The 144,179-nt window shown below is 43.0% G+C and overlaps 5 protein-coding genes, 1 long non-coding RNA gene and 1 other non-coding gene across 18 annotated transcripts in view; 3 read left to right on the top strand and 4 right to left on the bottom strand.

Annotated features, from left to right (window-relative positions):
* MECOM (MDS1 and EVI1 complex locus) overlaps positions 1 to 68,206 on the bottom strand; it is a 342,326-nt gene extending 274,120 nt beyond the window's left edge. For 2 of the 6 annotated variants that reach the window (XM_061452588.1, XM_061452589.1), the window contains exon 1: positions 67,997 to 68,206. In XM_061452588.1, coding sequence (XP_061308572.1) covers positions 67,997 to 68,033 — 37 coding nt within the window. In that variant the 5' untranslated portion in view covers positions 68,034 to 68,206. The remainder of the gene's footprint in view (positions 1 to 67,996) is intronic. The other 4 variants (XM_061452590.1, XM_061452591.1, XM_061452594.1 and 1 more) reach the window with 3 other exon arrangements.
* Positions 68,207 to 74,100: 5,894 nt separating this feature from the next.
* Positions 74,101 to 90,186, bottom strand: LOC133268841 (uncharacterized). Of its 2 annotated transcripts, XR_009743188.1 has the most exons (4): positions 88,613 to 90,186; positions 80,426 to 80,562; positions 77,702 to 77,773; positions 74,101 to 77,321 (listed from the first exon to the last, which is right to left on the bottom strand). It is a non-coding gene; the product is annotated as an uncharacterized LOC133268841 (long non-coding RNA). The 2 variants fall into 2 exon arrangements; XR_009743187.1 differs by having other exon boundaries at positions 74,101 to 77,773.
* Positions 90,187 to 92,689: 2,503 nt separating this feature from the next.
* Positions 92,690 to 92,762, top strand: TRNAV-AAC (transfer RNA valine (anticodon AAC)). Its single transcript has one exon. It is a non-coding gene; the product is annotated as a tRNA-Val (tRNA).
* A 289-nt stretch (positions 92,763 to 93,051) lies between these two features.
* On the top strand, positions 93,052 to 104,958 carry MYNN (myoneurin). The gene is made up of 8 exons (XM_061452587.1): positions 93,052 to 93,333; positions 94,043 to 94,324; positions 96,244 to 97,046; positions 98,883 to 99,042; positions 99,626 to 99,804; positions 100,035 to 100,118; positions 100,529 to 100,615; positions 102,292 to 104,958. The coding sequence occupies exons 2-8, from the start codon at positions 94,059 to 94,061 to the stop codon at positions 102,558 to 102,560; spliced, it is 1,848 nt and encodes a 615-aa protein (XP_061308571.1). The 5' UTR covers positions 93,052 to 93,333; positions 94,043 to 94,058; the 3' UTR covers positions 102,561 to 104,958.
* Positions 104,959 to 107,308: 2,350 nt separating this feature from the next.
* LRRC34 (leucine rich repeat containing 34) lies at positions 107,309 to 119,665 on the bottom strand. 6 transcript variants are annotated; one of them, XM_061452586.1, is made up of 12 exons: positions 118,901 to 118,936; positions 118,472 to 118,593; positions 117,478 to 117,602; positions 117,275 to 117,339; positions 116,410 to 116,493; positions 114,653 to 114,781; positions 113,184 to 113,279; positions 111,151 to 111,305; positions 110,899 to 111,054; positions 109,359 to 109,485; positions 108,880 to 109,079; positions 107,309 to 107,363 (listed from the first exon to the last, which is right to left on the bottom strand). In XM_061452586.1, exons 2-12 carry the CDS (start codon positions 118,585 to 118,587, stop codon positions 107,309 to 107,311), a joined length of 1,308 nt encoding a protein of 435 aa, XP_061308570.1. In that variant the 5' UTR covers positions 118,588 to 118,593; positions 118,901 to 118,936. The 6 variants fall into 6 exon arrangements, with proteins under 6 accessions (XP_061308570.1, XP_061308567.1, XP_061308565.1 ...); XM_061452583.1 differs by lacking the exons at positions 107,309 to 107,363; positions 118,901 to 118,936 and adding an exon at positions 119,162 to 119,665 and having other exon boundaries at positions 108,803 to 109,079; positions 118,472 to 118,590; XM_061452581.1 differs by lacking the exon at positions 107,309 to 107,363 and having other exon boundaries at positions 108,803 to 109,079.
* LRRIQ4 (leucine rich repeats and IQ motif containing 4) lies at positions 119,115 to 123,298 on the top strand. Its single transcript, XM_061451102.1, is given in 8 exon segments — positions 119,115 to 119,234; positions 121,346 to 121,585; positions 121,587 to 121,842; positions 121,845 to 121,999; positions 122,002 to 122,074; positions 122,077 to 122,253; positions 122,256 to 122,312; positions 122,315 to 123,298. Coding segments are annotated over 8 exon segments (1,140 nt in total). The 3' UTR covers positions 122,377 to 123,298.
* A 2,148-nt stretch (positions 123,299 to 125,446) lies between these two features.
* Positions 125,447 to 140,217, bottom strand: LRRC31 (leucine rich repeat containing 31). Its single transcript, XM_061452579.1, is given in 12 exon segments — positions 125,447 to 126,633; positions 128,520 to 128,687; positions 129,851 to 130,018; positions 130,666 to 130,833; positions 131,601 to 131,768; positions 132,611 to 132,686; positions 132,688 to 132,773; positions 135,795 to 135,962; positions 136,364 to 136,513; positions 137,783 to 137,932; positions 137,935 to 138,039; positions 139,668 to 140,217. Coding segments are annotated over 12 exon segments (1,740 nt in total). The 5' UTR covers positions 139,681 to 140,217; the 3' UTR covers positions 125,447 to 126,313.
* Positions 140,218 to 144,179: the final 3,962 nt, after the last annotated feature.

The following is a 144,179-nucleotide window of genomic DNA, read 5'->3' as shown; positions in this document are numbered from 1 at the left end:
CCTTTATAGTGAAAAGCATGGGGAGCAATTTCTTTAGCTTATGGGGGGGGGGGAGGTCACAGTGGTCTGATTATGGAGCTGAAGTAAGCAGATGTATAATGAGAGCACTGGCTGGAAGCTGGGGATGCTGCAGTGAGGAATACAACCAAGAATAATGGTTAGAAAAATTCACTAGATGCTGTGCTCGCTCAGCAGCAGGATACACTGCTTTCCTTGGGGAAATGTTCTAGTTCAAGCAAGTATTAAAGTAAGGAAACTATTGCCTGCATGACGCCAAAGGTCAGGCTGGAAGAGCACTGGTCCCTTCCAACGTCAGGACAGATGTGACCTCAGGATCGCTATCTGGGGTCTTACCTCATGTCTACTAAAAGAAACTGGAGGAAGGACATAGCATTATTAGTAAGCAATTATATAAATCTGCCTGATAATGGAACCAGCTTTCTTTGTCTGATTAAGATCTGGAACTGTGGCTGTGATTTATCATTTTTATACTATTCTCTTCCCCCAGGCTCCAGGTCACAATGGTGGCATTGCCACAATTTATAGCACAGGCTGCTCAGTAGAGACATAGAGCCTTCCTGACATTTTCGTATTTGGAACACCTGACTCGCCTTGTTTTCACTCTGCTTTCTGCAGCGGTGAGGATTCCTTGCCATTCTCTGATATGAACACGTTTTATTTTGTAATAAGCTGAATAAGAAGAAAAGAGAATTTTCATGGTTTTGATTTTCCTATTAATCTGCAATACAGTGCGGACAGGAATTGGCAGCTTTTGTGAGACCCTTCACTCTGGTTACCAGATTTCTGACAGAGGGTAAAACCCCTTACAGCTAGGGAGGAATGCACCCCTCCAGCCACAGCCCTGTAATCCCTCCTGAACCACTTAAACTGTATTGAATTTATCACAGTTTCATGGTGGAGGGGTTAAATCACAAAAAGAGTCCCAGACAGGAGTACTTGCACAGAGCATCCCTCTCTTCCCGCGATCAAGACAGCGCTGCTAACCTCCATCATTCAAATTCACTCGGCAAGGAATACAGCTTAATTGTTTTTTAGTTCGGATTTTTTTGTTGTTGTTGCTATAAATGCATGCTGGATTCTAATTTTTTTTTCCTTCTTATTTGGGAATGTTTTGGGCTCACACTTCCCAGCTTATCTCTGCTACCACAAAGGCTGGAAGCCTTTTTATTTTTTTCTTTCAAAAAAGACGACATTGTCACTTAATCACAATACTGAAGGAAATGGGCTTTGAGAAAACCACCAAATATGGCAAGACTCATCACCAAGGCTCTGGTGGAGGATCTGCTCACTCCCTGGGGCACCTGTATTTTCAGATTGGCCCTGGCATTGTGCACCACCATTACCTCTGCAGCATCTCCAAGGTCCAACCCAGCCATGGGTGCAGGACCAACAACCTCAGCTCTGCACCAGCCACCACCCTTGCCTACCAAGCACAACACTGTTCCTGCAGCCCAGTCTGCAGCTGCTCAGCCTGTCTGCACGACACCAGAGAGCTGAGGCTCACTGTAAACAGAAAGGTTTAAATCACTGTCTTCTGGTTTCTGGAAGAGGACAGTGAAACTTGGAAAGTTACTCTTATCGTAGGACCACAGCTAGGATCATTCCCTTTGGACGGTGTCCTATTTCCAGGATATCAACCATAAGAAAGCCTAAACACTGTTGTGCTCAGTACATGGTGAGGGGAAATGCAAGGTACTATTTTCTAACCTTAAAGATTCTGATCCCCAAATTGACATTCAAATTAACATTCATTTGACTATTTATTTTTTTTTCACTGCTACTGCATTGGGAGCAGAACAACATCACCTTCCAGCAAGACAGTCCGTGATGTGGTAGAACTTATAATACGAACAAAGAGAATGAAAGAGAGCAGAAGCTTTGTCTTCTCCTCCCAGGCAGGGAGCGGAAATGAAGAGGCATCCGGGACAGCTATCATGGAGAGCAAGGCACTGTAATCCCACCATCATCCAAAAGCTAGTTGCCTAATTTCAGGTTAAGAGCCTGGAAAACACCTCTGGCGCTGTCATTTCTGAATCATCAATTACTGCCTACACCAAAGCTGTCCTTTGTCAGAGACCAGGATAAAAAAAAAACACAAACAAACACAAACCACCACCATTTCTCCTCTCCCATTCTACTCAAGGGCTGTTGCTTGTCCTGGCGGGATTGCCGCATTACTTGGAGGGTTCAAGCCCTACACTGGCCAGGGGAAACTCTGATGTTATGCCCACGGAAAAAGGGTACTTTTCAGGGTACAATTAGAATTATCCAGTGATATTATCTGGGGTTGATGTTTGATGGGATTTTGGTTCAGTTCATTTCACCTGGTTGTAAATTCATTTTGCAATTCAGTTGTCAGCAGCTGACACCCATGGCTGGGTGCTGTTAAAAAAAAAGAACAATAAAATAAATATTCCTTCAGATGTTTCTCATGACTTAATTTTATCACTTAAGCAAATTGTTCCTGCGCACCAGGCACACTGTAGGGAAAATCCACCCTCTGACTTCCGAGGGGATTAAACTTTGTTCCAAGACTTCAGTTTTGCAAAACACTTAAGCACTGCTTAACTTTAAGCACATGCCTAAGTCTATCCATCTTTATTTTTTTCCTCCAAGAAAAACCCTGAAAGCACACAATTAACCATGAACAGGTGCTTAAGTCCTATTAAAGTCAACAGTGCTTTCAAATGTCAATGGAATTTAAGAGCATGCTTAAGTGTATCATTGAATAGGAGTCCTAATGCAAGAAAAAAGAACAGGTTTTGTCATTGTCTTGGCAAAAGCCATAAGAACACACTTGCAATTCAGAGGATTTTGTCTGTGGCACTCTGCCTACTTTGTTACTAAAGAATTCATAAAGAATGTTCCTGCATTACTCAACCCTCTCACATTTATTGACCATATTTCCCATATTAATAATCCTTAGTGTAATTACACTTCCCCCCCTCCCCCCTGCCACTCAAAAAATCTCAAACATTTGTTTAGTATCACAGTGTTCCAGGCTGGAAGGAGTGGACACAGAAGAATTAGGATTAAAAGGTGGCAGGTGAGGTATGCTGAGGTCTGAGGTTTGCACAAAGTCACAGGGAGATTTGGGAGGAGTTGGGGAGATGATGCATTTGCCTCTACACCACAGAGTCATCTTTTTCCCCTGTTACAGCAAAGTAGCACAGGCTGAACTTAGAGGAATCAGTGAAGTTAGATAGCTGTTGGCTTTATTTGCATCTTTACCTCCACCTTTTTCTTCAGGTTACTGCAATGGCTTCTTTGTTAAGCTGTGAAGCAATTCCTAAACACACACATATGGTCCAAACTGTGGCTGTGAGAGTGCTGTACCAGATGAGGCTGTGCTTGAGCACTGTGCCCTGTTTTAAATCAATTGCTTTGGCTTGCAGTTAAGCAGCATGTTACTTTTAGAAACTGTACTGTTTGTTTTTAAGATGGCTCCAGCTTCACAATTAACCAGAGAAACCTTCACTGATACCGCAGTACTTTATGTTAGTCTCATGGTAACCTGCTACAGATCTCATGCGCTACAGGAAACATTCCCAAAAGACATTTCCTTGGAAAAGACTCTGATCTTCTTTCCAGTCAAATGCATTGTCTGCTAAGAAGCTACTGTATGGGTAAGTTGGCTGCAACATCTTGTCAGAAGACTTGTCTTCAATTCTTTTCAGTACTTATATATGGAGATACGTGATGTACTTCAGAAAACAGTGCCTTTTATATTACTGCCAGTGATACACCATATAAAAAGATATTAAGTTCTGACCAACTGGTGGTAGATTCAGTAACAGACTATAATGTACCCATTGTAAAGAATTCCACTTTCCATTATAAAGTACTCTACACTGTAAAGTGGAGAGCATGGAAATCTTACATTGATTGAGTCGCACTGGACTTGAGATCCATTGAAAAACTTCCAAATGGTAAAATATTAGAAATACTATTTTGAAATATTTACCAGTTAAACACTAAAATTACTAAAGTACTGTTACTGGCTGACCTTCTCACAGCAGTTGTTTCTGTTGTACTTTTGTAAAAGCAGCCAAGAGTTTAATGGAAAGAAAGAAAAAAAAAGAAAAAAAGGAAAAAAAAAAGCTTATTTTCAGTCTAGCTACCACCCCTGACCTGTGCAATAACACCATAATGGAAGAATAATCATTGTAAACAATACTCATGGGAGTTTGCTGGCTACAGCAAGGGACAACTGCAGCCAACTTCACTGCTTTTCTTTACTACATCATTGCATTTTTGTCTGCATATGGATAAGAAGGTTCCACTCAATGCTGGTTGATGGAAAGTGCTAATTGTTGACACATTAGCTAATTGTTATGATTGCTTCTTAACAGTTTGTGTCTAGGAGTCCAGATTTCATCCACCAAAGTGTGAAGATTCTTTATAGCAACAAGTGCTGTGAAAACATTCACACAATGAGGTCCTAATCTTGTGGATCTCTCAACGAAGTGACAGCCTGGCAAAAGTGCTGTCAAAGTGCAGACACTGAGGGGAAAAAAAAAAAAAAAAAAGGAAGAAAAACTAACTCCCTTGTCCACCCCATATTTCAGACACATGTCATCTGTTGTTATCATTAATGATCTGTTTTTACAAATAGAGTACCACTATGGAAAACTGAGAGCAAGCCAATCAAAATAAACCCAGCAAACCCCATAATTGTCTACTGACAATCTGGGCTGCTTGGGATGTAAGATAATGTGGGTGTATTTAATGCAGAAATGCATTATGAGCCATGCTTTGCAACTGCCTTGTTAACTCCAGACCTTGATATAACACAGGAAGGCTGGGCTAATCGCGGCTGCATTCTCCTGAGCCCTACCTAAGCTCAGGTGCTAAAGAACCACATGGACAGAAATCCTGGCACCATAAAAGTCCATGATTTGGAACTCCCGTGATTTGAAAAGGAGCAAGATTTCACCAATTATGTTGCCTTGGGGGGGGGTGGGAGAATACTTTAAAAAGCAAAGAAACAAAAAGTCTACAATTCTGAGCAAACACAGGGCTCATGCGCGAACGCTTCCTCCCCCCCAGCATGGCGCTTCTGCCTAAAGCAGTGTCTTCACTCATCCATACACCAGCAAGGGCAAAAGAGACCAGCTATGTTTCTACTTTTTATACTAGAGTCACACCTCCAGGCTTTATTTGAGGAGACACTGTTGCAGCAAGGGCTGCAGATAAATAGCAAAAAGGCAGCCTTTGCCCACGTCTTGAGAACCCGTGGTGCTTCTGCTCTGCATTTCTTTGGTGGTTTACATCATGCTGTGGGAGATGGCTCAGACTCCAGCATGCTTCCTGCACTCTCACCGTCTGGCCTTGCATACAGGTCTTTCACATCCAGGAGCTTCTACCAAACTCATTTAAATTACATGCACCAGAAGTAGAAATGTCCCTTCCACCCCACACTTCAGCAGAAACAGTTTCTGCAGACACAAGAGAAACTCTTGATACAAAAGCTTTTTGAACTGACAAAGAAATAAATCAAGTGGTAGCTCCAGGTACACTCAAACTGCAGATAGAGCAAAAGCGCAAGATGAAACCTTAAGATGTCACCTCATTTAACTGGAAGACTCTTCAGATGGCACGTTAATATCACATCAAACCATACAGAACAAGTGGCCAAAATTCACTCAGCAGGTGTCCAAAGTTCTAGAAGTTGTAAGGTTTTGTCCTATATAACTCATCTTTACAGACTTTCACTATATTCCAGCATTAAATATGCAATATCCCTTGCAAAAGGGAGTAAGAAAATCCTTTCTATCTCCCTGAGCCTCTTGAACTTTTGGGCCTGGCAAAGAAAGAGCAAGCAGGGCCACTTGTCTGCTTCCTCCATCCCTGGGGCAGGGCGGCAGGAAGCAAGCTGGGAGCAGATTACGCTTTGGCCCGACTTTTCCCACTCGTTGGCGAGAGCTGCTGAGTGAGAATGGGGGCAGATGCATAGTGCTGATAAAAGCCTTCAGCAAATTCCCATCCTCTCCTTTCGAGGAGAGAGGAGGAAGTCACAGGGCAATTGTAACTCCCAGCCGCCCTGAGAGATAGCGCCGAGCCGCTGGGACCGACTGATGGTATGCCCAAAGGAGAGCTTGCAAGGTCCCTGAACTGGGATTGCTGCTGTTCATTGGGTTGCAAAATCAGATCCTATATTTAATCATCAGCCTTTTTTGCATCAAATTCTCAAGCCATTCCACCCTAAAACTGGGTCAGTCCTCTCAGCGAAAGCTATAAACACTGAATGTTGCATGTGCAACACTGCCAAAAGAAAAGAATTACCCATTTACATTGGTAATGTGAGAAGCAAAAAGTTTTTAAAGAACCACATTTTGGAACAGAAACAGAAATTTGGAAATTATGAAATTAGCTTGATCTGAATAATTTTACCAGTTCTAATAAGAAACATAGATAAGGGTTTGCAAATAGTCATAAAAACTTGAGTCTAGCATAAGAATCTGTGACTCTTTACTATCCTTCATAATCTGTATTGCAGGCAAGCTGAAAGACTTCAGATTCCTATAGTGTGTTTCCTAAAGAATGCTCTCACCTGTAAACACATATGGGGGCGAGGGAAACAAAACAAAGAAATTATGTTGGCTGCAGAAAAAGACAGCTGAGAAATCATGCATTCTCACTGGGAAGCATTCTGTGTGATGCTGTGCAAAAGGACCCATGGGCCACAGACAACTGTGCAGATACCTTCCAAAGGTGGAGAAACCACACCGACTTTCAGATCCAAAAAACTTGTACTTCAATGTAAGGAAGCCACATATCTTTGCAAAATTAATTAATTTTTTACTTTTTTTTTTTCTAGCAAAAACTAGAGTTAACTGCTGGAGTAAAAAACATTGACCTTAAAAAGAAGAGAAATGAACCCATAGAAGTCCTAACTCTATTTGTAGCTACTCTTCAACCTTCAGCACATCACATGGTGCCCAGGCACTAGAGCCTGTGGATCACCCGACAGACTGCAATGCTCAGTCCCAGGTGTGTTGCTATCCCATGCCTAGACATGGCAAGGCAATCCAAGGACAACCTATCAATCTGCAGTTTGGATTTCCTGACTTTTGTTAGCTTAGTCATAGTTTTAACATGACTAAAATATAGACTTCTCTATATTCATCTGAAATGTCTTGCAGATGGCAGCCAATGCTCTGGTTCAAATGCTAGTGAAAACATCACAGCAGGACCACTACTCCGTGGGACAACTGACTCATGCAACAGCCATGACACTATCTGGGTCAGGAACAGCAAACAAGGTGAATGAGGTAAGAGAGGTCATTCTTCATAGCAATGGTCTCAGGAGAACAGGAGAATCCAAAAATAAGACATTTGTTGACTGGATGCCCTTGAGCTGGCAACAAAGCTGACTTGGTAACAGAGCCAGCATTAGGCATCAGCCTGGGCTTGCTGCTGCCAAGCAATCCCAGTAACTAGCAACAGTTAGCAAGAGAGAGACCGTATGATTTAATAAATTAACAAGCAGGCTAGAAGCCAGTTACTCCTGAGTTTTAATTCTGGCTCTGACATCCGTTGGACTTGTAACCTCTGAGTGAAATTTGTGTTTTCAAACACAGGTGGGTGTAAGGGTGCGCTAACTGGAAAGTGAACTGGCTTTTGCCCTACACATGCTGCCATTCCCTGCCACTAACACCACCACCTCCAGTACATGTGTCAACACACACAACAGCCCAAAACACAGCCCCCATGCTCCTCACCCACCCGAACGGGACCTGAGAAGCAAGTCTGAATTTCAGACTTATTCTACAACCAGCCAATGCATCCGTGTCCTGACAGGGAAAGCCTGGCTTTGGGAAGTTTAAGTCACTTCAACTCTGTTGATCTTAAAGGAATTATTTTGGTCTTACAGGCAGACAGCCTGGTTTTCTACCCTTGCTTCTTTTAAATCCTGCTCTTGAAAGTCGTACTACTGACATTTATATGGAAACCCTTCCTCCAGCCCTGACCCAGGAGATTAATAGTCCTGGGTGAAGCTCTTTAGTTGTGCACATCTGGATGTTGCTACAAGGTGCCAGCTGACAACACTATTACTCTAATCTGTAAAAGTCTATACTGGCAATTTACTGGAGGTTGCTGATGTTTGCAAATTGTATTTCTGAAAGAGAAAACTTTTCTGGACTCTGACTTCTCTGAAATAAACAACAGTGAAAAAAGTTTCCTTTTTTTTTAATATATGGAAAATCCTAGTAAGAAATTTCATTAAAAAAATAAAATCTGTTGATTTGTATCATGATAATCTTTGTTTTCACTTACTGATTTAGTAAATACAGAATTTTTGGCAGAGATTTGACTTTTGAAAGTGTCCATTTAACTCAAGCTCAATAGCTCCTCTCTTGCTGTACCTGCCTGGCTTCTGTATGTTCAGCAATTAGAATAAAAGCCAATTTATTTTAGTTTATAATGATCCTGCAACCTTGGAGGTGCGCTGAGAGGAAAAAAACTCCAGCACCCTCTGCTGTCTGCACACAACCTACGCCGAGATCCACCACCACTAATTCTGGGTATTTGCAATATACACATCAGCTTCAAACAGGCTGCAGAAAAGTGAACGCTGAAAGCAACTGTTCATTTTACATGCCCAGTTCAAGGTAAGATGACCTCAAAATTCTACAAGCTCTCTGTCATGTATAAAGGAAATCTAAACAATTTGCTCACAGGTAGGCATGCTTGTAGACACCTACAGCAGATAAATCCCACCCTGACAGTCTTGTGAGCAAGAAGAAATGGGCAACTTTTGCATGAAGAGGCATCACAGCAGATGGTCTTGTCAGATGTTGTGCCCATGTACATGCAGGCCAAGTTTGGTAGTGCAGAGTGAGACTTTGTGTTGCAAGGAACAGATTCTGCTCCTTGGCAGCCAGAGAAAAGTACGAAACTCCAAGGAGCAGTGTGACCAGGAGAAGCCAGAGGGGCAAGAACTCCTGTGCTGAAGAAGCACCTATTTGCTATTAAATCTGGAGTCCAAAAGCTTTACTCCCACCTAGCTTGCTAGGTCAGCCCAAATAACTGAATCTTAGGAGCTTTTTTTTTTGGAGGGGGGGAGAAGACCTGCTCAAAGTTACACTATGGAAATGTGACTTTCAGATCCTGTATAGTACCTTTAACATCCCTAAACCTCACAGGTACCCTGCTGACTCTGAAAGTCCATGCTAAGGAGATCCTCATAGAAAAACAAAATAAATTAATAAATACATAAAGGATAAATTAATATCTTCACCCAGGAGGCAGAAGGAGCAGATTTCTTTCCAAAATCCGTGTTCATGTCAGGGAGAAGAATCAGATGCCTTCACCAGCAGCAGTTTCAGTTGCTGAAGAGATGCAACTCATTCCTCATCTTGCCATTTTGGCTATTGGAGATGGGAGTGAGTGTATTTCTTCCTCATCCCTGATGGGGTTTTCTAATGAAAATTATGTAACTCCCCATAGAAAACAGAGACGCTCTTAAATATCATCTGTCAGAAAATAAGATCATTTCTTGGCCCTACAAATGCACAAGTGAAATCACAGATAAAGAAAATTTGTACTTTCAAACAAACTGAACTAACATCTTTGTTTATTCCATGCATGCTGGCAGCAATTTAACTTCAGAATGCAGTAATTTCAAGCAGCTCTAACTGCCACGATTCACCGTTGTGAATGATTTTACCTCTCACAGCAAACCGGGAAGTGGTGTGAATGGCTTATTTTCCTGCTGCAATGAACTCCGGCTCGTCATTTTGCAGATTTGTCTTTGTTTCTTATTTGCCTCCAACATAAAAATAATCTGAAGAAACAAAGGAAAAGACCTGAACAGGAACGATGATCTCAAAACATATTTAGTCGTCTGCATCTGTGTTGGAGCAGCCGCTCTCACTTCCTGCCAGTCACCTGTCTACTACGTTGTTCCATGCCTAAGTACGTTCCTGCAAGACGAAGTTTTATCGTTTCAACGATTATTTAAACATAGCAGAATTTAGTTGCCAAATTAAATTGGAAAGCTCTGTTTTGGACAAACTCCCACCTTGCTTTTTTGTTTCAAAACAGAAGTGTAAAGTAAGAGAGACATGATTTTTTCCAGCAAAGTGAAAATCAGTACATCTTAACACCCAGTTAGCACATCTGGGGTTTGACCCAACTCATTTTTTTGATGTGACCCCCAAAGGATGCCAGCAAGGCTGTCTGTGAGCATCCAGGGCCTGGAGAAGAGCTTCATCTTCAGCTGACATTGAATGCCGCTTCACATGGGCAGTACTTCTGCAAATCTGCCCAGGCTGTTTGTCAAAGGTTTTATTTTCCACAACCTGCATGTCCAAAAGGCTCACACGTGGTGATAAACATACATCACCATGAACACATTCCGAGTGCTCTCTGCCTTCTAAATGCACCAAAAGATTTTCAGCCCTACCTGAAAGAAAATATGGTTTTGCTGCAAGTACCTACATAGCTCTTTAACTGCTTTCTGAAATGGTTTCCTTTTTGTACTGGCTGCAAAAGGATTTCCTGGAGTAAGCCACTAACCAGGGTTTGCGTGAGACTGCTCGGCTGGCTTTTTCCAGTAGGTCCATCTGGATGTAGACTGGGCTTTATTGCTATAGTTTACTACTAAATTCAACAGCTAGTGTCAGCAAGCTCAAAGCTTGCACTGGTTGGGAAAGAGACTGCAACATGCCTTCAAAGCATGCTCTTGCCCAGCACAGAATGCCCTGGGAGATGCTCTGGGATGAGCTGGTGTTGTGCTTGCTCGCTGCTGCAGCAGCCCAGCCTGCACTGCCATCCTGGCTGACAAGCCAGGAGTTTGCAAGCACCTTTTACACCCCTTGCACTTCTGAACCTCTCTGCAGACCAGCTTTTTGTCTAGGAAATGTTAATCATTCCTTTTGCACCCATTTTGTTAGCATTTACCACCCATACCTAGCCAAAAGAGACATTTGCAAACTACAAACATCCCCCTGGCTACCCCGCTGCCGAGGTCAGCTGGACACTGCTCAGTACAGATGAAAAACATATTTGGGGACCTCACAGTCTCCCCAGATGATGATGTTTCCTACCCTTGTTGCACTATGTCCCAAGACCAAACAAGCACCTGCTTAACCTGAGCCTCACTGCAGTTGCTTTCAAAGGGGAAAATTACTACAGCTCAGTCTTTTCCAACTGGAAATGATTATGCTTTTGTTGCTACTGAGGGTGCCCCTTGGCATGCAGCCCAGGCACCACAGGTAATGACCGCAATAGGAGGTGCTGCAGAGACATTGGCATTTCATCCCGGGGAAGAAAAAGGGGGAAAGCACACTACCTACGAGCCCACGACAAACAGCTCAGGGTAAACCTGTTTGTCAGAATGGCAAGTGACCTTTTCCATTCACCTGTGAATAAGGAAACAGATTTCTTCATTAAGTCAAATAAACCAAATTAAGACAGCTGGGTGCAGGAGATTCACGCAGCTTTCGCCATCCCACTCCTTGAACTCATCTTATTAGAGCAGCTTGGGAAGTGGAAGGAGTAACTCTGGCAGGTCAGGGCAAAGCAGTGCTAAATCTGTGTTTCTCGACCCGTTGTTAATCATCTATTCTCTTTCTATAAATGAATTTGGAATGTGAAGCAAATCATACTAAAAGATTTCTCCTCCTTACTGAATACTTCAGGAGCTTTAAGGAATTCAGCTCAGGAGCAATGCTTCATTCAGGGCTGTTGATTAGTTCCACTGTGGAGTGCACTAGACAAGACAATAAGTGGACGACAGACACAGTGATTCATAGATTACTCTGCTGAGAGTTGCAGGTGTTTTGGGATCGAATGAAAGGAAAGGAGGTTGGGCCAGATCTCAAACTGCCTTCCTGTTAAAGGATTAGCAGAGGGGAGTCAAAGTTATTAGAATCACTCTCATAAATGTAAAAGTTTGAGGTTTTCCTCAAAATTCCCTTCTCCCCCTGCCTGTTCTTAGCAGAAACAGAAAATATCTCAAGTTTAGAGTTCGCTGCATCTCCAAACACAGCAAAGAAGTGGGTCGGATTCTCACCTGGTGTAAACAGGAAGAGTTTCCTGAAAAATATGTGTAGAAAAACTTAACCAAAGCTCTGAAACTTTTCTCACTTCCCAGAGCTAGCTGGATGTTATAAAACACAAGCAATTACTTAAGGTACAGGTATATGACTTTAAGACCCTTTTACTTTATCAGTACAAAGTGTAAATACCACAGAATAAAAGGATTTTAGTGAAGTTGAAGGAAAGGAGAGAGAATTCCACACTTCACTGAAGCAAACAGGAGAGACTTTCTATCTTAGCCTGGGGAGAGCAGGAGCAGAGGAGTGGTGAGGCTGGGACACTGGGGGTGCCTCTGCCAGGTGCCATGGCTACCTTTCACCCCAACAGCAGGCAAAGGGGTTTTGCTCTCCAAGATTGTAGCCAGGGGGATAACTATAATCTAGCCACATGCCCTTCTTAGATAAAACAGGGAGCTGATGCTGTTGTAAGCACTCAGCCACCAGCCCTTTCTTTTGCTTGCATGGCCAGGGAAATGAAGCCACCTTTTCCTAAGATAAACCAAAATGCAGTATTTATCCACCGCTTTCCACAGGATCTGACACTGAGGCTGCCCCTCCACACTGCTCTGCCAAGCCTTGCAGAACCTTGCATTTACGTACACAGACCCTCGAGGAACCAGTCACCAACATACTTTTGAATTTGATGCTTCAAATGGGTATGCAAATCCCACATTTCATGCATCACAGGGTGTGTTACGCTTTGGCTAGAAATGAAAGTCACCTAAGAAGCAATTGCCATAATAGGGTGATGAGCACAATAGAAAAACATTTACAGGGCTAAACATATTATTGTCGTGTCTGGTTTGATACAGTTTAGGTACAGCAAGACACATAATTCACATATCAAAAATATGTTTTCAGCAACTACAACGTACACATCCAGCAGTGCAATAGTGTGCTGTTCTACAGATGCTGCCTAAAATATGAATTAGGGAATGTTATTAATTAAAAAGCTATGTGTATATACTGTATATTATGAGTGAGGCATTGCATTCCTCTGGGATTTGGACTCGATGAGATTTAAAAAAAAAAATAAAACAGAAAAGAAAAAAAAAACCCACCACCTCCAGACCAAAATTCAGTGAATTTTCACCTTATCTCAAAAGATACAATAACCAGAGTAGGCAATAAGCAACAGCAAGTGGTATAATGATCATATTTGTCTTTTTTTCACTTTTAGAAACATATATAAAATGGATGTCTGGCTTTTTTTTTTCATTTTGGGGGGATTATTAATTTTTCAATCCATATTCCAGTTCTAAGGTATGCTATATGGTAGCATTCATGTTGACTTCCACGTTTATTAAAGTGCATTGTATCAAATAATCTTTACTTGCAAGTAAAACTATCTTTTTCCTTCTGAATTTCTTTCTTTCTGACCTGCAAGCATGAAAGCAGATTTGGGCTGCTAAGAGCAGCTTCCAGCCTACATAGTTCTGCAGGGGGCATGAGCAGCTCCCCCCTTCTGCCCATGTTACCTTCCCACCATTGTTTTCCCCAAGGCTGGGCTCTGGGCATCAGGTGAGCAATCACTGGCTTGCATTTCTTGCAACCCAGTTAACAAAATCTGCCAAGTGATGGAGGGTGAGCTAAACCAGGGAGATCTGGAAGGAGACCAAAAGCTGAAAGAGATGCTCCATATCCAGTCAAGGTCAAGCCTGGAACAAAGACCACAGTTGCTCCTCTGTCAGCCAGGGCTATGGGGTAGCTCTTGCACACTGGATAGTAAGAATATTCATTTAGCAACTGGACTCAGCCTTTTCATTTACCCTGGAGGGAAAATTCAAACAGCAGCCAGGAAGAGCTGGGTGGGAAGGTCTCAGCCACACCATCTATATCTAGAGCATGCTCCTGACTGGAAAAGAGCAGTGCTCCCCAAGATACCTGCCTGCTGCACCAGAAGGCAGGGTGAGGGGAGAGAGCGAGAAGGTGTCCCCATGTGTCTCACCCCAAAGTCCAACATAACAGCTTTTCAGTGGAGAGTTAAATAAAACTCAAAACCAATCCAAAAAGCACCTTGATATCTTCTGGGACAGAAGGCTCTGTATTGTGCATAGCAGGATGAGCTAATATTGCTGGAAAGAAAAGCACTAAAATTATTAAAAGGTGCAAGACCATTCAGTGCTGAAGTTACTCCAGGCTGACACAAGATATAAATTATTTGCTAAACAGAGGATCTATACACATCTCAAACAGTCTGGGCAGGAGAGCATTGTGAAGCTGACACCTGGTCCTGGCTAGGCATGGTATGGAAAAAAACAGCCCCTGGAAGCATCCTGCCAGACCTCAGCTTTCTCACATGTCAAACCCTGCAAAAATACCACTTGTTTGTAGTTTGTCATGTCATGTTAAGTTGAAATCTTTCATTGCCTGGCTGGGAAATGATAATAGAAAGCAACACTTCAAGGTGATCAACCCTTCCAAACATAATCTTTAGCAAATTAATTATTAACTAACTATGTATTGGTCAGCTAATACTGCTCAAGATATGAAGTTCCAGGCAATGCACCAGTGATATCTCACACTGGCATATTTCTCTTAATTAAGCACAGGTGAAAGGATATTTCAGCTAACCCTATTAATCTAGAGGACCTTTGGGGCAGGAGCAGCATAAGCACGATGCAGCTCTGCATCCCAACTGACCCCTGCACAGGTCCTCTTCCTCTCCACTTTCCACAGCTAACCCTGTAAAAGAGCCACTGGTCACACCTTCAGAAAAAGCTATGCACAGGCACTGACTTCAGGAACCATTTCCCTTCAGACTTGGCCACACTCCTGCACCTCTGCATGGGATCAGGCATCCTTTCTCCCAGGTACTCCCCAGTCTGCGAACGGCTAAAATTTCCAGCGTGCCTGCAGCCCCCTTGTGGAATGAGGTTTCAAAAGCTACGCCAAAAAAAAAAAAAAAAAAAAAAAAAAGGCTCTGTTTTAATTTAAGAGCACAGAGGCATTATTTTTAGCTACCACTGGGCTGATCCTGCAGGTGCTGCAGGCTCCTGGCGCGGCAGCAGCTTCTGGCACCTCTCAGGATGTGCTGGAACCACCAGCAACCTAAGGGAACAGTCCACTCGATATCATATATAAACACCAGCAAAATGTTTGCCTTGTTTCTCTATAATCCCTCAGGATGGGTTTTGGTTGAGATTGGTTGGTTGCTTGTTTGTTTTGGTTAAGCCAGAATTGGGATTTTGTTTCGCAGCAGTATTTCTAATCCTCAGGTCCAATTCTCTGCTCACTCCGGCACCAGAGGTGCTTCCCAGGTTGCACCACAGCTGCAGGCTGTTCAAGCACTGTTCTCACTTTCAGTTTCCCCTTTCCCCACTTGTGCCTGATAAAATAAATTGCAAGAGATATCAAGTTGCTGTTAATTTCACTTTCACAGAAAACATCTTGCATCAAAATCCCAAGAGGGATGCAGGACCCAGCAAGTGGTTCAGGAGCAGAGATGTGGGTTCATAAGGCACTCAGGGAGAAGCACAATTAACATGCATCTCTTTCTCAGCACACATCTAGCAGAGCATGTTGGGGGGGGGGGGGGGGGGGGGGGGCAGGGAACACACTACAATGTTTCTAATAAACTAAGAAACTTTTTTGACTTTCATGATGTACATATGGCCGTTAATTTCAATGTCATGTTATGATTTTTGGCTGAGCCAACAGTATGCATGTATGGATGGAAGCAAGAAAAACAAATGCATTTGGTATTCAAATTTATACAACTCCATACATTTTTATGCTGTTTATTTGAAAATTAATTTTGGCTTAGGCCTTAGAGACAGCAAATGTTGTCAAGATTTGAGGGCTACCTGAAAAGCCTTGGGGACAGCATTACCCTTATGCATAAGAAACAGCAAAATAAAATAAAAATAAATGAATTTCCAAATACGTCATGGCTAATCCCTTGAGCTGACCTACAAATGAATTATAGAGGGTTTGCTACAGGACTGAGTAGATCTTGTGATTTCACTGAGAGATTTATCTTACTTTCCAACTTATTTTCATATCTTATTTCCTTTTCTTTTAGAATTAGACTGTAAATAAAAGAGCTAAGACCGAATGAAGCTCCCTTTCACTGCACTCATATTGGATTGATAAATTAAAATGGTGAGATGAGTTTTGTATGACCCATCCTCGAGGATTTGGGAAATTTAGCCGATGCAAAACAAGGCATTAATTTGGAGAGGCCTAGCTACTTACAATGCTTAGTATTCTGACAATGATGAATGGCATCATTCCAAGCAAATGGTAATTTCACTTTTTGTGACAGTACTTTAGAGCAAAACCGACTTTCTTCACACAAAGAATTTGCAATCCTATTGAGCAGAGGCTGTACCTGAATATCAGAAATCCTTCATTGTTTAAGTATCATCTGATATTCTTGATTGGCTCCAGACTGAAGGTTGCAGTTGAATTAGGGAGAACGGAGGTTAAGTCCTAACCTTGAAAGATTTAGCAGCCATTGAAACACTGCCTTTGGGCACTTATTGGCCTGTATTTATCAAAAAACTTTTCAATTCAATGAGGGGAGGGAGAAAACACAAAACTTGTCACATTCATCAAGTGAAGCCACTGGAAAGACATCTACAGAAGAACACCCAAAAAGCATAATCTTTCAGAAGAGCTGATAGAAATGGTAATTGGATGGACTGAAGAATAATACTTCTAAAGCAGGGGTATAGGGAATATAGCTAAAAAAATCAAGGTCAGGAGAAGAGAATGTATCCTTTTCAACTTAATAAAACTTACATTTGCCTTTTGTATCATGGAAAATATTCCAGGTACCACCTCTAATTTATTTCTGAACAAACACTTCTGAGTGAAAAACAGGATTGCAGATAAACTGGAAGCGTGTTTTCTTTTAGCATACGTGCAGCAAACATAAAAGCATTGTTAGCAGATACAATTAGAAAAAAAAAGAAACAAAAAAGAAACACAACACAAAACAAACTCCAGGACTTCCCTATTATTTAGAAATGTGTCTCAGCCTTCAGAAACACAGAAAGCATCTTTAAAAAAAGCATCTCCCTAAGGCACTCAAGAGCCACCTTCTATGATTGGCAAAGAGTACTGACATTGTCTCCCAAATAGGGAACAGAAATGATGAATCATAGAAACTTGATTACACTTCTTCCTGCCTCCTTACTAACAAGCTAATCAGAGACCGTGAAGCAAGCATCATGTGTAAACGGATGAGTTGTACGGGGATGCTATATTGTCCCGTTTTTATCTTGTACAAACACCTCCGGCCTGAACTTTGAGGACTTTTGGCACATTTCTCAGGATTTGTATCAGGGGTCCTATCCAGCTGGTGAAGAAGGGGAAATACTGAAGTGCTGTGTCGCTCTGCTCGCCTGAGTTGCACGGATGCAGGTGTCTCCTTACTGACGAAGACATCAGCTAAGGGGGGAAAAATCTTCAAAAGGTCAGTATCTGCAGAAACCAAGCTTCCAGCCAGCTCCCTAAACAGTTAACAGAAACAGCACCTAGTACCAAAACATCCCCATAAATAAGTCCTGTAATGAAAGTAGAGATGAAAGCATTTGTTAATTTTCCTTAGTCCAGGGAATTTGGCTATCGATGCCTATTAATCCAGGAAATATAGCATTATATTTGTCAAGAGCTTCTCAGGATGTAGGGCTGGAGGAATAACCTATGATTTGTGCTGACAACATTTTCTTCAACCAGACCAGGTACTGTATTTTACAGTTACAGAGCATTTAGAGATAGCATTGACTGATCTGTTCAGGGCACTATTGCTCATCAGCAAGGCTCTCCCACTCTGAGGTACCTGAAAAAAAAAACAGTCAGTCTTTGCCAAACAGAACTGCAGGTCATCCCCATCTCATTAGCCTCAACACATGGTGGGGATAGGTCAGTGAAGACACACTGATGTGAGGAAAATGACAACAAAGGACAAAAAAACATAACAGCAGCCTGCAAATCTGTAATTTGGGTCAAACCTACCATCTGTTCTTCAACACCTTGACATAAAGAAAGCAGTTACAGGGGTGCCCTGGTATGCCTACGCACTTGTGGACATATGGCGTGTTTTACCATCGACTGCAAATTTCTTTACTTTGCTTTCTGTCACAAGCATAATGTTTTCTTTAATGTGGATGTGTTGTGTGAACATATTTATTATATAGTTCATATACTTTTCCCCAGCTGCTCCCCACTTGTCCTTGACTTTCTTGGTCTGCACACTGGCCCAGGCTCTGCTGTGCCAAGAACCCATCCTAGGAATACTGACTGCCCTGAGGGACCACATGTACCCATTTCAGCATTAGAAATTCTCCATTCCACAACAGGGGTCTGCACTCAAGGCTTTTAGTTCTCCTCCATGCTACCCAAGAACACCTTTAAATCACCATCCAACAGGTGTCTCATTTCTCTTCCTTTATACTTCTCCCTAACGTGGGGACTTGCCAAACCTCCCCAAGCCAACCACCAACCTGCAGATGGCCAATGTCCTCAAGTACTTTCTTGGGCTTTTTAATTTCTCATCCAAGCTAGACTGAACATGTCTGGCCACGTTTAGCTCTGGCATGAGCAGACCCTGCATTGCCCCCACTGCATGCACCACGCTAGGACTTCTCCTTTGTCCCACCATAACCCCAGGAAGAAAACCAGCAGCTCAAGGGAAGAGTCAGATATACTCCTGAGTAACTCATTGTCACATAACTCCTACGTGGTCACAACTGAGGTAAACCCACATCCACCGCAGTGTCTCTGAAAGAGACAGGAAATGGCCCCTAATCAGAGAGGCACAAACTGGACAGCCACAGTCCACATGGTGATGGTAAGACTGGGAAGGTCACACTATTAGTGATGAGAGAAAGAGGTATTTACAGGATCAGTGCTTTTAGGTAAAATTTGACTGCAAATGTCTAGAAAATGAACTATATGTAAGTGATAAAACCCAAGAAACTAACTTCTTACACCCACTGCAAATTCCTGTATCACCAGCAATTATTCAGAGTCAGATTTTGCATCCCATGTCAGCAATCCTGAGAGCTGCCCTTTAATATCAGTATAAGTTTTGACTGAGCACAAGTTGAGTAAACACCTCAGGATTTGGCTCTCTAAAGTCGAGGAACCAATCTTAATTTAGAGCATGCATTTCCCCAAACAAGGTGAAAGTGTGAGTTAAGTATTTACTGCAGTTCGCTCCAGGAAAGCAAAGTGAACAGGTCATTATTCGTGGCAATGGTGGTGTGAGTGAGTTTAAAAAGAAAAAGGTCAGTTTGTGGGAATCACTGAACTAATCGCCACCCCGCATAAAAGGGGTATATTCTACAATGACTTCAGCACACTTCTATGAATTTATTTACCCGCCTAATGCCACCTGTTTCACTGCCGATTCCTCCAGCCACATACCGAGGCATCGCTGTGAAAATTCCTGGGGACCACCTGCTTATTCATAACCCCCAAACCTATATTTCCATCTCAGCATCATATCCACCCTTATCACAGGGCATTGTGCGCTAACGACCATTATTTAATTAGCAGATGAAGAAGCCCTGAAAGCCACGCTGGCAGATTTTGAACTTGATCTTCTCTCATTTGCTGTCATGCAAGACCAGATAAATGACAAGTATTTTGAGAGTCTGCAAAGGCCCTTTAGAACAGCTGCACAGGCTTCACCCCTTCTTTGCAGCAGGTTTCTCACTTAAGAAAAAAACACGCTTCATTACATCGCCTCTTACTTGAGCTGCAAGGGTCTATTCAAGGAAGATAAGCCTCTTAGAAATGAAGTAGCGTTGAATTTAGGTTTTGAGTGACAGGAGGAAGGTTTATCCATTCAGCAGACAATACTGCTTTCTCTGCATTAATCTAGGAGGCGGACAATGATCTGTTTTTTAGGCAGCATCTCATCTCTTTTCCCACAGCAGAAGGTGATTAGAGTTCGGAAGCAGGGACTGTGAAAGAAAGGCGAGCACTATCTCCCCAGCCCTCCTGTTTCCTGAGCAGGCAGGAGGGAAGTTCTCGGCCAAGTGCATTAATCACAGGGATGGCGCTCAGGATGTGCCACTTGGTTGGTGGCTGACCGGGGTCTGGCAGGTGAGGGTACTGGCACCCAGGCAAGCCCCAGCCCTGTTATCTCCACAGATAAACACATGGACTTGATGGAGGGAGTTCCATAACCCCATGTCTTGCATTTGGGACAGGGAGGAATAATTCCCTGGTGTGAGCCCAGGGTGGGTAATAGGTGTCAGAAAATGCTTTTCATTAAGTGGGTCCAGACAAGGGATTGCTTATCAGCGGACAAGTGTCAGCATTCTCAGCTTGCCCCTCAGAGTAGCACTCTGTGCTCAGCAGCAGCTCCATCCAGGAAATCTCCCAGTACTCACAAAGAAGGCCACAGCGGTTCTGCTTCACAAAGAGGGGAACTGAGCAGATTTGCCTGAGACCACAGCAGTAGAATGATTGAACCCAGAAATTCTAGCTCTCCCCTTCTTCCCCCTGGGATCTCCCAGCAGATTACACGCAAACCAAAGCGCACAGGAGCTGGCTCAAGGAGCCCACTCACCCTGTACAAGCTCCTGTAATGATGGTCAGAAACAGGCAAAACTTTTTTGTGTCTCCCACTTGTCTCCTCAGTGTTCAAGGAGCAACCTAGGCTTTCAGCTAACTCTCTAGCAGAAGCAGCAAGCTGCCAGGAGCCGCACAAGAGTAGTGCAGCTGCAACCTGCTCAGCAGCACTGGCATTTCTCTCTGTTTTTCCCAGCTCTGTGCCCCCATCTGTCAGGCTGGAGGGGCTTCAAGCACTTCAGCTTTTCAAGCACACATGCATAGGCATGAACAAGCAAGGTAGAGAGAGAGGCAAATACACTGACGCGTGAATGCCATAGTTTATGCTGGTACATAAGACACCAAGCTTTCCAAAAAGAATTATTTTAACTATCCATACATGCATTTTCCTATATGCAAAATAACTTGCAACTTCAATCATTTTCGTTAGGTAATCACTATAGCACCCAAATATTCACAAGTTAATGTTACAAATGCTCACTAACCCACAGAAATCGGGTTTCTTGTCCCCAGTTGACAGGGAACACGGCAGAGGTTATACTCGTAACTGAAGGTTGTCACAACCCACCAGGGAACATCAGGACTCAAAAAGCCAAGATTAAGGCATGTTGGAGACCCCATCCCCAAATGCCCAGGGAACTGTCTGGGGCACAGCAAGCAAATCAAAGTCTACATGAGGTGAGAGGTTAAAAAATAAAAATCAAAATAAAATAAATAAATTAAAAAAAAAACACAACAAACCTTCCTAAAAACATTTCTGCCATTTTATATAATAACCCATGGACACTATTTTTAAATAAGCAAACCCTCTGCAAGACAAACAACATTTTCTATGTCAGAAGGACCTTGTTGTGTCCACAGTAAAGCAGCTAAAGGGAATCCTTTTTCATCGTCAAGATGCTCCAAATAACTTTTAAGAGGCAACATAGCAACTCTCACTCCTGTTAGCGACAGCCCACAGATCAAAATGCAGCACGTTACAGCAACATGGCAAACCTTCCACAAATAAGGAGCGTATTGACACATTTTCTCTTTGCCCCTTTGTGCTAAGCCTGTGTAACTGTGCTCCAGTGAATGGCTTTTTGTTATTCTTATCTCCGCGCCTCAAAATTCCTCAAAACACATCTGTCACTACACAGCTTGAGAGCCAGTCCCGAACAACTCCAGTGTCACAGCTCTCCTATCTTCTCTCCAACCTCCCAGGTGGGAAGAAGTTTGCACAGACATTTCTTTTGCTCGTCGGTGCATGGCTGGCGTGCCGAGTCAGCACCGCACAGACCCACGTCCTCCCCTTTTTTCCTTCTCTCCTTCTCCACACTCCCCCCCTTTTTTTTTCTAAAGGGACTTAATTGCTTCATTTCAGATGTTATGTTTAACCTCAGGAAATGGTACTATAGACATGGCAAACAACTTTCTGGTTGTTTCCAATCAGTACCATATTATAAAGTACAGCCAGTTAAGAATCCTATTCATTTTCTTGCCCTGTCATCTTGATCTTATTTGAATGTCTGGGGAGCAGGAGGTGCTCACTCAGCCCCAGGTTTCAGAAGTGGGGGCAGGAGCGTCTGTGCAATGTGTTAGAGACACTGAAAGTTTTCATTTTTGACTCCTTAATGAGAGCGACCTTTGCCACGGGCTGATGAGTTCCATACCTGTCCTGGTGTGCTTTCTGAAAACATTTGACACTGCTCACAGGTTTGACGGGGATATGACTAATGAAGTCTTGGTATAAAAATAATGGGCTGCAATTGCAAGTCATTTGTGTGAAACCAAACTCCTTAAAAACTTGTCTCTGCTCACTTTCTGTTTTCTAAATGAGTCAATAATACGAATCAGATGGCTTGAAGGAATAGACCCCCAAATATTTCCTCTCTCCCTTCTATAAATTAGCTGCCATTTTGTGCAATTTTTGTTGCCTCCAGGCACAGTTTAAATTGGACTGTAGTTACTAGATTGCTGGAGCTATTGCAAAATGTGTAGGCTAATACATAATACCTTGTTTTTGTTAAATGTATAGTAACAGCTCTTCTTGTGAGGTCAAGAGGCCCAGGCTGCTACTACTTAGAATGCATAAAAATTTTATGTAAAGTAACGGGGAGACTGGCAGGAGCTTGTGTTTCTGCTGCAAGTTTTAAATAATAATAATAAGAAGAAAGTATTGTTTTCAATTCTTTTTTTTTTTTTTTGTTAGATCTGCAGTGAGGGCTGAGTGATACCTGTTGCAAGCCATGCCTTGCCTTTAGTCCTCTGCTGTGGGACTCACCTGTGGGTTGGGCAAATGAAGCAACCCAGCCACAATAAAGGCAGCCACTTCTAGAAACACAGCATTGTGGCTCACCCTTCACCATCAAAGTTTTAACCATCATGAATCTAAACCCCTAGGTAGTCAACTTAGAATATTAGAAAACTTCCTTGGGAAGTGTTCAAGGGCAGGTTGGATGGGCTTTTGAGTAACCTGGACTAGTGGAAGATGTCCCTGCCAACGCTGGGGATTGGAGCTAGATGATCTTTAAGGTCCCTTCCAAGCCAAACCATTCTATGATATAAAATCCTGCAATGACAGTAATGAAAATAGTCTGAAAACTCATAAGCCATGCTGCATTCACAGCACATCTGGATATGCCACTGACTATTCCAATTTTAGCACCAGTACCGATAATACGTGCTTTTCTTTAAGCCTCAGCTCTTGGAGTAACATGAATATCTGAGGATTTTAACTCTCTATTGGGCTTAACAGCTTGCAACATGACAGAGCACCACCTGAAATTCCCACCCAAGCTATCTTAGGATCACAAAAGCTTGAAGAAAAAAAATTCCATACTTCTGAGGTACCTGATTCATGATTTTTTGATTTCCAGGAACTGTAAAATTTGTTGCAATGACTATGAAAGCTTCCATCAAACCACTGTTTGATGACAACAGGTCCATACAGGTCCTAGCTTTCCCTAATATATATATATTCCCACATAAATTATTTTAACTCTCCCCTCCAAAAAAAAACCGCCAGCATTCCACTACATACAATAAATGAAAAATAAATATATGATGGCCGTATAGTCACACCTTTTAGTGCACTAGTGGGAAAGGATTCATATTGTACGGTTTTAGAGCCCACACAGACTAGAAGGGGCCACTGCTGCAGGAACTGCTAGCCACCACCGGGAGCTTTGTTTGATGTTGAAACACACAATCAAGTTACTTTATGTAAGATACTATTTTAGCCACATTTGGATAGGCAATTGAAAGGCAAAGGTCAACATTTTTCTTTCAGCTCAGGGATGTCTATATATACACCACACAAGTACAAACACACGTTGTACTCATGTACGTGCATACATATGTGAGTGTTATGAATGTGTGGAAGAAATAAGCTGCAACAGGTTACAGACATTTCCCATTGCAACCTGTGAGTGGTCTCATTATATCAAAGCTCATTTACACTCAAAACATGCAAAGTTAGAAACACACATAAGCCTTTGCAGGACCAGGGCTTCAGTACGCACTCAACCTCAGGCTCCAGGTTTGGACATGCTGTTCTTCAGCCCTAGAACAAACACAAAGCTTTGTACAACTAAATATAGCCAGTATACAAGAGATTTTGTTTTGTTTTGTTTTATTTAGCAGCTCTCCTGTGACCCAACTGAAGTTACGAAACCAAATGAATGTAATAGAGCGTTCGTTCCATGCTTATTGATGTTGCCTCACCCTTGGGTATATTTGCAAAATTTCCTTCTACGTAATAAAAAATGGCATGTCACTTGGTGTAGCCAGCCAGACTGCAGACCCACACTAGTCAAACACAGAGGCTATTCGCTCTTAAATGCCTACTGCTCCTTCTGGACAAAGGCATTCCTGGACTCAGATAAAGGTGATATCCTTCTACAGCAACTATTGGCAAGGATGCTACAACGGTTTGTTGGTGGTGTTGATCAGAGTTAGGGTAGTGTCTTTGCGGGAAGTTTGCTCACAAAGCAAACCCACTCTGTTAAGTGGATTCACAGCTACCCTCAGAAGAGGTACGCATCCCATTTCATCATCTTTTTTCCTGCATAAACACTGATGTTTCACTGCCTCCAGCCCCAGGTGGCTGCCATTGAAGAGACACATGAGAAATCCTCCCATATGCAGCTCAGCAGTGATAGCAAGAGAACAGAATCCACAGAGCCCACTTTTTGCTGTCTCCATTCAAGGATTCACTAATAAATCCCCACTAGCCAGACTGAGCTGCTTTGGTGCTCCCCTCATATATCCTGCACAAATGCAGCCGAGCCCTGGAATGAGAGGATTCCAACACCCAGGTACTCCAACAGCCCACATCTGCTCTCAAGCAGCATCCACCTCACCCTCAGGAAGGGGACCTGGCAGATGTCAAGTGCTTCTCCAGGTCCCAGTATCACACAAAATGAACAGAAAACAAACTATGGTATTTGTACCTCTACAGCTGCCAACTTTCATGGTCAGAGAGCATTTTGCTTTGCTTTAAGGAAAGCACATCTCAGCAAGTCATCACCCAGCCTCTTGCTGTAGTCCACGGAGGAACACATGTCAGAGACCTTAACCCAGATGGATGAGCTCACTGTGGTTTTGTCACTGGCATTGACCAAAGGGGCTTTGAGTGCCACGTCAAGCTGGGTACCAAACATTCAGACAGCTCAAATGAGCAAAGATGAATCACACCCTGTGTGGCAATCTACAGGAAAGTTCTCATCCTTGCCCGTTTCAAAACCTCTCATATTTTCCTTTAAAATACATGGTATCAGCTACTGCAGAAAGAGGGTTCTTGGCCAAATTGTCCCACTCACTGTGGGATTTTCTGCTTTCTGAACCCTGTCTGTTTTTGCTGGCTCAGGCTCATTTATAGGTAACCCTGCACATATTTTCACCCTCCCTGTGAACCACAGCGCACATTGTAGCTAAACCTAATTTGCAGTTTGGGTACAAACGGGTAATTAGACATTCACTCCTTTCAACATTTGTGCCAGTGGTTTAAAGAGGCTACAGAATTACTAGGTTAAAATTGCACCTTACACCTTGACACCAGCTCTGAAAAGGCTGGTCCTGGGACACTGAACATTACATAAATATATGCACAGCCAGGAAGAAAATGGTGCAAGCCAGCCAGGATTCTTTTTAATATATCTCCTTAATTCAAGAGGCCCATTATACATAGTGCTCAGGACGGGAAAAAGAAGACTTGTACCCACTTGGGGGGGCGGGTTATGGTTTAGCCACCAACTTTCCTTTTTGCTCACACAAGGGCTAATTCATAGGTTAAGTGGAGGATTATAGATGATGGAAATGCAACAGCCCTTTTCCTTTCCTCCTCATGCTTTTCATGTAAAGAGAAAGAAGGCTTCTCTCATCCCTTCTGCAAAAGTGTTGGCACATTTCCATAGCTCTGTGAGAGGACCTGACATTTCTGTCACTCTGCTATCCCTTGTCCCTTTGTCCACACAGCATCTTATTTCAGCTTGGAGAATGATTCACAGCTTCAGAAGATAAGGGCAGATTTCCTACAAAATATTTCTGTAAGAAAAGCCTGGACTGTAACCTTGTCTGGGATGACATAAGTCCAGTCCTCTTTTTCACCACTTTCTAACAGTTTTGCCACCAACTTTAACAGAAGCAAAATCAGCCCTTTACAAGATGTCTCTTTTCAAAGCAGCATTTCACTTAGCAAAAAGTATCTGCAAAGTCACCAGGCACCTTTGAGCCCATTCTGTCAAAGGGAATGACTGTGTAGAAATTCAAGATACTGGACAAATACCAGCCTGCCTTCTAGTATTCAGCTGTAGTGCCCTGTCAGAATAATTGTTTGTCTTTGCCTGGCAAAACTATAACTAAATACCAAGCAAATGCTTAGAGAAATTAAATAAATTGGTACAAGGGCCTAAGAATATAAAGACTCACACTGAAACAAATGTGTGCATGAGCAGACAGACCCATCGGGCTGCTGGTGACCCAAAGTTACTGGATGGAGCAAAATTGCAATCATAGGCTTGCTTAAAACAAACTTCTGCGGCTTTTTGTTGCCCTGAAAACACAGGAAAAGCTACAGGAAGATCCCTTATGTATTTGTGCATACATTGCAACTCAGTGACAAGGTATACAGGCTGCAGATTGCTGCATTTTCCATAGTAAGTGATCATATGCAGTTGAACACAACACTAAATAAAGCTCTGATATAAAACTCAGGTTTCTGCTGGCATTAAAATTAAGGCTTCCCCTAGACTTTCAGTAACTTACACACTTTTCTATGATAGTTTCTCTTTTGCTTCTTTCAGTTTTGTTTGGTTTAAAGAAATACTTGGAATTTTGGCACAGGGTCTGCGAGTCGCCTTTTTATTTCCCCCCTCGACTCCTCCCTGTTAAAACCTTGACTCCTTTTTAAGTGCACAACAGAGACATTTGCTGGGCTCCCAGAGGGAAAGAGGAAACAGAAAAAAAGTTAATTTGAAAAATGTATTTTTTTCGTGAGGGATAAATGCACATTCCACCCTTGTTCTGGGTAAGACAGATGGGAATCTAACATAAAAGAAGCTCTTCAGGTTTGAAGAGTGAAGTGGGGAACCAAAAACATCTTTTCATAAAAAAAGTTTAGGATCATCTATACATGTTTTTTCATGTATTTTCTATGGAAACATGGCCAGAGCTCACAGTTTCCACCTTAGGTACATTTTCCCTAGTTAATTAAACCCTCTTTCCCCACAGGACAAATGGACCCTTCTCAGGAAAGAGCACAATTGCAGGCACAGGTGAAGTCAAAGAGGGCATTCTTAGTGATTAGACATGAAATACAGACTTTGAAAACACTGAGATTTTTAATGTAAAGAGGGAATAACTTACTGCATCCTCAGGGTAAAGGTAATTTATGCATCCTCTGCCTAAGTGAGTTTTCTCTATCTGTTTATTTTGGGCTTAAAAAGTCTATTTATCTGGTTGGATGTACTTTTAAAAATGTACTTCCCACGGTCCTCCTCTTCTGTATAGGGCTCACATGTTTACTAAGTCAAATTCATTAGAAATATTGCCTCAATGACATGCGAGCTTTCAAACATGGCATGCTTGCAGAGAAAGCACGGGCACTGATGGGCTAAGTTTAGGGCCAGTGTCTCTGACTGACTCCAAAAGTACCACTGAAAACTGCCAACATGCAAGACACAAAAAAAAAACCATGAAGGGAGTGGGGCATAAAATCATGAGATATGGAATATTTAATGAATTACTGGACCTGGTGCTCCAGGCCATGCTTTCAAGCACTGGTTTTCCACAAGCAGTGCTAGAAACCCACTGTATCGTAAATGAAAACTGGGATTGTCACAGTTGCTTTCCCTATAAAGGTTTAGTTAGGAAGGTGTCACCATCTGAAGCTTGCAGCCTACAGGAAAATTTGGGAGGTTTCTTCCTTTTGTCAGAGAGGCACATTGCACATGAGGGAAACAACCAGAATTGAGCTGAGGAGCTGGGGCAAAACACAGGATGGTGATACACACACTGGTTCTGACTATATTTGCGAGGTACAAAATATATCCAATTATTCCCACATCCTAGAGCTCAAGGACCAGGTATTTCCTTAACAGTGTTGTTTCTCCTTAGTTTCTCCTCAGTGTCTCTAGCTTAAAAAGGGAAGTAGTACGAGCACAAGGGGAAATTAAAAAAAAAAAAAAAACAACCAAAAATAATAATAATTAAAAAACTATTTCGCTGTAGTCCAAGTAATTACCAAGTGACTTGCTTGGCTTGCATGGATTTACGGGCTTCGGAGGGCACTTGCCTAAAAGAGAAACCAAACCAAGAAAGTTCACAATCCAGCAGAAATGGTGACCAACCCATGGTCTTAGTCAAGTTCCCTGTTTCCCCATTTTGCAATGCGAGACTTTTATAAAGTCTTCTAAAACATTGTGGAAAGATCTGTATCAGCTAGAAACAAAAATGCTATCTACCTAAAGAGTGCAGTTTCTAAATTCTGCACCTTTCATTTTCTACCAGGCATTAAACTGTGCATTAAAGTGTCTGGTCCACTCTTAAATAGTAAAGCAATCCCTCACTGGTTCAGATCTCCCTCCTACTGAATTCACACGATCTCTCTCAATCAGGTGCTTGTACTCCAGAAAGGCAGCGATTTCTGGTCATGTGTGCATGGGTGGAAAGCAACCATTTAAAAAAGATTGGTCATAGAATCATAGAATGTTTTGGGTTGGAAGAGACCTTAGATATCATTTAGTTACACACACACACCCCCTGCCAAGGGCAGGGACACCTTCCCCTAGAGCAGGTTGCTCAAAGCCCCATCCAAACTGGCCTTGAACACTGCCAGGGATGGGGCAGCCGCAGCTTCTCTGGCAACCTGTTCTAGTGCCTCACCACCCTCACAGCAAAGAATTTTTTCCTAATGCCTAATCTAAATCTACCCTCTCAGTTTAAAGCCATTCCCTCTTGTCCTGTCACTGCACATTCTTGTAAAAAGTCCCTCTCCAGATTTCTCGTAGGCCGCCTTTAGGTACTGGTATGATTTTAAACTGAGAACATATTTGGAAAAAAAGGACTCATGGCTGTTACTCTTCCTCCAGTTCTACAGAGACACAAGGGTGCAGAAGGAATATTGGGATTGGCCATGAGCAGAGCCAAGAAGCGCTCTTCACCTGTGGTTTCATTTAAAATAAAACTAAAAAATGCCAAGGTCATCACACAACACATGAGAAAAGTTTGTATCATGGAAATACAAAGAGTTCTGACCCAATCCCATTTTCTGAGTGGTTTCTAGCATGTGGCTGTCAGTGCAGCACACACGCTGCCACAGCACACAGCGTGGCTTTTCCAAGAGCATCCTGCACTGTGTTCTGATGCTCAGTTAAGTTTTCCAGACAGAAAAGTGGTCCTGCTTGCTCCTCACTCCAGCTTATCACCAAAAAGCCTTGCTTGCACCTCCCTCTGTAGTGATAAGGGCTCCTTGGAGCTGACCTACCACTGGCAGGAGTCACCAAGGGGGATGCTAATTGCTTTGTTCTGGTGAATACTACATAGCAAGTATTAGGAATAGGAAAAAAAATAATCCCAAACCAGGCCTAAAACCAGGCGTAAGCCTGGCATACATACGTAGGTCTTTTCTGCCATACCTTAGGGACTGCAAAACAGGCCCTGTTCCCTCAGCTCTCGTTCACATGGCACCAGGACTACTTGCATGATTTGGCAGCGACTTACACAGCCAAAGAGCTGCAGGATTGGGCTCTTAATTGCTTAAAAATACACTACCCACCAATAGTTACCTAATTTAGCAGAATACATTACCTCTCTGCTTCATAAATCTTAATTAAAGCTGTTAGTTTTCCTATTACATGATCAAGAAACGCCCCATTAAAGTTAAGCAGTTTCTCCAGGTAATTATGTACATTATGTGGTGTGAGTGTAAAGATGCATATAACATTCCACTTCCAATTATTTTGCATACCCTGAAAAGCACTATCTATTAAATAAAAAACTTGCGGAATTTCATTAATGCATGATTCTTTAATCTCCCAAAAGCCAAAGCTGTCCCACAGGAGCATATATACTCAGTGTTGGCTCCTTATAATACAATTTAATGCTCACAAACACAACTAAACTATTTAAGCATTTACAGAGGTTGTCATAAGTGCTTTTCTTATTTTTGATCAAATTCAAGTCTACACTTAATACAGTTAACTGCAGTTATTTAATTTCAAAACTCAAGGATCCAACCTCAAAAATTTATAACAATATAAATTTAGTTACATTGATATAGGATATGTATGCTACTGGGAAATCATTTTTCAGTAAGAAGTGTAGAATTGTAAGATCTAAAAGGAGTTATTTTTTAAAGTAAGCATTATTTCAAATAAACCTTGTCAGATTTCAAATAATATTTTCCTATTCGTCTGCAAAATGATTTCATAATTTTTAGTGGTGTATTTCAAACCAGTGCTAAATGCTACCAAAAACTAAATGTATCTTAATTATGTTTTCTCTTTTGATGAGAATTTCATGTAAATAGAGAACAAATATTAAACTGAGACCTTGCAAATATCTTAAGTACATTATTAACCAAAGCACTCTATTTCCCAGCAAATGGCTGGAGAGAATGAAATTTGGAAAACTATTCTTAGTTCTCCTAAGACACTAAATTTATTGCCTGACCACATTAACAATGAAAAGGTATACACAAGATGTTACGTGTTAACATAAGGGAAGGAGCTTAACTCTACTTATATAAGGCAAGGAACCAACTCCTGCCCTTAGAAGTAACCTAATCAGGCTTGCTAGACTCTAATACTTTACTTTTAAGTAAATAAAGTAAATAAAATAAAGTAAAGTACATTTAAGTAAAATATTATTCTCTAAAAACTGCAGAGAGTTGATCAGACACATGAAAAAGAAAGAAAAAGAAAAGCACAGAGAGCAGCCTTAGACAATGCTGATTATCTTTGATCCAATAGAGTTCCATATCATCCCTCAGAGTTGACAGTATATTATTAATTGAAACACTGGGGCTGAACTATGTCCTCTTCTGCAGTAATCGTAATATAATTATATCCCATATGCAGAAATACTATTTCCACCTCTGCCCCTGAAAAGTAATCTACAAAACTGTCTTAAAAATGTGCGAAACAAAATAGTACACTACCACTCTATTTATGGTATCAGTACTCAGGGTTCATTAATCATGATGCATATTGTGAGGAAACAAATAAAAGAAACTATTAAACATGATTTTTAGATAATATACTATGAAAACATCTTTGATAACTTGATTTCAAACTATCTGGCTGGGTTTCTTTTTATAATCTTTTTTTTTTTTTTTGAGTTTTTAATCTTTACACAGATGTAGCTATATAAAGAGCAGTATTTCCTGGAATCTCTGAAACATCAAACCAAACATATTTTCCCATATTAAAAGACTGCATTCCATTATATCATTACCACTTAGAATAGGCTATAAATTCATTGACTAAAGAGTTTAATAGCAATGCTTGATCTTTTATATACCATACTTTCACTAATAGAATATCAGCCTCTTCTGAAACATTAGCACGTTACCCTTTCTAGTAAAGTACATCAAATCACATTAGTGAAAAAGTTGCCAAGTCAAATGGAAGTTTGGTGCCAATTTTCTTCCCTTTCTTTTTTTACCCCCCTTTCTTTCTTTCTCAAGAGACAGAGAGAGGAGTGAGCAAGAGAGGGGGGATTAAATTTCTTACTAAAGTTGTGGCAGTGAACATAAAATGTAATAATACTCCTTTAACATTCCTATCATGATTTTGGTCCTGGCACTTAAATCAGCTGAGGACTGAAGGAGTTAATGCTTTAAAACATGCAATAATTCAGAGGGCTAGCTTGCAAGATCTGCAATATGCTATTTTTTTCCTTTGCAAGATAGACTCTGGAGTAGACAGATCAACTTTGCAAAAAAGAAGTTGGGGGGGGGGGGGGAACTCTATAACCAATCAAACCAAATGCCAGAGCAGAGGGCAAAGGGATATGGAAACTGAGAAGATAGACTTCCAAGTCCTTTCCTGAAAGTGCTTGGATTTTGAGGAGAGTCCAACATCGCCTGACAAAAGTGTCTTTGTGCAGCGACACTGGGGAGAAGGGAGGAGAGCTTGGGAAACCTAATGAAAACAGGCCAAGCCTTGTACATTAGACCCCATGGAGAACTTTGAATCATACGAGCTGCAGACAAGAACCGAGTATGTAATGCTAAATTAAAGACCACCAAATATGGGGAGCATCAGAGCAGCACTGGAGCAGATGTGCTTGTGGTGCCGGCCAGCACATCACTTGATGCTTCCCTCCATCCCTCGTCCTGTCCGCGGCAGAGAGCCAAGCACCCTGGGACAGCACAGTTTGCCTCCCTGCAGGGACCTGCAGCTCACTTACCCATTAAGGAAAATAAAATGTATTTTTTTAAACCTTCTTCTGCAATTTGGTTGAATGCTAGCCATTTAACATGCTAGCGAAGAGTATGCTAAGCTGCAGCTCCCACTGCCATGTCCTGGTGTGGGACTGAGATTTCACCTCCTCACCTGCCCAGTACCCCAGCCTACCTGGCTTTTCAGCATTATTCTTGCTTTGTATTTTGTGGCTGGCAGTGCATTTATTCTTGCCTTTGGAAAAAAATGAATAAATCCAGCCTCATGCTACTGTTCATGGGGCTTATTAGCAAGATGCAATCTTTACAGCAAGTTCTCTTCCGTCCAAAGCATGTGCTTAACATCAAGGCAAGAACAAGCAAACACCTTGTGCCCAGCCATCAGGATGTTTCAGCATCAAGATGTTTGCCATCTTCCTCCCACCTGCTTGTCCTTCCTTTCCCACTAGTAATATCACAGCACAGCACCTCCATCTTTCAAATCAGGCAGGCTCTGCTTTGCACAGCACTGGTCCCAAACCTTACCGTCTGCCCTCCTAGGCTCCCTGCAGCATCCTTTCTGTACTACCCACTCATATGAAAAACATCCCAATTCCATTATGCTTACACTGCCACCCACTTCCTCCATGGAATAGCTGCTGAGGCCTGCATGGCCCTGCATGGAGGAGATGGTATAAGATGACATGCCTGAGATGTGCTCAATTCATTATAACAATGTTTAATAATGTCACAGTGAAAGCTGTCTTAATTTTATGCAAATCAGCAGAAAAATACGTAATCCATTTGAATGAGAGCAAAGGAAGGTCTTGCATGTGTTTTCCTGTTTGAGAGCCAGTGCTCCTTGACTCTTTCCCATCTTCCCAACCTCTGTCCCCATGAACGACCACCAACGGTGATGAGCCCCCTGCAGGGGAAAAGCAAGCAGAGTCAACCATCCTCACCACCCCATTCCACAGCACACAGACAGGCAACCACCTATCCCCAACCCTTTAGTCCTATGCAAAGATGAGTGAATTTTGCCCCAAAAATTGGGAAAAATCTGCTTTTAAAAAAACCATGCACTCTGTCCAGCACTCCTTTGCCAAGGAAAGCTCCTGATAAAAGGGTGAATTTTGTCCCCAGCAATGTTGCAAGAAACTCTTCATTTCAAAACTTTGGAGTTTTATTATTTTTATTTAATTGCTAAAAAATTTTAAATCTCTCCATTTGAGGAGCAATGCAAAACAGGGAAACCACCTCCCCCAGCAGTGAGGCAGGGTGAGAACCAGCAGAAAAGAAACCAAAAGATAAGTACCTGCCACGCAGGTGTGGAGATCAAGGGTGCCATTTATCCCTCCCTGTCACTGCCATGTTTTACATGAGATTTGAAAACCCTGGGCCAATTTCTTGACTGGTGTCAACTGGCACTGCTCCTTAGCAGTCAACAAAGCTAAACCTACTTGCAAAAGGGCACAGAATTTGTCCCTATTAAATCCAAAAAGTTTGTAGGAAATGAAGAAGTGGCTACACTGGGGTAGAGAAGAAAAAGGAGAGATAAAAACAAACACAAAAGCAATATTTTGATGTAGCTAGAAAAGACCAGCCACTTTTTAGCTCTCAATAACAAATGTGGAAAGAAAAACCTCTATATTTAAAGTAAATCTTGGAAAAATGACCACTGTGTTTCCTTAGCAGCAACTGAGCCAACTTCTTCTCTCAATAACCTCCAGTGTAAAACACCACCAACTGCTGTGAGGTCATGCTCATATAAGCAACCTCCACTAGACAAATCCAAGCACCCATACCCAGCAGAAAGCTGGGGCAACCTCCAGTTTTGGTAGGATTGTGCTGAATTTGCAGTTGTGTCACAAGGGGAAACATATAGCCAAATAATTATTTAAAACCTCAAGGTAGTTGGGATGTGTGTGTGTTATCCCCCACTCACCCTCCACCACTGACTGTAAAAACTCTGTTAAGTCATTAGCATTGCACAGACCACAGATAACTACAGGCTTAGGTGCTTTCTTTTCTGATATTGTGTATTTCTGGCAAAAATTGCCCTTATTTAGGCAAGGGCAAGCACACTGGATGCTCACCAGTACCTATATGTGCAGGCTGGACACACAGAGTCAGAAAACACTGTTTTTTTCCAAAGTCTGATAAGAATAGACCTTTTTATTATTATTACTATTTAAAACTATTAAATTACTATTCAAATTTTAGAGTTCACTTTCTCTAACTTGGCCCAATAGTGCCCCAGACTACAAGTGCTCATAGCCTAGAACTTCCTCCATCTCTCAAAGTACTTTTTCTTTCATTCTCCCATTACAGCCCTCTCATACGTTTGGATCATGTTGGATCCTCGCAACATTATCTTTTAACTGGGGTAGAAAGGGCTGTTCCTCTCTTCCTTTCTCCTCCCAGTTCCCCTTGTTCTCCTGTCTGTGCCCACATTTCCTCCCATCTGTGGTGCCACCACATTTAAATGGTTTGCTGACCTGCTCCTCTTCACCTCCAGCATGTGGCTATTCAGATATATAGATCTATATACAGTGAGAGGGCTCATATCTATTGACTTCAAGACAATGTAAAGTGTGCTTGTAGGGTACTGTATGAAGACAGCCCTACTGGACCATTCTTCATCCCACTAAAGTTGATGGGATTGTCCCAGTAAACATCAGGACCCTTTGGGATCGTAAGCCAGAGACTTGTTTTTGCTTTGCCTTGAGTATTCCTTTTTTAGGAAATGAAATTCGCAGCCAGTCCAGCCCCAACAAGCAAATTTGATTATTAACAGTTGCTATACCTGTTGGGCCACCAAGATATACCAAATTTACCCATCAGACATGAACTTTCATCAGGGATGACCCTGTTCCAAGTTTTCAGGAGGTAACTTTCTCTGAAGAGATAGCAATGGATATGGCAAGGAAACTTCTCAATGTTATTTGTGCACAGTTACAAGCAAATAAAAACAATAATGAAAATCTTATATCCCTATTTGAACACTGATAGGTTGGCTTGAAGCTGAAATCAGGCTCATCTGTCTGATCCCTATAACAGTCCATACTGCTAGCATTTTATGAGTATCATTTTATCACTAGAAGCATTAACAGTATAACCCTAAAACTTCCCTTTCTACCATCTAGAGTTAAAATAAATATTAGAAAGCATTGAATAAGAAAAAATTACTATAATAATCCCAGACTTCATAATAAACCCAGATTTGTCTCAATATTTCAGGAATATCTGAATCAAGAATTTTGACCCAAGTCCTTCACTATGATTTATAAGAAGTTTTTTCCATCCCTAACATGAGGACCATTAATTTCCATTATCGTTTACTAAAGACTAGAAATACCTTGGGGCTAAACAAAGAGTGAAGATGAAGGTGCCTTCAGCTTCACGGGGAAGAGGTGGGAGAGGGACCTCTTTGCCTGCACACTTAGCACTGCAAGGGCTTTCTGGCAATGTTATTAAATCAATACAAAACACAGCAGAGAGCATGCATCTCATTTTTTAAGCCGTATGCTTGCTTTGCTGCTTATTCAATCATTTTAACAATTTCTAAACCCGCGACTCACACCGCACGTGTCCTTTCAGTGGGAAACATAGGTGATATGATCAAAGTTAGCCTACACCTAATCAGCATGCGAGAAATAATCAAGAATCTTTTTTTAAGACGTGTTCAATTCAGTGAAGGGCAGACTATTAGTCTTTTCCTTATTTACTACAGTTTGGGTGAAATTCACATTATTTCCATTAATATCGTTCCAGCCATATCAATTATTATAAGGTGCACTCAATAATGCAGCTACATTATACCTTGAGCAAAGTATCTTTCAGTGCGGTTTCTCAAGCAAACAAGATTTACATCCTAATGCAAGATACACGGCTCTACCAAACTAATGCCATATGTCTCATTTTTTTTTCAGTCATCACCCCAGTGACATAATCCGCCGGGTACATTCGATGTGGAAAAGAATCTTAGAAACTCCACAAAGGAAAACAATCACCAAAACAGAAAGTTGGATGGGATTGATTAAAGCACCACTTTTAAGTGTGTTGAAACAACAAATTTTTCCCTACTGTGGCTGAAGAAATCTGTCACAGCAGATTTAGTCATAAATCCTCCTATTGATACATGGAAAGAAGGAATCTCATGTGGTAAGATTTGGTTATATATTGAAGGTCCCTAACCCTCATCTGCTGGGCTACCTAAACCAGCAGCAACATGCATGTATCTCTCTGTAAAATAGCACCTATACTTCCCTTTAATACAAAATTCCTGAACACCTGGATGCTCCCATGTCATGAAATAAATGCTTGTAGAATAAAAATTTACAGTCCCCCCCATGCATTAAATTTGTTTAAACACTTCTTCAAAGCAAGAGCCTTTTTTTTCCTTTTTCATTTTTTTCCCCTCCTTTCTTAAATGGTGAGTTGTATTTTATAATGGAGCGCCAGCTCTCCAGCGAGCCTCCATTCTTCCAGCCCTGACAGACTGTTTGTCAGCTAAACTCCCCTTGTCATGTATCCCCACCACTGCCAACTCATGCACGGAGACCTTCACTTTTACTGCTACCACTTGCACCCTGCGCAACCTTTGTCATTGATCACTGATCCAACCCAGTGCCCACATGTTCTTCAAGTGCCTACACAAGTAATGAGGTACTTGTGGTGTAAAATTAAACTGTCAACTGTCAGCGATTGATAACCACAGTGAGAGCTGACCTAGAACACCTGCACCCGTGGCCAAGACAGGTGTGACACGTTTGATCGCTGAGCCCTACTAGTCAGCGTGACCCGACAGTGTCCCTCCATGGATTTCGCCCCTGACAGAGACACCATATTTCAGCCCCAGGTTTCCATCGCTGGTGTGGGAGCAGCCCCCTCCCAGATTGCCACAGACCTTCTCCTCCATCTTTTCCATTGCAGTGGCTGCAATGTGAGCAACACCAGGTTTTGATGGTGACAGATCTTTATGGCATCTTTTACCTCCCATCTCCTTGCTCTCCCTTCTGATTCCTCTTCACCCCCAACTTGGGCACAGCTCCCACATTTATCAGCACTGTCACCCCCTTTCTCAAGGTTTTTGTGAGTGCTCCAGGGCTCAGGGTCTCTCTCCATTTCCATACATGTGTTGATTTAATAACAGCATATATGGCTACTTCTGTAGTGTAAAGCCTCCAGTTCTGCTTCTGCATTACTCCATGTGGCAGAAGCACAGAGCTGAATGCTGCTTTGGCACCATTTAAGTAAACTCAGTCTGATGCCTTTGGAAGCACCAAATAGAAAATCTCCATTCCCCCTTATCCTTTCCATTGCCACCATGGAGAAATGCCTCTCTCTTCACCATGCTGTAATTAGTGTTAGCTGTGGTCACTACACAATATTTACCCTTCAGTTTATATTTGTATATTTTATTAATATTTTTGAACTACTGATATTCAGTCTAAGCAAAAAGGGGTTTTTAAGACACACACTGTCTTTTAAAAACCCCTGAAACACATCAGAAAATAATGGCAGGAAGGTTTCTCCCCTCCCCTCCAACAGTTGCACTATATTAAGTTCATGTGATGAGAAGATAAAAATCTATTAACTTGCTGCTGACCTTATCGACACAAGGATCTCTGCAGACATTACAGGAACCATATCTCTTCTGACTTTTACATCCAGAACCTCATGCACCAGTGTCCCAAACCGAATATAAAATCTTCATGATGAGTGAAACAGTGACACATACTCTGACTCTGGTCCTGCCGGCTGGCAGGAGACATGGGGTCCTCTGGGGCCCAGGACCAACCTCTACTTTCAATTTGACTTCAGGAGCGTTTTTTTCACCATATGCTGCTGGGGGTTCTGAATCAAAACAGTTTCTGTAGGACCATATGCTATGAGGTAAATGTGCTGGATACAGACTGGCTTTCTGCTCCCCCATATCACCATGATGTATTGCAAACATAATTAAAGGTGAGTAACACGAGCGCTCCTGTTTGGGTTAATCATTCCTTTTTGCAACTGGCAAAAAAAAACAAGCCAATTTTCAAATTAGACCAAAAGGCCATCTAAATATACATTGCTCACAAACACCTACAGCTCCCACATTTCCACATATGTACCAGGCTCCTCCTCTGTGCAGAGAGTAGCTCTGGAAAGGCAAATGATTTAGGATTTTTTATTTTTGTTGTTATTAAATAAGAGCTCTTTTGTGCAGAGCAAGAACTCATGCCTCCCTCTGATGTTGCTCCCATTTCAGCAACCAGTGAGACAGACTGCTGAAATGGGACCACCTATCACAAGCACCATCATGCTCCAGGTGCTAGAAGGCAGAGATCAGACAATCACACAGTGGTCTCCAAAAGGCAGCAAAGGAGTTCGTGGCAGGGGGTAGGTGCCACCAGAAGGACAGCAGCAGCATTTGTTGCTATCAGCTCTGCATGCCTGGAGGCAATGGGTTCCCATGTGGTTAGAAATAAGCCCGCACAAGATGCCACCCCAAACAGCCCACAGCTGGATTACATCAAATGAAACTTTGGTGTTGTAACACCATCAACCATTATCCATGTGGTTTGCTAACGTCACTGATACCTAAATTCCAGGGGAGTTTGCTCAATAGCATATTTTAAGGGGATATTTCTTGGACTGGCCAACTCCTGGGGTAATTCAGGTATCAGGTCAGGAGACGAGGTGTCACGTACCCTTATCACATACTAGAGGCAATAGGCTCTGCATCAGCAAAGTTCATCATCTCCCAGCCTACAAACATGCCCAATACACCACCCAGCTCTTGCATGCTTCAATTAAAAGATAAACTCCAGCAACATATCATGCAATAGCCAAGTGTTTTCAGAAGGTAGTTGGTTCTCCAGCTAGCTGTTCTCAAAGCTACACAAACACAGGGATGAGCCTGCAGAGCAGCTTCCTGTTGGCTAGTCAGTGTATGCGGTTGTCACCTCCTCACCGTGGAGGTTTTGGTGCCAACCACAGGAGTTTTATGGGACATCCCATGACTCACATCTCCTGCCCTTATGCCCTGCTCCGGCCACCCACTGCAGGAGACAGGACTCTGAGCTGGAGAGACCTGTGGTCTGACACAGCACATCTGGTTCTGCATTTGGGAACTTGTTCATGTAATTTTCTAGCAGTACCTGGAAAATCCTCAAGTGTGCTATTAGTTTGAAAGGCCAGTGTCCCTCTGAAGCTCCTAGAATGCCAATGCAAACTGCTTGAGGAGCTCCAAGCTGGAGCAGTGCCTGTGCCCCATGCCTCCCTATGGCTCCAACCCCTTACACGTTTCACTCCAAAGAGCACAGAGGAGCTCATGATTAGGACAAGGACTGGCCAAGCCACAAGCTGTATCCTTGTTTCAGCCCCCCACATTCCTCTGGGATCTGTAGTAAAATGGCTTTGTTTCTGTGTACCCTAGTTTACTCTTATTTTACAAAACCTAGTAGCAACACCCACCCCTCAGAGGTGCTGGGAAGCAAGCTGCAGTGGTTAAACATGCCTAAGCCACATTCTGATCTCAAGTAATAAAAATAAATTTCAAATGCCTAACAATAAAGAAATAACATGGCTCAAGCCACTGCTGGTTGTGGTTGTGGTTTTGTGAAACAAAAAATCTTACTGATGGGGAAAATTGCTGATGATTTGCTTCAACGAAAGAAAAAATAAACAAGTACGATGTAACACGGAACAAAGTTACAGTTTGATCAATGATGCCCTTTATATTGGCAACCAACGCAGGCTGAAAAATTCGTATGCCAATTCAAATGTTTTCAGGGCTCAGAGATGTAGTGTAGAGCTCTGGGTGCTGAATGCGGCAAACCTGATGGGAGGATTGCAAACAGCTACTTTTCATCATCTAGTCCGGACACTAACATCTGATAGTGAAACTGGGACTCTCTGCATTTGCAAGCAAACCCTAGTGTTTTTATTGCTTATACAGCCTTTCTGTTGCTTTACTGCAAACAGGTTCTGCAATTTGTACGCTAGAAGGAGACTAGAATGGTGCTTCTCACTAATGCTCCCTGCAAGACACACTGAGATTGGAGACTGCAAACCAGCCCAAGGAGAGATCAGTATGTAAAGTATGTCTAGAGCACCACATACAGCTCACTCCAGCATGCGCCATTGAGAAGAAATTAATGATACATAGAAAGCTCATTCCAGATGATCACAGACCAAAATTCCTGGACCTAGAGCTTCTTATTCCGGTCCCCCCTCCCGCAGGCCCCTGCATGCAGAGAGAATCCCTCTTGTTTTCGCACTAATCACAGGGCTGACTGAAAAAACAGAACTTCCCCAACCACCCAAGTGGAAGCAAAAGAACTGATTTCAGTGCAATAAGGACAAAACAGAGTCCAGATTATGGGCCTCCCATCCCAGCTTTTTGAAATCAAGAACAGTGCACACCTTCTGGCATCGTAAACAGGTAAGTAAAATTAAACAGATAAACTCTTGGGCATTCCTTGGGACAGGAAAAAAAAAAAAAATCTCAGCAAGAAGTGACATCAAAGATAGGTTGTTTACATATTGGTAGACCTGTCGGCCTGTCTCTTCACATTGATTTTTACGGTACAAAAATATTATTTCAGTGACAAGGATGTAAACCTTATTCAAAACAGGATTTAAACCATATCCTGCAAGTGAGGCATCTCTTCAGATAGCCTGCCTGCACTTACAGCATACCGAAGGCATGCTGATTTTCATCCGCGGTGTTTGTTAAGAGGGTCACAATATCAGGAAGCAGGAGAAGGCTCATCAAAGCCTCGTTGCTCGCCTTCACCACTCATCAGCTAGACAGTACCTTGTTTTTTAAAGCGGAGCGGAAATGCATCTCCAGTGACCCATTGTTAGAAACTTCCTTTTGTCTTTAAGTTTGCTGGAAGGAGTATGGGGGCCCCTTTTAACTTTTTTCCAATAGGTAATTTCCCTTAATTAGGGCTCTCATTACAAGTGAGACTTTATCAGACGTGATTAAAGAAGCATCTTGTCTCTTTCCTATCGCCTCAAAAAGGGCATATTTTGATCTCCCAGCATGTCTTGCAAACACAGATAAGCACAGGCACCGAGCTGAGAGATCACAGCAGAAATGTGGCCTGTCCAGAAAGTTCATGTTTGGATCTCAGCATCCTCAGAGCTTCCCTCTGAATTGCAGGGTGTCAAAGCCACTGCTGACAGGGAGCAGTGGGGCTCCTGGAGCAGGCAGGAAGCCAGGAAGATGCAACCACAAAGCTGAGCTCCAGGGCTTTGGGCAAGTCACAGGTCCTTAAAAGCCCTGCGTGCATAGTGCAAATCACCCTCCTGCACGTCGCTGGACTTAATTCCTTCAAAGCACCCATTTCAAACAGACCATGCCCTCAATGTGGAAAGGCAACTCCCACCCATGCTCATGGGACTTTCATTAAAAAAAAAAATATAGTGCTTTTGGAGCACCCCTAAATGTATTCCCCCATGCTGCAAGCATGAGCTGTACCAGAGTCCTGCACTCACATAATGAATTCACTTTACAGGTGCAGCCCTCTCTGCAATCAATATCCCAAACACTGGCTGTGCTCCTCATGCCTTCTCAGTGTCCAATCCAACTTGCCTTGACAACAAGGGAAAAAAATTCCCATTGACTTCAAAGGCAGTTGGATCAGCACGGTATGTGAAAAATGCAGTTGTGCTCTCAAAAATATGTTTACTTTTAATAAGTATGAGTGATAAACTCATGGGTAAATGTACTATTTTATAGAGTAACTATAGAGGTGCAAGTTATTGCTTATTTCTGTGAACCAGACAAAAGCAGCAAAAAAACATTACAAGAAGAATATTCATTTGCACCAAAAAAAGCTTTTGCACCTGCAAATTATGGCATTTACTCTCATTAATGATCTAGAATTTACAGTCACATGGAACAAAGTGAACGTTAATCTGACAATAAAGAAGCAACGAGGAATTATCTAAAGAGTAAAAACATTCATAATCTGTGAATCACCTTCAATCGAGGTGTTGCGAACATTCAACTCCATATGTGTCACCCATGAACATCTGTCCCCTCTTCCCCTCGCACGAACATGCATTCCATTCACCCACAGATACAATCAGGCTTTAATTTTATTTTTCTCACATAATGTTAATCAAGAGCTAAAAAGATAATTTCCTTCTACCACAAAGCAATTCCACTGTGGTGGAACAAACTGTTATCTTAAGTTTCACAGAGCAATTGTTCAATAATTCCTGTTTGTGGCTGTTTTCCAAATCCTTGAGAACAGCTCAGGCTGCCAACCCTTCTTAAAAAAGAAGGGGGGGGGGGGGGGGGGCGGGAGAAGAAAAAAAATCACAACAGAAGCCGAAAAGCACTTTCTGTCACTCAGGGGTTCAGCAGTGGCAGGCTTGGCCATTTCTCAGAAGAAACTCCAGCCCTAAGACTCCGACATGCAGAAATGCACTGTCTGTTTGAAGACAATTGCCTAGAAAGATATAAGCCTCCAGACTATAAATTTGTAGCAGCGCTGGCCCTCCGAGATGGTGTTATTTTGGCCTGGTGGATTCAGTGAATTGGAACCTCCAGGAGGAAAAAAAATAAAAAGGATACTTGGCATTTCTGCAGTTTTCTACATGCAAAGTGCAGAAAGAGCTTTAAGCAATTAATGTTTATTAAAGAAGAATGGGAGGGTGTTTTGTTGCATGAAAGGAAACTGATAACGTGGATTTCTTCAGCAAAAGTAATAAAGTGTCCTGTTTCTATGGAAAAAAAATTAGAAATAACAATGGCAGCACTTACTCAGAAAGCACCCTGCATTTCAAAATCATTATTAATTTTAGCCTGTGAGCTCACTGAGGAAGGGACAGTCATTTACTACAGCTTGTACAATGAGCTGCACTGCAGGGCGCTGCCCTGCCCGTCGGTGGGAGTTACCATCAGACAAATATTAGAGCAGTATTAATCATCATAAGTGAAAGTGCAGCATTAAGCTGCCATTTCAAAGTCCCTGGGTCTGAGCAGAGTGAGGAGCAGGGCAGGGAGGAAGGTCCAAGGCCTCAGCCCGGCCAGCACAGGACACTGTGCATGGATGTGAGCTGCAGTCCAACCTCCTCCAAAGCATCCCAGCGTAACCCTATATGGCATCTGGGCTGGGATTATCCCATGAGTTTGGCCAGGGCTTGCAGGAGGCAGAGCTTGCTTGCTTGGGGCAGACCCAGGTGCTGGGTGAGTCTGGTGTTGGCAACACCACACTCACATCATGTTCAATCCCAATGCTAAAAAGAGAGGAAACAAGATGTTTTTAACTCCAAAAAGTAGGTGTCTGCAGAAATAACCTGTGTAGGTAGATTGACCACAATTTTTTACTTCCTTTAAATTTTCTACATCGCTACCACTTTGGTGTAAATGCATGTATCCCAATGAAGTTATTCTCACTCTACAGCACAGTAAAATTGAAGACTCAAGCCGAGATCCTCTTCTCCAGCCAAGAAGAAAAAAGCCACCACCCTCTTCTTAGAGTAATACAACAGGCTTTGGGGGCTCCAATACACCATCTAACCCAGTCTAAAATTTCTGGACTCTGAGAACAATTTGACTTGCTCTGGAAAGATGCTCTCCAGGCAGAAGAGGGAAAACAACCACCAGCTGCAGGAGAGTTTGGCTGCATTCAGACTTGCACACTGTACAAAGGCAGTGAGATTTAGATGAAGTAGAGCTAAACTGAAAACACTGCTGCAGAGCTAAGCAGGACCAGACATGATTTCTCCACTAGCCCAGTGCACTGGTGTTATCCCCAAACCCTCTTCCCCACCCCCACCCCCCCCAAAAAAAAAAACAACAAACATATTACCCTGAAAAGATAGGCTTCACATTAGCCTTTTGACTTATTTCAGCTCACAATTCAGATAAAGGATATAGAGCTGCTCCAACAGTGAGCATCAGCAGAAGCCCCTTGCTGTGGGTTTGAAAACCCATGAAAGGAAAACTGGCTCAGCTTCCCTGCTTGGAGTGGATCAGGCTTCAGTCAGTGTAGCTTAGTGTCTCTGCTGTGGAACAAGGGGCTTCTCCTGCTGCCCATCTGCTCAGGATGGAACTCAAGAAAAGCAAAGCCAATAAGGACAGGGAGAGGAGAGAATCCAGATCACAGCATATTTGCCAACACACAAATCGCATATTGCATTTTGGATGCTTCTGCTCGCACCAGTGGAGGTACCCCACTGAAGTAATTGTCAGGAACAAAGATATTTGTTAATTCCTGTTCTACCCCATGGCTTACCAGACAAGCAGTATTTACAAGGCCAGGGTCTTTCTACAAATTCTCACCCATAAATCCTACCAAGACCAGCTGAGGTTCTGTACAAGCCTCTTAGACCATAACATGAACTGAAAACCATACTTCCCTTTCATCCCAAATTCAGGTCCCCACATTCAGTAGTCTACTTATTACACTCCAACAAACCTTCCTGATTTAATGTCCCTGAACTTACAGGGCCCTTCCCTTTAAGTTTCTCCTGGCTCAGAGATGCAGACAGGAGAATGGCCACCCTGGGCTAGAACACACAAGCACCCACATGCCTTAACACCCTGATCCTCAGGGATAAGCTATGAGCCTATAAATCACCACACTTCCAGAAAACAATAGCTACCTCTTGTTTAAATAAAACTGCACCTGCTATATTAACATACCACTGAACAATCACTTTGTTTTTTTCTAGGCATCCACGCTGAAGACATGCTGCTTCCTGACCCATATACTGGAAGATTTGTTCTTAGAAGGGTATAGGGGTTTCATGCCATGCAGCAGCGCTTCAGAGTGGTCACCTTCCTTCCTTCCTTTGTATTGGGGCTGTACAAGGTTTTGTTTAGCTTTCCACAGGTTTATTTCCATCACAGCCCTCCAAGACCTTGCAGTCCTTCTTTGGCAAGTGTTCCTTGCTTTTGTTTCCTATCTTGGACTATTACAAGCTCTGAACTGTGATTTGGGCCATTTCAAGGCATTTTTCAGGAGATTCTTCTCCCTTTGAAACAGCTTGGGCAAAGTAGGCACCAGATGAAAATTTCTTTGCCAAATGTCCAATCATTGCTAAATCATTTTGTTTTCCCCCAAGAAGGCTAATTATAATCCTTATTTCAAGTTTATTTATCTCTACTCAATACTTCTTTATTGATTGCATTTGAACCCTTTTCTAATGGAGTTATTTTGCTCAAATAAGGTGTTCAGTGGTTGTATAAAAATGAACTGCTTGAAGAGGCTGGGTCATGGATGTAACAAAGCAGTCAGAGTTTTGTAGAAGTACACAGTGGATACAAGAGCCAGCTTCGCTTTGCTGAGAAACACAGTGTTTCCAGCAAGGAGCATAGACAGGGCATTGCTAAGCCAAAAATGTTTTATTCCTGAATCTGAGCCCAAAGCGAACCCAAATCCAGCCCAGCCAGCATGTTTCTGCTTAGAAACATATTGTGTCCTGCAGGCTACTGCACTCGAAACAAGCACCCTGCCTTCACTCACAACCTCCATTTGCAGCCAGAACACTTCCTCACAACCAGCTTTCCAGGAACAAGGTGCCCACTCCTGCTTGCATCCTCTTCCTGGACGTCTGCCCCATACTGCACTTCCTGCTCATCCCTCACAGCTCTTGGCTGGATCCGGCGCCTCCTGTTTCACGCAGTCATTTACATTCCCAGCTGCCTGAAGCCAAAGAACTTTGTGGGGAGCTGTGCTCCACGGCCTCATTCAACAATAACATCAAGACTTCAGCCATTTAAAACTACAGCTGAACTTGAAAAACACCACCTGGATGCAAACCATCCTACCCAATTATTTTAGCAATTGTAAGAATATTTGCCCTGCTCTTGCAGGCACAACTGGTTACTCCTTTTTAACCTCATTATGGCACTGCAGCCTGCAAAATGGGCAACTGTTAGTGCAGCAATTCAATTAAAGAGAATGTTATCAGACTGCATTTCGAGGCACTATTTGGAGTTTCTGGTGAATCCTGAAAGCCAGGTTGAAAAGACCATCGTAGAGTCATAGAATTGTTTATGTTGGAGATCTTGACCATGAGGGCAGGTGGATTTTCCTCTTGCACAAACCAAGAAACACACAAGCCGACACCAGCATCCTACAGTTTTACTCCATAAAAGCAACAATTTCTGCATGCTTCAACTACAGTCTCCATCCAGTTCACTCTCATGACTGTTCCCTTCCAATCAATACATCAAATTACTTCTTAAAAGCTTCTACATGCAAGCCATGACATTTCTTAAAGTCCCATATAGAGGAAGAAATTATCCTGAAAGCCAGGTTAACCTCCTGGTTCCTCTATCAGCAAGATGTGCAACCATATAACAGGGGAAACATATGCTAGCTCTTCTGAAGACCTGCCTTGGCCAGCACCTGCTCCACTACATCCTTCACCTGTGATGCTCCCTCCTCAACATCCCTGCCAATGTCTTGGCCAAAACCGCCAACAGCACCAGGTGATTTGGCTGACTCCAACCCAGAGGGCCCAAACTGGGTAAGAAGCACAGCAGAAAGCACCTGCTGTGCCTCTTACCAGGTCCAGTACCAAGACCAGTGGAAATCACCAGTGCATGCAGAGCTGCACCTCTGCAAGTCTCAGCGGTGCTGCAAGTCTCAGTACTGACCACAGCCACCCATGAGTGCTGTCACTGTGCCATGAGAGAGATCCCGTGTGGGACATCTAGGTGCTGGGAAGCTTTTGCAGCCCAGCAGCAGCTTAGAGTCACAAGGAACCAGCATGTCTTACAACGAAAGGAAGCTGAGCCAACCTCTGGACAAGCCCTTCCCCAACACAAGCACATTTGAAACATGGATCAAGAACAAAGCTCCCTGTTAATAACAGCTTGTTTCACACAGTGAAAAATATGCTATATTGGGTTCACAAGCTGAATTCCAAACTGCCTGGCCATTTTCCCTTCAACTTCACAAATTTATTAAAGTGTGAAAGCTTAGCTCTCTTTATAGTGTTCAAGGGACTGGCACATCAGTCAGTCATGGAGACTTGTATCCCTCATCACATCTGTGTCCAAGGGCAGAGTCAGCTCTTGCATTTGGACATGCTGGCCAAATTCAACATCCATTTGCGCATCCACAGGACAGCTAATATCCATACAGCCCTCACTTAGCAGTGTCCCTTTATTTTGCTGTACTGGGGGCTTCTTTCCTATCTTGCTCTTTCCAAAAGCCAGTCAGCTCCATCACCAGTCCTCCCAAACACAGTGATAGATCCTACATGTATCTCTGGAATATGGATGGGAGGAAAACACTACTCGCAGCATCTCGCAAACTCGCAAGGGTCAGAGGCACAGAGGGAGGTCATTCCCATCACCACTGGAGGCAGCAAAGATACCTCCATCCTCATGGCAGATGGTTGTCTGCTGACTGTGTATATGCACAGCATCTGCCGAGCAGAGGGACTAGCTTGTGTTCCAAAGAGGTAAAGAGAACAGCAAAGGGGGTTCATTTGGCCTTGAAACAAAGCCCAGGTGAAGCATGACCATGCTCCCCACATGGATCTTTTGCCCCCACACCAATCTTTTGCCCCCACACCCTTCTCCTGCTCTAGCCACTAGAGAGCACTTCTTCTCTTCCTTTTTATCAGTCAGGCTCACAGATTGAATGTTATCAATTGACAGCTTTAAAGCTAAGGAATTGTATAAATTAAATACAGTCTGCAGCAAATATACTGAGGAGCTAGAATTTATATACACACTAGATATGGGAGCTCTTAGTTATTACCCACTTAAGGCTATGGCACTGATGAATGGTAAGGCCACCCTATCCCTGAAGGCACTTTTCATTACCCACAGTATAGGAATATTGAGAGAGTGTGTGTATGTATCCAGCATGACTGCTCATTTCCATAGTTCTCCATCAGGTTTGCATTCAGTTTATAAAATAAAAAATTACTCCAGGGACATATTTCACTCATTCCAGAACCCTTTCTCTCTCTCTCCCCCACAGCCCATATTCTGGCTGCCTTTCCCCTCCTCCCAGCCCCAGTACTGTAACAATGCCTTTAAATCTGATGATGCTTATTAAACGAAACAACTTAATTACTATCAATATATAATGCTGTGTACTTCAGTCTCAACAGAGACGTCTGATCCCATTCTGCTCCTGACCTTTAATGGCCATCAAATCAAAGTAATTCTGGTCAGCTCAGTGCAGCTCTGACACATGCCCAGGTCAGAAAGATGAAGGGACACTAATCTACCATGTTACCCGGCCCATTGTTTAATACCTTTTTCAACAGAATTTAATAACTGGAGAAATGCCAGTTTTCTGTCTAGTTTGGGTTAAAACCTCTTTCGTTGAAAATAAATAATTACGGAACATTCTGAGTGGCCCAGGGTTTACATAATTGGTGCCTCTTAGACAGAGCAATATACTTGCCTTTGAAGTTTGCAAGGAGAGGAATTTAGGAATTCAAATCAGCAGTAGCGCTCCTGAGTGCGTTCTGCTCTCCACCTTGGAGGGGCCAGTGCCAAAGGAGGCTTAATTAAGGGAAGTGAAAACCACTTTCGATTCACCAAGGTAACACAACAAGTGCATTGCTTCCTCTGAATTGAGGAGAAAATAGCAGGAATGCTTCCACTCAACAGCAGCTATTCTGCAGGCTGGGACTCAAATCCTTCGGGGGGGGCAGGAGAAGAAAAAGAAAATCTATCATAAAATAACCAGCAACACAGTATCCCGTGCATAAAGATAACAGGAGCGTTTAGATTCAAGTATTACTATTTAGACATATTTTTTCCCTAATGCTAAACAAAACAAGTTTTCCCATGCCAAAGTGAGGGACGCTGCCAGGAGAGCTAGACACCCTGTCTGGATCGGACAAATAGCTTGATCTATTGACAGGGCAGTTGAATGCAGCAATATTTTATAGTGGGCTCACTTTGCTAATGCACTTGCACCAGGCCACTCTCAAAGCAACCCCATGCTCAGGGAAGAAAACCTAACTGCAGCATGAAAACGTCATGTCAAGGCAGATACTGGCGACTCTGAAAAACCAGCCCTGGCTGCATCGAACACAAGAGAAGGAAACTAGGGAAGTGTTCAGGGATTGCTATGTTTCAAATCAGCCCTGCCTTCGTGTTTGTGAAAGAGGGAGGCTACAAATCATATCTGCCTGGCTTTTGAAAACGCCAGTCACGGAAGCTGAGCAGAAAACACAGAAGGATGTTTTTGTTAATTACCCGTTTCTCCAATACCCATTCTTTACCTCAAGTCATTAGTCATGTAACAGAGCAGGCAGGTAACAAAAACCAGCAACCAAGATTTATAGGGCATCTCTCAACCCGAGGGTCCCGCAGCAGCTTACAGTGTTGGGATTACATCATGCCAGAGCTCTTCAAAGGCTGAAGGGCCAAAACCGCTCCCAGTGCAGCCTCCATCACACCGCAGGTGCTGCTCCAGGTCACAAGGATCTTTGCAGATCCACAAGGACAGGCTCCATCCTTCCCAGCTCCTGTCCAAGGTGAGCAGAAGTGGGATGCAATGGGCACCATATGGCTCAGCTTTCCTGTGCAAGAGGAGCAGGGAGGAATGCCATCAGCTCCCAGGGAGCTATTCGGGTGTAGTGTAGAGCAGAATTTGTAATCAGTCCTCACCCAGACACTTACTTGAGAAGGAATTCAGGGTTTGGCTGTATGTACACCAGAATCACTTCACAACCACTGAACACATTTATGGTGTAATTGAATCCTTTAGCGATTTTTCTTACAGGGAAACTTTATCCATTTAAGGTCAATCCCAAATCTTTAAAGTTAATGGGAGTTTTGCCACTTACTTCAGTGACAGAGCTGAGGAGGGATCGGGGCAGGGCAGATTGCTCTACACAATGCATCAGCAGCATCTCTGGCTGTCAGCCTTCAAGAGTCATGAAAAGGAGTGTTTTTCCTTTATTTCAGAGGCAAGTTTACTTTTAAATGTAAAAAGTACTGAGCCTTGATCAGAGGTCTGTGACCAAGCTCTGTTCTGATCCAGGCTGAAGTAAATCCAGAGGGAAGCTGCTGAACTCTATGGGGAGCCAGTCTCAGGCTCTGCAGCAGTCAGCATTGAACATGGAGGGGTTTCAGCATTGACATTACATGCTTTCCCCACACTGGTTTTGCAACGAAATAGTATCCACTCTCCAGATGCACGAAGCTGAAGTCCAAAATATTCTTTTTATTCAGAAGTAAGCACAGAAAAGCATTTTTTCCTCATAAACTGCCACGCAAACCTTTTCCCTTTTCCCAGCCAGCCGTCCCCTGCATCTGATCCCACATCTGGTTGCCCTAAGTGGAAAACACTGGTGAGTTTAAATGGCATGAGTCAACTCCCATAACCAAGAAGGGCACAGCCTAGACCACCAAATCACAGGTTATGAGTCTTTCTTAGAGCATTTTGAGATAAAAGATCTCAGTTTTATTCAAACAGAGCCAAACCCTGCTGATACCTAATTTCGCTTCTATTACCTCATTAATAACCTACAGACATTTGCAGATTACACTTCTTTATGTCTGTATTGTGGTCGTCATGCACAGGCACGAGGGTTATTTCTTCTTGTATTTGTTTTGGGTTTAATTCCCAGTTCTTGTCTATGCCTCTGCCACCTTTACAGGGCTGGGCTCAATTAACTCTTCTGTGTTCTCCTTGCAACGAGTGGCAGCAGTCAACAAGCAATACGCAATTTTTTAACACGTATTAATGTATTCACATGCAAATATTCATTAACAGCTTTATGTAGCGTGGCAATCACTAAATGTGGGATTTAAAATGCAAAAGTAGCATTCAGCAGTTAATTGTAAAGGCTCATTCACATGTCGCTTCACTGCGAACCTGTTCAACATGTATCTGCACTAAAAACAAACCTGTATCTTTAACAAATATTTTTCGTAATAGTCAGACTGGCAAAACTGAAAATTAGTTGAAGCAATTTGACCATGTCAGGTAAATTCTTGGGGGGAAAAAAGAATGTTTTAAGTGACAGATAAAACTGTTTACAAGCTTTTAACCATAAAAATATTTCTTTTCTTCTTGTATCTTGCCAATACCAATAAAAAAACAACATGTATAAATATATATAAACAGACACTTGGCATAAGAACACATTTCATGAAATATGAGTAATAGAGCAGGAAAATTCAAAGTATATTTCTTTTTTACTGTATTGAATGGACAGGTTACTGTAAAGAATACATTATGTGCAGATGGATGAAAATACAAAGTTCATGCAGGATACATAGGATATGAACAGGGTGTTAATTTCCAGGTAGAAACACAAACATTTTGGTTCATTTCATATCTCACTTACACTGCAATATTTGGTGTCGTTTCATTGACCCCCATGTATTTGGACTTCAGTCCAGCAAAGCACTTAAATGCGTGCTTAGCTTTAAGCTCACAATAGTCCCCTTGAAGTCAAATTAAGCACATATTTACATGCTTTGCTGGATCAGGGCCATACTACAGATTTACACAGATGTAAGTGAGCTCAGATGAGCTCAAGCCACAATGTTTGTGTCCAGATTCAAATCCAATTGGCAAATGCTTTCAAAAGCCGGAGGTATTTGGATTAGGGGTTTATGGTCCAAGCCAATCTGTAACTTTAGTACCTGAACCCACATTTCTTGTGTGCCCAAGACTCCCATAGGCATTAATGGAAGCTTTGGAGGCACAAGAAGAATGAGAGCAAGACCTCTGGGACTAAAGAGCCAATTTACTTAAACCCAAATTATAACATTTTTTAACCTTGAGATTAAACCAAACTCCCACCAGAGTTCAGCCCTCGCTCCATTACATTTCTCACCCAACATTCGGATTTTTTGTTTATCATATTACTATTGCTTTTGGCTAGCATTCGCTTTATTAAAAAACATTAACCTAGAAAAAATTAATGGGCACCATCAAATAGCTGTTAACATAAAGCACTTATAAACAAGTGCCATTAGTGAACCAGCAGAGAGCACAGGAACTCATTTACATTACATCTGCTAGTGCTGGATAAACACAGATTTACAAGTTTAAATGGCAAATGATGCCTCAGCCTGGTCAGAAATTAATTTCCAGGTTTTTCACAGACTTCACCAGTCCAGCAAATGGATGCCACATGCTGAACCTCCAGCTATGGATAAACCAGCTAAGAGGTGTTAGAGCCCATAGCAACTCACATTCACCTGTATACATGCACTATCATACTCCTCTAACATCACCTGTTTGTTCCACCTGGGGCATCAGACATCTAAGTCCCCTTCCACATGTGCATGGGGGGAGGAAAAAAAGCCGTCTTCAATTCATCAGGAGCAGGAGTTATCACCTACCACTCCAGAGCTCTAGCATGCGCTACACAACTCAACAGGTTCCTGTTCCTGGTATTGCTCAGACCAGAGGTGGCTGCTGGTTCTGCAAAGCCTGTGGCTCCCATAAATGTGGGAAACACCAGCACCAACATGGGAATTACCCCCATGCCGGCACTGAGGGCAGCACAAGCAGCTGGAGAGCCCTTTCAGCAGTTCCTGTCCTCTCCAGAGGATGCTCCTCAAACAGTAACAGCCTCCAGCACACACCTCACCCCACCGTGGTCAGCAAAGCTGCTGTGGAACTAACTGTCTGTGCTGGTTTTATCAGACACTCTTATAGGATTAGCACATCTTTTCATGCATATTAAGCAAAACCAGAGTAGATGGTCCAATTTGATCACTTCCACTGCTTCAAATACAACTGGCAAAGCTCTCTCCTTCTGCAGAGCACACTGAGCTTTCAAGAGACAGTCAATAAGCATCCTCAAACCCATTTCTCTTCTCACAGACTACTGACCAGGGCAGCATGAAGCTAAAGAGACACATTGGCTTCTGCAGCTGACTCATGGTGGTCTAAACCTGCAGCCAGAGATTAATTTTCTTTTCCTTTTTATTTTTGCATGTACTCCTATACAATGAGAGGGGAGCACACAGAATATAGGAGAATCATGAGGCTGCAAGAAGAAACAATGGAGGCACTGGCACCCAAGGCTGTGACAGAAAGTAAAAGAAGACCTGACATCCAACACATATTCCCATAACATTTTAGCTGTGGATGGGGAGATTGTGCTTGCAACAGAGCGGTTTGTTGTTCCTCCAAGCTGATTTCCAATAAAGCATATAGGGGAAGGAAAAATGCACACCTCCTATTGCTTTGGGATTTTATAACCAATACTGAAAAAAAATCAATGCCAGTAGAAACAGCACTAAAGTGAAAACTTTGCAGAAGAAGAAGGAAAATTAGGTATTTCTGAAGAAAACATCAGACCATTTCCTGTAGCTTCTGCCCAAATTCCAGAAGGAATCACATTTTGTTGATACCAGTTCTAGGATGACAACTTGAGACTGATGTTACAATACACAATTACACTGAGGAGTCAGAAACACACACAGCTTCAACTGCAGGCAGCACTAGGGGAAACTAAGGCAGCAAAGAGGCAGTTTTACACTGTGCTAAAGCCCAAAAGTCAAATTACATCCCTGACCCCAACCCACCACTAGCTGAGCAGTACCTGAAATCACAGCTCTATACGCAACTATTCCTGTACCAGGGTGTAAAACACCAACAATAATTTCCATGGTGTCTTACAGAACAAACAGCAAAATACCTAGCAGAGAGAAGCTTGCCTTCAACGAAGGACAAAGCCAGCCTTCGTATTCCGTAATTATCTTGCAAACAAGCCCAAAACAGAGGGACCAATTTCACCATGATGCGGCACAGCTGAGCAGCTCCCCGACCAGCTGCACGGAGGTGAAGCTCAGGAGAAGCAGGATGTACCTTTGTACCGAGCCATCTCCACTCCTGTATCTTCCTCCACCCCTGTGCCCCATCATAGCTTAGGCCATCTGGCATGTAAGGTCCACGAACATACCAGGTGAGCTTCTGAAAACTTGAGAAATCCTGATGCACCTACAGGAAGAGATCAGCTGGGCAGCCCAAGTACATGAAAGGCTGCAGAGGTGGTGCACAGTCCCAGCTCGTTAGCTCATAATTATAAAAGCACATGCCCTGCTCTTCCACGCAGCTTTTGGTTTTTCTTTTCTCTTTTTTTCCTTAAAAAACCCACAACTCAGTTAACTGCCTTTCCTCACTGGAGCACTCAGGAAGCCGGTAATGATATAACTCAAGTCTAATCTTTTGCTTCCCTTCAGCCGATGTTGCACATCCCAACAGAGTTTTTGGAAGACATTATAGGATTTTTTAAAAGCTACCAAGATCAGTGGAGCTGCAATACTGGAAAGATATCCTAAAAACTGATAATCATATCAAGGGCTAGAAAACACAGGAGTGACTGATGGGTAGTCTTGATAATTCTGTATATCAGGAAGTGGATGAGAGATGGATAGATAAAATAATGTTGTTATATAGCCATGAAAATAAGCCTATAAAGATATTCCCAGAAATAAAAGCCCAAGCTGTCTCACTGTGATCTTATGCTCTGAAACAAATGATGCTTATGGAATTATGCAATCCCCAGGATCATCCAGAAATCCAAAAGGTATAGAAAACCCTTTATCTTAAAGAACCATAAATATTTTCCACTTCTAAGCACTGGAGGCCAGGGAAGGCCTTGACAGAGTGAAGGTTGCCCTGCATCTGCTTTCTTCCCACTCTGTACGGATCCCAGGGCGAACAGCCAGCAGAGCCACATCAAGCTCATCCCCTCCCAAAGTGGGTTCTGTTCTTACACCGATTTTACACCAGTTTAGCTCCATGTGCTTTAGGGCCATTACTTTAGTGTGCTAAGGGGGAAAGAAGCCCTCCAAGCCAGCTCTATCTGTGTGGTTTCTGTGGCTGACAGGACGTATGGCTGGGCAGGCCACATCTGATCAGCAGGGGAAAGGCCTGTCTGCTTCTGCTCCTCCAATGGTAGGAGTAAAGGTATCTTGGAGAAGAACAGGGATAAGAAACTCCAAGAGTGAGAGAGTTTGGCTGAAACCCCCACCAGTAAAACTTACTTTCTCCTGCTAGCCTCCTGCAGAAGCTGTCTTCAAGCTACTGGCAGATTTGAAATGTCTTGTGCTAAAATATTTTCTGTGTCTCAACGATCTAGATAATTTCTGCAATTAAGTACTTTATTCCAACTTAACATGTATTTGCCATGTACTTCTATTAATTCAGTCCAGTGCCAAAATAACAGCAGCAGAGGTTAATATTTGGACACAGCTGTTTTTCTAGCCGTTCATATCACTTTTATTTCCTTTCCTTTTTGTTCTTTCCTTACCCTCTTTTTTACTGCTGCTAAATTCCTTGCTTTCATTTTTGCAGAAGTTCAGCCTTCCAGCCCGTTCTCCGATGCTGTTAGACATCAGCTCAGGCTCAGACTTATTAATTCTGATATGTCACTCTGCAGGCAGGGAGCCTAAAGCAACACTGCTTCCTCCAGCCCTCGCAAGCTTCAGCTGGATCTTCACCGACCTGCAGAGCACAGCTATTTCTGCAGAGCAGGAACCAGGGGGAAATATGTAGACCTCAAGAGTAAGCCCAGCACCTTATTTCACACCAAGCCTCTGAAACAGGAGACTAAGCAGGAAGTCAGGATGCACAGGGGTGATTTACCTGCGTCGGCTTGCTGAGATCATGTATGTATACATATTTAAAAAAAAAACAAAAAAACAAAACAACAGTATAGCACTGGGGAGAGGAAAGCACGGAGAACAGCATATTCAGGGCCTATTTAGTATTTGAAAAACACCAACCAAGTCTTAAATCGGTTGTCCTGAATTACTTTGATATTCCTATACGGAAAGGTGCCAACAGAGGTGATTTGTTCCCTCCTTTTGCTCAGGGGTCTGACAGCAATCCATCAGGCATGTCCCATCTCCCAGTCCCCCAACCATCCCTGCCCACTGTGTGATCACTTCCACCTGATTTCCAGTGCTACCTTTGCTCCTGCCAGCAGCAGAGAGCCCTTTCCTTGCAGTGAAATACTGAAGGCTGGCAGGACAAGTTTGATGGTTACTGGCTGACATACGCACAAGATGCATAAACAAAGTGGGTAAAAAGACATCGAATATTTTCTCATTCCTTCTGCTCTGTGGCACCAGGAAGGGAAACCTTTTGAAAAGGAAATACAGCCATCTGGATGAATACTCCTTTTTTCTCTGGTTTCTTCTCTTTTTTTGTTTTTTCCTTCCCACATTGGTCTCTGCATTCCCTTTTCTCATTCAAGCTGCATAAATAATACTGAGCACAAATGATGTCTAAATTCTGTTTAAAACCCAAGAAAGGACTTTTTGAGGTTATATCTGAGTCCTTACACCAGTTATAACTGGGAGAAAAAATGTCCATGATTTAGTGTCTAATAAACAAACCACCAAGGTCAAGATGGCATCTTCTCCCATACCCATAATCACTTCCCTCAACATTTTGAGTTGTTGCATGTATCAGCAGTACTCCCTCTAATGCCCGGACACATTTAATCTTCCTTCTATAAATGACTTCCCAAAGAGAAGTGGGTGTGAATTATTACATTGTAAAATAATTTTTAAAAGATGAACCATGATGAGTATAAAATAAATATTTGTGTGAGCAGCAAACGTAGTGGAGGTTTATCTTGTATATCCCATCGAAGGGATTCTGGATCTGGATTTACACACACACATTTTGGTCAAAAAGTTAAGGGGCAAATGATTTTAATATCCTCTGGTTTGGAAAGTGAGCCTTCAGATTGCGATGATCCCCTCATTGGTAAAAATCAGGACTCTTAAATGTATTTCAATTTAAAAACCCTTCACTCTCCAAAAATAAGTATATGTTGCTCATCCTTGAACCCATGTCAAACTATACAGTTGGCTTTAAAAGGACTATTCCTTCCACGGGCTACCCAGCCATGCTGGGCTTTTCACAGCAGAGCTGAGTGCTGCTGCTGCCATGTCCTGCCCTGGTCTGATCCAAAGATCAAACATTTGGCAAACCAGGAGTGCATGGCACTGCTTCCTGTGGCAGGTCCAGGTGCTGTGCACAAAGCCATAGCACCCTGGTTTCCAACATTCCTTCCTATTTACAAAACACTATATCTAAACTGGTTGCATTGGTAACAAAATTGCAATCAGAAGTTAAGAAATGGCTAAATTAAAGCCCATTTTACTGCCTAGCTTCAAGGAAAGCCATAAAATTATCAGCCTTCTCTTTCCCCAATATATTTTCTTTGCAGTTTGTGATGCTCCATGAGGTATTTCTCTATGTGAAGTCCGTGACGGTTTGGCTCTAAATTATCCAAACATAAAAATGAGTTTATGAAGCCTCACTCAGAGGTTGCATGGACCCTTTTTATTGGCACAGACTTTAAAAGAATCCTAATAACCCTTACAGGCTTGGGGGACTTTTTGGTTGCTGGCATTTGCCAACCACACTGCTCATGTCCTTCTTGCAGCGCCTGGGTGGAAAGCAGGCTGGAACCACAACCCAGGGATTTTATAGGGCTGGATTATCTGCCGGGATTGCCCTCTTCCTTCAGAGCTGTTTTCTTTGAAAGCAAGTGGGTGATGCTGCAAGGATACTCACAGCTTAATGTGGCTTGATCACCCAAGGTTACAGACACAGCCAAAAATAATAGGGTTGTCTAAAATGGAGCCAGGGGGACCATTTGCTGGCAGAGGACTGATGGGATTAAAGCTGAAGCACATCCACCCATGTGTTAGCGGAAAGCCTAGCACTCCACAGTCCCTACTACATGAATTTTCCTTAAAGCATCCATTTCTCCTCAGGATTTTATTACTGCCTCCAATGATGCTGCAATTTCATACATAGGGCAGCAGGCTTCATGTTTAATCTGCATTTCTTAGGGCCTAAGCTCTGTGTGAACTGCCCATGTTTGCACAAAGCTCAGCACAACAGGCATCCACTCCTGGCTGGGTTCTGCAGTTGCTGCTTTAATTCAAGTCATAATAAATAATAATGTCAGGTTGGAAATAAATCATCTGGTTTTGGTCCACGGCTGATCCTTCAGCACAGTGCATGGTGAAAGCACCAGTTGGGAAGCTTTGCTGCATCCTCCCATCCTGATTCTAACTTTGTTTTACCCCTTCTGGCACAGTCTTGCTTCTGTTTTCACTCACGACTTTGGTTCAGTACAGATAATGTCACCTTTTCTCTCATTCTGAGCCTGGTCACTGATACTAAAGACACCACATGTCTTTATTCCCCCAGATCTCTCTGATCTGCATCTGAAGTGACCTAGTGCATCATTTCTTCATTTCTCAGTTACCTTGGCTTTATCTGGTATCTTCCACCACACCAGGTACCATAAACTCCAGGATGGTGATTATCCAGGCAGAGCATAAATGATTAATAGCTCTTACTCAGGCAGCCAGTGACTACTGGGGTATTGCTTACTATAGGAACTGAAAGAATCAGGACAAATACATAGTACTGTTTACCTTTTACAATTAACGAGTCTTCATTACCACTGTGAATTACCATTGTCATGATACAGTAACAAGGAAACAGCAAAAGTATAAAGTAGTGCTGTTAATTCAGATACAGCTGATATCCCTTTGCTTTTTGATGCTGTATATTCTTAGACCAATACTTCATGCCAGTCCCTGCAGCCAAAAATACATCAAGAGCTTAAAAAAAAAGTAAAATAGAAACATCACTTCAAAATTATTTCAGACAACATTTCCTTTTCTTCCTTTATAGGGAGCCACAAAGAGAATGGGAAAAATTAAAACTCACAAAAAGCATTGCTTAATTCCTCACCAAGGTGCAAGTAAATAAAACATGCCACAGTAAGTTCAAATCACAAAGAGTTTTCAGGAGGGAAAGGTTAATCATTTCTGTCAAATGTTGGAAATGTTAAATGGTTTTTAAATCAAAAATATAAGCACCACCAGTGACTCAAGCTGCATTTTAGGCATGTTTGGGGTGATTTTTTTCCAGCAGTCAGTGCTTGTCTCTCACATACCTTCTGTTAGTCTGAGATGAAATGGGGAGGCATTAAATGGTACTACAGGCATCAGGCACTTTCAACAGAAAAGCTATTTATTTAGAAGGCACAAACTCAGGCTATTTGGAGAAGTACAGCCCTTGAGACTCAGCTCTGCAGTGGAAGTCAGGGGTGCTGGACCCCTTGCATACCCCCTGAGAGCCTGCCACAGCCCCCAGCAGTCCTCGACCCATGGGAGAGACAGAGAGCACAGGGAATGGATGGGGCACAGCAGGAAACAAGTATGCAAAGTCACCGCAGTCCCCCCATCAGCAGTGTTCATATTTCATCATAATGGCTAAAAGGACTCTTAAATGAGGCCAGATTATAGGCCCAACCTAATTCACTTACACTGATGTAAATCTAGGTATCTGTTACAACATTGCATGTTGGGACACACCAGAGAGCAAAAGCTGCTGATAACCACACACATCCGCACCCCCCCGAGAATGAAGGGAAGAGGATTCCTCCCGTCCAGACCTGATCCAAAGCCCACTGAAGTCGGTACGAGCTTCTTCAGCTCTGGTGGGTTTGGGATAAGGCCCGCAGCAAGCACTGAGCCAGCTCTGCTGCCAGAATGCAAAATTCTTTTCCATTGGCTTTGCCAGTTTGGTGTTAATACATGTGTGAAGGAGCCTGGGGGAGGGAGGATTTGAGGAGACTTTTTCAAATTGAGAAACGGTTTCACCCTTGCCAGCACACAGACTTTGTGCAAAAGAACAGGAGAGGGGGCAGGAGATGTTTCTCTGAAACCATCAGCTCCCTGTCACAGCATCCCAGAGGAGGGTGGATGTGTCTGTCACAGGGACCCCCAGGTCCCTAGGGCTAGGGTAGTCCCCTCTCTGCTGCAGAAGGGCAAATCTGGAGTCATGGGTGGATATGAATACAGAGACCCACTCACCAAACCCAGCTGAAATAAGAGAAGGCTTGAATAACACGGGATGTGGAAGGCAAAATATTCCTTGGCCACAGGTGAGCCCCCATCCCAGTATAACAGGACCACCTGGGAGCCAGTATCATTTTAATCCCATTTTCCCTAGTAAACAACATTGCCATGAACCATCCTTCAGTTTTCTCTACCATTCATCTCCTCCCCCACTGCGAAGTTTTTCTGTTGCACATGTCCCATACAAGTTGCTGTTGCCCCTTTGGCTTTCCAGGGGAAGGGCTCTGCCTTCCTGTGGCTTTCGAAGCGTGTAGCCCAGCCAGTCTCAGAATTAGGCTGGGGCCTTTGCAGGCTGCTGCAGTATAAACAGATTCAGTAGGGCACATGTTATACAGTAAGATCATCCGAAACCAAACATTTTCCCACTGCACACAATAAACATCCATAATAAATTGCATTATACAAAATATATTTATGGCTAATTTTTTAATTTAAACCACCTGGGAAATTTTTGTTAGATTGGTTGATATGAAGGTTTCAGTATTCTGGTAATCTAATGATATCTAATAGACAAAATAGTATGATGTTACAGCAGTCTCAAAGCTTTCATTTTCTGTAGCCCTCTCAGAGATCAAACTGGCAGAACTCATATTTTTTTGAAATTTTATACATAATTGGTGATGCAATTGCCAAAAATAACCTATTCATAGAAGTCTTGCTCTTCTGGTTTCTAACTTACTGTAATCACGAAACAGAGCAGTGCACTGCTTTGCAATGGAATATGGGTTTGGGTCAGGGAGCAAGGGCTACGGTTGTGTGGCAGTTTCCATTCTGCAGATTATTTTACAGGCAATTTAAATTTAGTTGAAACAGGGCTAAAAAAGTAGTGCACCCATTCAGACATATGAGCAGTTCCTCAGGAAAGGAACAAAGCTGTAACTTGGGTATATCTCTTTTCTGAACCAAAATTTTGCTCCAATATAAGATTTTCTAAACAAAAGCTGCTGGTGCCGAAGGGGACGGAGTGTTTCTATTGTATAAATTAAGCCCAGACCTGTAATCCTTCCACTGCAAAACTCATGCTCATCACAGATCAGCCAGGATTTCCAAAAAGACTCAAGATCGCTGCAGATCTTGTTAAGCCAGCCTTTCTCTAGTTAGTACAAATTCCAGCTCAAACCGTGTTGTCTGTCTGCAACAAGCACTGGCAGCTTCATAGTTGCTGGACTCGTTTTAAAGTGCAGCCCGTACCTTTAGCTACTTCCTTGCCTCCTGTTGTTCCTAGGACTTGGAGGCCATGTGGTACATTTCAGCCTTAACTTTGAATTTCCTTTATTTGGAGATCAAACTTTGATATTCCCTTAAGGTAGTGGGGTTTTATGTCATTGCATATATCCTAGTTTAAAAGATAATGCTTCACTGAAACAGACCACAATATTAAACCCTGAAATAAAATGAATTGTATTTCACTTCCCAACTCCTATTGCTGGATTAGCTCACATTTCTTTCTCTTTGTTACATATTTAGCACCAAATACAATATTATACTCAGGCTAGTTTCTCTCCTCCCAGATGGCTCTGTGCCTGCCTTTTCTTCCAGCAGCACTGGAGAAGGCAATGCCTCGCTATAGCCTGGAAATGCAAACAAGGGGGAGGGAACATAAAGTCAAAGAATTATTATACCCTGAGCACTTTTTTTGGTATAAAATGCCAATGCAAAGAGATGAAGTCCTGGCCATTACAACATGCACTTCTCTTTAGCTTCTCCATCCTCTTCCCCACCTCACTGTTTCCTAGCTGAGCTTATCTACCAGCAAACACCTCCCTCCATCAGGCCCTGAAGCTAAGGAGGCCTGGAGGTAATTTCTGATGCTTACTGGTTCATATTATGATCTATACTGGTCTTGTCTGGCTCCTAGTCTGTGTATTAAGAGCTGCAGCAGTAACCAGTTGCGCATGAACGCGGCAGCAACCCAGTGAAAAGCCACCAGAGCAGCAATCAAACTTCTGTGACCCCAGGCCCCCTTCTTTGTATCCTAATCTCAGTGTGCACACCCTACTCCTGCTTCCCATCTTTACAGTTTGCCTGCTTTCCTTAGCCCTTAAAACACAGGGACAGGGCACCCCTAAGCTCAGCAGGGACACCTGCGATACAAATTTGCCCAGTTCTAGCTCTGTCTACTGGGTAACACTGTATCTGCTAGTTTTAAAACCATGTAGGATTAAACCTCCTGCTCTTCATAAACCACTCCTTGTCTGATTAGACTGAAGTGATGCAAAACTGATTGTATTAAATTACGGCAAAAGAGCACCAAGTTGCTCCAAAAATGACAGCAAACCTAGTTAGATTTTAAATAAACAAGTATCATGAATTCTTGGTCAGAAATCTAAGTGTCTGAACAAGCCCTTCCAGAGTTAAAGTACGTTTGTTGAGAAAGTGGTTTACTGCAAAGCAAGGCAATTTCTGTGGGCAAGGCTTCATTACCTGAGATCTATAAAACTCCACCTACTTCCTACTGCCCTTTCCTCATCCAGCCTGAGTTGGAGCTGTCACGATTGCTTTCCTTTATCCTTCTGCATCATGTAACTGTCCTAGCAGAAAATTCATCCCACTTTCTTCCTCAGCAACTGAGGCAGCTTTATCAGGGAGCTGTTCTCCCCAGGACAGCCAGAAATTCCTTCTCTGGCCAAACACCTTTACTTACATGTGGAGCCAATAAACATTTTACAACGAATACTCCCAGCACAGAATTACAGAGCTACAACATACAGGCTCCTGTTTACCAATTCTGTGTTGTCTGTATGCGCCCACAACATGTAAGAGCCTGTGCAAATGTTCAAACATAGGTGCATAGGCTGCAAGCACCCCAGGAGCCTACACATATCACAACCCCACTCTAAACCAGCACATATATTAATAGTGATTGCAGGTATCAAATGTAGTTACCTGCGTTTCTCTCTGTGTGTGCACACACATATATCATTATTTTATACATATACATATATACACACACGCATACAAGTATATGTATCTCCAGGGCATAAACAGAAAGCTATGTTACAAATGCACACATATGTACACACATACAGAAGCACAGACACATGCACACTTACATGCACTCAAATAACTCCATGAATAGGTGAATATGAACACTAATAGCCATTTATGGCAACAACAATGAAAGCTGTCCCTGGAGCCTGCCTGTGGTACAGCAGCCAAAATGATTGAGTACGTACAGGGCACCGCCACAGCAATGGCACTCACAGGGGCCTCCTTTTAGAAATGATTAATATTTAACCGAGTTGGTGAACCTGGCTTTGGTTTTAGTTCTGATTAGATAGCAGGGTGCACAGAGCCGTCCCACTGACATCATGGGATGTGCAGGCAGCTTCCACTCATGCTTCCCAAGAAGACAGAGAGTGAAAAGGGGAGAGAAGGAGAGATTTGAGGCAGGGGAAAGAAAAAATTAGTGCTCAGCTACGTTTGTGTTTGTTAGGACAGAAAAGGGGGAAAAGCAGCCGGAGAGGCCGGTGTAATGAGATGCTGTAGCTTTCATGACAGAGGTGAAATAATTTTAAACACAGACACACAATGAGTTTATTTATTTAGAAAGTTGTTAAATAGAGTCTGGGAATTCAAATATTCAATGTTGACATTGTACAGAGCTGGCGGAGAGCCAGCCCCAGCTCTCTGGAGGGACCCAATGGCCATGGCGCCCAGGCCCTCGCCCCTCCCAGCCCACTAACTAGGTAAAAGCCATTAGTTATACCCACAAGCAATATCTGAATCCGAGTCAAATAATGTTGCCTCAGCCAGCCAACTTCAAAGGCGTGTAAGTGTGTTTGGCTTTTTAGTGCTGGAACTGCAGCAATATGTCACACTTTTGAAAGAGTTTTGTAAACAGTTCCTTCCCCTTTGTAGAAACATTTCTTAAGTTTCTTGTAACCCATGTAAACAGCATTAATTAACAAGGGTTACATTTTTCATTTACAAGCAGGTCTGTATTAATAACGAGCTCGCCTTTCGGACCATCCCTTTCCTTTGTGTCCTTTCTCTGCCCCGCACCGTGGCCAGCCCCGGGGTGGCCGAGGAGCAGCCCAGAGTCACAGCAGGCTCAGCCCTGGGTTCAGCCCCACGTGGCATCGCCTGCGCAGTGCCATAAAGGTGGCCCCGAGTAAGAGATGGTGGGAGACGAGGAGAACCAGAGACAGAGAGAGAGACAAGAAAGAGGTGGAAGAAAAGAAAGGGAACCAGGATGGAAGGAAGGGGAAGAAGAAAAAAAAAGACATAAAAGGAAGGGAGGGAAAGGAAGGAAGGAAGGAAGGAAGGAAGGAAGGAAGGAAGGAAGGAAGGAAGGAAGGAAGGAAGGAAGGAAGGAAGGAAGGAAGGAAGGAAGGAAGGAAGGAAGGAAGGAAGGAAGGAAGGAAGGAAGGAAGGAAGGAAGGAAGGAAGGAAGGAAGGAAGGAAGGAAGGAAGGAAGGAAGGAAGGAAGGAAGGAAGGAAGGAAGGAAGGAAGGAAGGAAGGAAGGAAGGAAGGAAGGAAGGAAGGAAGGAAAAGAAAAAAAAAGAAAAAAGAGAGAGAAAGAGAAAGCAGAAGGAAAGAAGCGAGAAGCCACACGCGCGCTCTCCCCCCTAAGAAGGGTTAATGAGCAGCGGGGTGAAAATGTGCCCGGCGTATAATGGGATTGTCTCGCCCGACCACGCAGCCCCTGCGCCCGCACCCGCCACGCAGGAGCCACCGGGGACGGCGCTGCGCTGCGGGTGCCGCCAGGCCGGGCCGGGCCGAGCCGGTGTCGGTGTCCCGGGGCTGGCTGCGCGCCGCCGCCGGCAGCCCCGCTGCCCCCCGGCGGGGGATGTTACGGACCCGCGGTGCCGGCGGCGAGAGGCAGAGGCGAGGGTAAAGCGGTGGCAAAGAAACCGCCTCGCGGAGAGGGCCGGGAGCCCGGACACGGCAAACATTTCCCTGCTCGAAAACAAATTCCCGCACAGAGTCTTAAACAGGCAAATAAACTTGCCAGCTCTGTTTTTCAATCAAGCCTTTTAAGTACTAGACTGAAGCAAATTACAGGCTCTGGAAAACCTGCTGAAACTTAGGAAAGTGTTATTTTACTATCTCAGATGGTTGGAGCGATCTGGATCTACCTTGGCTGCACTAAATTGCCTGTAAAAAAGTGGTGATAAAGTGTAAAAGTAACAAGTGCCTCCTTCTTCCCGTGTGTTCCCCTAATCTGATCACCTCCTGGCTCTTTATGAGGCTGCTGGGTGGCTGGGGTCTGCCCCAGCCCAGGGGTTATTCGGGGATACGGTTCCACCAGGCGGGCACAAACCTTCCCGAGTGGAAAAGCAGCTGCCCCGGGGCCGAGGCGCTGAGCAAGCGCGGAGCGAGGATGCCCGCGCAGGTGCAGAGCGATGTGGGCGGCCGGGCCCGCACCCCAGGCCTGCACCCCGTCAGGGTCCGCACCCCACCAGCTGCCACCCGAAAGCGTGGCGGGGACAAAGCCTTCAGCGTGGTTTTTCCTCTTATTTTTACAGTTTGACATTTGATAATTCACCAGCTACTCCCCGCGTGGCTTTGCTTGTTTCTTCTTCTATTATTTTTATTTTTCCTTTTTATTTTTTTCTTTGGGGGGGGGGGCAAAGCCTCCAAATTGTTTTTTATCAATTTTACACTGAGGTCAAGAACATGCACGCTTCAGGGATTCTCCCTCAATGAAGAGTAAAAAACCTTCCCCGCGTATCAGCGACAGCCGCGCCATCGGGACGATTTTTGTTTCACGCACGAAGCAGTAAAAGCGAAATTACACGAGAAGCGCGCTTGGTCCCGACCTACCCTGCTCTCCACGGAGGAGGGTGAAGGCTACAAACTCTTTTCTATTCCCAACCCAGCCAGAAAGAACTGAAAAGCTAAAAACTTTTCCTCTCGAACAACTAAATTACAGGGATCGCCTCCAACCCTCCTTCCACTTGCCGTGGAAGTGAGACGCTCTTCGGGGGGGGAAAGAATCACACAGGAGAAAAAAATATCCCGGCTTTTTAAATATGATTTCCTTTATGAGCGGATTGTAACCGAAGGATTATTTAATGTAACGCATCTGTCTGGGACGGGGGGGTTGGGGGGGTGGAAGTGCTGCTGCTGCACCAAGAGCCCAGAGCAGAAACTTTGCAGACGGTGGGATCTCGCCCGCGGAGGAGGAGCAGCAGCTGGAGCGGGATCAGGAGCGGGAACAGGAGCAGGAGTAGCCCTGCATCGCTGCACAGCGAGAAAAGCAAGGCAGAGGCAAAGAAACCTGACGGATTTTGTCGGGGATGTGAGAATTACTAGTTTTTTCCCCGTAATTACCTCCAAAGAAGGGCTGGCAACCTGGAGATCTAACAATATATTTGGTTTTAAATTGTGGGCGCTGGATTATCCGCTTTAAAATCCCCTCATCAAATGCAGGTTGCTGCTGTTATTGTTGAGGTTCACAGAAAAGCTGATGATGATCCGGAGACATCTTTCGCTTCCCCTTTTCCAGGCTCCTCTACGTTTTTTCCCCTTCACAAATAAAGAGTAAATAAGTATCTGCTTTTTACCTCACGCAACTTATGCAACATTTCATCTGACCTTTTTGGGGGGGGGGGGGGGTTGTTTTTATTTTTTCCGCCTGCCTACATTTTTTTTTTCACTCGGGAATGTGAGTTGCCATCGCCATGGATATCAAATGAAACTTGCCCAGATGTGTCAAAGAAAATAAAGACATCAGCTGCTTTTAAAATAGGACGCGAAAGCTGGCGAAGTTTTGTTGCTGATTCCCTTTTAAAAATATATATATATATACCAAAAAAAAAAAAAGGAAAATAACAATATAAGCCCCAAGAGTGCTGCAGTTAAAAGCAAAGCTCCCCATCATAAAGGGGAAACAGATGGGGAAGCATAATAATAATTAAATCAGTCGGACTTTGCGTGTGGACGGCCGAGCCCCCGCCTCGCGGAGCACAGACCTTCGGGCGGCCAAACTGTATAAAAAGTGCTGGAAAAGCGCCTGAAATGACAGCATTTACCTCGCCTCAGAGCGGGGACCCCAGCGTGCTGCGAGCCGCTCCGACAGTCCCCCCTGCCCCCCCCTCCCGAGGAGGGCATCCCCGGCCACGCGTGGTGCCCCCCGCCCCGCTCCCACGCACGGCCCGCTCCCACGCGCGGTTTGGGGGTGGATTTTGGCACAAGCACGCGGCCGGGGTGGTGTCTCCGGTAGCTCCGCATCGGCTACCTGCGCCCGGGGCTCGCCGCCTGCCCCGCGGGCTGCCGCTGCCCCTCCGCGCACACGCACACGCACACACACTCAGGCTCACGCACCCACCCACCCCAGTCCTGCCGACAGCCGACAGCGCCCACTATAGGGCCCGGAGCCACTCGCAGCCCCCTTTTCCCGACCACCCCCCCCCACACACTCCAGCCCCCGGCAGCGGCAGCAACTTCCAGCGCTCGCCACTGAACTTCTCCTCAACTCCTTCCCCACCTCCCGCTGGCCGCCCGCAGCCCCCACCCCGGCTGCCCCCTCCCGGTCCCCGCCGAGCCGAGCCGAGCCGAGCCGAGCCGAGCCGGGCCGGGCCGGGCCAGGCAGTGGGGAAGGGGGGATGCTGCAGGTTGTCTGCGAGCTCAGCGCCGCATCAGACATGTCTGTGCAACATGGCAGAGAGGGAGGGTGAAAAGCCAAGAGAAAGGGGTATTGCACCTACTTGCGGCCAGCTTCCTCGCCCGGCCCTTGGATCGCATGCTGCCCGTCCCGCGGCCGATGCTGGCGTGCGGTTGGGGGGGGGCTTTATTTTTTTTTCTCCTCCCGGAGCTTTTCCTCCGTTTTCGCTCCCCTCTCCCGCTCTCCTCTCCCTCTCCCGCACACACACTCTCCCTTTCTCTCAATCCCGGCTCGCTATCTCTCCAGCATTGTCAGTTCGGACACCTTCGCACATGCGCACGGGCGGCTCCCCCCCGCTCTTCAACATTTCAGCGCCGCCAAAAAAAAGTTTGCAGCGATCCATCACCGCCGGGGGAGACCCGACAGCGGGCCCGGGACGGGCCGGGCCGGGCCGGGCCGGGCGGGCAGGGGCCCAGGGGCTGCCGCTGCGCTGCCTGCGCAGCCGGACACAGCGGGGCAGGGGCTGGGGGGCGAGGAGGGACACCTCTCCTTCACCTCTTCCGCCTGTGGTTTACCTTTCTCCTTTACCTTATTTTTCCTTTTTTTTTTTTTCCTACTTTTTCCATTTTTTACTCTTTTACCTTTTTCTCTTTTCTATTTTTTACTTTGGTTTAATCCTTTTTTATATTTTTTTACTTTTTATTTTTACTTCTTTTTAAATACTTTTAATTATTTTCTTATTTTTATCTTTTCTTTTTTCTTTATCTTTTGCTCTTTTTTTACCTTTTTCTTCTTTTTTAGCTTTTCCTGCATTGTTTTTTTTTTTTACTTTTACATACATATATGTATGTGTGTGTGTGACCTTAACGTTCTCCTGGCGTCTTCGCAACGTTTAAATGGTTTATTCTCACCCTGCCGCAATTAGCGTAGGTCTCTCCGTATATAGCGAGAGACACAACTTACTGACATGTTTTACTACGTATGCCCCCTTGCCCAGTGCACACACTTTTTCCTCACCTTGAACTCCTTTCAGCCGTCACCATTTAGGCAGAAGAAAGAAAAAAGGCGCTTTTAAAACAGTGAACCCACAGCTCTAATCTGTTTTAATTACAGGGTTTGCAAATCAAAGAGGGAGCGCGAAGAAATTGGGAGCTCCTTTAGGGGATGGCTGTGTCCGAGATATGAATCAATCCAAACTACATATAGATTTTCCTCTGGTACAACCTCCTTGCATTAAACAGTTTTGTTCAATACCTTCCATGCGCTATTTATGTTCCCATTAATATCTGTTGCAAATCCTGCCAGACACCATAAAAGAAAATTACAATCTTTCAGACTCGGGGCTGCGCCAGTACATACACGCTGCTCAACTTTTTGTTTTAATAAAATCCTCAGCATCGCCCCTTCCCCCTTCACACTCCCCACCCCAACAAACACTCCCCCCCGGCTGCCGGTGCTGCTGATCGGGGCAGCCCGCGGCGCCCCCCCTCGCCCAGCGTCCCCCGCACCCCACCGGTGACAGTCCCCGCACTGGAGGGGTGAAGCGGGGGCACGGCGGCTGCCGGCTGCTCCCCCATCGCCCGGCAGACAGGCGCAAGCACTTGAACCGGCTCTGCGGAGCCGTCCTTGATCCCCATCGTTATGTTTCAGTTGCAAATTGGGTTTCTTATTTTTTTCGAGGCCCAGCAGCTGCCCCGCGCCCACCCCGCAGCCCCCCGCCGCCGGGCAGGGGTACACTTCACCCCCCACACACCCCCCCCCCGAGCAGGAGGGGCAGGCTGGCAGGGCGCTGCGCGGCCTTGCACACGCGTGGAGCTGGGCCTCCCCCGGCCGCAGACCGTCCGCAGACCGTCCGCACCCCTCAGGGTGCGCAGCAGGGGCTGTCCCGGGCGGACGCAGGGCCGGAGCTGCCCTCGGGGAACGGGCACTACAGACCCCAGCCCTTGCTCGCTGGCAGCGTCTCTCTCCTTGCGGGGCTGCATCGGGGTGTCCCCAAATCACCCCTCCTCGTTAACCCGCGGCGCCGGTTCGCTTTGGGGGAGAACAGAAAACAACCGTGAACTGGGCAAAACTCCCCCCGCTCCCCGGTTTAAACGGAGACCTCGACAAAGCCGCCGCCCGGGCAGAGGTGCGAGTCCTCCCCCCGTGGGCAGCCGCGACCGGCGCGGCGGGGAACACGCGTGGGAACCCCGCTGCCGGGCCGGGCTCGCAGATACGGGTTTCCCGGGCGGGCAGCACTGACCCCGGCGGCGCCCGCCCGTCACGGCCACCTGCCCGCCCGCCCCGGGAGCCCGGCAGGTGCCGCCGCCCCGCCGGCTCTCCCCCCTGCGCGAAAGGTCCCCGCGAGCATCCCAGGATATCCGTTTCGTTTGAGCGGGGAGGCTCCTCTACGCCGGCGACCCCCGCTGCCTCCCGGGCGGGACACGGCCGGCCGCGGGGCTGTGGGGCTGCGGGGCTGCGGGCGCGCCCGCAGCACATCCGCGGCCCGAAAGAAATATTTAAATCTGGGGGTTTGCTTCGTTGTGGTTTTTTTTTGTTGTTGTTCGTTTGTTTTGTTTTCCTTTTCTGGACGGAGGGGCGGAATTAAACCTACTTCTAACATAGGCTGGGAGACAAAACGCCCCCCCTTCACACACAGGTTTCAGTGCATTCCCCGTAACAGGAAATTTTCCCTTCCTTACATTATAATCGAATGAGCCCAGCAGCCTACTTGGAGAAAAGTTGGAATTCTTCATCGAGGTATTTGTTGTGCTATTGTCTTTGTGCAGTGAACTTTACATCGTGCTATTCAACCTCAATCTATATTCTCCTAGCTACCAGTAAGATTAATTTAATCATTGTAATGCAATTATTAATACTGTTTACCCAACGCTTGATTTCAGGTTCACTGTTAAGAAATTAAGCTCCTTGCTGGGTGACCAAAAAGCCAGGCAGGGATTCCCAGTCCCCCTCGAAATGAAACAGTTCTCTTTATTTAGTCTCAGAACTCCAGCTTTCAGCCACGGGCTCAATTAGCCAAAATGGAAACAATTTTCATTCACTGCAATAACTCACTGTTCTGCTGATCACTCTCCAAATATACACTTTATTATGATATGCTGACCTCGGTGCCGCGGAGTGGCGAGGCTGGAAGGAGGCAGAGGGATCTCTCCAGCCCCCTTGGGCTGTAATTATTAGAAATTAATTGGGTTCAGGACCCTGGGTAGCATGGGTAAATTAATAGCTTGTCTGGTTGTTTAAATCCGAATTCTGAGCCCGCGGGAGAGCAGGGGAGGGCGGCTCTGCCTCCCCGACCCGCCCCGAGAGCGCGGTGAGGGCTGGGGCAGCGCGGCCCCGCCGGCTGATTCCCCTCCCGCTTCTCACCCACGCATTGTTTTCGGGGAGCTCTTTAGGGGTTAAAAATCAAAAAATAAAGATCCTGTATACTCGGAGCTGTCGTGCGGGAGTAAAAGTGAAAAGGGAGCCTTAGGCAAAAGGAAATTACTGCAAGCCCGCGTGACCTTTCCGAGAGGTAATCAATCAAGTGATCAACAGGGATATTTATCATTGCTAGATGGGGCTACTTTACAAATGCACGGAAAGGGGGGCGGGGGCGATACACACACAAGCATGAAAGTTTGGATAAACCCGAGAAGTCTGAGGACAAATGCAGAGACTTTAATGACAGGGAAGATGCATATTTTCTTTTCCGAGCTCTCGAAAGGAAAGGAAAGGAGAAAACTGCTCCCAAGTTTCCCAGCAGAAAATTCCTCCTGCGCTAGGTGGTCACATGGAAGCTGTCGCTTTGCTCAGCACTCCTGGGAAAGGCTGGGAACGACAGATGTGATTAAAGAAAAAAAAAGAAAAAGAAAAAAGGCACCAAGTACAAGGGAAAATAATAGTGAGACTGAGGCTTTAATAACCGGGCTCAGTGTTTGGGTTTATGTAATGTGTTTTTATTTGCTGGCTCGAAACTTGGAGGCTGCGGAGCTCTGTCCTGCCTGCCTCTAGTCCCCGAAACGGTTAACTCCGAAAACAAAACAAACCCCCCCACCTCATGCCCCCTGCTATATGAAATCAGCGATCTGGTTCAATTAAACTTGCTCTCCGTAGCATAAAGCATCCACCACAATACAGGCAATGAAAACCAATAATAAAAGCCCATGCATTTTCTGCACAGTTTCCTTCTCCCTTGTAAAACATGCCGTCGTGTAAGCACCAGACATTTAATTTTGCTTCCTATAACTTACCGGATTCCTTAACAAACCTGGTTTGACCACTTGGGGTTTGGCTGGGGGGAAGGGGGGGGGGGGTTTCTTTTGCACGGTGCTTCACGCACACGCCTGCACAAAGCCTTCGTTTGCGTCCCGTGCCGGTGCCTTTAAACGACTTTAGAGGTGAGGGAGCAAATGTTACCCCCCCCGCTCCCCCCCGCCCCCTTTAACCCAGTAACGCTACTCGACCCATCTTTGGAGAGAAATCCGCAGCGAACGACTGCGCGCCCGCGGAGGCCGGCTTTGCCTGCGACAAGAGCCGTGATGCCTGGCGGAGCCGCGCGGTTGCAGCCGCCGCCAAGGCTGAGGCTCGCCCCGACCCCTGCGCGCGCGGGCTGCGGTCTGCGGCGCCCCCTCGTGGCAGCGACGGGACACTACAGCATGTGGGCCGGTCCAGGGTGAGAGCGCGGGTGAACGCCCCACACCGGGAGCTGCCAGGAGCCAGGAATAAAATTAGCCCACAGTGGGATTTCGTGGGACACACGTCTGTGGCCTCGTACAGACACCCTCCCGAAGCAAAGCTGGCTCCAACTTTCCACAGGCCTGGAACTATCCTATCCCTGGTGAAGGTACCACTGAAAACACAAGTGCTAGGAAGAATTAGATGCATCCATAGGTTTGAGAGCCACAAAGAGAATACCAGTAAGACCTGCAAAATACTCCATTGGAAGCATTTCCCCCTGAAAACGGTATGGGATGCCAGCTATGAAGTAGATCTTGTTGGCGCCTGTAGGAAGGACTTGGATTTCCACCACAATGAGACTGAAACAAAAACTGTGAGGAATTACCAGGCTAGAGGCTATATTGGAAGACCAGGGTGGAGGTTGGTTTGACAAACAGGGACGTCAGAGAGCTGAATCTGCTTTTCTACCTCACTGCAGATGTTCTGGCCTCCTTTGCCCTGGTCCCTCGGTCTTGGCATTCCTCCGTTCCCTACCTGCAACAGAGAGAAGCTCCACCACAGCCAAGAGCTGGAGGTCTCTGGTTTGAGGTCCCACAGCCAGCTTGGTTTGCCATGGCCTCTGTTCCCACTAGACAATGGCAGTGCAGGACCATCACCAAGCACGCAGGTCCTGCAAATCAACCAACTGCAACCAAAACACTTGTCGAGGATTGACCAAAGAGAGGTACAACTGATACCCACAACCCCAGCTCTGGCCAAAAAAGTCACATCCTCAAGAGGCTACCCCCACTATGTCTTGCTCTTAAAGGAGAATCAGTGGACAAGTAATTGAAAAAATTAAAGGGGGGGGGGGGGGGGGGGGGGAGTAATTACAGGCCATTAGAGAAAACCAAATATGTGCTGAATGTAGACAAAAAACATTGAAGAGGGGAATTAATAGTACTGCAAATGAAAAGGGAAAAATGTCAGCAGAGATCAGCAGAAAGTGAAGAGCCTATTAAAACCAAAAATAGAAACAATCAAAATCACAGAGAAACACATAAGGGGGGAGGAATTTGAAGAGCAGCCTGAAATCCAAATGAAGGAATGCAGTAAATTTTACTCAGTACTCAGCAATAGTTAAAGGTGATGTATGAAAAGAACTGAAGCCACACCACGCCGGTGGATCAGCTGGTGAGAGAAAACCTTGGTTGATTAGACTCAAGGGTGTTGTGATTCCTGCCGGTCAGGCTGTCTCCCATTACACAAAGTGAGCAGGGAAAGGCTAAAAAATCCTTGCAGAAGGTGAAATGGGGCTTTCTGGATTCTGCCATGATGTTCCCCTTCCTTTTTGGCAAAACCCAGTGGCTTCCCAGAAGGAAGGACTGGTGAGACATGGGCTTTGAGGAGCCACTGTTCCCTGTGGGCAGCACAATGTGAATGAGCTGTGCTCAGCTCGGCCGGGTCAGTAACACATGAAGGATGTTTTCTTTCACTAAAGTCACAGGCTGAAACAGGCCTGTTCAATGCCATGGAGGCTGGGGTGGTTATTAAGCTGTTTAAAGAAGGGGAAGGAGGTGGTATGTAATGGGGCAATGGCAGAAAGGCTTCCACTAGCAGTGCTGAAATAGATGAAATTTTAAGAAAGAACTGAAATCATCTGCTTGTGTCATGAGAGCAGTATTGTGACCAAGGACTGTTAGGATGGACAAATGTGGATTTTCCCTTTGTTGGTGCTTTACTTACTTCCATTCACAGCCGGGCAGAGAATGGGCTTCTTGCTTTCTTGCTGCTTGTCTTTAAAGGAACCGCAAAGGCAGGTTAACACATCAGCCTTTATCAAATCCACAAACCCATTTTTCCCTTTACAGCATAAGGAGCACATTCATATTTCACTCCCATTTCTCTCCAATACAAAAGCACAGGGTCAGAATTAATGAGTAAAGTATTTGTGTGACGTTTTATATTGTATTGGCATTTATATAGTGCTTTTCACAGGCTTCATGTCAAAACCCTTTACAGGGCAATAAATCATATACCTTTCCTGATGAAACCGTGTGTAGGCAATTGGGCACCTATCCCGCCCTCAGCAACATCCCGCGGGCGAGGCACGGAAAGTGTGCTGAAACCTGCAGAAGTGGGTCTGAAAAAAAGGGATGTAAGTCAGACCTTCTCCCCTTAATATCCTGCTACATGTTAAAAGGTCTTTAGAGCCCACTTGAACAGCCACAGGAAAGACCTCACCTTAACATGACAAAGCTTCTGTTACAGTCTGAATTCCCCAACATGCAAATTGAGTTGTGGGTCTTACACTTAACCCCAAGGTTTTTTTTCCTCTGAATTTAAACAAGATGTCCATTTGCATGGAAAATAAGGATTTTTCAATTTAGTTCGTTTCTAAAAATAGCATCCATTCACAAGAATGAACCCACACACCGAATTTTGGATCCTAGGCTTTCTGTTAGCATTCACAAATATCTCTCCTAACACAAAATTCGCAATGTGACAATGCATCTCTGCCCTGCTGGCGTTCGCTTTCTTATTTGCAGTTTTTCAGATAACGAAGAGTAATGAAGTTCTGAGAACTGTACACCCGATTAGACTGACTCTTTTATACATTTATTTGCATTCCTGACGTGTTTCCAAAGCCACTTTGGGGTAAGAAGGAAAAAAAATAGAAAGTCATTTAAAGTCTTTTTGGCGAAAGATGGCTGGGAGCCGCGGTTATGCTCCTTTGTCAGTCTGGGGGAATAACAGCACTTTGCCCATTTCAGAGCTTTTTGGGTTCCATCGGTGTCAAAGGAAGCTTTGCAGAGTGTCCCTCCTGGCAGAGTGTACCCTCTACCACTTGAGTGCAATAGCCCTGAGATTGCACAACAGCAATGGCTGAGAAGCAAGTGGAAAATCTTTGCAGTAGCTCAACACCATTTTAAAACCACTTTTCCACCTCCCCTATCTGTAGCACATGAAAACTGATAACATTCTGCACATACTGGCTGGTAGCTCAAATGCATTAGAAACCAACCTAGTTATGATTTATCAGCCGGAAGAGCTGTTAGAATAATTTCTAAGTGTGAAAGAATAAAAAAAAAAAAAAAAATACTGTTGTCCACCAAACAGCCATTCAGATTACTTCATCTAAAATCAAAGTCATTCAGAAGTAAAACAAAAGTAAACAGGTAAAACCACATCGCTTACATAAGCTTATTAACTACCTATCTACTACTTAATGGTTCCATTAACTGCCACAGGCTACATTAGAAGTGGAGGGTTCTCACATCTTTTCGGAGGTCATTAATATCCTGTGAGATGGGAGCTGTACCTGTGCAGACACACTGCCATGTAGCAAACTAACTCGGCCTCTGCTTTTTTGGGAGAGCTGTATCACAAGCTCTTAACTCACAAGAGCTCAAATTCACGCCCTATTGTCGTGCTCTGCTGGCAATGTAGCATAATTTTATCTCTTGTTCCCGTCTCAGTGCACAACTTATTTAGTAGTTTAAAACATGATCTGTAAATAATACACACGCAAAGACTTCACTGAGATGGATAACAGTGATAATTAAAATGGTCTTTTCAGTGGGAGACACCATCAGCATCAATAGTTACAGCAGGATTTTAAGAGTAACCAACACATTAGTGCCTGTAAATTCTACTGTTTCTGGCAGTAATACATTCAAAGATCAAATTAGACTAAATGTTTGTTACAACGAACAAATTTATGTTAGCATTCAGGATTACACTCCCAGTCAATGTTTATTGTGCTTTTGATTATATATATTCTAAAGGTCTCATTTTCTTCTTTCCATCATTTTTTGATCAGTTTTGTTTAAACTGAAAGCCTTTTACTTTTCACTTTTAAAATTACTGTTTCTTCTTAAAACTTCCATCAGGTTACGGTCTCTGGAATGAGTACTAAGAAAAAGGAAACAAGCTATAATAAATTACTATCTAATCTAACCCATCTGACTGTTTCTAAGGTACCCATTATTGTGGTATCAAGGTTCTGGATCTCTGATAGCATGTCATCTTTGATCCTAAATTGGATCTCCGTCAACATTTTTAATTAAACATCTTATTTGATGCCTGCTGTAGCTGAGATGCAAATAGCATCACATAAAGAACAAGAGTTATGAGAGCAGGGAACCAAAAGTAATGGCTAGTTAGAGCATGTTTATTGCACCAAGCCAAAAACCCCCATCCTCCAGTCCCTGCTGAATCATAACGATAAGGTTCACAGTTCAAAGACACAGTAAAAACTATGTAGAAATGAAAAATGCTTTCAATTTCTTAAAATAAAAAGTGAAATTAAAAGTTTGTCAGAAGCAAATTTGAGGTACCCACAAAAAAAAAGCCTGAAATTTCTTTTTGCTGCTTTTGCCCTCCAGTGCCCAGCAAGTATCCTGCTCTCTTGCAGTCCTTCACTGGGAGCTCTGTTTAAGGCTTCCACCTTGGCTGAGAACAAACCACATTTGCTCCCTTTGGAAGGTATTTTCAAATTACTTTTTGCACAGGATCCATTAGTATTAAAGAGGGAATGCACGGACACATTTTATATAACTGTATTAGTAGCTGATTTGATAGCTATTGCTAAGCGACTTTAGAAGGAAGAATCTGTTAGAGCACTGCTATTTCAATTTGTGGAGCCTTCTATGAAAGTGCATATCATCCAACACCTTTCATCAATACAGGGCATCTACAGACAGCACTTACAGCTGACAGAAGTCGAGTGTGTTCAATTCCTTCCACATCAGATAGGAATTACTCCCTTGTTTTTTTTTATGTTGAGACTTCTGCTCAGAACGCAAGTACAGATACCATTGCTTAGAACTTTCTGCTAGATATGGAAACCCAAAAGATTTCAATCACACTTAAACACAACATATATTAAAGCCCTGAGGTTCTAGACAAGAGCCATCAAGCACAGTGTCATGATACTTTGACTACCAAACAGTCCTTTTCCAAAACATTGTTGTAAAACTTTCTGAAATATTCCTGTTTGCTTTTCTATATTGTTTCTTTCATTCTGCACTCATCACCAGAATATATGCACAGTCTAATAGCACACTAAACAGATGTTCAACCATTCCCCCCCCCCCAGCATCTTCCCAGAGGAAGATGCGCATACTGAGTAGTGATTTGTAAGATTTATTTTTTCACTTTGATACATCACCATGTAAACATATCACCACAAGTTCTCTGACAGCAATGCAGCCTAGAGGAGCAGCCTTTTGATATCTGCTGCCTGGAAGAAGGCAGAGTACAAACAGTAGTCATCTCACAGTTATCTGAAGTCAAAATTCAGCTCTTTCAGTTGTTACAAAGATAATGACCAAAGCAAACCAAACAAATTACAGCCACAACTGCAGCAAGCATTAAATAACAATAGACATCAGGCTCCAGAAAGAACAGATGACATTTTCATTTGTTTATTTTACACCGTAGCTGGCATTTCTAACTGTAGTAACCAAAAAAGCCCATTAAGGTGACAAACTAAGTCAATCTGCAGTTTCCCTTAGTGCGGCAGACACAGCATCCATAAAGGGATCGGTTACAGCAGAGCCATCAGAGCCTGCCAGTGCCTCGCGATGCCACAGCCCAGGGCAGCTCTGAATCCAGAAGACCCTCCCTGATAACACAGTGATGCTCTACCCCATCTCATGTCTGAGAAAGAGCAGTCAGCACCTGAAGTAGGAGACTGGCTGAAGAATGAACACAAAACCCTAAAGCAGAGGCAGGAGAGCAAAGATATCATTTTTCTCCTTTCTCACATTTCCTAAGGTAACTGTGGTTTAGCCTTTTGGTTTTTATTTTTCAGGAAAGTCCTTGAGTCTAGCTCACAGCAGTCTTTATGGCTGAGAGCTCATTCATCAAGAGGAAAATCTCAGATGCAAAGTTCATGATGGACTGGTGAGGTGCAAAGTTGAAAGAGAAGAGAAAGAATTTTTCCCATCCCAGAAATAATTTCAAAGTTTCAAAAGCCTTCCCAATTGCAACAAGATGAACTTAGAAGTAGGATTTGTTTGTTGTTTGGGGTTTGTTGTTTGTTTTTACAAAAGCACAGGAAAAGTCTAACAACATCATAAGCCATAACCAGGGCTCTCCTGGAATGTGAAGACTTTGGGGGTTAAATCCTTCTCAGACAGGCGGATTAGGGTTAGAGCACAATCCCTCTACATTCTAGCCTGAACACAAACTTTTTATTACAGAAGTTTCACTGAAACTGGCATGTTCCCACAAAATGTTTCAGTGGTGAGAAATAGAGTTTCCAAGTATTAAGCACTGCTGAACAATTCCCAATCATTTCTAGCCAGTGAGCAAGGCAAATGGTTTATTTTGCCATGAGTGGAAGTGGTGCTGTAAGGTCATGCAACTTGTTTGTGCATCCTCACTGCTAGGTGCCTAAAATAACACAGGGTTATTTTCCAATGCATTTCAGCAGTTTGAACTGCAAATGCTGCATTAAAGCAATGAGCATGGCTACAGAACACAGAGAGAAAGCTACCATGACAGCCTTTCACAGCAGTCTCTATTCCCTGCATATACATACATACTTGTTCATGATGTGTGAAGACATTTTGGAAATAAATCTTTCACAAGTATTTACTATTTAAACCTATATGCTTTTAAAAGTGGGGTGGAATACAGCTTTCACCTGTGGCACTTAGCACTTGCTTCTTGTTCACATGTTGGGAAAGGAAAAGAGAGGTTCTTATGTTGGCTGAAATTAAGTACAAGATGCTAACTCCCTGATTTGTCAAAACTCAGTCCGTCTGCAGGAGAAATCCTGAAAAGGCACTGGCTAACACAGCACAAATGCAGTCACAAATGCAGTCATGCCTGTCATGGAAAGTTTGGTGGACACCAAACCAAAGGATAACGTGAGTCACCCTGTCAGTTTGGTGCAGCTGGGTATTCTGGAGAGCATTTACTTTGCTTAACCAAACTTAGAAGTGTGGCTGTTTCAGAAGTCAGGGGTGCTGAGTCAGCACTTTCAGATATCACTCTATCAATTGTGAGTACTGGATGCATTTAAATGTTTCATATTAACATCCCCATGCTAAGTTTACACATGCTTCGCCTTATTATACTCAGTCTGTAATAACAGCTATGCTTTGCAGTTAGAATGCATCTGTCAATCCACGCTAACTCCCATCTTTTTCCAAATTAATTTGCTGTCCCCAAACAGGCAACACAACACCTGCGATTATCCCAACAAAGCACGTACTGCTAGAGTAGAATAGCAGGAACCTTCATCGGCTGCTCTCAAAGAAAACCCAGCTGAGCAAGAGAAATCCTGCTTTCTCTCTGAAGAAGATCTTGTGTGCTTAAAACAAACTGGAAAGAACTTGAATACTTCACATAATTTTTAATCAATTCTACCTAGACACACAGCAGTCTGAGAATCTATAGAGTTCTATATATAACCTCCTTACGTTTCACTATTTACATTGTGTTATTCTCTGGCTATTTCCCAACCTTATTCATTCACCCTAGAGATCAATTTATGCACCAAAATAAAGTGTGATCTTATCTTTGCACTGTACAGAAAACCTAAACAAAATTTCTCATGGGAGGCAGGGGTTAAGGCACTGGACTGGGTGTCAGAGAAGTGGTGTTCTATTCTTGGCTCTACTGCTCACTTGCTGTGGGAGCTTGTAGAGCAAGATATAGAGCAGGAATGGAGACTCCAGCCAATAAATTCCTCCTCTGTAACTTCTCCTCTTTCATTATGCACGAGAGTGAGTTTTTCCAGCATTCAAGCATACATCTGAAAGCTGGGGAAACATGACTCAACCAAAATACAGAACCAGCAGAGAAAGAAAATGAGTGGAAAACATCAATTACAAAGTTTTCTCGGGCGCCTCTGAAGTACTGAAACAGAATCTCTACTCACACAGTGAAGATAGAGGACCAAATCAGCCCTGGTTTCAGTAGGCACACCTCCAACTCTTGCACCAGATGGGCACAGGGGCTGACTTTGGCCTGCTGTACTGCTACTCCCTGATCCATTTTCTGCTTCAGGCAAGTTTTCTGAGATAGCAAACAATAAAGACTCAGGTCAGGGGGGAAGAGACTTGGGTTTGTTTTTAAAAAAATAGGAACCGACGCTTTGGTTTTTAAATAAGCAATCTGACTTTTAAAAAAGAATAATAAAAATAGAATTTATTAGGGCAACTTTGATTCAAAAGCCGTAACTAAGACTACATCCGGATCTGGAATAGCTAACAAACTGCCTAAATTAAGAATGACAAACTCTGAGTTAACTCCTACTGGAAGCAGTATTTTCATGCTTTTCAATAGGAACAGACTAGGCAGCACTTCTTCCTTTAGGTAAGAGCTGTGACCTAATGCACAAAAGTTGCTACATTTCTTATCTGTTTGGGAGAACTGAAGAAAAAATAAGCTTGGAATTCCCCATTTAGGCATGGCTGGGGCCAGGCTCTTGTACCACTGTACCGGCTAATGATTGAAGAGCTAGATTTTTGCAACTGTGATGTTCTGTGTGTATAACACATCGTCACGAAACTGATTCAACCTGGCCTTATTTATTTTTAACTGGTTTACCACCTACTCAGAGAATCTGCACCACATTCTGCTCTTAACCATGTTCTAGATGTTTGGTGTATTCTCGACTCAGTTGCTGACAGCTTTACAGCCCGGTCTTGGACCCTTCAGGCTCACAGAAACAAAGCACTAACCTAGTGGTAGAATATTGTTCAATATTAATTTTTTTTCTAAATTTTGCATATGATACATGGGAATAGCATATACCTTGTTTTAAAACTCAAAGACTGACAAATAACCTCACAAAGCAGCTGCTGTACGGTGTCAGTTCTCAGACGCAGGGAACACAGGTTCTACTATATAATAAAACATACTCCCTTGGACAATACAGGGGAAAAAAAATCTTATTCTGACAATTCCTGAAAATGCCAAGTTTTCAGAAACTTTTGGTCTGAAAGTCAGACCCAGTAGGACTCCTTTAAGGTGACCCAATACATGATATATCCAGTGATAAGTGATTTATCAGAAGTGTTAGCAGTGAACTCTGGTCTCCTTAGGTAAAAAGTGTTTTTTCCTTCCTCCTTTATCATGTCAAACCCCTATTTTTTGTTTTCCAGAGCCTGTAACAATCTCAGTCAGTTGCTCAGGAAGGAGAAGTAGCTTCTTGATATGTAAGAGCAACCTCTCCAATTTCATACTTTCTAAGATTGTCTATATTTTAATTGATGAAATATTAGGTAACCAAAGTCTTTAATCTTTACTCTAAGTGCAATGCACACTTGCTACGTTAACAATTATTTCTTAATAAAATGTAACTATGTAAAATTCAAGGCAGTCTCAGAGAATGTGCAACTGAAACCGTTAATATACCTGAGGGATTATTTCCACACTTATGTATATTAGGCATTATATAAAATACAGGATTTCCTGGGACATTATCAACAAATGAGATTTTTTTTTTTAAACCTGCTTTTTACTGATTGCATTATTGAATTCAATTTTGTTAGTTTGAATCTTCTGGGAAAGATATGATTTTAATAAAGCATAAAAGGTTTGCCTAGTAGCTGGCTGTTGGCTTTTACTTGATACTTAATGTAATCTGTAATTACTATAGCAGCTCCTATGTTGGCTGGTGTGTTAAGGTCACTGGAAAGCTATACTGTGTTGTACTTGCTGTATGAGAACATCCTTCTGGTGACTGATGGCTACACCCTATGGAAATGTTTTAATTTTGCCCTTGAAGCATGCCTTTAAGGAACACTGTCATTATGTGTATTTCCTTGGCAAGCAGTACATGGTCTTCAGGAATCTGTAGACAGCCTGATACCTGTCTTTCTACCAATGAGTGTTCAACTACATCTCCTTTGAATTACAAATCTGGTTCTCAAGTCTTCAACCAATGAATTTACATACCTCTTATTTATTACAAAGTTCTCATTTAAAAGGCACATTTTACCTTGCACACATGTTAAGATGGAGAACACTTGAAGCCCTCACTAAAACAAAAAAAAAAAGGAAAAATGTGTTGCAGGACTTGGCTTCAAGAAGGTAGGTTCTCACCTTTTTAAGTATACTTCCTTCTTGCAATGATTTTTTCTTTAAACTGTATTCCTGAACTATCTGAAACACTTGGCCAGAACTTACAGTTGAGAAACACACTTAAAGCATGATTTGAACTGTCTTATATTACAACACTGAACTATATTTTGAAGGAGTTTAACATTACCGTGCTGTAACCAAGCCCTGTGACACAGCAGGCTTGCAAGCAAGTCATCTGCAGCTTTACATGCCACCTGTTTCAGGGGTACTGCTGAGATAAACTTGAAAATAGAAGCAAAATGCTGGAAATATTCCAGAACTGCAGTATCCCTATATTAAACTTGGACTTTATACCTATAAGATTTCCATGAAAAAGACTGACAACTAAAACAATGGTCAATATTAATCACAGAATCAACAATTTAACTATTAGTCTAATCCACGTGTTTATGATTCCCACTGGATGTAAACCAACTTTGTGTCCTGGTGATACAAGTCGCTACATTAAAAATGGCAATCCCAAGAGAAAAAAAAATCAGTATGGAAAATCCTTTGATTGGGGAATGATAAATCAACTTGGTAGAAAAATGGAGGATTCTGAAAAGCTGATTAATGGGTAATTTTTTTCTGTACTGCATAACAGTTTCTGTACTAGATAACATCACATGTAGATTCTATACCTTTAGTTCAGGCAAATTGCTCACGGAAAAGTTCTTGTGCTTTCACAAGGAAAATCAGGAGCAAAGGCCCACTTGTCATTTACCAGGATTTCCCATCCATTTGGATATTTTCAGATTCACAGTTGCTGCTCTCTGAATGCAGTCAGAACACTGATTTATAAGCCATACAAACAGAAATTTGTAAAATATTTCATCATACTATTTTGGTATTAAAAACAGAAATCATCTTTACCTCTAATAAACAAAACAGAAAAGGCTCCCTGAAATAGGTTTTAAAGATTTTTTTTCAGTACAGAACTTCATGGTTAAGCTAGTTGGTTACCTATTTTCTCAGTGAAATTCATTCACTTCATGTTCACTAAACAACCTGCTGTTCTGTGGAGATGGGTCTCCCCATCTCCAGTCCTAGCTTGGAGTGACTGTGGTTTACTCTACCTTCCAGCTTGCATTAACAGCAATGTAGATTCTTCTCAGGACCAGATGCATTTAAACTGTCAACAAGAGTCAAGAGGAATTTTTGTAATACCAATTCGACTTAGCTGTTATCACAAGTTTAAACCTGCTGCAAGACCAACACAGATGGAAACTAAACATAGTCATTCATGTCTAATGAAAAAACACTGCTCGCTGTAACTGCTAAATGACTAGCACAGACAAATGAACCTCTGCCTTTGAACAAGCCTCCAATAAAATTAATTTTGTTGTACTCATCAGCTGTGTTGTAGCTTTCTCATTGTCAGAAAAAAAACACAGAGACACAAATGAGAAGCTGAGCAAAAAAAACCACCTAATATTTCTATAGCTGCTAGGGCCAAGTCTGTGGGTTTACTTTTTGCTATAAATAAAACCAATCTAAAAACAACATTAATACAGAAGTGCTATTGAACACATCAGTGAGAACCCCCCATTACCTGTAAGGCCACAACTGTAATCCCCAATAATCTCTTGGGAGCAGAATCAAAGGGCTACAGCATGCAACTTCAGTAAAAAAAATCCAGGCAGAATAAACAGAGAAAACATGAAAACAGTGATTTACTGGCACTCTGTTTGAAAGGAAGAGTTAAATTAATACATGAAAAGATCCTATTGGCTCTGACTTGTCTGGGTTATTAATTGAACACCTTCTTGGAAACGTGTAGATAAAGACGTGTATCTTAGAGAATATGAGATAAGAGCAAAAGGAAAGGGAGAGAAATTAGAAGTTTTGCCAGCTCCCCTTTAATTGACAAGCTAAGGTTGTTCAAAGCTGCCTGGAGGAGCATAGTATGAAATGCTAACTAGAGTGTGGGCTAAAGATGCAGAAGATTACAACTTCAGGATTATACTTAAACATAGATATCTTTAGACACAGAAGAGGCTGTAAAGCCAGCTGAACGATATAAAGCTGTTCTAAAACAAGACAAATGTGTACTCCATGTGTTATAAGCAGTTCAAGCTGCTTCCTGTGATGAAAAACATGGACTATATGGCAGACATACTATAGCTAAGTACAACAGATCCCATGATACAGTTGTTTAAAGGAATATTAAAGTGATGAAAGAAGTGATGGAATTCTGCTCTTTAGGAGGCTCAGAGGCTGAACCAGATAGAAAAGGTTTAAGCATGTGGACTTGGTAAATTTTCCCCAAAGTTGCGACCTAGAAGACAAGTTTTATGTATGAAAAACCTGGCCCCTCCAAAAACAATACAGCTCCATGGGTCTATTGCCCAGAGCAACAGGAGCAGGGGATGATATGGCTTAGCACTGCTTACCCACAACATCAACAGGAGGTCAATATCGTTATTGCCATTTCACAGATGAAGAACACAAGAAGCTCAGAATAGCACATCTGGAGTCAGCAGCAGTCTTGGGACCAAATCCCCTTCGTCACTTTGTTTCAGTCTGTTTCTATCCTTTCTGCGTTTTGTCCCCCATAGAGCACAGTGAAGTGTCCAACTGTACAATTCAGATAATACCAACACAGTAACAAGAAACAACCTTATTAAAATACTAATTGCAGCACTAAAAAATTTTCTATGAAATTATCACAACTGCCAACATTCCATCATTAATGTACAAAAGTCTGATTATCTTTTCAATAAAAACAGAGAAATTCTAGCCTTTAAACTTGTTATCACTGCAAAACAGAATGCCATGATAATGCATAAGAACTTTGGTTTGCAGCTGTAAAATTCCCAAAAGTCTTGTGACTCTGTTGTAATTTTGTTATAGATGATTACCTTCCTCACACATAACTCCCAAATTCACTTTTGGGAAACAAAGTATATATCCCACAAAAGCAAACAATCAGTTCTTTAATAAATGAGAAACATGGAAAGCAATTTTTCCTACAACACACTGCTGAATACTAGAATGGGTGACATTTGCACATCTGGTTTCAAATTATACAACGCATTTTTAGAGGCAAAAGTGAAATCGAAGATCTTCAAATGCTGATCTCTGACACTATTTTCAAGCGGTCAAGGTGAAAAAATATTTGTCAAGCTGAATCCTAAAGCTTATAGATAGGAAATAAAACTCGTTGTGTAAAGTATGCGTTAATTAGTTTCTCAACCAAACATAAGCTGAAAATGCTACCATTTTAAGCAAACTTGAAAAGGAGTAAGAAAATCTAATGCTAACCACCATTCCTTAATCACTTGAAAAAATGCATTTCGAAAAACCTTTTCACATAGGAATGACAATTCATTATAGTACTTTCCTGGGAAACTTAAATAGCATCTTTTAAAATTTTTGCTTTAAACTGGCTTCTAAAAAAAAAAAAAATTTATTTAAATCACAAAGTTTTCTATTCAATGGCAGTTTATCTGTACTCAAAAAAAAGGAAAAGTTTTTACAAATAGCTTCAATTACATTCCTACCCAGGAATGATTTTACTTGCATTATCAAACCCTGTAATATGCGCTGAGTTCCACGCTCCCGTTTTACAAATGAATGGCTACTGCCATCTACCGTTGAAAAAGAGATTATCAACAGCAAAAGCACATCCAACAGCCCTTCAGAGGCTACACAGAAAACAAAGACTCCACCAAGCCCAGGGGAGCAGCATACCCTGTTGAAATCTCTGAAACACACCATTCGACTGACCAAAGAGAGTTAGAAAAAAGGCTCTTCTCCTCTTGAACCACTATCATTTTTATGTCTGAAACAACTGGGAACTACACATGAAGCCAAACATTCTGACAACTGGGTTTTATGGATTTGAGGGTTTGTAAGACTGTCCCAATGACTGCGGCTACACATGAATACACACAAATTAAAATATTAATTAATAAAGATTAATTTCAAGATACTATTATGCCCAAGTTACAAACACTCCTCTGCAATCTGAAAGCTATAAATGCATAAGGTAAAAGTCACCTTCCAGCTCTCTATGCAAAGGCCACACAACATAGAATTCTTGCTTGAAGAGGGACCTGATCTGACCCACTGAGCAGGTCAAAGTCACCGAGCATGGGACCAAGACCCAGAGCTGTTCTTTCAGGCTCTCACATAAGTTTAGCATTGCCTGGGGTTGGTTTTTACAAACTTCTTTTGCATAAAATTACTTCCCCCCCTGGGTGTGTTAAGCTGAATACAGGGAGCTGGGCAAAGGAAAGCATGGTAATTTATTAATATGCTTAAACCATCTTTAGTCTATACTCTCAGTATTTACAAAGATTTAATTGTGTGACTTCAATTTACCACTGAATTATTATATAAAAATTATTGAGATATATGCTTCCTCCATTCTCTCTGCTGATGATATCCAGCCACATTTTGAAAGTACCCCTTGTTGAGGCAATCTACAAACAGAATTAAGGTAGGGTTCTATTAATGTTTGTCAGAACTATCAGAGGTTAAACAGCCTTTGAATTAAACCATTCTTTACTCTTTGATAATTATTATTTCTCCTTAAGACACTTTTTGTTGTCTCATGACCAAGGTCAGCTTGAACTGTTTTGTTAGACTCAATACAGTACTTCAATTTAACTCTGCTTGTACTGTTCTTTCACAAAGTCTGCACGCACTGTCACCTCTGCAAACAATTTTTGGAAACATTTAGCAGAACTTTCAGTAAGTGAGAAGGCTCCAGCTTTTCTGTTAGTGATTCCAAGTACATAGCAAATTGTACTTTAAATTTAAACACAAAGTCATACCAGCATGTGAATCTATACTAATTTACTTCAGTTTGTCTATCTTTGCATATAATCCTCATGAAGTAATATAAATATGCCTTATTTTGGTTTGTTGTGCACTGGCACATCCCATACAACCCAAACAATTGTGCCTGTTTTTAAAACAATGCAAGAAAGCTAAAATACAAACTGGAAACAGCTCAATGAAAGCAATGCAAGATAAAGTACTGCTGCTGTCGTATACAACAAGCTCTTCAGATAGTGGAAACACATTCTTGTTGAGATCAGGAAAGGTAATGACCCTGAGAGATGACTGAAGGCAGAGACCAAGGTAGAGGCAAGAGTGGAACACAGCTCAAAACCTCTGCACACCACATAGTGCCACAGCTGGAATAAACTGCAGCCGAGATTTCATGCTTGGAAACGTGCACTTGAAAAATGTGGTAATGGGGGTCATACCACTCATCCCCTTCATCCCCCCAGGGACCCTAAATCTGCTGGTTCTTGAAATATCCTCAGAAGATGGCTACTTGCAGAAGCACAGCGAGATTATACCATCTGCTACCCCACCAAGTCTAGCAGACCTCCCAAGCGATTTTATCCACATTGTGCTGGGTGTTTTTTCCTAGGTTCTCCACAGAATGGGAGCAATTTCCCACATAGACAGAAAACTCTAGGGTTTGGTTAGAAATAGCACACTTCAAAGATGACCATGCAAAAGGAAGACGTCCCCATGCATATATTAGCAGAGTGCAGTGAGGGCATTCCATCCTGCCAGGGCAGTCCCAGTGCTTTGTCACCTTTGGCCAAGGCACTTCCCATGTACACAAGCTGAAATGATACGTGGCATATGACTGATGTCAAACAGCAAAAACATCCTCAAGCAGATGTGAGCATAACACCCTGCAAAGTCCACCAGCTAAACATTTGTTACAGAACCTGCTGACAACTTGATGTTAATTTCTGAGCATCTGACACCTGACTACAAGTCACCCAGCATGCACAATCCTCATTCCCAAACCACCTGAACAGCAGCCCAGAATATGAACTTCAACAACAGGCTTTCATAATTTTATTGAGAACAAGTGCTCCTCTTCTCCCAAACATCATCACCTCCCTCTGTGTCACTTTGTGCACTGCTAGCATTGAGGGTAACATTCTTGGTGCACACAAGCTTCAAACCAACCATCAGATATTTAAAATCAAACAAATCTGTAGATGTTAACAAGAGCACTTACGCTCTGCAGGGAAGAAAAACCACTTCATGTCAAGTGATTGAAGCATGGCACTGAGGTGGACCTGCTGACTCTCACAGATGACTGCGGCTTACTGCCAGCTGAGTTCTGCTTAGAAAAGAGCCTTCAAATACTATTACTTTGACGCACCAAGGCTGCAGCCACTTGCAAATGGTTTTAAACTCTTCAGGGAAGAAAATGCTGAGAGCTTCAGATTCCTAAAAAGTCAAAGTAGCTATTTTTTTTTATTTGACAGCTTCACTGGAGCCAGAAGGCAGCTGCAGGCTGTTCAGAAACAGTAGCAAGCTGTAGCAGCAACAGCTATGTTTATTGTAGTCTCCATGACAATACCACATCGCACAAAGTTTTCCTTCCTACCATCAATAAACAGAAGGAAAAGTAGATCAAGTCCTCCATTTCTAAACAGTTTTTCTATGACACGTGGATCTGCAGAGCACACACTTCCTCATGCATGCAGAAAATTGGCAGTTTAAGCTTACAGCCTCTTTCAGAAGTGACAATGAAAGGAGAAAAATCATGGTAAATGCCACAAAATCAGATATATTAGGAAACAAGAACTTTTCTCAGGGAAACAAGACTTGAGAGACAAGGAGAGTTTTCTTTTGAAAAGTAATGTACTAAGCACATGAAATATTTCGGCTTTGCATGTTTAGTTGCAAGACTGAAATAATTATTTGATGCTAAGTGAAAGCTGTTGCTAAGAAACAAGATAAAACAATGAAAACGCATTGGTTTCAAATGAGAAAGAACACTACTGCTGGCAGAGCCAGTGTTAAGTTTTAGCTAAATTGGGTTTATTAAGTGACATTCAGATTCCATTACCAGAAAGGAGCTATACATCTTCAGGCGTGTGATGTCGGACTCTCCCACTTCTACTTACTCTGGCAACAGAAGGTTTCCGTGGAACAGAAGTGCAAAAAATTAAGTGCCCAAGTGCACTTTGTGGTAAGAATGAAAAAAAACCAAACCCCACAAGGCCACAAGATGGCACTGGTCAAACGCCCAGGAAAGAATTTAAAGGTTGGTAAAATATGAGCACTGCGGCATGACCAAACCCAGCTTCTAGGGCCATGTCTGCTCCCTGCCAAGCCGAGGCCTGCGGTGGGTGCAAGAACGCACGCATGCCGACTTTTCTGATAAACTTTCTCTATGTGGTTGATGCTGGCTGCAGAAGCACTGAAACAGTTTGGCCTATGGCAAGCAATCCCAGCAGAGGCAACCAAACAGCGTGTTCCCATGGTGGCAAGCAGCCCAGCCCGGGCTCTCTGCACTGCTCCGTGAGGGAGGCAGTGCTGTGGCTGGGCATTCCACAGGAGCCCCCTGCTACACGGCAGGGCCGAAGCCTCCGCACTGGGAGGAGCGGCGGGGGGGCAAGCCCCAGCACTGCTCCCTGCACAACCCGTTCTTCTGCACTGCAGCAAAATGCTTGTCGCCAGCTCCCCGTACCCGGGGGCTTGCGTCCTTTTGCAAATTCAGCTCCACACTTCTAAACCGGAGGAGTAAAATAAAAGAAAACGCTTCTTGAGCTAGATAGGTTAAATTCAACAATCCCAGCTTTCCACAGCCGCAGGGCCCTCCCAAACAAGATGGCAGCGCCAGCGGTGCGCACGGCCCCTCCATCGCCCGTCCATCCGAGGAGGACGGGACACAACAAAAATCCCGGCAGGGAAGTGACACTCTGGGGCCTCCGGGCAGCTCGCTTCGCCCCCGGGGCACCCCTTCCCCGCCGGGCCCCACCAAGCCGGGGCCGCCCAGACTGCGATCTCTACCCGCCCGCCTCAGCGGGGCAAGGCCGCCTCACGGCGAGGTGGAGGGGAAGCGGCCCCAACAGTCGGGCCCAAGGCGGTGGTCGCACGCTGCTACCCCGACACCCTCCCCGCCCCCCCCCCGCCAAATCCTCAGCCCCCATCGGAGAAGCTGCTGCGGGTGTCGGAGCAGCGCCATCCGCGAATCCCACGGTTGAGAGAAACGCGGCGGCAGTGCCGAAGACGCTGCTCCGTTTTGTTCTGCTGGGGCACCCGGCGGGGACGCGCCCTTTCGCTCCCGACCGCCGGCGAGGCTAACAGAGACGAACTCTTCGCGGCGGCAGTGGCGCGAACCGGCCGACCGCGGCCTCCTTAAAGTGCGGCGGCGGGAGCATCCGTGGCACACCCCCGGCTGCGTGGGGGACCGAGACCCCAGGGCGGGCTAGGCTGGGGAGACCCGTGGCTGACGTTTTTTGATAGCAAATCCCATTCCCCCCCAGACGGCTCCCCCCGTCCGCTGAAAGTCAGCGAACAAAACAGCGGACGGGTGCAAGGGGAGCACGGCGGCAGCCATTAGGGTTAGTGAGGCTGGAGCCCCCCCACACCGCCACGCGACGTGCAGCACTTCTTAAACCCTCCGCGGTCACGCCCACCGCGCTTCCATTGGTCAGAAGCGGCACCCACCTCTGCCGCCATTGGCTACGGCGGGGGCAGGGGGCGGGAGGGAGAGAGTGGCGGGAGTTTGGGACGCTCGGGCCATTCGTCCGGCGGTAGTACCACGTGCTCCTGGGAGGGCGCTCCTGACTGCGCCCTCCCCTTTCCCTCCCCTCCCCTTCCCGCCCCTCCCCCTGGGAACTGGGCCTGGATCTGGATCTGAATCTGGGACCTGGAGCCGGATCCGGGGCATGGGGGCGGTGTGTAGGGGCTGGTGCCTGCGATTTAGCGTAGGGACTTGAGCCTGGGGGCTGCACCTAGGGCCCGGACCCATGTTTGTGCCCTTTCTGTCTCAGTCGAGGACCCCCGGGTGCGGAATTCGGCCCAGAGACTCCCTTTGTTACCCTGAACCAGCCCTGTGCCCTGTTGGAGAGGGTATTTATCTCTTCCATGCTCTCTCTTTGTGCAAGGCATATTCTCCCTGCACTGTAAGTGCACACCTCACTGTGACACTGTGACAGTGGCGAGACACTCGCTGTGGACACAGAGCTACCCCTAGACACTAGCTTCCAGAAAGCGGCCACTTCAGTTTCTTCTCCATGAAATGTTAAGTAAAACCTGTAATAAAATCACAGGTATTTTAGAAATGTCTTCTGTGCACCGTGTTGGGCTCAGCCTTCTGTGTACTCTCTCACCGTAATCTGTGTAGGCTGTAAGGCACCTAAGGAAGGAAGGAGCCTCCTGTCCAAACAGAAAACTTCCTATTAGGAAGAGCACTGGCATTCACCTTAACACCACCTAACACCCCCATACAATCTCCTTGTTTAAGCATTTCTTTTAGTTTCAGGGAAGAGGCTAAAACTGCCAGAAAGGACTGAAGTCCTTATGCCAACATCATGATTTGTTCATCATGATTTGTTCATGATAGAATTGGAGCAGAGCTTGTCAATCCCCGGTGATTCTATGCCAATGATAGGAAGGTAAAAAAGGTGATTCTATGCCAATGATAGGAAGGTAAAAAAGGGCTTCAGGACAGTGTATCTTTTAATTCTGAACCATAATCTCGTGGCCACTAGGAATGTGGTAAGATTTTTCCGCCTTAGCAGGATTCTTAGTTACGTGTTTCTCGAAGCTCAGGCACACATAATATAATTTTTCTTGTATGCCTGGTACAAGCAACTGCTGATCTATGGTGACATTTAATCTCTAGGGACTGCTGAAGACCTTGCAGGAACAGAATGGGTGTTATTAGTACTGGGGCAACGTGCCGCTGGACAGAGCTGTGGCTGCAGCGTGAGCATTTTCACATCAGGCACTGCAGTTGTGCCGAAGGGATTTTTACGTGTTCCGTTTGCACTGGTGCTGTTATTCTCGGCGGGTGTGTGGAAGGGACCGTCGGCGACGTCCCCGGAACACCACGCACCTCAGGGAGACCTGCTGGCCCTGCAGCGGGGCGGAAGGCAAGGGGCAGGGGAAGGCTGTGGGGAGTGTTTGGGGAGTTCCGGCACGGACAGGCCGCAGTTCTGCGGAGATGCCGTTCCTTGGGCAAGCCCCTTGCTTCGGCGCCGGGCTGAGGCAGGAAGAGGCCAGGAGGGAAGGTAGCGGCGAAGCCGTGATGGGTGCCATTAGCAGTGCTGCCGGAAAGCATACGCGTAGGGTTGTTTCCGTAGTGTAGCGGTTATCACGTTCGCCTAACACGCGAAAGGTCCCCGGTTCGAAACCGGGCGGAAACAACAACGAATGCTGCATTTTTAATCTTTTCACACTAAAAAATGACTGGATCCGGTCCCCTCCGGCTGCTCAGCCGCCCCTATCGCAAACGCTGAAACACCCTTCTTGGTGGGACGCACAGGCATGGGCAAGGCTCTGAGGCACTGAGGCACTAACAGTAACAAATACGTCAAAACCAGTCTGTTTATCAAGCCGGGGTACAGGAAGAGGAGCTGAACCCAGGGAGTCGCGTTAATTACCCGTACCTGCCCTCAGGTAATGGTGACTACAACTCCCGGTGTGCACCGCTTCCTGTCGCTGTAATGGCGGGCCCTGCCACGGCGCGCTGCATGATGGGAGTTGTAGTTCGAATCCCCTGACCCTCACGGGCAGCCGTTCGCAGCCCGGCGCTACCCTTTCCCCTCGGCGGGACAGGTCGCGGCCGGTCAAGGTTCGCCAGTTCGTCACGGGTGGAACCGCTGCCCCTCAGGAACTGGACGCCGGAACCCCCATCCCGGAAGCTCCGGGCTCGGCGTCATCAGAATATGGCGGCCTGAGGCGGAGGCGTCCCTTCCTTTCCCGTCCCCTCCGCAGGTGCGTGGGGTGCTGATGGGCTGGGGTGGGTTCGCCGGCGTTGCAGCGGCCCTCGGGTCGGGCGGGCAGTGCTAGGAGCAGACAGTGCTTGGTCAGCCGCGGGGGGCACGTTGTGGCGGGGCCGGGTGAGGGCCGCGGTGCGGGAGGGTGCTGCGCGCTCTGTCCCGTCCAGCGACGAAGCCAGCCCGGGAGTTCGCGGCTGCCGTGGCTCGCCGGCACCCCCCTTGCTGCCTTGGCGCCGAGGCGGCCCTTCCCTCTGGGCCCCGGTGCCTGCTCGAGACCCGTTGCTCCCGGGGTCTGTTGGTCCCCGGTCTGTGCGGCGGGGAGCAGGGCTGCTCCCCGGAGAGCGGCAACCCCCGCCGCCTGAGCGCGGTTCGGGCCGAGCCACGGATGTCTCGTGTCTGCGGAAGCTCCTCGGAGCCCCGTTTCGACATGACAGTTCACAGGCTTAAACAAACTAATCTCCGATCGCGGCGTGAGGGAATTATACACGTCTGTGCCTTCTCCCTCTCCTGTCTCTAAATTAGCAGCTCCCCAAGTGAAGAAAGACCTGCCCGTCTCGTTATGTCTCATACAGAAGCACTTCTACAAGAATTACCCTGCGGTAGTCCTGAGTGGATTCGAACACTGACTCACTTGTAATCATTAACTTACTCTGTTAAGGGAAAACCAAAGTTAAATCTTGAATGTAATTTTTTTGCTTTCCTAGGTCAGAAAATACCAAAATGCAGTATTCCCATCACTGTGAGCACCTTCTAGAGAGACTGAACAAGCAGCGAGAAGCTGGGTTTCTATGCGACTGCACTGTTGTTATTGGTGAATTCCAGTTCAAAGCACACAGAAACGTGCTTGCCTCCTTCAGCGAGTACTTCGGCGCCTTTTACAGAGATGCGTCTGACAATAACGTTGTTTTGGATCAGACTCAAGTGAAAGCTGACGGATTCCAGAAACTCCTGGAATTTATTTATACAGGAATCTTAAACCTTGACAGGTAACATATTCTACTAAATAGAGAAAGAGAACAGGGAAATAAACTTTGTGTTATGGCAGTACTGTTGTTTTTTTTTGTCCTTTGTAATACCTTCTGGAGGAACACATGGTAGTGGCTATGATAAATATTACAAGTTGGAGATAATCTGTTTGTATGTTTTAAAATTAGACAGGACATGCCAGTGCCAAAACAAAGGTTTGTTGTCTGATACTCCACTGATTGTTAGTTTCAGTTTCCCTGTCTGGATTGGGAGGGATTAAACATCTTGCATGATTACCAGGAGAGGGAAGGATACATTTTTTCTTTCTTAGGTTGGATCACAGGAGTCCATTTTTCCAGAGAACACACAGAAACTGTGTACATGGTAGAAGGTAAAGTCCGAAGAATGGGTGAGGATAGGCACCACTTTAAAAGATTGCATTGGTTAGAATTTGCATGATCAGTTACTTAAAATTTTTCATTACAGTGCCCAAAAGGAGTCACAGAAAAAGCATTTCCCCCCTTACTGCACTGATCTTATGCTTGTCATGTTGCTTTATGTACAGTGAGATTCTTTGCAGTGCTTTCCTCTTGGCAAACAAGACATTATCCCTCACAAGGGAAGTATGACTTAGAAAGTATGTAGTCCAGGATTTTCCTTCCTTTCCCAATGCCTGGTGCCAAATGCAGGTTTAAAAACCTGTCTGAAATCTCACAGTCATTAATTTAAGTACACAGATGCAGGCTGGTATGGTGGTGTTTGGGGTTTTGTTGTTTTGGTTTTATTTTGGTTTTAATTAGCTACAAGCATTAATAGCAACAAAGCAGGTAATGCAGCTGTGTGGTAAAGTAGGTGACCACTGCTTTGCAGATTAGTGTGAGCAGTATCATGCAGCATTCTTGATGTCTGTCTGGGACCACAGTGGGAGAGTTTCTGGACTCATTCTGAAGCAGCTGAAATCTTTGAAGGAAGAGGAGGGTGCAAGTATCATTGTCATCTATTACTGTTGCAGAGCTATTTGGCTAAAAATGATGCTCACAGGTCTGCCCACATGCACCCATCCTCTTCCCCTGCGTCCCTTTAGGCTGCAAATTCTGTTGTCTTCTCTGATGGTGGGTGCACAAGAGACACGGGGAGGGTGTCCTTTGAACTCTGCTATTGTAAGGCAAGATACTGAGACAGTTGTATTCATGTACAGAGAGTAACTGTGGCTAGTTACTTACTGTTTAATTACATTTACTGTGTAATAGATGGCTAAAATGATGTTGTTTACCATGAATCTCTCTTTAAAGTGCTGTAAATCCATAAATGCATTGATGGTACATGTTGCCACCTTCCCCAGATCAATTTTTTCTAAACCATCAGGGCCTGTGTTGCAGCAACTGAGAAGCAGAATGTAGTAGTTGAAATGAGGACTTCTGTGGTGTTAACACTGTCTGTGCACAGCTGACACAGAATTAAGACTGTTTGCAAATCGTTTTATAAAACAAGATTAATACCTGCCTCACAGCAGTGCTGAGGTGAATGTGCCACTTGCAAATTAAGACTTGCTAGAAGGCTTATAGAATTGTAATTTATGCATTTTATTCTCCAGTATTTTATCCTTGTGGTTTCTGAGCTTTTTGGACCAACAGCCCCATGTCTATCCTCACCACCTTACAATTTGCCTTTTAATTGAAAATTCTACAAAAGGCACATAACTGAAACTAAAATTCTCGCTTCTGTGGATGTGCAGAGATGGGCTGTTGGTTCGGGAGTAACTGTTGTACTGGGGTCTCACAGCACCAAGAGATCAGATCTTGCTGTATGTGCTCTCAGAGTTGCATTTTCTAACAGTGTAACTTTCCTGTAGTTCTGCCCTCTGTATTTGATACAGTTGGTGCAGAACAAATGCTTGCTTTGTCCAGAATATTGTCACCCAAATCTTGTTTTCTTGCAGCTGGAATGTTAAAGAAATTCACCAGGCCGCAGACTATCTCAAAGTGGAAGAAGTGGTCGCTAAATGCAAAATTAAGATGGAGGACTTTGCTTTTATTGCTAATCCTTCTTCTACAGAGACATCTAGTATCACTGGAAACATCGAGATGAATCAACAGACTTGCCTTCTGACTCTCCGAGATTACAATAACCAGGAGAAAGCAGACACTGCTTCTGCAGAGTTGGTTCAACCACAGGCAAAGAAAGCAGCTTTGGAAAAGAAATCTCCTCAGACCAAAAAGCGAAAGAAGAATTTCAGCTCTCCCAAAAGCATACAAAATAAATCTGTACAGTATCAGAATGATGTGACTGAGAACACGTCCATTGAGATGTTTTTAGATGCTAATAAGCTGGCCACCCAGATAACGGAACAGGCTGCCCAGGGCAGTGATAACTCTGAGCTACAGCTGGCATCAGTGGTGGAAAGTGAAACGCTGGCAGCGCAGGATATCCTAGTTCAGACTATTGCCGCAAAACAGAAGCGGGGAAAGTCTCAGCAAGGGTGCGCATTGAAGGAGCACTGTATGTCTAACGTAGCCAGCGAAAAGACCACTTACCAGCTGGAGAGCACAGCAGAAGAGCTCGACCAGAAGTATTCCAAAGCTAAACCAGTGTGTAACACCTGTGGAAAAGTCTTTTCAGAAGCTAGTAGCCTCCGTCGCCACATGAGAATACACAAAGGAGTGAAACCATATGTGTGTCAGCTCTGTGGGAAGGCATTCACTCAGTGCAATCAGTTGAAAACACATGTAAGGACTCACACAGGTAAGCCATTGGCCTTGTCTCTGAGACCTGGAATCACAGCCTGTGAACAGAGGACTATAAAAATCTTTGTGATCTTTTTCCTCTAGGAATTATGTCTGCTGCTGGTATGCATATGGAGGTAGTACCAATATCCTGGTAGCATGAAACACTGCAGCATTTTTCAGAACAAAATCATAGTTTCTGCTTTAAATAGCTACAGGGGACTTTTTACTAGTCTGAGCATCTTGATTTCTGGAAAGACTCGGAAGAGCTGGGTGCCCTTTAATTTTGCAGAGTGAGGGAGTGCCAAAACCTCCAGTTTTCCAGTGCAAGTAGAGCGTGGAAAACTCATTGTACTAGATACCAGGATTTCTGTTGCTTTTTTAAAACTTCAAATTCTAATACACATTTGATAACAAAAGTGGGGGAAAATGCAATCTTGTGACAAGTAGGTAACTTCTCCTGCAAGGCCTTCATATAAGGTAGGGGAGGTGGCTGAAGTACTACAGCACTTGCGGGTTTATTTAGTAAAACATGCAGCTGAAATGTGTGATGGTGTTATAGTCTCTGCATTCAATAAAGAATTCCCAGAAGTTTGTGTTGTATCAAGAGCTACTGAACAAAGCATCAAAGCAAAATCAATTGTGAACACTTGAAAGTCAGACATGTTGTCTTAATGTTTAAAGAGTATGAGCAACAAGTTGCTGGAGCCTGGGACATGTGGGAGAAGTGCTGTGCCTGTATTATTCCATGAAGATGGAAGACTTGATTCTGGGTCAGTTTGTTCTTCAGGCCATTGCTGCCATGCTTAGCCCAGGGAGCAATGGAGGGACCTGGTTTGTGGAGTTTTCTTCCTTCTGTGGCCAGCATTGAGAATTCTGAAGTAACAGTGAATCAGATAAAAACTTACTTACTTTTGCTCTTTTTCCCCTTTGGAAAACTATGAGCCGAGGCCAGCAGTGGAGCTCTTTCCATGAAGCCATGAAGTTGTAAAGAGGTGATGTAGGATGTATTGAGGTACAGCTGCAGAACGCTGTGCTCCTTCTGTAACCAAGGGAGGGAATTTCAGATATTGTCAGCCAGTAACTAATCAAAGATTCATATGGGAGACAGAGCTTGTGAGCAGTATTCAGGGCCAGTGTCGTGGTAGGAATGTCAGATGCGTTTTCTGCTTTTGGGAGTATTGTACTGGGAATTTTTGCCTGAGTAGGTAGGGAATTTCACAGTGTGAGTTGCTAGATGTCTAATACTTTTATTTTTGAAGTTCTTGTATACACAGTATATTTAAGAATAGTTGAGTTCTTGATTTGATTGTGTACTGCCACAGTAATGCAGGGATAGGCTCTTTTATACTGTCATCTACGACTCTGCAGCATTGTGCAATTCATTTTGTGAGACTCTTGAGAACAAAGAGAACACGAGCAGTCAGAGAAGTACCTGCAGCACTCTACAGCAGATACCAGTGAGAAATTATGGAGCACTATTAGGACCATTGCTGTTTGACAGGCAAGAAAAGGCAGATGATTCACTGGTTGTTCATCTTGAATATTCAGAATCATGAATAGACAGAACTAGTGAAAAGCCTGAAAATGCAGTAGCAGCATCCAAAAATAATGTGGGGGAAATGGCACTATTAAAAAATAGTATTACCTTTTTTCCCAAAAGGTAATGTGTTAAAAAATAGCCTGTTATCCACTGTATTCCTGGCATATTCTGCTTCAGTGGACTGATTATGGGATGTTCCAAGGTGTTACTTGTATGAAGTATTAGAACAGACACCTGAGCTTTGGTCAGGTAACGGGCTGGAAAGCTTTCTTACGCAAATGCGGAGAGCACAAGGGTTTTATTTTTCACCAGGGGAGAAGCCATACAAATGTGAACTCTGCGACAAAGGCTTTGCTCAGAAGTGCCAGTTAGTGTTCCACAGTCGGATGCACCACGGAGAAGAGAAACCATACAAATGTGATGTGTGCAACCTGCAGTTTGCGACTTCAAGCAATCTGAAGATTCATGCCAGGTGGGCAAAAGTGAAATCTTGCAAATGCTTATCCATATGTTTATTTGAACAGAACAATTTACTCCAGTGCGAGCAAGAGGTACACTTTCACATAATTTGGTCATTTCTGTTTCTTTTCTCATGGGTCTTCTCTCGTGTTGTGGAACAGAATAATTACACCTATGTACATGCTCCTGAGGGAAGCAGTTTGTGATTTATGAATCTGACATTCTGTGCACTGGTATCCTAATGGCAGCGATGTGGGTTTGTTTTAAATTGCTTGTAGCACCAGAGAGGAATGTTCCTGGGTGGGAAGCAGAACAGAACAGTTCTTGCAGCTCATTGCTATTTTCATGTGGCTTTTTGCATTTTTGGCAGGAGCAGGAATTACATTTCTGTGTTAGGAATCATCGTTTTATCTTTCAGTACACTGTCATGCAAAACATGCTGAGTGCTTATGGTGCATGTCATGTGTGCAGGGCCTGTACTTTTTTGTAGTTCAGAGAATTTTGGGGTAGAGTGCTAATGGAGGAGAGTGAGTTGGTCGCAGGTGTTGCTTCCTTCCTGCCCAGGATCACTGATGTTCATTTTCATTCATTCGCAGGAAGCACAGTGGTGAGAAGCCGTATGTGTGCGATCGCTGCGGCCAGCGGTTTGCTCAAGCCAGCACACTCACCTACCACGTGCGCCGCCATACAGGGGAGAAGCCCTATGTGTGTGACAGCTGTGGAAAAGCCTTTGCTGTCTCCAGTTCTCTCATTACCCATTCCCGAAAACACACAGGTAAGGGGAAACGAGTCCTGTGGCACCACAGCAGGCCTGGTAAGGGAGCGCATCTGGCAGAGGGGCTGGATATAGGTAATGACCTGGAAATCTGTAGGTTGGAGTTACCTCCAGAGTTGTCATCCAGCTCTTTACTCATGTTTTTTCCCTTTGATTCCAGTTTTCTGGTTTGTTCTTTTGGCTATCCTGGCTTATATATTGGAGTAATAAACTACTTGTGTTTTCTTTAGGAGAGAAGCCATATATCTGCGGCATTTGTGAAAAAAGTTTTATTTCCTCTGGAGAGCTCAATAAACATTTTCGGTCCCATACAGGTTAGTTGCCGGACAGGCTGCTTCCTGCACTATAAATAATATCCTACTTTTACCATTTTGCCTTTAAAATACACCATATTGTGCTGTACTTGAAAGTAGCAGTTTCTTAATTTATGGATCTCTGTGTTAGCGTAATTTAAAGAAAATATTTGTGCATTTTTTAATTGCCTTTTTCAGACTAAGATCTGCATAACAGTGTGGTTGATGAATGATCATGGCTTTACTTCTGACATTTGGGGTTTTTTGCTTTGTTTTAATCTATTCTGGAAACAGTTTTCTTCTGAAGAGACACAGTCAGAATAACAGACTTGTTTAAAATACAAGCTTGAAATCCATTGTCCTACATCTCTCGCTGTGTTTGTTTTCAATTTCTGATTGTTCTAACTACCAAACCACTTGTTATTTTTCAGGTGAAAGACCATTTATCTGTGAAATGTGTGGGAATTCTTACACAGATATAAAAAATCTTAAGAAGCACAAAACGAAAGTTCACACAGGTATGTTCCTTGCAAGGAAACATTAAGAAGTGACATCAACTGTCTTGTCTTCAGGGATTAATAACTATTATTTTTTTTTTTTTTGGTTCATCCAGGCCCAAAATCAGAACATAAATTATTTTTGGAATAATTTTTGGATAGTAGCTCTCCTTAGAGCCAAAAGCATCCACTTTAGAGGTACCCAAACCTTTTAAAGCATAGATCGCCTGCTTTCAAGTAGATTCAAGACACATTTTCAAGCATTTGCATTGCTGTAACACGTGTTGAGCAACATAGAAGTGGATTGCTGCTGACAGGAATTTCTATACGTGAATATTTACTTTCTTGTCCTAGTAACTTGTGAGAACTTTCCACCTCAAGGCTAAGTCTGAATTGTAGGAAATGGTTTACCCCTTCTGAACATGTCAGAGGAGTGTGTCTTTGCAAGGGCAGTGACTGAGGTGAACAAGGCGTAGTAGTTACAGGAATTACTTTACATCTTGAAGGCATAAATTATTATAAGGGTGATTTTTTATATATGCAATGTTAATCCAAGTCTGAGCTGGATTAGCAAGCACACAAAATGACAAACTGGCAAAATGTTTCCACCTGCAAATTCTGCCCTAGAAAGTCTTCCCAAATACATTCCATTCCTATTCTAGAGACAAGATTTTGATTAGGAAGAAACTTGACATAATACTTGCCTATGGTACAAAGCGGAGACGTTGAGCCAGCTGCATTCAGCACTGGCTCCATACACCTTGTTATCTGTCCATCCCCAAGTGCATTAACCATAATTCCCTTGGCTCTGTCATGGGGAAAAAGGAGTAATGGATGTCTGTGTAGATCTGGATTGGGAGGAGTAGAGGATGAGAAAACAGGAGTTATTTGCAGAGGTAGCTTTGAATGTCAAAAGCTTGAGAAGCCCCATTTAGGAAGGCCCCAGTGCAGCAGGAAGCCAGTGGAAGCAAGGGTGAGATGAGAGCAGTGGTGAGCCTGGCAGAGCCTCAGGGTGTGAGCTGGGGGAGTTGACAAGGCATGTCTGCTCTCATGGAGACAGTGCAGATGGAAGTGCTTCATTGCTGAAATAACAGGCTTCAGGGTGCACTTTGGTAGAGGACAGGTCAAATAGCCAATGCCTTCAAACAGGAAGGCAGCGAGGAATTCTTTCACAGTGATTTCAGTTAGGAACAAAAAATCCTTTCTCAAGTGACTGGATAAAAACTACCATGGGTCTGGCTGGAATGGCTTTAATAAACACTTTCTTCTGAAGAAGTTTATGGATAAGTGATGGTATTGTACATTGCTATCTCACATTAAGAGGCTGTTTGGATGTGGCTGCATTTCTTAGATTTTCTGGGATGGAAAGTCTCAAGGAAGGCTTCATAATTACATTTTTTTTCCAAAGCTCCTTTGTGGTGTTAAGGATTTGTTATCTTCTGTACCATGTTAAGTGGAAATGAAGTTGGAATGCACCATTCCTCTAGTTGTCATGGTACAAGCAGCAAAGGTTGTGATTCTCAGTGCTTACATTGTATTTACGGCTCATTCTGGCTTGGCATCACATCGAAGCACTGATAGCCCAGCTGCCCTGGCAGTCTTTGACATACCATGTGTTTGTTTTGATAGTCATTTGAAAGGGAATTTGCGCAGGAGCTTTTGAACATTTCTTTTGTTGTTTTTTTTTTCTTCCCCAGGATCAGAAACTCCCCCTGATTCTAATGCACTTGATAACTCTTTCAATGAACAAGAATCCATTCAGAGTCAGAAAAGTCCCTTATCGGAGTCCATAGATGTGAAACCCTCTGAGATGTCTTTAGCACTTCCTCTTCCCATTGGGAGTGAAGACCATCAGATGCTGCTTCCTGTGACGGGTAGTCAGTCTCCTTCATCAGAAACATTACTAAGATCTGCTGTGACTGGATATTCAGAACCTCAGTTTATTTTCTTGCAGCAGTTGTATTGACAGTGCAGTACAGAGGCAACAAGGTAATTTGGTAGTGAACTTGCGCACGTTTGGCGAGATGAACATAATCGAGCAAGCAGTCACGCTTTTTGAATTGGACTTGTTGTTTTTTTTCCCTCTGTGTAAAGACATTTGTAAGGCATTTCCATTGTGCAGTACTGTCTGACATTTTTGTTGAATTGTGCTAACCTACAATCAGTTTTCTATTTGCAGTTAACACCGATTTCCACAAGACAATTTGTTTCCAGCAACATCTGCCTTAAAAATTCTCTGTTAAATATGCTGATGTATTTTGGAGAACTCCACCCATGTTCCTGCTGATCTGATGTGTCACGGTGTCACTTGAGAGCAGATGTTTTAAGCCATATTTGATAATTTAGGAATATTAACCCAGAGGTGTAGGGGGAAAATCATGATTCAGATGCACTAGCAAGCTTGTACTCCTGCATTCCAAGTGATACAGTGGTGCATGCTGGAAGGCAGGCTGGTGCAGTGCTCCCAAAGAATTACAACTGTCAGCTGAAGTCTGAGCAGAGGGAAAGCAAGCTTTGTGTATATTTTCCTGACAAGGCAAGTAAAGGAGGGTTATTTTTTTTCTCAAGTGTGGTAAGTCAGGGGGCTCTCATGGCACAGACACTGCTGGGTATTGGGTATTCTTTCCAACAGGTCACTTGTTTTTTTTCTTCTGAGTGAATCCAGTGTTGGTGTATCTTGTCCTGGGTTTCTTTTTCACATCCCTGACACATGCTGGGTTTGGCACAAGTGACCACATTTGCTCAAACGGAGAATTTGGAACATGCATGTTATAGATGAGACAAAAAGGTGCATCGGTGTGGCATGAATCATAGCCTCACAATCTTTTTTTTTTTTTTACAGTAGTGCTGCTTCTTGTGCTAGACACTAGGTATAAAAGAGGAAAGAAACAAATCCTGTCCTTCACTGTGAAAACAAGAAGTCAACGCTACATGAAGGGGTATTAAGGAAGAATACAAAAAAGCAGATGGCTATTCTTGTAGGCAAGGCTTTGTTAAGAGTATGACTGATTTGGTTTAATTGAAGTACTTATGTATGGCTTTATCTCTCATATCACTTGTCCACAATAACTACACAAAACTGGTATCCAGCAAGACCTGTATGAAGGTATGTTTGATTACTAGCAACATACATTTCTAAAAAGCAACATTTCTAGTGTCTTGCTAGGGTCATTAGATACACACTGGTTGACAAATGGGATTCTTTTATACTCCTTTTTGCCAGTTTGTGCCATTAACAGAATGTAAGCATTATTTAAGTAATCATCAGATAGTAAGAAAAGAGTCATAATACTGTACCAACAATGCATTTACAGATACTGTTTGTTGGTTATTTACTTGGTGCTAGCATTTTATTTCCACTGATGCCTTGTGTCCAGACACTGATAAATAGAAGAGCACAGGAGATACCTCTTAACTGTTCTACATGGAGTATTAATCTGCACCTTAATTAAACAGACTTGTGAAAAATTTCTTTGAGGATTTCATTTAAATATTCTGTAAATGGTTCCCTGACTCCTGAGCATCACTATAGAATTTTTTCTCTTCCTACATGCTTGTACCTGTAAAGTAATAGACTTTTTGCTTCTTTCTGTTGATCATTTTAGTATGTGGCAAATTTAAACCTCTGCTTCTTGGTCATATTTTATGCTTTATACATTATCAGCAAATTTGCTGATAAGGTCCCCCATGGACAGCAGGGAGTACAGCCGTGTTCACTGGGAACATTCTTTATGCAGGCATCTCTGGTTCTGTCCACTGGAGCCAGTTACTGCTGTACCTGCCTGATCTTTTTTCTTTGCTTATCTGCACTACATCATGTCTGAACAGCCAATGTCCTTCAGAATGCTGGCAAAGGACAATGGGTGAAGCTCAGTGATATTTTTTTTTCCTGTTTGTTGGCATTTCCCCTTTTCCTCCCCCTTTTTTAGCTTCTGTTGTTGATGTAGCACCTGAAGGATTCCTTAGCCTTGCCATTTGAAACTGAAGAATCTCAAAGATTGGGATCTTGACTCAGTATAAAAAGCAAACTGTGTAGCTTGTCCTAAGGTTCTTCTTTACTTTTGCTCTCCAAGAGCAGAAGCCTTGGGATACGCATAAATACTGAAAACGAACAATACCATACAACTGACAGCTTTCATATTTAAACAGCTTTGGAAGATAAACTAATGATAGGCTGCTGTTACCTGAGGAAAAGTATCTGAAGATTAAGATATCCAGGATAAATAACCACAAGAGAGAACTAGCTCTGGAAAAGAAAAATATGTTAAAAATATTTACATTCCTCCATAGTAAATGCATTCCATAACAATGTTTGTTTGGACTGTTTTTATATTTCTAAAATTGTATCTTATTACTGTATTCTTAGAGTTCAGACTTTTTTAAAAAAATACAGTGCTTAGATTTATACGGGATTTGTTTAGATACTTATAACAGTAACGCTTTATTAGTCATTTAGTTTTCTTTATAGACAAGTAGATAATCATTATTTTTTACAAGACAACAATTTTAACCTTTCTTAATAGAATACACGGGCTTGTAGTTTTGTCTTGGAGCAATAATTTAAGACCTGCACTCTTGAGTCCCCATCTGAGAGTCTTGATTTTTATCCTCATCTTTCATGAAGATATCTCAGCTACTGAGGTATGATATCTATGAACTGTATTCATTTACTAGAATATAGATTTTAAATATATATATAAATATTTATATATATTTTAAATATTATATATAAATATTTAAATATATAACACACCTACAGACAAATTTTGTATATATATAAAATATATATATTTTATATATATATAAACAGGCCCAACCTTTGTTCAGGTTGGGCCTGAGGAAGCAGGTCTGTGCTGTACCTTTTGCCAACAGATGCATGGAAATCAGCTGCACATCTAATTCCTAGGCTCAAGGATTCTGAGTTAATTTTGGAGGCACAAGGTTTATAACAGTATTGATAATTTCTGTAAGGGATTAATGGGGGAAGGCATGGAATCTTTTTAGGCAGACATCTTGAGACCTACCTGCAAAAGGAAAGAGGAAATTGGAATAATTTAGAGAAAATTGCATGATTTGCCCCACTGTTTCAGTACTGTTTCAGTCAATTTTGCATTGAAATCAGTGCAAGTTTTGTCTGAGTAGGTTATCTGCATCTTGAAGTCTCCAAATTGGCTGTTTGGAAATACGTGTGTGAGAATGGCTCTCTGTACAACACTGAACTTCCAAAGTTTTGCTGATCTGTGGCCACAAAGTGTGACAACTTTTCTGAAACCATGTGTTTCAAAAAATTGTTCCAAGTATGGAAGGACAAGTCCCATGTTAAGGATTTCAGGGCTGTGATCTTAGAGAAGCTGTTGATAAGCCTTGCAGAATTAAGTTCAGATAAGGACTAATAACTGATTTTTTGGTTAAATTATTTTTAAAGTATCTTTCCTGTATATACAGTTTTTCCTCTGTTATTTGTATATATCTCAACTCTCAATTTTATAATCCCCTGGGAAGGGAGGGAGTTGTACATATTTAGCCTGAAGTGTTTTATGTTAGACTTTAATAAACTTGTTTTGTAATTTTCCCTCACCTGGTGTCTCCTGTTTGTAACTGCAGGGGGTAGCACAAAAAGAGGAGGGAAGCAGTCTAACATAACCACCCTCAAACACCCTGTCAGACGGATACGCGCTGAAGCACACTTAACACAGCAAGGATTGTTACATTACGCACCAAATTCTCATAATAGAAGATAGTTTGGGTTCTATTCAAACTGAATTAAACACAAACATTATTCTAAATACAGTCCAATATAATGACTTTTAGGTTAATTTTTTTCCACTTGTTTTGAGGTGTCTGGGGGGGTGGGTTTTTACAGAGTGCTTTGAAGATGTACTTTTTTTTTCTAAACTACATGTTCAGTGAATTTATCAGAATTTGTATCTTAACATATTTTTACTAGATTGTTTCATTTTACAGAAGGTGGTGTGGTGACTAGAGCACACAGCAGGACTTAGGGGACCTGCACTGTACCACTGGTTTACTGGGTCAGTCGTTTTCCTTCCTTTTAAACTAGGGCAAAAATGCTGCCTTTCCACAAGCTGTGGAAGCTAAAGCAATGGTTAACTGAGCAGGATTACGCTTGCTAGAATAACTTGCTCAGAATAACATGGCAAAAAATTCTCTACGTCCAAAGAACACAAGAGACATCTTTTAAGAATGTCAAGGTTTGGTTTCCACAGAAAGGAAAGCAGTAAATAAATGTCGCTGGCATAGGCCTCTAAGCAATACAGGGTTTTGCACAAATAATTATTTTAGTGTGCAGGAAGCTGCTTATACAAAATTCAGTGGGAATTACTCTGCAGCCCTTTGTTGCAAAGGACTATCAAAGTAAACTATAACGTGAGCTAGTTTTATGGATGTCAATAGTGCAGAGTGCTCTTACCATCTTGCTATTAAACAATGGTTCAGAGACAGTACAAATACTTGTATAAATACAAGAGAAAGAAAGATGTGTGGAAAAAAGTTACCTTGATCTGAATGTTGTAGTGGCCTTTCTGGCAGAAAATTGTATCATCAGTGTCTCAGTATGGAAAGTACTCTATCGGAATGTAACCTGCAGAGCTCCAGTGCAGCAATGCCCATGAAAACACCAACTTTGATATTTGATAATACAGTCTCATCTAATTATTTTTAAACTTAGAAGTTTTTGTAGCATGTAGCTTGTTCTCAAACAATCACATTCAGTGTATCCTTAATTTTTGTTCTCATTGCTCTGTTTTTCCTGTTTAACCACAGTTAAACTATAAGCTTCTCTCTAGAACAGGGTTTTCAGTGTGATGTGTGGGCTTTCTACTTAACAAGACAAGTACAAGTTAGGAGGACCCTGTACAGGTACATGGAACAAACATACCTGCTCTGTGGATTTACCTCTTAAGTCCTCTTATGACAGTAAGTGCTTTTTGGAGCAACAGAGCCTGGCTCATTTGTGACTGGGGTGGGAGGAATGAAAAAACCCAACCAAACAACAGAACGCCTCCACATCTAGTGACTTCTACAGGTATGAGCAGAGTGGGTGGAAGAAGGAAACAAGCCGAGTGGTTCCCAAAATTCTACAAAGTCTGTACCCAAATCATTAAACAATGTTTAACTACCATTGTGTGTATATGTTGTCTTATTTGTGCAGAAGAGTTGCCACGTAGCTACTTCTTAATTTTTAAGAGACAGGAAGAAAAGACACCAAGGTTGGTGGGTGATTATCATTTGTTGTACAAGGAACAAGTACAAGTTGCAAGCTAATCAAAATACCAGCTTTAAAGTCCCAGCATTATAGTGGCTTAATGATTAGGTTAATTTAACTTGGGTTTAAAAAAAGGTTATTCTTGAAAAGAGATCAAAAGCACCATTACTAAGTAAAAGGAGAGTGTATGTAGAGCACAGTAGCAACAAACAGATTTACCCAAACCTTCCTGTTTCAGCAGGAATCTTCTTCTGCAGTATATCTGATTTGCTATCAAGTAAAGTTGCTGCCCAGCGGTAGTCCTGGGTGTAAGATTTTGTCAGCTTGATCTGCCTGGCTGTACTCCAACCTGCAGAGATGCAGTAACATTGCATATGGGCTCTCCCAGCTATATGGAAACCCAACGGCAGAGATCACAGCCCAGGAAGGGCAACAGCAGCTCTTCACCTGCAGCAGCCTGGTGGTCAGGACACTCCACTCAGATGCTCTGCAACTGCTCTGATCCAGCCTCTGCATCTTTTCTAAATAAGAAGCATTTGGTCTGAGAAGGTCATCTAAATAGAGCAGGGTAGTTAGCTGCTGAGAGTTCACTTCATGCCTCTGCACTGCTGCAGTCTAAACCCTTCATATGCCTCTGGGCAGTGACTGGTTTACTCTCCATTACTGTTAATGATACCTAATGTCACTCTTCATGCACTCCTGTGGTGAAAATGTTTTCCTCTGAGCATGTCATTTCACTAAATTTCTCACCTAGGAACTCTGGAACTACAGCTAGTCATGGTAAGGCAAAGAAGACAGTGTGCAATAGAAATGATTGCAGCAGAAATAATGCATTTTCGTATTAGTAGGCTCTTAATATATTGGCTGTTACTTATCAACAAATTTTAAAGTCATTGGTTCAATACTTTAATGCCATTTCGAGCAGGTTTAGATTCTTTCCAGACTAAAGACCCTAAGAAACAACATGCAGCAAGTATGATATCGATACAATCTTGTTTTCTAGAAACCAGACAGGAAAAGCTCAAGCATACCGAATGCTTCAAGCTGCTACCTCACTCACAAGTATTCTGAAACAGCTGCAATTGCCAGACTGGCATTAGCATCCTTTTTTGTCACTGCCCAATAACTTGGTGTCCAGTAGTAATGCTTCTGCAGGCCATGGGAGAGCTCTGCAAGGTAAATGTGCCCATCCACTTCATAAGGCTCCACGTCTGTGCAGTTAAGTTTCAGGCGGCCCATCTGAATTAATTCTGAAAGTGCCTGAAATGAGTAAAACCAAGAATGAGACACAGAATATTCTCTTGATTGCAGTGAAGTCTTTAGAAGATAACACACGACAGGAGAGTATTTGATTATTTCAGTATGCTGATGTCCGGTGAGTCTCATTACAGCACCACCATATTATAATTATTTAAATAAACCCCATAGTTAATCAAGTATCTTGCTCACTAATTATTGTCATTTTTACAATGACTGTAAACATGAACTAGGATAAACAAACTCCAACCCTCTCAGAGGAGTTCAGAAGCAAGCACTTACCATACAGGTGGCTTCATCAAATTTGTTCCCCCAGATGTAAATACAGGAAAGTTCTGTGTTTGTTTTCATTGCCTCTGAAAGAGCTACAAGTCCTTTGCCACTTATATTGTTGCTTACTACTGACAACCTAAACCAGAGAAAATAGTTGTGCAAATGTGTGCTAAACCACAGAATTCCCATCTCTTGGTCAAAACCAAGAGTTTAACTATGATTTACTCTTATTTTATATTTTATTATTACATATTATTATATATCTGATAAGTATATTGAAATTCTACATATGTTATTAATAAATATTTATTTGTATCAAGGCCAGTCCTACTATAAAATCTTTCCCATGTTGCTAAAGGCAGTTTGGACTATGGACTTGTACCATTTCTCAAGCCATTTCCATGACTGGTGCAGCCATACCAGGTTGTTCACTACTTACTTCTTCAATCTCAGTGGCTGACTGCCTGGTGGCCAGGTCTCATCTCTCCTCTGCCTTGAAGCCCAAGCCCTGGCATTTCTCCAAGCTAAGCTTTGATCTTTGTGCAGTGGCAGTTATTTTTATATGAGTGAACCTGGAAGGCTTTCAGAGGCACCTAGCAGCCACCACCTCCTCAGTCTGCTACTTAAAACTAATGGCTTCAGGTAACGCCTTTGATCAGCTTTTACATCCTGCCAGGGCATGGTTTAATGCCGGCTACAAAATACACCCTGATGGAGAGATTACAGCTCTTTTGGGTTCACTCAGAAGCTAACTTAGAGGATTTTCTTAAGTATGGAAGATAAGAATCAACAAATATAGTGCCTTATCCCTGCATGGAGTCTTATCATCTTAAAATTCTGAAAGCTGTACAGCTCCTGCTTGGTTTTGGTTGTGTACCACAGGGACCTATGCTTTAAAGATGCAAAAAGAACTAACAAGATCTAATTTCCTCCCCCGCCACATGTCCCTCAGAACGACTGTAAAAACTGTGAATCACATGTAAGATGAACTACTACAAAGCTGAGCCAAACATCAGCCCCAAAAAGCCCTAAAGAGAAGAAAAGGTGTATGTCAGGCCACACAGCAGTGGATACAAGGTATAAAAAAAAAAAGTACACGAAAGATAAAGTGAGTAGAGAGCAATCCTGGAAGTGCAGGAATGTAAACACAAGGTGTTAGCATGTGGGGCTGAACGGCATGTCTTGGCCTTGTGTTTTACTCCTTTAGCTCATTCAGTTACCAAACACAGGCTTCTTGTGCTGCACAAAATACATTAGTATCTCGGGCCTGGCCTCCAGCTGCAGGGCTCTAAGAGGACCTGTGGCTCACTTCCAGCACAGGTCTCAGGGCATCTCTCATAGGAGGAAAAACCTATGCTTAGCAAAAGAATCCTACCCAATCCATCACGGTTTTTTCACCCCGAGAAGGAAAAACGGACCAAAAAGTATAGAACTTCCTGACTTTTCCATTTTGATCAACATCAAAGCACACAGTTTTGATGTCAGCTCAGACACTGCAAAGCCCAAGTTCCTTACACCTGCAGATTCTGGGGAAACTGTAAATACTAACGCCTGAAGAGTCCTGTTGTACAAAGCCAAGGCCTCACTCAGGTAGACGGCTCCATCATCTTCTATTTGGTTTGCATTAAGATCTAGGATTTGCAGGGTCTGGTTCCATTTTAGTAGTTTTCCCAGAAATTTTACACCGTCACTGGTTATTTTATTACTGAAAGAGAGAGATGCACACATTTTTTCCTTAAAAAGGTGATAAGAAAATGAGTTTCTAATGTTAGTCAGGGCTGTGTCACTTAAAAACTCTTACCAGGCAAGATTAAGGTATCTCACGCTGGAGTTTTCATACAAAGCCTCACACAGTCTCTCCACACCAAAGTTTTTCATTTCATGCTTGCACAAGTGTAGCTCCACAAGAGAAGAGTTATTTTTCAACATCAGAGCTAGATGAAGTGTGGTCTCTTCCTAAGAACATACACTGAGTCTTATTAAGCTATACTTTGAGAAAAAATATAGTCTTGTTTCAGTAAAAGGGAGATTCACAACCACCAGAAAGATTTCATAGAATCATAGAATGGTTGGAAGCCACCTTAAAGCTCATCCAGTTCCACCCCCCCTGCCATGGGCAGGGACACCTTCCACTGCAACAGGTTTTTCCAAGCTCTGTCCAACCTGGCCTTGAACACTGCCAGGGATGGGTCAGACACAGCTTCTCTGGGCAGCCTGTGCCAGTGACTCAACACTCTTACAGTGAAGAACTTCTGAATATCAAAATCTCCCCTCTGTCAGTTTAAAGCCAGCTCCAATTGTCATATTCCTATATGCCTTGTAAAAAGCCCTTCTCCAGATTTCTTCATAAATTCCCTTTAGGAACTGGAAGGCTGTTGTAAGGTCTCCCCCAAGATTTCTATTCTCTGAACAAGCCCAACTCTCTCAGCCTGTCAGTTTGGTCATCAGTAATGTTCTATTGTTGTGTATTGTATTAAAAATAGCTGGGAAACAATATATAAGGATTATACTGAAATAAATAAATAAAATACTGGAAAGATATATGCACATTGATAGTGCTATATACATCCCTGCAGATACCAAAAGCATCAGTGTTTGAATCATTATGTCCAATTAGTTTTCCTTCCAGTCAATGCTCTTAAACTGAATGTTTGAGTTAGTCCTCACTAACATTAAAAGTACTTTGTTATGATGCTAGTCTATTATTTCATCAAAAGAAATAGGATTGCTACAGGAAAAAATATACCTTCTGTCATTGTAAGACTCAGTTCATTTTGAAGTTTTGATAAGAAAATAATGAGTGAATACTTAGAGCCAAAAATGAGGGAACAACCTAGAGGCCTCAGAAAATTAGAGAATTGAAGGTAGGAACAGCGGCTAGTAGAATCTCACAGGTACAGACCGTGCCCTTACTGGTATTTATTTTCAATAGCAGTATTTTAAATTGACTTCTAAAACTGGGGTTAGGTAGATCAAGCCCTGTCTTAGTAGAAAAGAAACAACTAAAACCTGCTTAAACTGTGGGAATTTAGGAAGATCTGGCCTTCACAACAGTTCAATTTCATTATCCTACCAGCAGGAAAATACTGTCCATAGCACAGACACCCGAGAATTGCTGCCAGTCTGGTGAAACGACCGCTAGAAGCAGCTTTACAGCCAAGACTTCAGCAGGAAAAGCAAGGAGCAGAAGCTGCATGCCTGCAAGCAAAAGCCCCACAGCTCTGTGTATCTGTACTTGTAGATTCTCTTTTCAGCGCTTGATTGTTCCGGAAGGATTACGTCTTCCTTTTGGGTAACAAATGCATAGTAGGGTTTACATTGATGAGGTGCGTTCATTTGTTAAATTTGTGCTTCAAGTTCACGCAGTAAAACAACCACACATTCCAGTGATTATGGCGTATTGTTAAAGCGTGCCTTTCTTCTTTAAGCTGCGGGTATTGCACTGCTGAGATAAATAGCAGTCTTTTGTTCTTCCTCTCATTTCCTGCTGAACACCATTTCTCCCCATTTGCTGAACTATGCATGAAACTCTCCACACTGTAACAGCAGAAGGAATACTTGGTTCTCCAATATCAAGCCCTTTCCATTAGCTCATGATTTAACAAAAGTGTATGTACCAAGAAAGCAATTTTTAAACAATTAACCTTCTAGTTAAACCGCGGCAGCCTGTGATTGCACAAAACTTGGCACAGAAAGAGAGAAAGAGTATTTCTGCAACAATTTACTTCACTTTGTAAGGAAACACAGAGAGCCATGCAGTTCAGATGTACATAAAGGCGTAAGTACTGACTTTACTATGCTTCCCTCAGCTAAAACTACAGTCTGCTTACATACCTCTTGGCTGAACAGTAAAGGACGATTTAGGTTTATTGCTTTGACTGATTTGTTCTGATTCAGGGCTGCTGCTGTTGCTATTAGACATTGCACACCCTGGAAATAAAAATAAACTCTTTAGAAAAAAACTATTTGATGTATAAATCAAGCTAACATTACCGCAACTTCCTAGAATTGATTGTCAGAAGATCAAAAACATCAAATGGGCTCAGATTAGAAATACTGTTATTTCTGCCCCCATGCACTCTGGAGAGATACAAATGCAGCTGGCAAGTGCTTACAGACACACAATGTATTTTCTGATAATACCAGTGCCAGCTCCCCGTGGAATAATAGAGTGGAATTCATCTCAGTAGTACAAATGACTAGGAAATTTGGCAACTCGGAAAATAAAAACCAAGAATAATGCATCTCAAAGATACTCATCCATTTAATTGATCCTCTATTTTGGTTTTCCTAATTTATGAAGCAAAACCAGCTTGTGTGTTTTCCCTGAAGTCTATGATAAAAGTCTTAGCTAACATTTATCTACTAGGTAAATTCACACTAAATGTGAATAATGTGGTACAAAGAATACAGTCTAGAATACAGGCCAATTTGGATTTTTTTTATTTCCTTCTAGTTTGCTCACTGATTTATATTTGTGCTATTTTCCAGTTAGGCTGGTCTGCACCCAAAGCCCCTTCATTCTAAACCAACTCTCTACGAACTCCCTACCAAGCATAAACACATTAAGCTTTCAAATAAATCCTACACTGGCTACACTTCCCTTGTTTATGTATTCGTAACACCCAGCACACTTCCTGAGGTATTCCCCCTTCTAGTTTAGGAGCAAATTCTGCAATTCCAGGAAACGAATATAGGATTTAAAAGCTATCCACAGGTTTTTATACTGGCTAGAGTAGGAAGCACCCTGTTTAGTCCATGGAGGCATTCCTATCCTCACGATCTCCCTGCTCATGACTCCAGGAGACACCAGGTTATTTAGGATCAAATCAGGATCATTTTGAGCAGCCTTTCTGCTCAATTCAGCACTGTTGTGCTTATGTCCTTTAGGGACTGAAGCCTGATAGGAGCAACAGAGCTATGGGACTGGGCTACTTTCAGGTGCACTGGATACTTCCGAAGGAAAAGTGCCTCCAGGGAATAAGAAGTCCTTCCTTCAACATGACTTACACAGGACTTAGGCAGCACAACAAAAATGAACAGCAGAAACAAATCTCAGAAAATGTGAAAGCCAAGCAGTTGAATTCCCAGGGACATAGTGGCTCATATACATCATCAGTTGTGACTTCTCAGGTGTATGCAACATGCTTGTCCAAGTACACACTGCAATATTATATATTGCTACCACAAAATGTAAAATCAATGTCAACAGATGGCATTTTCCCCTCATTAAGTAGTGCAGAACCTTTGTAATATCCTTGAAAGACTTAGGTCATTGCTGATTATTTCAGTGGGTTACTCACTATATCACAGTCTCCAAGATCCAACTTCTCCAAGGTTGAATTAATTTGTAGCATTGAAGCAAAGAACATCCCACCTTTGTCTCCTATTTTGTTCCCAGTCATTCTCATATGCAGAAGAGTTTTATTCCCCTAAACAAAATAAAAATAGGAGACAGAAAAAAAAATCAATGCCTTTGAAGCGGCCTGAAAAACAACACTGTCCTTTCCCCTGTGAATCCTGCTGGCTGTCACACAAAGACAAAACAACCCTCCAGAAGAATCGTGTTTAAGTGATAACACTGACTAATCTGTTGGCTCAGGCTTTCCTCAGTGGAATGAAATGCATGAGAGTCTGGAAGCAAAACTCAAATATTTGAGAACTTTTGTTTCTCCCAAGTTGACAAATCTCACACGCACAAAAATAATCCTGCCTAAATAAATCTGCCTGAATTGGCATCTGAAATGTAAATTATAACAAAACTGATTTAAATCTAGTAAGTGTTTTAAGCAAGAATATAGTTTGCTTTATTTTTCATCGGCTTTTAAAGCACATGACCAGTCGAAGCTCAGTGAAGCCGGTCACCTTCAGTAGGACTACTTAGTAGAGTCAAACCAATGTGCAAGTCTTTGCAGGAGTGGAGGCATCACTGGCAATATAAAGTTCTGATCAGAGGTCTAGAAAATCAGCATCTTTCCCCTCACCCTCCATAGAATTTCAATGGATATAAAACGGCTATTCAACTGTTAAAGCCCAAAATGAAATGCAGAGTAGCTTTGTATTTTTATTTCCTTTATAATCACTTATTACCAGAGATCACATTTGAGGAAGAGATTACAAACCAAGTAGTTGTTAGCAGCAGAACTAATGAAGCCCAGTTTCATACAGGTTTGAGGTCTTCACATGTCCCCAGCACACCTTCACCTGATGCAGTACCTCACTCCAGCCATCTTCTTCCCTCTCCCTCCCTCAATAACAACCTACCTTCACCCCCAGACTTCCCTGCCTGGCCCAATGGCAGCAGGAACCCATGCAGCCCAGAGGTCCTGCCATCTGCCTGCTCAGCAAACCCAGCAAATGCTGCTGGGGCTGTACAAAGAGCTTTGGGGGCTGCTTGCAAGCCCAGAATGATCTACTGTACAACCTCAGTGCTTTGGTGGCTGCTTGCAAGCCCGGTATGATCTACTGTACAACCTTAGTGCTCTGGTGGCCTGTCAAATTTAGCTGAAGTCGGTTCAGAGTCCAAAGACTGTGAAGGAGGAACAGCGAGCTCACATGAGTCTCATTTCACAAACACTACAAATCATGCACACAAGCCTCATTTCCTTGGGAAGCCACATTAAAAATAACAGACTTTTTTTTATGATGCTGCTGCAAGGCAGAGTTTTGAAAACATGGCTGAGACATCTTGAATCCAGACAAATACTGACATCGAGGTACAGGTAAAAATAATGCAATTCTTTTCTTTTAAAAGAAGAAATTGATGGCACTGCATATCCCACAGCAGAGCATTTTTCACTTGGAAAAATCCAGCTGTGATAGTTGTGATAATTAAGTGTTAATGGCAGCACAGTACAACGTTTTCTTGTGTGAAACCTAATTTCTGAAGTTTGCTTTGAGAAAACAAGCAGTCCCTGTGATACAGTAAACCACTGAATGGACCGAAGAGAGAGGGCCCCTTCAGCCAGCTCTGATGTTGGCAGGACAGCTAGTACAGTTCCTCAAAAGCAAAAATATCAAACGAGATACCATTGTTTAAATCTGCCAGGCAAATACTCACATGGAGCGCTTTTGCTATCAGTTCTGCTCCACTTGTGCCAATATTATTAAACATCAGGTTCAGGTACCTCAGAGAGGAGCTTTCCTGAGGCACAAACAAATCAGAAAGCAATCAGACTCCTTTCCAGAGCAAGCCTGCAGTTTTCAAAGAGGATATGCATCACACTTGTACTTAAAACCTCTGACCTTTACTGCATTTCAGACAGCCCTTGATTTGGAGAAGTAGTTAAAGAATGCCAGTGTCAGATGATGAGGAAAAGGCAGAAAAACATGTAGCACATAAAAAACATGTCCTCAGGGTGCTTACAGAAACCACTTGCGAACCCAAGTGCTCAGCATGACCAAACGAGGCAGGTGGTCAAGCTCAGATGCAGACCTTCAGGCACTTTGCAAACCTCATGGCACACCCTGAGCTCCAGGAACACAGGCACCAAGTGGTAACTCACCATTTTCCATCTCTATTCCAGTGCTTACAATGACAAAAAGGCAGCATTAAAGTTTTCTATGTTTAGACCTACAGAAAGTCTAACAGAGGTGATAAGTATCTAAAACAAACGCCCTGGGACATCTGACACTTCCATGACCTCCTTCGTTAAACTGAACGGTAAGCCTAAAAGCCCCACAATTTATTCAACCGTTCTTTCTTTTGGACACCTTAGCCAGATGTCCAAGGGTGTTCTACTAGAAATGAAAGATCTTCCCAGAGAATACAATCTGAGATTTTAGTAGGATGGATTTGGATGTGAAAGTAAAAAGTACTGAAATTTTGCCAAACAATTGCACTCTTGTCTCCAATACAGCACATACAAATATTATCACAACCAAATAAATTACAAGTTGCTGGAAGAGAAACATCACTGTGGCACCTGGAGGAATGTTGCCATGGTCTTTGCTCCAGCATCAGTCAATACATTATACCTAAGATCCAAACCTGAAAAAGATGAACGAAGAATGTGACAGATGCATATCTACAATGAACTGATCTCTGAAAAAGAAACCAAAACAAACCCTGCTTAAGTTTTCTTATATTAACACAGCAATGGTTAAATGTATATTAAAAAAAGCTTACCTGTGACAAATGCAGCCGTACGTAAGACAGAGACAAGAACTTGAAGACTGTCATCTGTAACTCTCTGCACAGGCACTAGATGACTATTTCCAGCTATTTTTAATGTGAACCCTTTTGTCCATATGCTGAAACATAAAAATGTAAGCACATGGGGAGAAGTAAAATGCTACAGATAAATGAATTCTCTCTCCAGATAGGAAGTATATCCAGGCTTGCCCTCGCTGATGTGTTTCATGCAGTTAGCTGCTGCTGTGACCTTTGGTAATGCCATGGCAGACAATGTGATTCAAACTGTACTTCAGCACTGTCCTTTCTGATAATCTGGACACTGCACAGCTGCTTAGCACACATGCACAAAAAGCAGGAAGAAGCAAGATGAGGGGAAGGCAGATGGAAATATAGACTATCCTGGAGATTACCTCATTATCTCCTATTTTCTTGTTCCTTTTCATTTATTTACCCTAACCTGCCCTCAGGATCAAAACCTAACACAAACCATTTCACCATGCTGTATTTTCTCAGGTTTTCTCTAGAAAGGATAATTAACTTTGACCCCAGGAGCATCCATGGGAGGAAGCCCTATCTAGACACATAATGAGAGAGAATTTGGGTAGTTAATAACTTGGCAGGATTCAGAGACGTTTTAGGGAAGCTAACTGTATGCAGCTGAGGCTTTTTTAAACAGTAGACAAAAGGAAGGGAGTTAGAATTTGGGTTTGGCTTTGGCTTTTTTAAGGGACACAAAGGCACCATCCTGTACATTTTTCACTTTTTTGATTTCACTGCTTGTAAAGCTGCCCAGAAGGGATATATAGCTACAAACTTCTGCCAAGATGATGTCAAGATGAGTCAAACCAGAACTTCAGCAGTAAATGCTAAATATGATTTGTGTTTCAGCCTGAAACTGCATGAACTTTCTCACTGTTCAACTCCTTGTCCTGCTATCTTAAGACTTTCAGAGGCATCTGAAACACATCGTTCGTTATTTCCTTACATTTCATCATTTTTATCAGCTTCTTGAAGCACATGAGCAATGAAAGGGTTTTCAGGTTGGCCCAAATTTTGGCAGACCTGCACATAGTGCTGGTGAAGATCTGGGCAAACTGACATGACCTGCTGGAAAACAAAACAAAGCGTTATTGCATCGTTATTGCAGCCTAGCAACATCACCATAGACCCAAGCGCTGTCGTGCTGCGCTTTGCATAACAGTAAAACTGGGCTTGGTCTGAAAAGGGTTACAACTGCCGGTATGCAGCACATGAATAACAGATACAGACAGACAAGAAAAGAATCGGGAAAAATGTGGATTTGTGGATGTGTTCCTGAAGCCATCCCAAGGAACCTGAGCTAACAATTAGAATTCATACAAGCAGGACCTTTGCTCCCTCTAAAAGCGGCGAGCCCCGACCTCCGCAGGCCTACCTGAGCGATTCACACCGGCGCCCTCTCCCTGCGCCAGCCCGCGGGCGAGCCAGGCTGCCCCAACCTTAACAACGGTTGGTAATGAAGCCTGTTTCCAAGGAGGATGTGACAGGCCCTCCAGGAGGGAGCTGGCAAAGGCAGCCAGACTCAGCCCATGGCCCTGGCATGACGCCCCACCGCCACCCTTCCCCTCCTCACTGTGGAGAGCGGCCGCATGCGTGGTGCCCGACCGCTGTATGGAGGGGTGCTTCATCAGCTCACCCCCAGAGTATTTACTCAGCCGTCTGCCCTCAGTCTCCAAGGAGGCTTTGCAAAAGTTTCCGTGGTTGCATGGGTTAGCAGTTACTTCAAAGGTGTCTGTGCTGGTCCTTTCCACCAAATTAATCCTGCTAGTGGCTTCACTATTGCCTTTGTACGCAGCAGCGAGTAAGCTAGGATTGCACACTCTCCTGTCCCACAGCGTCTGGGGCTCACTCCCAAGTACTGAACTTGGAGCCAATAAAGAAGAAAATACCCTTGTGCAACATCTGAATTGGACTGGGAAGCCCAGCATGCGTCTCCCCCATGGTGGTTGCTCAGTTCTTCCTTCTCATCTTGGTGGCACCTGGAAACCATTCATCTCTGAAAACATGATGTCCTCACAGAATGGCTACCGCAGGAGAGAAAAGGGTATTTAGTAGGAGATGACTGTCAGCTACCTCTTGACCTCTATTTTCTCCTAGCATTCCTTAAATGCCAGTGAGAGATTTCTTCTATCCAGACATCGGGTCTCTCCCTTCCCACCTCTTGCTCTTTTGCTGCTGGCAACAGTACAACTTTGAGGATTGTCAAATACCAGATTCACTGGCATCTCTCTGGCTCAGGGTGCCACCTTTCTCCAGCAGGACTCTCCCAGTTTTACCATCAGCATAGCTGAAGAAATGTCAGGGTTTGTAAATAGGGCCCTTCAAGACACAAGGAGATTGCTTTATCCAGCTCCCTTGACTTCACAAGTTCACTCTCTGAATTTGGCTGTTGGGACACTTCCGAATGCACTTGTAAGAAATACCCCTGCGTTGCTTTTACAGCCTTTTAAGTATAGCTTGCGTGCTAATAAAAGACAAAGGGGAAGCTGGCACATAGACGGGAAATTTCAGCCGAAACTCATTGTAGTCAGAGCAATAAAAGGGCTAGAACAAGGTTTGATACTTGAAACCAAGCTCAAGGGGGGAGGGATGGGGAGGGACGGAGGAAGTAGGCCACTATACCGTAAGAGCACACGTGTAAGTAAGAAGAGCTGCCTGAAATAGAGTAGTGGGAAATGTAAACAGGGGCAGGACTTCACGTGAGTAATTTAGGCGCTTCGGATAAGGCTGTAAACCTCTGAGTACCTAACCAGCAGGGAAACAAGGGAGGGACTTTGCGGTTTGGAGTAGGGATTAAAAGAAGGCTGTAAGCAGGGTGAGCTCTCCTCACTGGGGCACCTGTTTTTGCGAAAACGTTTAATAGATTTCTGCTTTGCTGTTGAGTCTGACCTCAGTCTTTGAGGACATTTCCTACATTCCTCACATGAAGGGATTCAAAGATAACGGTCCTGCTGTATGTACTGCGAGATTTGATCAAAGAACACAAATAGCTTCTTGCAGGGGCACAGCTTGAGACTGGAACCAGTCCCTAAATGCTGAATTCTGTCAGTACTTAACTTAGCACAGGAAGGTCCCTGAGTACTGGTGATTTTTCGTTTTTTTAATCTTCTGGAATTAGAAATACGGAGCTGAGACAAGGAGGCACAAAAGCACAATGTAGTCAGTTCCAAGTAACATTAAGTTCGATGGCTTTGTAATGGAAAATAACTGCGGTGCTTGATGGTAGTTGACATAGTTTCAGGTCCTTAGGACCTTAGTACAAAAAGTGTATGAAAAGCAGAATAGAAAAACCGGACCTGGGGATGGGGAGAATCTGGGACTAGCAGATATCCAGGATGGGCACAGTTAAACTAACTGATAAGTAGAAGGACAGGATGATTACTGTGTTTGTGGTGTTCGTGAACCCACTAAACTGGTGTAAACATCTACTGGGGAGTATCCCGGGACTAGCAGATGTCCAGGATGGGAGCAGTTAAACTTAAATGGTGAGTAGAAGGACAGGATGATTGCTATGCCTGTAATGTTAATCAAGCTGGTGCTGCAAAGACTGCCAGAAGATTGTTGGGAGAAGTAAACAACCCTTAAAGACCACCATCACATTTTTTGTATGCATGTGGGAAACTTTCTGGAAAATGATGTAATTCATGTGTAGCCTCATATATAAGGATAGCCTGTATCCTGTATATGGGCACGCACGTTAGGAGGAGCTATCTCCCGGCGCCGCAATAAAGAATACCTGCTTGTGAACTTGAAACTCTGTTGGCGAGTTTGTGCCTGGAGTTTTCTCCGAATCAGAGCAGAGATGGCTGAGTCTCAGTAGAGCCAAGAGGCCAGTGCAGGGGGCAGTCACTGGCCCAAAGCTGATTCTGTTGGTTTTGAGTATGATACACAAGAAATACCACTGAATAAAGTGCCAGAGAATGAAGCTCTTTCTCCCACACGTGTCACACAGAGGATATTTTTCATAATGATTTATCCAACAAGTAACTGAACAGTCTTGCCAGGGGTCTTGAGTCTAGAATATCTGGAATAGCTGGTCTAGAATATCTGGAAGAGGGTAGAACCTGATTGTAAGCATCCCCAGAGACATAAATTGCCTGAGGCATATGAAGGTCCCCTACTTGGATCAGAATCACATACAAGATATATGCAAAGAACTGGGGGAGATGAAATCTCCTCTGATCTTAGATGTAACAATCCTCTCTCTTGTAGTTTGCAGCAAGCTGTAGTCCCTTTGTCAGCTCAGGCTTAACAAAGCAAACTGGCATGAAATTCCAGTGCAGATCTGTGGATACCTCTATCACATTGAACTGCTTGGCCTTCTGACAATCATCTCAAGTGTCTGCCTAAAGAAAGAGTTAACCTCAAAAAAAAAAAAAAAAAAAAATCAAGGAAATTTACCTCCAGAAAAAGATTTGAAAGTTTTCCCAAGGAGCTTTGTCATATTGCTAATTCAGAAATAATAGATCTAAAGTACAAAATATAATCAGTGTCATCACAGAAGAGGGAGGCTTTTTGACAAACCCAGTTAAGCCACTTTTAGCTTTTAATAACTTTCCCCCATTCCTCCTTCACTGCAACACTGCCAGAAGCTTGCTATGCTGGATCTGTCTCATAATCTCCTGCACAAGCTTCCCCCAGGTTTGAAGAATCTCACTGAAATGAGACTGCTCAAACTGCTTGCAGCCTGAAGAAGTTCCCACCAGATCTGCTGCTGGTTGTCCCTTTCTGTGTTTATATAAATGACAACTCCCTTGATGGTATTCCTAAAGGAATATGCACTATGAAATCCTGGAAGTATTGGCCCTGGATGACAATCAGATACAGGAGTTGTTTGGTCCTTTGTTTTAATTTGTATTTTATTGATACCTCCCTTTTGCAAAATCTAAGTTCTTCATTACAGCTGTGTGCCATCTTTCTTTACTACAGTGAGAAGGCATGTACCACCTGGTATGCACCTGAACCTGGGTTATTCATCACTGTATTCAGGCAGGGAGAAGAAAGCAAGAATGTGGAAACACTGACCTTTGTGTTGAATTACAAAGATGAAATCCCAATTGGCTAGCCTGCTTCCATTGTTTTGAGTCTTTATTTTTTTTTTTTGTGTACACTGGAAAGTTAGAACTGCATTTGCTTAGACTCAATACTGTGAAGGTAGTGAGGCACTGGCACAGGTTGCCCAGAGAAGTTGTGGCTGCCATCCCTGGAAGTGTTCAAAACCAGGTTGGAGGAGGCTTTGAGCAACCTGGTCTAGTGGAAGGTGTCCCTGCCTGTGGCAGGGGGGTTGGAGCTGGACTATCTTTAAGGTCCCTTCCAACCCAAACCATTCTGTGATTCTACCACAAACTGAAACAGAGCAGATGGCAATTTAAAAATGGATGTAGTATTATTAATGCCTTTAACACCACTAACATTTGCAGTTCATTTGATTTGTTTGGAAGGATGATTCCAGGCAGGCAGAACACATGCATTTCTGCCGGAACCTGCCTTTCCATCCTGTCTTAACTGAGGTGTAAAAAGGTGTTTTGAGAGTATCCCTACACTTCTGCAAAACTCTTATCTGATGTTTTGACAGTCTTTAGTTAACAGTATTTTGAATGACTGCAAGCTGTCAAATCCTTAGTGTCACAGCTCATCTCTGAGGTAGCTTGGTGACAGTTTGTAAAACACCCGTGTACAACAGGCTTATTTTAAAGCAGGGAGTCTGCAAAATGCAATATTCAGCAATGATTCTGGGTCCTGCCATGTCATAACGCCTTTGTTATTCAAAATAACCATGACATATACCCCTTATTAAATTCTAGTATGCCAAATTTATATGCAGCCATGTCTTCCCACAGCACTTTACAGCTGTTTGGCCTACACATCTGATGTCCTTTTCTAGTTTTTATTCTGTATTGCTCGATGACTCCTTAAACCCCTCCAGAATTTCATTTGCAGCATACATAAAGCACAGAGAAGCACCGGGATCCGCCACCGTGATTTAAAATGCACAAGTGGGTGGGAGCAGACCTCTTTATTCAGTTTAACTGGTGGTCAGAGCTGCAGTCCTGCTGTCCCTCCCCTTGAAGGTGTTGCCCTAGAGAAGGTGCTGGCATCTGGAACGAGGTGGTGAAGGAAGGCTGAGACCCAGCTCTTCCTAGAGCGCCACCTCCAGGTAGTGCTTTCTAAATGCTGCACCCAGGATATGGACCTTATTTCTGTTTGGTTCTTGAATCAGTGGATACCGAAATATCATTAACACGCCTGCTGGCAGGGGAGAGCTGGGCGTGCAGAAAAGTGGGATGGTTCAGTTTTGATTTTCCATTTTATTAGGTAACTGATGCTGGTTTGATTGTTTGGAGGTGTCTTACAAAATTTTTTCATCCTCAGTGAAGGCAAAGAGAAAGAGAAGAATGATTCTGAGGCTGCGGAGGAGGAAATCATGGGAAGAAAGAGATTTCCAGGAAGACTGGCAGATAGACAGGACATTTAATAGAAGTGCTTTAATAAAACCTTTTTAATGGCACAATAGATATGACAGACTGAGAAGGCAAAGGACCGAGAAAGGGATCATGAACAGCAAGTGGTGAGGTTGTGAACAGTCCATATTGTGCTTTGGAGCTGAGAATGAGGACCCAACTATGTCTCACAGCAAGAAACCCCAATGCTGAAGTCCAGTCAGTAAGATTACAAGAAATCTCAGATATTAAACATGGGTCAGCTGCTTTACTGAATTAGAGAGAGAGGTTCAAGTGGGAAAGCTGTGATTCAGGGATTCTCACAGAGCAGATAAAGCATCAGTTTCCCAGTTGGCCTAAAGGCAGATTTGGGGAGGAAAGGTATAGAAAAGGAAAGGCATAGAAAAGCAAGTGATCAAGGAAAGAGGCTGGTGTCCTGCTGTTAAACAGAAACGATGGTACTTCCACATTAGAGTAACTCTCCTGGCTTAAGTTTCTGATTGACAGTCTCTCTTGTTAGCCCTGTATGAAACTGGGGCTCTTTGCTTCATTTCAGAAGTTGAGGATCTCTGTAGAAAATAACTGATCCCATACTGCAGCAATTCCCTGCTACCTCTGACCAAGATATTCCAGTTCACCTCATGTTTCTGAGAGCTGCGGGAGCCAAGCACACTTTTCATGTAGAACTGAAACCAGAACCAGGAAGTCCATGGAGACCCTCACACGAAATTATGGCTTAAACAATCAACAGGTATCATCACAGCATGGTCAGCTGCTGGTTATAATTCCGACCAGCCAGAAGTTGATGTCAGAAGGGTCGTCCAGACTGAATATTGATGTACATCTGCATGAGAGGGGTCCTAGCAAGTTAGGAAAGTGCAACTCTGTGCCTCTCCTTCACAAGATCGCTGAAGCATGTAGATATACTCAGAGCTAATTCAGCAGTACTTTATCCCTCAAGCTGCCTTGGGATTTCTCTAAGACTCCTCACCCAGTGGGCAGATCTTATATCTTTACTTCCTAAAATACCTTTCCAATGAATAATCCCACTGCAGTCTTTGAGCTCACCTGTGGGTTAACATGCGCCATGACATGAGTGACTGTGCCAGAGTTTGTCTCGGTTTAAGCAAATACAGTAAAACGCCAAATAAATTATCAAATAAAAAAAAGGAGGAGCCACTTACACATCCCAAGTTGGTGCTTTTTCTGACAGTTCTTGGTCACAGAGCAGGGCTCTCTGCTCTTAGCTAGAAGATGCCCTGTGGCTTTCAGTAATAGACTTTGCTATTTCCTTCATCTTTAGGGTAAGTATAAGAACATTGTCTATGTCACAAGGTGTTCTGAAGGTTAATGGATTAATCCTGAATGTGGGAAGCATGAAGGCACTGTGGGAACTCCCACTGGCTTTCATATGCTGTAGATCAGACTCTTATATCTGGAAGTTTGTTTTTTGTTGTTGTTGGGTATGGTTTGGTTTTTGGTTTTTTTTTTTTTTTTTTTGTGCTGCATGTCATAAAAGGGTCTGTACAGAAGGTGCAGTCTGAAACAGCTCAGGATGAGAAGGGGCATCTCTGAAGTTTCCTGAAGTCTTTGCATAGCCTTACCCAGAATGCTTTTGGATTGCTCTGTATACAAACTTCCTTGCTAAGGTAGCAGGACAGCTCTCTCACTTAACCTACCACAGCATTTCCCTTGTCCCTGAGACCTGCAAAGACACCAATCAACTTGATTTTATGTTGATTCTGTACACAGGACTCATCTACACTATGAGATGGCATCAAGGGCTGAGCAGAGGAAGATCAGCTCCTTATGTATTTTCCTTACTGGACTAATATATAATCCTGAATTGTTGGGATGCTGTCCAAATCTCACAATTTTATAGATTCACAAAGAGGCAAAAGTTTTGGGGGAGAAGAGACTAAAATTTAAAACATAGAGGTTTCAAGTATTTCCAGACATTTTTCTTACATAAATGAGGCCACATTCACACTGCTCAGCCACCTGCATTAGCAAACACCCCAGCCACTTCCTGCTCTTGGCAAACCTGCAGTGTGTCCATCTGAAATCATTGTTGCTCATTTGACAGTAGTCACTGCAGTATTCACAACACAAAGATTAAGCATATATAGTAGTGTGAGCATGGCCCAGAGAATCTGAGAGAGTATGTTATTAAATGGAATAATCTGTGCATGCAGAAGGTTAAATGAGTTTTTTGTAATTGTGGAACTATTCCAGTAGTTCTTATGAGACGAGATTACTAAAACCTGGGCTGTCTTCTAAGTCAGAGACACATAATACTTGGTTCATGTGCTGCTTGTGAAAGGCCTTCCAGAAGCCTTCAACCTCCATCAACAGTTAAAATGAATGTTTCTTTTGTTGTCTTGATTAAAGCTTTCCAGTTGTTCCCGTTGTAATTCTGAAAGGACCCATCTTTGCATCCTCAGCTCTGCCAAGGCAGGTAGCTTTGTCAGTGCTGCTAACAACTCACTGAACCACATCCCACAGTCACGGCAGGACAATGGGCAAAGACTGACATCCAGCTCTGAGAGTTCTTTGAATACTGTTAAGCCTCAACAGAATATGACCTATCCTTCGTCAGATACGTTGTTATTATAACTCAAATCCAGCTTCTGTAATCTGGCTAGGTGACCATCCTGCGTCAGCAATGCTGCAAGAAATTACAGGCACAAACACAACTAATACATCCTCACAATTGCCTTAAAAGCTTGTAAGTAAGAATAGTAGTATTTTAATACCATATTATTTAAGACTTTTCAGCAAACAGCAAGATTCAACTCCTCAGCAACATTAAATCACATGCTGTTGATGTCAGAAAAACTGTTTTATCACAGCTGAAGGAGTGTACAACATTTAAAACACAGGCAATTCAAAAGGAACAGAAGTATAGGGTTAAAATTGCATGACAACCTGAAAACCTTTGAGTCAGTTGGATAGAAACTGTATGCAGTGCTAATTAAAATAGGCAGACAGGCTTTACAGGGAGACAACTACAGGCTGGGCAGAGATGGATCAAGAGCAGCCCTGAGGAGAGGGACTTGGGGGTGTTGGTTAATGAGAAGCTCAACATGACCCAGCAGTGTGTACTTGCAGGCCAGGAAGCCAACCATATGCTGGGCTGCATCACCAGCAGCAGGACCACCATGTTGATGGAGGGGATTTTCCCACTCTACTCAGCTCTCATGAGACACCCCCCCAGAGTACTGCGTTCAGCTGTGGGGCCCCCAACACAAGAGGAACATGGACCTGTTGGAGTGAGTCCAGAGGAGAGCCATGAAGATGCTCAGAGAGCTGTAGTAGCTCTTCTATGGAGACAGGCTGAGAGAGTTTGGCTCAGGGGAGACCTTATAACAGTCTTTCAATACCTAAAGGGGGCCTACAAGAAATCTGAAGAAGGACTTCTTACAAGGGCATGTATGATAGGACAAAAGGGAATGTTTTTAAACTTAAAGAGGGTAGATTTAGGTTAGACATGAAAAATTCTTTACTGTGAGGGGGGTGAGATACTGGAAGAGGTTGCCCACAGCCATTTTGGACGCCCCATGCCTGGGCAAGTGTTCAAGGCCAGGTTGGATGGGACTTTGAGCAACTTGCTGTAGTTGCTAGTGGAAGGTGTCCCTGTCTGTGTCTGGAGGGGTGGAACCAGATGATCATTAAGGCCCCTTCAAACCCAAACCATTATATGATTCTAAGATTTAGAAAGAGGAAAGCAAAACTAGATGAGGCTGTGTGATTACAACAGCCGCTTCTCACTGTGGGAGGGTAATGGTCCCAATATACCCTAAAGGGAACTGGGATCCCTAATGTACATTGGCAAAGGAGAAACCCATCAAGGGTAGTGTTTATAAAGTCACAAATATTCAGGCTTCATCTCACTAGCCTTCAGATTACAGGGCCTTAATAACTGCCACGCAGCTATTGCCAGTCTTAGACACTCAAACCCCATGAGTCAGGCCCACAGAATCACAAAGATGATTATAAAATAAATAGGTTTTTAAGGGATCCCAGAATTGATCCCATCATCAGGTTTCCATTTTCCAGTATTTTTCAGCAGCTGCTAAGAGATGGGCAAAAGTATTTCTGATTTGATTCTTCCACAATAGTGTGACATCCTGAAACACACCTAATGGACTGTGAGCTAATAGTGCCTGTATTACTGCCTGTGAGCATGTACATTTTCTATAAATTACTGGACACAAAGCCAGCAACTGAACAAAATAAAACTCCTCAGAGGCAGTTTAAATATCTGATATAAAAACCAGGTGCAAACCCTACATTTTCCAACTGCTGCCTTTTTGTATTAATATTTAAAACTACTAAAAGATTCTTTGTATTTTGCACTTCTGCACTGTGAATGTACAGGACAGCCAGATTTCAGTAAAATGAAAACCCTTTCTGGGTAAAATACTGCTTAATTTTCCATCTTTTCATTTGATTTGTGCAAAAACATGCTCAGCCCATAGAACAAGTCCCTTCTGAATTGTGGTCTGAATGCCCTGGCTCCGTGACTGCTAGTAAATACCATGTTATAGGTACTTAGAAGTGCCAAATCTTCATCCACCAAGTTACAGCTGCTCAGTCTTAACACTTGAATCTCCATTGCAAGCTTTAGTGCTCCCAAAAGCAGCTTTAGGTTCCCACCAACGCACTTATTCCAGGAAAGGTCTAATATCTCCAGTTCAGGAAGGTGAAGGGCAGCCTCAGCTGAAAAGATTAAGACCAGCAACTTCTGCTTACTGAGAGAAAACAACACAGCTTCAATAGACAACTCACCAACAATTCACCTGTAAATAGGCTTCTAACAGGCTGCCTACTTGTGCTGAGAATGACTTATTTCATCCCAATAAAAGTCAGAATAAAGAATATAAAAAGGGCCTGCCTACAGAATCTATAAGAACTCTGTGGAGGGGTTTCTTGTCTTTATGTTATTGGCTTGACCTTGTCCCACTGAAGCCAATTTAACTTAACAGCTTGTTTTTAAACCATTTTATATCGATTTAAAGACAGCAAATTCTTGCTGTGAACTCACCATGCAAGGTGAAATGCTCTGTATCTTTTGACAACACCAATTTCCATGATGTCACTCTTACATAATTGTAATGATATAAATATAGTACTTTTCCTGCAGGGACCTCAGACCAATTTAGCTTGCTACTGCTTCTGCTGAAGGCAGTCAAGTTTTACTACAGGTTTCAATGTCACTAGTAAACAGTACAAAATGTAAGTGCATTTTGTGGTAACTAACTGATCCCTCTTAGGGGTACTTAGATTTCATGTGCCATATGGAACACCTATCAAAAGTACAGTAGCCACTAATCCACTGGGATTTGCAATAAGTAGGCAAAAGAGGCTGAATTTACATGTCCCATGTTAGACTGGACTTTTCTTCATAGCTATGCAGTCTCTTTTGTACTAATGCAGCCATTACTTCAGTTCCTCCACTGCCCCATCCTTAACTCTATTCCAGAGAGTTTCTGCTGAAACTTTCACCAGCAGTGAGGTGAAAAACCTTCAGTCAGAACTTTACCCCATTAAACTGCAAATGCAGTATTACAATCAAACTATAATTACAGCATAATATAAAATCATGTTTTCCTTTCTCTTCCCAAATTAGGAAGTAATACAAAAGCTCACTATAAGACAAAAGACTAAAAGCACTTCATCCAGTCAGGTATCATGGGGGAAGACACACAATGGCCTTCCCTTGCAGCTGGGTCCCATGAAACACTGGTTTCATCACAGGCTTTTTCAGCTGGGACCTGTGGTATAATGTAGCCATGATCTCTGGAGTTCAGCCAGCGGAGAATGAAGTACTTATCTCACAAGGATACACAGAGAATAGACACTCCTTAAAAAACCATTCCTACCTAGTGATGAAAACGACTCTTCACCTAAACCACAATTGCTGATGGCCACAGACTTCAACTTCGGTAAAAACCTGAGCCTGCCCAGAAGAAGTCCTGATGAGACGCCTACATTTTTATTTGAGGATAAATTCAGCTCTTGAAGACTGAAGAGTAAAGGTATCACCTGGGCTGTGAAAACATGAAATATTTATTAGACAGTCTCCAATCCAAACCAAATATGTAGTTGTATACTTGCTTGACATAATTTCTCTTCTTTATAAATCAATCCAAAAGTCAAGGCCAAATTCTGACACAAAGTTATGGTGAGTAATGTTTTAGTCCATAAAAAGCCTTTTTATTTTCAGTAGGAATGTTTAAGAAATTAGGCATTACATACTGTGTGGAAGGTTGTCAGAACACAGCTTCCTTTGAAATTTTGTAGGTGAAGTAGGGAATTTAACATTAAATGAGATGGGGGTTATTTCTAAATGTCTTTGCTGCTAACTGAAACTCCTTTGTATTAATGCTATTATTTTCTATTAGTCAATAGATTAAAAATAAATTATGATTGCTATTACTAATAGTATTTCCCAGTGCTTCAGCAGTAGCTTTTCAAATTATCTTCTTTATTATGGAAAATAAGATGTAGGCAATATAGGCTTTGAGTCATGGGATTTTATTGTTCTAAAGAGTAAAAAAAACAATGTCAAGATATTGTGATAATGCACACAGAAAAATTAACTGGCTCACTAGGTTAGGCAGAATCTCTTACACCTTTGAGGGCTTTCAGAAGTCAAACCTTAGATTCTTAATGGATTTCCTCAATATGTTCATACACAAAATGATCATGTCCTCTTCTGCTACACAGCACTGGTGGAGATCAAGGACTTCGAGATTTTTCAAGCTGGCCAAATGAGCTGTTGAGTCTTTAAAGCCACCACCAGTCTCTTTGTTACATGATATGTCTAATTTCCTTAGGTCTGCAAGGTGCTGTAAGGCGGAGTCTGAAATGGAAAAGGGAGCATCCTGGTCACCGGCTGCCACAACAGCACAGGTCACAGCTTTAGCATTTATTTATTTACTTCAACGTCAAAGTTTGCACAAGGTATTGCAGGCAAAGCTCTTAGACTAAGCTTCAGTGTATAATCACAGGAGACATACAGCAATACCACAAAGCTTCCCCATCTCTGCAACTCCACTCCTCTCTGAAAGAGCAGGTGAAGGTGAGGCCAGCTCATCCCCAGATCCAGTCAATCCTCAGCATTTTGCTGAAATTACTACTGGATGTGCTAATTAGTGGCAGTTGGTTTGTCTTCTGGATAAAACCTCCACTAGGGAGAGACATAATAAGCCCATTTCATATGGCTTCACTGGACTCTCATTAAGTGATAATGGTGAATTTGGATTTCCCCCTGAGAGGACGGATTAGCTTGTTAAAAGTTAGCTAGAGTGTCTGGGCCTTGTCTGCATTCTGTCTGGAGAGAGAGGAAGCATGTCCACAGAGCCACTAATCTACCCTAAGATCTGTCTCAGATAAATGGTGTGGAGGGTGACTCTCCCCACTGACTTTCACATGCTTGAGCTCAGGGAAGATAAATGCTACTCCTTCTGAAAGTCTCTGTAGTCTTTTATCAATCCTCAAACAGCAAATAACGATTGCCCATTAATACTGCCAAACCATCAGCAAAATCCCACCTCATTGCCTTTCTTAAATGGTTTTCAGATGTACAATTTATTCAGAATGAAAGTCTTTCTGAGCATAAAGTCTAACCTAAAGCCTGGAGGCTGTCTTGCTTTAATCCACACATGTGCAAGTTTAACTCCTTCAAGCCTGGCACATTTTTCAGAGCCTGAGCAATAACCTTCATCCTGCAGCCGATGAGTTTGTTGATAGAGAGATCTAATACTTCAAGGTTTGGGATCACATTTAGAATTTCAGCTGGGAAAAAAAAGAAAAGAAGAACAGAATTGGGAATTGTCTGGAATACATACAGATGAACCCTAGAAAAATACAGCACCATGGCAAACAAGATGACGTAGGTAGGTTTGCCTATATGTGTGGTTTAGACTTACTAAGTTCCTGTTCTACCTAAAAATACAGCAAAACAAAGATTGGATAGGAATAAAGAAAACAAGTGAAAAAATCTGCCTCAAAATAAAGGTGAAAAAAATACAAGGATAGCTAGGAAAATACAGGGGAATAAAAATCAGAAGTACGAGAAAGAAAAAATTATAATGAAAATATATAGGACTTTATGTTGCAAAAGGACCATCTGCTACAGTGCAGATGAGAGCATAGAGGCTTCTCTTTAGGGAGTAAGTATCTTTTGAAACAGAATCATATCAAAAGATGACACAGGATTAAGCTATGGTGAAAGAGAGGAGGGATGGTCAGTGGTTGCTGACTCAGCCTAAATTCTCATTGCTCAGGCCTTCTTTCCCATCCCACAGCTAACTACCTAATTTTAAGCAGTCAGTGTTGGAAATCCTGGCATATATGATTTGCTCAGGGTCTCAAAGGATCAAGCAACCCTGGACCACCAAGGCAGCCAGACTGTGGATTAGATCTAGCTATTTTTCTTCTCAACCATACCTCCTGTGATTAGGGAGAACAACTTTCTTCCTTGAAAGAAAGTGCATTAAAATGCAACACTGTTATAATGCAGAGCCTGAAATAAATTAACTTTCTACTAATACTGAGCTCAATACAGCCATGATCTAAGTCGAACAGGTTGTATCTCTGTGAAGCCACCCTCAGTCCAGCTAGATCAATACACATACCAAGGGATTCTCCATCTTTTGTCGTTAGGTACAGTCTTTTCAGAAGTTTTAACTTGCATCCTTTCTGGATTTTTTTTTGTCAGGAGTGATAGTTTTCCACCTATGTTACTGTTCCATGATAAATCCAGTTCTTCAAGTTGAGAAACAATTTCAGATGCCTCTCCTGTAACAGATGTTTAAGATGACTCATTCTAGGTATCAATTTCAGTGCAAGATGAAAACAAAGGTTCGGAATATATTAAAGAGGAAGGTTAGTCACTTCATTCTCAAATTATTGTATTTCAGATGGCTTGCCACAAAAATTGGCATATGAGTGGATTGTTGCTACTGCAGCAATGTTGCATAAACTCTCGCCTTGTCTAAGGAGCAATACAGATCACAAGTCATTGTCACTGTACACACAGGCCTGGAGTTTATTCAGGTTGCCAAATCCCCATCAGACTGGCCATAATTGCAGACCTTTCCAGGACCCAGAAAATCTAGTCTATAGGAAAATCAATACAAGTGACAAGTCTGAATTTATTGCCCTGTGTAGTTCTGCTCTATTTTATTTGGCAAGCTTCCAATGTCTTCTGTACTGTTCCCACAGGTCATTTTGGAGGGGATGAAAGAAGGCCCTCTCCCAACTATTTCTGAATATGTAAAAGTTTCATTTCTGACAGGAATATCTGACTCACTTCATAAGAAATCAAGATAAGCATGGTTTTGACCAAAACCAACTTTCCCATGATTTCAAGGCAGATGGCACTGATTTTGCTTACACTCAGAAAAAACAGCCTTTTGCAGTCTTGATATACAGTGTGAACTGTGTTAGTGCTTCCTTGCAATACTAACATGCCACTGCAAAATCCAGCTTCCTAACTTCCTTTGTAGAGGAGGAAGGCAGGTGTATATTTGCATAAACTCATTCCCAAAGAAGATCAATTAATCAGACCATATGCAAATACCATTTCAAAGTGTCACACACAAATTTTTATATGAAGTCTTGTCATCAACCTAGCAATTAAGAATTGCATATTAACAATAATAAAACACACATCTGTGTGTTTTCCAAATTAATTCTTCACAAAAGTTTTATAATAGAAAACTAATTATTTCTGCTATTGAAAGGGAATATCTAGGTCTGAGAGAAAAGGACATGTTGCAGTTTCTGTTTCTGCACTTATTCAAAATTATTGCCTCATTCTTGAACACTACGCAATGCTCTGCAGCTGAGAAATGGTTTTGCCTCTACAGCATAGGCTGTTTCTGTTTGACATGGGGAGTACCATTCCAGACACATTTTCCACCCAGAAGATAAATAAAGGACTACAACTCCAGGAATGCTTTCCTATCACTTCTCACAGCTCTAAGCAATCACATAGGAGAGGCCGATATTATGGTTGTATGATTTCTAAGCGAAATGCACTGAGTCCACAAGTGGCCACATTTCCACGGATAAATATGAGCATAGTCAAACAGGCAGTAGTGGCCTGAATGCACATGCTGTTTTCAAAATCGCAGGCAAAATCAACGCAAACTGAGTGTTGCTATTCCACATGTCAAGGGCATCGCATTTTGGCTGGAAATTCAAGTCCTATGACCAGTTTTGTATCTGTCTCAGCAGAGACCAAGCCAGAAGAGGGAAGGAAACTGCAGAGAAGAACCAGGCAGAATAAATCAATTGGAAATATAACCAGCAACTAATAAAACTCAAGGGCTTGATAAAGGATAAAAATAAATTTGGAAAATAAAAAACAAACACAAAACAAAACAAAGATCAGAAATGGACCAATAATTATTTTCACCAGCTTTTGTAGAGATGAGAGATACAGTTTTCGTCCCCAGCAGATAGCGTGACCCACTTGTGTGCTACCACCACATATTTTATTGCCAAACCTTTCCTGGAAAAAGCCTAGATATGAATGACATAAACCCCTGTCGTGGTTTAAACCCAGACAGGTAATTCGTTCGCTCACTTCCCCCCCCTTTCTTGCCCTCCCCCTGCTCTCGGAGGGATGGAGAGGAGAATCGAAAAGAATGCAACTCCCACGGGTTGAGATAAGAACAGTTTAGTAACTAAGGTATAACACAGATCACTACTGCTACTACCAATAATAACAGTGATAAAGGAAATAACAAGGGAAGAGAATACAGCATCTCACCACCAGCCAACCGATAACTCACCCCCCTCAGCCCGACCAAGCTCTGTCCGATACCTCCTCCAACCCTGCAGTCCCCCAGCCCTTCCGGCTAACTCCCCGTTACATCCTGGGCATGACGTGCTGTGGTATGGAATACCTCTTTGGTCAGTTTGGGTCAGGTGTCCTGTCTCTGCTTCCTCCCGGCTTCCCCTCCTCCCTGGCAGAGCATGAGGCTCACAAAGTCCTTGGCCAAACCAAAACATCGCTATCAGCTCTGTTCCCAGGCCGAAAGTCAAAACACTGCACTGAACCAGCTACCAAGAAGGAGAAAAATGACTGCTACTGCTGAACCCAGGACAACCCCACATTTATAACTCAGACTGGCTTTTAGGACTCGCAAAATAAGCAGTAGTTTTTGAATTCCCAGTTGATTGAGTCTGTCCTCCTTTTTGATATGTATCACAGACACATCCCACAGCAAACTCCAGGCCCAGAGGTGACTCAGTGTCAGAACACGAGTGCATAACACTACCTTTAAAACTTTTAAATCTCATGCTTTGCAGAAAGCAGGGTTGCAGGCACTCCAAGCAAAGAAGTAATCAAGGGAATAAGCTTCTCCCAGGCCTGCAAAAACAAGTCATAAGCTTCAAGCAGCACTTCTGGTTTTAAGTCTCTTCCAAAAGATCAACATTTTTTTGTGATGAGCACTCATCTGTCCTGCCTCATGAAGGCCTAAGGTGACCCTATTATGACTGACTCTGTTTCAGTTCTTCTATCATTAGATATCAAAGATAGAAAAACAAAACAAAACACTAATTGGAATTGAAAACATGCTTTCCTGCAAACAGGACTGAATTCTGTTCCCTTCTGAATATGAAATCTTCATACCCTGAGGAATGAACTTGGCAGAGCGACCCGTAAACTCAAGTTCTTTCTACTGTTTCAGAGCAGGAGTTTACATTGTCCTTTGTGGAAGCAGCAAGAGTGGGATGTAGGAAGAGATGAGATGGATTATGTTAGGCCCAAGCTGTCTTGAAGTGAATGTAAATGAAATCCTGTACCTAAGGAGGTGACATCCTCAGCTGTTAGTCTGCAGTTGTTAGGTTGAAGGACTTTTAACAGGTTTACATGATGAAGATGAACAGTGAGAGCTTTCAAAGTCCCACCAACACGACCATTCCAGGACAGCCTGATTTCTTCCAGCTCTGGGAGAAAGGGCAGTAAAGAAGCTGTAAAAAAAAAAAAGAAAAGAAAAAGGAATTCTCTTTGCATGCTCTCTGCACACTCTGGATGTTTATACATCTTAATACAAAGATGCTTTCTACAACAAATACAGCATTTTTAAGCCATGACAATTTGTATCTCAGTTTTCTTATCTGTAGTTTGAGTGTTAAAGACATGAGTCTGCTTCACAGACTTGTTTGATTTTATATTTATATATATATTACATAATTTGTGTAACTTATTAATTAACATTTCTCAGGGACCTGGGACCACCAGATGAATTGTTAAATAAAGCCAGGCCTGTGTAAAAGAAAGGGAATGGAAAAGAGGAAAGTGAATAACTGAATAGGCAAATAAGAATTAAAGAAATGTATGAAGTGACTAGTTGAATAAAATGTGTATTTACCCAGCTCTGTTACATCTGCTGCACTTAATGCACAATTATTTAGATCCAGATTCTTGCTGTTGGGTTTCTTCCCCAGTTTCTGCATGAATTGGTTAAATATCTGGTCATCAGATGGTGACTCTGCTTCAGAAATGAGATGTGAAATTCCATCTGAGTAACAAAGAAATAGGGTCCTGGTTATTTCTGCTACTAACAGTGTGTGTAAAACCTACCTGTGACTGTCAGGTAAGGACTTTAGGAAATGAACTAAATCTGTCAGTAAAACAGGATCTGTTTTTGATCAATGTGGACCAATATTCTGAGCGATAAGGTCACTCTAGGTCAGATTACTACAAAGCTCCTGATGCAGAGTGGGAAAAGAATGTCCTGTTGCACGTCTTCACGCTACCTTTATGCCAGTGACTTTGGATGGTCACACCCGCAGTTCAAGGACATGAAATCCATGCAAAAGTTTGCACTGCAGCTACTCTGGATGCACAAGTCATACAACCACCTCTCTGTGCCTGCACTGTAGCCCCACTGCTGCAATATGCCCTGATAAGTTAGCACCAAGTGGCCCTGCAATTGTGTGGTGAACCTGCTGCTGCCTTGATGATAGCCTGTGTTAATTTTCATCGTGTGTGTAAGGCATTTCCTGCTTTTCTTGGCTTTGCAAAGCATCCCTTGCTTACCTTCTTCTTTCATGCAGGTTGTACAGCAAGGAAAATTGCCTTTGCATTCATTGATAAACTCTTTAACAAATCAGTAATTTCATCTAATGCCTATAACTGGAAAAAAGCAGCAAAAATTTATATGAAATAGCAATCCCACTCCCAGTAGCCATCCTCTCATTGGTTGCCCAAACCTACCCAAAACTCTTAGGACAAAGGATGGGGTTCTAAGCATCACCTTCCAGCTCCTTTTTAAAAACAGCCTCATTTTTTCTAGTGTGGATATAAACAGTATTCTTGTGTGCCCAAAATCACATACACAATGAATTTCCATTCCCTACCCCTTACCAATGTCAAGTGGTAGAAAACATCTGCTCTTGTTGTCTTCAGATTACTTTAGCAGCAGGGCGGACAGAGAGTGATCCCACATACAAGTCAAGCTACTGCTCAACTCTTGGCTTTGAAACCAAGTAAGTTCTGTAACTAATGAGCCGACTCCAGCACTGATCTTTCACATTGGAGATCAAGAGAGAGGTCACCCAAAAGCTTTATTCCTCCTCAGCAACATGGATCTCACTCCTTGCTTGGCATCTATCAAATTTGAGGGTATATTCTTCATAATACTCCAATCAGAAGGAAATCCTAGCTTAAGGATAAACTGTAGACAGCAAAATACAGGATTCTGGCTTGCAAGAAAAACAACTGATTTTCTATGAAATTGAAATATGTATTTCATAAAACATGTATTCCATTATTGTACTGGCATTACCTTCTGCAGAGAGATCTTCCTTCTCACTCTGATCGTTAGCTCCAGAATTGTATATTTTTGTTTCTTCAATTTCCCTTCTGTCCTTGCCTTCAGATTTCCCAAAGTCAAAGCCCCTGAAGAATTTTTTCATGGCTGAAGGCTGCTCTTTCTTTTTCCAGGAGATGACCTTTTTCTTTGGAGCTGTTTCATAACAAAGTCAAACGGGGAACTCTCTGGGATCTCCTCTTCATGCTTATCCTGGCAGCTATGCATGTCATCTTTCAGGGGATCAGCAGACACAGAAAGTATTAGTTTTAGGAACATTTACTCTTGCTTACCTTCTTTCACAGCGGCAGATGCAGTGAGAATTTCCTACCATTCCCTCCCTGCTAATATCAAAAAAGCACTATTTAGTAGACCAGACTCTGAACTCCCCCTCCAAAAGGAACTTGTAATACTCAGTATTAATACAGCAGACTCAGTGGTCCCAGTTCTCAGTGGTATCACTCTCTGCTGCTTGGTTAGTGCCAACAAGCCCCTAAGGCCACCCCACCTGGCCACCAAGTAGTGAAGGGTGAACTTGCTGCTTCTCCTACCACTGAATCCCCATGTTTAGTTCACAGTCTTGTGGCCACATTAAAGAAGCAAGGCTGAGATGTCCCTGTTGTGAGAGGATGCCAGGTGAAGTTTTACACCAAAGTGATTCTCCTTGCCAAAGGCAGTTACAAAGGTGGGAGGAGGAGGAGGTGTGCAAGAGGGAGTACAAGGACATCCTTGCCTGAATCATGTCAAATGCTCCCAAGCTCAGGGTGGAACATGCAAACAAAACCCCATTAACCTTAGAGCAAAGCTGAAGCGATAGTGCTGAAAACAACCAGATGTCATAGCTATGAACATTCAGAGTGTGACACTGCTAGAAGAAAACAAGCCCCCCTGATAGCTTGTTTGAAACAGTTCAGTACTATAGCAACCTCTGTTTCAGTGACTAATATAAAGTTTGATTTTATAATTTATGCACATTCTTATTTCTGATCATACTACACAAGCATCATCCAGTGATTCTGAAACTGTTTTGTTTTTCTTTGAACATTCATTTAATCCTCTTTTGTTAGTTTTAGTTCTAGCATTCACACACAAACTCATGCTTTTAACGGAGCAGTCTTAAAAATTAGGTAGGCATTCACTGACTTCTGCTTTGGAAGGACCACATGGAAGAGGCATGTATCAAGCCCTGCTGTGTGCCACTGACTGCCAAGAGGGATGATCTCTGCTCAGAACTCAATTCTGTGATTCATCAGAGCTCACGAATGGATTTCTGTGCTCACAGATTCCCCCTTTCCCAGTACAGATCTGCACACAGAACTCATTCCACAATTTGCTGTCATTCATAGAGTACATTAACTCAATCATTTTAATAAGTCAGTTATATAGAATGTTACTGGCACAAACTTTCCCAAAAGAGAAACATATGAAGTAGTATCAGAAACCCCACAACTTGCACAAGTAATTTCATGTTATTATAGCAAAGAGTTGGGTCAATGTCAAAAGAGTTGGCAAATGTCAAAATAAAGCAAATGTAGTTTTTATATACACATACTTTGTGTGTGTGTATATAAATGTGGGGTTATATACTGATGTATATGTATTTAGGTAAATTTTCTAAGTGTGTTGGGAGTTCTCTACCACAATATGAGTGTTCAAGGGCAGGGTACTTACAAAAAGCTGATGCATTGTTTAAAGTCTTGCTCTTAATAGCCTTTTACAGCTCTAGTTCTTCTAAGTAAAAAATTATACAAAGCAGTCTACATAGCTGTACATGCAGGTTTACAGAGCTGTAAAACAATTCTGGTTACCCTGCTGTGTTTTCATGCTGTAGAACAGTATTATTTTAAACAAAGAAACATACCTGTCTTTTCCATTGGTACACTTAAGGATCTCTCACGTTTTACAGTACTGTCAAGGCTTGCAGGAGAAGTGAGCTATGATATGCAAACAAAACTTCACTTCTTTCCCTCATAGGACTCTCCATGTAGTTTTCTTTCAAGAGCTTCTGTCTTCATCAGTTTGATAGCAGCAGCTCTGCACAAGTGGTTTGTGGGCTCTTTCCTGATGCCTCTATTCCTTTGCACTGTCTCTCAGTGTTAGCCTGCTCTCTCTGGTCTCTCTTTTCTGGGGGGGGGGGAGTGTGAGAAGTCCATTTAAATGCTGTGATCATGCCGCAGTTCAGATCATTCACCAGGCAGAAACCAGGAAGTGGCAGCACAGACTTTAACACTGTGTGCTAACCACTGCATGTCCCCGAAACAGCTGTTGTTCGAAGAGGCTGAGTCACCTTACAGATCGGGTTACCAGACTACCTGAAGAAAAGTTCTTTGTTTTCCCACCCCTTTCGTCCATACTGGTCAGAAATACTGCTGGAGGGTGAGGAAAGCTGTGCTGTCAGCAGGATGTTGAACAGTTCTGTAACAAAAAGGAATACAGGGGATACAGCGCACTCTGTTTTATGTTAACAGGAGACATTGGAGGAGGGGGTCACACTGCATCATCAGGCACAATTTATTTGTAGGCAACAGCATATACAGCATTACAATGTAATCATTTCATACAATGTATACATACATCATATTTCACTGTACACTTTTTGTCACTATACCTTTTGTCTATCTGCTCTAAAATCTGATTTCCATGATGACAAATGTTACAATTTCCATATTAAACATACTCACAGACATTTATGTTAAATCTCTTTAGTTTTGATGATTCTTTTTAATCCACAAGGTCTTCACTTTTGTAGGCTAAACAACCTAAACTCTTCTAGTCTCCTCTCATGTGGCAAACTCTCCATTTCCCTTATCATTTCCTGCTCACCTTTGCACCTGCTGCAGTATAGTTTTTGCTTCCTTAAATACGAGGGACCATCCACTGATACGTATGCACTGAAGACATATGCAAACTGGAGAGCTTTTGCTGGGGAATGATAAAGCTGGTCAACAAAACTAATGATTCCTTTGAAAGCAGCTGAGCAGACACGATTCTTGAGGACAGGCTTTCTGTGTAAGGCAGTTCCTGTTTTTCTTGGCTTTGCAAAGCATCCCTTATGTGTCAACGTACAAATGACTCAGAGTGAAATGAAGCACTGAGTGCTGCTAGGAGCCAACAGGATAAGATTAAGGGAAGTAAATCTTACAGTGAATATGAGGCGAATCCTCCCACCCATGACTAGTACTATGCTGGCAAACATTTACAGTAGGAAAAAATGCACAAAACTACTGTGATGAACAATCTTTCCTTGCAGGAATGTAGGGCACATTTCTATTCCCAAACAGAAAGGATCTCCAAGCCGGTTTTAAGGTTTTCTGACACCCAGGAGTGGCTGCCCTGTCCCAGTTCTTGAAACTAGCATCTCACTACAGACTTGTATCCACTGGGAAAGATCACCTCCCTGTGTGCTAATTCACTTCATGTGTTCTGGTGTTTCCACTATGCAGACTATCAAAATCCCAAGCATTTCTGTTGGTAAGGAACTCACTGAATTTGACAGCTCTTTTCCACTTTACTTGGCTTAACAACAGAACCACAGTCGTAGTTCACAACCCATGCTGTGAGTATGTACCAGGCTCTGCTGGCCCAAGACACTCAAAGCCTGCTGCAATTCAATGAGAATGTGGAATGGGAATATCTGATAATCTCCACTTCCTGGAACTGGGGAAATCCCTAAGCATGTTAAGCACCAGTTACAGTGTCTCAGGTGGGCTAATTTGGATGCTCTGACACCAGTATGTTAGGTGATGTGCTGCCCATTCAGAAATTCTTTCACCATTTTAAGCTGTTGAACGGTAGTGAAAATACCTCATGGCACCACGGCACCACCCCTGTAATCTGGTGAGAAGGAAAATGTAGTTTTGCAGGGACTTAATTTCCTCTTTCTAGAAAGCGTATCTTCACCTTTTTTTACAGCAGCTATGAAGGAGGAGCAGGGATATCCCAAAACAAAGCAGGATAACCAGAGGGAGGTGGCTGCACTGGGCTGTAAACATGAGCATTACTTTGCAATAGGCCCAGGCTGTGCTGTGAACATGCAATATATCAGCCATGCCACCATGAGCTGCTAGACTGGGCCTTGATGTGTTGGTTGCTGTCTCCTCCATGGCATACTTATGAACATGTGCCCTGCTCGTGCCTTGCTGACCTGTGTGCCTGCTTCTTGCAGTATGTCATGGACAACACGGGGCAGGTTTAGCTTCTGGAGTTTAAAAGCAATAAATGCCTTCCCTTTTCTATCCGATTGTATGGTTTGTGACCATCTGCCAAGTACTCTGTGTCACACATGTTTGTATCTGCTCCTCCTTCTGTGTAGACCTGCAGCAAGGTCAGGAACAGAACCAATTTTGGAACAAAATAGTTGAAGTTGCATCCCACCCGGTATCCACTGGTGAGAGATTAATGTGGATTTTTGTACTTTGCCTCATTGTGACTTCTTAATCCGGCATATATTCCAAAGAAATAATGCCATTAGAGGATTAGTGCTACAAGTTCATTTGAAAAAAAGGATTTGCAAACACTGAAATCCTATATTCTAGGTACTTAATCACTGAGTATCATTTTGGGGATTTTCTCTCCCTTTAGTAGTGTCCTTTTCAATGAAACCCAAGCAAAGCAGCAGCTCTGTTTTGGATGGCCCTTATTATCCATTAAAGAAAAACAAAATCCAAAGTATCTGGTTAAAACAGTACAGAATCTAAACCCACTGGACTAAACCCATCCTTGCTGTCATAGTCACTACAGTTACACCAGGCAGTCACTTGGCCCAATATATATATATAATTTAATGATTTTGGATATTTATCTGCTAGGGATTGTTAATATTCTGTAGCATGTAGTAACACAGTGACCCTTGTTTGCTTCTAAGACAGTTCCCTTCCCCAGCTTTGCTCACACCTAGTAAAGCTACTGTTTTCCTCTGTGGGAGAAGGAGACTGAATCACTGCCTTGTTATTCTTTCTTCCTTTCCTTAGAATGCATCTCAGCTGCTCTGTTTCCCCTTTCTGCATGGCTGTCACTGCCTGCAGCAGCCTCCATGGGCTTCTCCTGCTTGGCCTGATTTGTTGCAGGCTGCCTAGATGAAGTGGGCAGTTTCCTGGCCCATACCAATACCAAACCATATCATGGCAGGGGTGGTAAAATGCTTACTGCCCCATTGCCGTCTTTGCCAGTGCCAGGGGGCTTGCTCTGGGGCTGCACTGACTCAGAACACGTGCCAGGAACTGCTGCCAAATGAGGGTAGGGGAAGAGCAAGTGGCCTGTTCCAGTACCAGGTTCACTGTCCTTATCTTTCCCAGCCATGTACATCAAACCATACACTCCACAGCTCTCTCTGTCCTTTTTCTCCTGCTTTGTCCTGTCCCTTCATCCTTCAACTTTGACCCAGTTCTGACCCCTTATAGCTGAGGTAGCAGAATTCAGTCTTGCCTACATAGCTGAGAAGCCTTCAGCTGGCACAGATGGCACATTGCTAGTACCACAGTATCTGTGTCGTCCACTAATTTGATGATGACTCTACACCTGGGCAATTCACAGACCAGCAGGGATCAGCTTTAGGGCCAGACAAAAACCTTCAGAAAAGACTTCACACACAATGGGCTGGAAGGACCATTCTCTGAGGATGAATGAAGGGATGCAGCTGCAGTCACTAGTGGGAAGTGCTCTGCAGAGCCCAGGTGAGGAAACACAGCCTGGGCTTCCAGGTAGAGCTCAGCAGTGTGTTGCCATCTGGATAAATGCTTATTTTCCATATATTCTTATACTCTCAGAAATACAGTGCAACACTGACACTTCCCCAGAGCAAGCTCATCTCAGACTTCCCTACTCTGAGATCAGTGTGCATGCCTGAGGATTCAATTTGGTCCATAAATATTCTCGTCATTTCCCACAAAATAAGTATTTAACTTTCTGATTTGAAGAGGCCATCAGCCTACAGTAGCTCCTAAGGCAGCTGTTTAAAATACATTTCACTGGGTTATGAAAGCCAAATCAAATTCTTTTATTCCATATTTATGTACAACCATAGACTGACCACAGGAGGGGTTTGAAGAGGCAATGAGAACATACAAAACTAGCTGAAACCTTGGATTCAGAAACACACCTGTCTCTGAATCATAGAATCATAGAATAGTTAGGGTTGGAAAAGACCTTAAGATCATCTAGTTCCACCCCCCCTGCCATGGGCAGGGACACCTCACACTAAACCATGTCACCCAAGACTCTGTCCAGCCTGGCCTTGAACACTGCCAGGGGTGGAGCATTCACAACTTCCCTGGGGAACCCATTCCAGTGCTTCATCACCCTTAGAGTAAAGAACTTCCTCTTTATATCCAATCTAAACTTCCCCTGGTTAAGTTTTAACCCATTACCCCGTGTC

The sequence above is a fragment of the Pezoporus flaviventris genome, unplaced genomic scaffold, assembly GCF_033815535.1.
Source record: "Pezoporus flaviventris isolate CSIRO_AGI_PZ_B2104156 unplaced genomic scaffold, CSIRO_AGI_Pfla_v1 ptg000013l, whole genome shotgun sequence".
Lineage (NCBI taxonomy): Eukaryota > Metazoa > Chordata > Aves > Psittaciformes > Psittacidae > Pezoporus > Pezoporus flaviventris.
The sequence above is the reverse complement of the archived record's forward strand: the minus strand, read 5'-3'. Positions and strand labels throughout refer to the sequence as shown.

Coding starts and splice junctions, on each gene's coding strand:
- MYNN (XM_061452587.1), top strand. CDS start 94,059: ATGCAGTATTCCCATCACTGTGAGCACCTTCTAGAGAGACTGAACAAG. Junction 100,119..100,528: donor ACATTTTCGGTCCCATACAG/GTTAGTTGCCGG, acceptor GTTATTTTTCAG/GTGAAAGACCATTTATCTGT. Junction 100,616..102,291: donor CAAAACGAAAGTTCACACAG/GTATGTTCCTTG, acceptor TTTCTTCCCCAG/GATCAGAAACTCCCCCTGAT.
- LRRC34 (XM_061452580.1), bottom strand. CDS start 118,650: ATGGTGATGTTGCTAGGCTGCAATAACGATGCAATAACGCTTTGTTTT. Junction 117,340..117,477: donor TACGGCTGCATTTGTCACAG/GTAAGCTTTTTT, acceptor CATCTTTTTCAG/GTTTGGATCTTAGGTATAAT. Junction 111,306..113,183: donor CTTTACTGTTCAGCCAAGAG/GTATGTAAGCAG, acceptor GTATGTTCTTAG/GAAGAGACCACACTTCATCT.